The sequence below is a fragment of the Camelus dromedarius genome, chromosome 10 (genome assembly GCF_036321535.1).
Source record: "Camelus dromedarius isolate mCamDro1 chromosome 10, mCamDro1.pat, whole genome shotgun sequence".
Taxonomy (NCBI): Eukaryota; Metazoa; Chordata; class Mammalia; order Artiodactyla; family Camelidae; genus Camelus; species Camelus dromedarius.
In genome coordinates this window covers 71,856,494-71,977,303 of record NC_087445.1, presented here as the reverse complement: position 1 = coordinate 71,977,303, position 120,810 = coordinate 71,856,494, and the positions used below count along the sequence as shown (strand labels likewise).

At 51.9% G+C, this 120,810-nt stretch overlaps 5 protein-coding genes and 1 long non-coding RNA gene across 24 annotated transcripts; 5 read left to right on the top strand and 1 right to left on the bottom strand.

The window, feature by feature from the left end:
• Positions 1-13,515: 13,515 nt before the first annotated feature.
• LOC116152745 (uncharacterized) lies at positions 13,516-38,252 on the bottom strand. Its single transcript, XR_010382813.1, has 7 exons — positions 37,324-38,252; positions 36,562-36,658; positions 35,266-35,310; positions 22,490-22,776; positions 15,102-15,289; positions 14,435-14,562; positions 13,516-14,009 (listed from the first exon to the last, which is right to left on the bottom strand). It is a non-coding gene; the product is annotated as an uncharacterized LOC116152745 (long non-coding RNA).
• A 162-nt stretch (positions 38,253-38,414) lies between these two features.
• On the top strand, positions 38,415-73,223 carry EEIG1 (estrogen-induced osteoclastogenesis regulator 1). Its single transcript, XM_010984295.3, has 11 exons — positions 38,415-39,428; positions 61,269-61,389; positions 61,582-61,611; positions 63,724-63,840; positions 65,547-65,593; positions 65,752-65,909; positions 68,026-68,130; positions 68,213-68,405; positions 68,858-68,979; positions 69,072-69,141; positions 70,513-73,223. Exons 1-11 carry the CDS (start codon positions 39,013-39,015, stop codon positions 70,556-70,558), a joined length of 1,425 nt encoding a protein of 474 aa, XP_010982597.2. The 5' UTR covers positions 38,415-39,012; the 3' UTR covers positions 70,559-73,223.
• A 326-nt stretch (positions 73,224-73,549) lies between these two features.
• On the top strand, positions 73,550-78,056 carry DPM2 (dolichyl-phosphate mannosyltransferase subunit 2, regulatory). Its single transcript, XM_010984297.3, has 4 exons — positions 73,550-75,339; positions 75,631-75,720; positions 76,481-76,583; positions 77,380-78,056. The coding sequence occupies exons 1-4, from the start codon at positions 75,142-75,144 to the stop codon at positions 77,436-77,438; spliced, it is 450 nt and encodes a 149-aa protein (XP_010982599.2). The 5' UTR covers positions 73,550-75,141; the 3' UTR covers positions 77,439-78,056.
• Positions 78,057-80,839: 2,783 nt separating this feature from the next.
• On the top strand, positions 80,840-88,397 carry PIP5KL1 (phosphatidylinositol-4-phosphate 5-kinase like 1). Its single transcript, XM_031449532.2, has 10 exons — positions 80,840-80,921; positions 81,763-81,966; positions 83,116-83,166; positions 83,363-83,517; positions 83,737-83,861; positions 84,316-84,350; positions 84,441-84,496; positions 85,248-85,360; positions 85,646-85,799; positions 87,776-88,397. Exons 1-10 carry the CDS (start codon positions 80,892-80,894, stop codon positions 88,041-88,043), a joined length of 1,191 nt encoding a protein of 396 aa, XP_031305392.2. The 5' UTR covers positions 80,840-80,891; the 3' UTR covers positions 88,044-88,397.
• A 4,533-nt stretch (positions 88,398-92,930) lies between these two features.
• Positions 92,931-101,610, top strand: ST6GALNAC4 (ST6 N-acetylgalactosaminide alpha-2,6-sialyltransferase 4). 2 transcript variants are annotated; one of them, XM_031450552.2, is made up of 6 exons: positions 92,931-93,077; positions 93,501-93,586; positions 95,122-95,307; positions 97,898-98,310; positions 100,142-100,249; positions 100,920-101,610. In XM_031450552.2, exons 2-6 carry the CDS (start codon positions 93,575-93,577, stop codon positions 101,104-101,106), a joined length of 906 nt encoding a protein of 301 aa, XP_031306412.1. In that variant the 5' UTR covers positions 92,931-93,077; positions 93,501-93,574; the 3' UTR covers positions 101,107-101,610. The 2 variants fall into 2 exon arrangements, with proteins under 2 accessions (XP_031306412.1, XP_031306413.1); XM_031450553.2 differs by lacking the exon at positions 93,501-93,586 and having other exon boundaries at positions 92,933-93,077.
• On the top strand, positions 101,476-118,997 carry ST6GALNAC6 (ST6 N-acetylgalactosaminide alpha-2,6-sialyltransferase 6). Of its 18 annotated transcripts, none has more exons than XM_031450538.2 (9): positions 101,476-101,591; positions 103,219-103,354; positions 103,446-103,536; positions 103,662-103,713; positions 109,613-109,703; positions 111,591-111,770; positions 113,766-114,172; positions 116,779-116,886; positions 117,508-118,997. In XM_031450538.2, the coding sequence occupies exons 1-9, from the start codon at positions 101,563-101,565 to the stop codon at positions 117,695-117,697; spliced, it is 1,284 nt and encodes a 427-aa protein (XP_031306398.2). In that variant the 5' UTR covers positions 101,476-101,562; the 3' UTR covers positions 117,698-118,997. The 18 variants fall into 18 exon arrangements, with proteins under 18 accessions (XP_031306398.2, XP_031306409.1, XP_031306406.1 ...); XM_064490546.1 differs by lacking the exons at positions 101,476-101,591; positions 103,219-103,354; positions 103,446-103,536; positions 103,662-103,713 and adding exons at positions 106,782-107,093; positions 107,588-107,648; positions 107,896-107,950; positions 108,265-108,336; XM_031450540.2 differs by lacking the exons at positions 101,476-101,591; positions 103,219-103,354; positions 103,446-103,536; positions 103,662-103,713 and adding exons at positions 106,646-106,763; positions 107,896-107,950; positions 108,265-108,336.
• The last annotated feature ends 1,813 nt before the right edge of the window (positions 118,998-120,810 follow it).

Sequence of the window (120,810 nt, the reverse complement as noted above, 5' to 3'; positions counted from 1 at the left end):
TGACTCCTTTTAGTCTGGAAATTTTTGCACCTTAGAAAGGGACCTGGGGCCTACGTAGGTCACATCTGTGCAGACACACTTGGAAGTCTCCCTGAAGAGACTTCCTGATTCCAGGAGAAATTGGCTGGGGCCAGAGAGGGAGGCAAGGTGGTTGTTGAGAAGAATGGGTGGGACAAACCCACTCTTTTGGTTACAGATGACGACAAGGTAAACTTGGTATGGATATTTGCAAAGGGCGATGTGGTTCTCAAAATGGCCTGACCAGAAAGGCTGTGCTGGAATGTGCTGGCTCTCAGCAGACTCAGGGCAGTCACCTCCTCTGCCCCGCCTCCTCCCCATCCAACTCCTGGGCAGCCCTTGGGGCTCAGCCTGGATGTCACTTTCTCAAGAACACATTGTCTCCTTACCTCTCTCCCAACGTGGGCTTGTTTGTTTTCCAACTGATCCCCTCACTGGAGCCTCTGAGCTTCAGCGACCTCATCCACTCTGTTCCCGGCTAGAGCCAGTTCTGCGAATGGCACCTCCCTTCCCCCAACTACCCAGGCTGGAAGCCCTGGTGACATCCTGGATTCCTCCCCCTGCCTCACCCTCATAGCCACTCTCTGCTAAGAGTCCTTCTGACTTTCCTTAAATCTATCCATGCTCTCTTTCCCCTAATCCAACCCCAGTTTCTCTCAAACCTGGGTTACCCACTGGAGACCCTCATGGCCTCCCTACCTCCAGGCTCTTCTGAGGAGGGTCTTTTGAAGCAAATTTAAACAGGCTGCCCCCTGATGCATCCCTTCAAAGACTTTCCTTAACTTTCAAGGTGAAGTATAAGCTCTTGAATGTAACCCCCAGAAATGGTCTGATGCTGCTTCCCGCCTTGGACTCCCTTCCAGCCACACTGAAAGTTTATTCCTTGCCATTTATATCTCAATAAAATTGGGTGGTGGAGGAAAACAAAAGAAAACTTACTTCCTTAAAAATGCCAGGCTTGGAAACTATATTCAATATCTTGTAGTAACCTATAATGGAAAAGAATATGAGAACGAATATATGTATGTATATGTATATGACTGAAACATTATGCTGTACACCAGAAATTGATGCAACATTGTAAACTGACTATAATTTAAAAAACTTAAATGAGGAGAAAAAAAATGCCAGGCTCTTTCCACCTTCCTCATCATTTTCCTAATTCCTATTCATCTTTTACATCCAGCTTGGGTGTCACTTCCTCCAGGGAGCCTTCTCAGGTCACACTATGTTTCCTCCCTCGCACTATGCTGTACTCACACTTTTTTTTTTCTCTCTTTCTTGTAACTGCGCTTTAAAATGTTTGGGTCCTACTGTAGGAGGGCTTCTCAGCACAGTGATCATTTGGGGCTGGATCATTCCTTGTTGTGAGGGTCTGTCCTATGCATGAGAAGGTGTTTAGCCACACCCTGGCCTCTATACACTGGATACCAACTAGCATTTTCCCTGCCAGTTGTAACAATCAGAAATGGATCCAGGGGAGGGAGGGTAGAGCTCAGTGGTAGAGGGTGTGCTTAGCATGCATGAGGTCCTGGGTTCAATCCCCAGTGCCTCCTTTAAATAAATCAATACCTAATTACCTCCCCAACAAACAAACAAACAAACAAACAAATTTAAAAAAAGAAAAGAAATGTGTCCAGACATGGCCAGTTGTCCCCTGGGTGGGCCAAATCCCCTCCAGTTAAGAACAATTGTCCCATAGCAATATCTGTCTTAGTTTCATAGTTTCTTGTCAAGTGCATAACACAGTCCCTGGATATCTATTTAATATGCTTTTTTATTGCAGTATTGATCGAGTTGAACGCCAACAGCACTCCTGTAAGCTGCTTGGCATTCCCCCATTTGATAGCTGAGGAGAGCAAAGCCGGGACTCACCCGGTGGTATGTCATTTACAAGTGGTGGAGCTGAGAGTCCAGCCCAGGTGTGTCCGGACTCCTTGTGAGTCAACCTCTCCTGAGAACCTGAGCGTGAATCAGCCTTCCGGAGCTGTGGCCTGGACCCTGGACCTGTGACAGGTGTATCAGGAATCCCACCCCAAGTGGCCCTGCCCCGCCTGACTGCTGTGACCTTGGGCAGGTCATGTCCCCGCTGGGTGGTGGGGTTTCCCCTCCTGCGCAGCCCCTCCTGCTGGGAGCTGTGGGAGGATTAAAGAGATAAATGGAGTGGGTGAGTGTTGTGAGGGCCCGGCCTGCAGAAGGTAATGGATGTGAAGAGACGAAGAGGCAGGAAGGGGCCCATCTGAGGACCCCTCACCCCACATTCTCCAAGGATTCTGCTGATCCTGTGGCCTACGGCCTACAGCCACTCAGATAAGAATCTCTGGGCTCAGATAACAAGTTCTTGCCTGCATCTGCAGGTGGTTAGCAAGATAGAGGTGAACTCTAGACAGAGACTTCGGAGACTTCAGGCAATCCTGCCAGGCAGGAATGTGGGCCCATCCTGCCAGACAGTCCCTTTTCATAAGAGCAGCCAGAATCTGGGCTTTTATGTGAAACCTCCCAGTATAAATTTTTTGAATATGCTGAATACTTGTAAACCCTGTGCAAGACCAACAATGCACACCTGTGGGCTAAAGTCAAGCCGTGGGAGTCAGTTTGCAAGCTCCCCTTTGGGGACCAGCCTGTACCCCTCGGGAGGAGCCAGAAGAAGGCAGCTGGAGGCAGAGGTTGGTAGACAGGAGGCCTGGGCGCCAGATACCTCTATCTCTTGTGCCTCAGTCTCCTCATCCCTAAAATGGGGCTTGACCATTCTAGCCGGAATGGTTCCTAGTAAGGAGGCCCCTCCTGGACACCCCTCCTTTGCCCAGGCTGGGCTGACTCACTGGGAGGATCTGGGGTGGGCTCTTTGCTCGGCTCTAAGCTGAGTCAGTCTTGGCACATGTGGCAATGATACTCACATGTCACCTGCCTGTCAGGAACCAAGCACAACTGAGAATTGGCCACTGCAGGGGACGCCTACTGAGGCTGGGGCTGGCAGAAGCACTGTTTGCAGAGAGGCCTCCAACAAGGTCCTGCCCTGGTGGGAGGTTAAACCAAAAGGCCTCCATGATCTCAGGCTGTTTTTAGTGCCTGCTCAGCACCCAGGGCCCCTCCTGACTGTTGCCCTCTGGTTTTTCCTTGAGAAATCCCATCCCTCCTCCACTCTCAGTCCATGCAGTGTGAGGGAGGGATCCTGATTCAGGCTTCAGTGGTAAGGATGTGGCCAAGGACCGGTCCATGAGAGTAACACATTCCTCTGTCCACAGTGATTGATTAAGGGTGAGCACATGACCCAGCTGGACCAATGGGAGTCTGCCCTGGGACTTTTATTCTTTCCATTGATGTTTCCAAACTTGTGGGACGAAAATCTGAAGCTCTGGGAAGGTCACCTCATGGATGGAGTGACCTAATAAGGAAGCAAACCCAGGAAAGGCTACACAGAGGATGGAGAAAGATTTCAGCTGGGGTTTGAGTACTGGAACCCAGCAGTATTCTGAAGCTAGATCTACCCTCTTGGATGCACCAGTAATAGCACCTCCAAATCTCCAGTTTTGCGTATGTCATTTTCAGCAGGTGTTCGTCATTAGCAGCTGAGAGTCCTAATGCTTTTTCCCATCCTAAGGGTCTATGATTCAGATTCCAGCTCCAAATATCTTCAGAGTATGGACTTAGACTAGCTATTTCTCAAGCTATAACCAGAGAAGATTTAGCTTTAGGATCATCTGGGCTGTTAAGGCCCATTTCTGAGCCCCACTTCAGACCAACTGAAACAGATACTGGTGGTGTCATGGTGGGGGTGGGGTGCGGATTCTCAACAAGCTACCACGTGATTCTGACGAAACCTCAAAGTTGAGAACGCTGGTGGCCTCTGCCCCTCCTCCTTTCCACTCTCCTCCCTCCATGTTTCAACCACATGGTTCCGCCCATCTGCCACAGCTGATTGGACGAGGAGAGGATACCCGGTCCAAACTGGGCCAACTGGTTTTCTTTCCTCCAAATTTGGAACTGGGATCCAGAGACCCCCCTCAGTCTTTGTGGCTATTTGAACCTTCTTCCACTTCACAAACCAAGAAGAGGGAGAGGAAGGGGGGAAACACAGGAAGAGAGGTAGGGCTGAGTGTGTCCAACAGAAGTGACCACAGTCACAAAAGTTCCCCAACCCTGACCCCCTTGCCCACTGCCTGCGGAACCACATATTTTTACAGCTCCTTCCACTTTTTGCAGTAACTAACAAGTGACTTCTGCTACTTGTAACCAAGAGACTTACCTAAGATGTAGTTTCTTTCTCAAGGCCTCAGTCTTCTTATCTGTAAAGTGACCAGTGCTGTGATTCACGACACCCTCCCCTTCTACACAGCGGTCCTCACAGAGGAGCCCCTGCTTAAACCACTCCTTCCATCAGGGGAGGTCTTGGTGACATGGGGTATGGGTGGCAGAAGGATTTCGCTACAACAGTGCTTCTCAGACTTCGGTGTGCTTTGAAATTGCCTGAAATCTGTTTAAAATGCAGATTCCTGGACCCTACACTTGGAAGCTGTGATCACTGGGTGGGTCTGGTGTATTTTTTTTTTTTACAATTTTATTTAGGTATAATCAACATATAAGCCCCATATATCAAACAATTTGATCAGTATGTATTTATATCTGTGAAGCCATCATTACAATTAAACAGTAAGGATGTCGTGAAAATCTCCCTCAGCACCTTGATGCCCCTTTATAATCATCCCTCGTCCCCTGCACACCCTCTTCCACGAGCAATCGCGGGATCTGCTTTCTGTCACTAGAGATGAGTCTGCATTTTCCAGAATTTTACCTCAATGAAGCCATGCAGCATGTACTGTCTGGCTTTGTCTGGCTTTTTTCACTAAGCCTAATTATTTTGAGATGCATCCATGTTCATTTGTTTATCAGTAGTTCACTCTTTTCTTGCTAAGTAGGATACCTCATAATTTGCTTATCTATTCAATCACAGAGTGGTGGATATTTAAGTTGTTCCAATATTTAGCTATCACGGATCAAGCTGCTGTGAACCCTTGTGTACCAGTCCTTATCGGTCCAATACTTACAGTCCCTTGAATAAATACCCAGGAGTGAAATGGCTGGATCCTATGGTTGGTGTATGTTTAATATTTGAAGAAACTGCCAAATCACTTTTCGAAAGTGGTTGTATCGTTTTACATTCCCACCACCAGCGTAGGAGAGTCCTGGTGACTCCGCGTTCTTGCCAACACTTGGTGGGGTTTTAATTTTGACCATTGTGATAGATGTGAAGTCATGTCTCGTTGTGGTTTTAATTTGCATTTCCCTAAGACTAAAGGTGTGGTTACTTGCCATCTGTAGATCTTCTTTGATGAGGTGTCTATTCTATTTAAATTGTCCTCTTATTAATAAGTGTTTAGAGTTCTTTTTCTTTTTTCCTACTGGGGATTGAACCCAGGACCTTGTACATGCTTAGCATGTGCTCTACCACTGAGCTATACCCACCTGTGTAGAGTTCTTTATAGATCTAAATACAGGTCCTTTGCTGGCTGTGGTTTTGCAAATATTTTCTCCAGTCTGTGCCTGCCTTTTCATTTTTGTGACGAATGCCTTAGACTACTTTCATACACGTTGAGTCTGAGAACCTCTCTTCAATGACAAACAGTGCAAATTCAAATAGCAGTAAGAGGAGCTGGCCCATCTGACTGGCAAAAATAAAAGAGAGGGTCCTCAAGCAGGAAACACCCTGACGCTCTGTTACAAGGAGTGAAAATTGGTGCAAAATCCTAGGAGGGCTATTTGCTGATAGTTCATCAAAATCTTTAAACGCGGGTTCCTTTGACTCAGCAAGTTCTGTTCTAGGAATTTTTCCTGAAAAAATAAACAAGCAATAGCAGTAAGTTGTCTGTCCCGGGATCTTTGGTCCTGGGGTTGTGCTGACAGGAGGGGCTGCAGACATGCCTGGCTGGCCGACCCGGGATCTTGGTACCATGTTCTGTGTGCTTGGAGCCCTTTTGCCGTGAAGCCTGGGTGGAAGGCTCAGAAGGACTGGGAGGTCGGGGGTGGAGGTGGGGGTGGGGGCTGAAATTTGACCAGTTCCCGGCAGGGCGGCTGGAGGAAAGTGCCTTGCAGGTCTCACCCGACTGCTTCAAGGGCCTGGGTCCACCCTGAGCCTGGCCTGGCCTGAGAAGACTCCAGGATTCAGGTTGTAACCAGCCACCACCAGTGCAAACTAGGAACAGGAAACACTTGGTGGACATAGCTACCTGGGACCTAAGAAAGAACAGCCCTTTGGTCTCCAAACACCAGCAGTTTCGCTGGGACACAGGGAGGGGGACCTTGCCCAAGGTCAGGCCAGGACTGCTGGAGCTGGGTGTAAGAGGGGGGCTGGGAGCCTGGAGACCTGGACTCTAGATTATCCCCTGTCCTGCTATGTGACTTCACCCCAGCCTGTTCCCCTTCCTGGGCCCCAGTCTCCTTAGCTGGACAGTGAAGAGGTGAATCAGGTAGTCAGTTCTCTCTGTCCCTTCCAGCGAGGATTGAAATCATGGGTGTTGGAACCAGCCAGACCCTAGTTCCAGTGCTGTCTCCATCACTTTCTATGCCTTGGCATGTTATTTAGCCTCTTTGTACTCCTGTTTCTATCTCAAATTAAAAGCCTGCAATGTCTCCTCAATTTGCTTTGGATATGCCCCTTCCCTCCTCTCCAGCTCCAGTTCCTGCCACTCTTCCCCTCATCCATCACACTCCAGCCACACTGGAGCCCCTCAACTCTTCCCCTGACCCCAGGGCCTTTGCATATGCTCTTCTGTCTGCCTTGCATGTCTTCAGCCCCTCTCCCTAGCTCAGTCCTATTCATTTATCAGCACTCAGATGCCACTGGGTCAGACACAGTGATGCCTGCTGCTGACCCTTCTCATTGCACAATCACGGTCATTAAACAATGCTGTCTGTGTGATTATTTGTTTGATGTCTGTCTTTCTGTCACCTGGTGAGCTCCCTGAGAGCGGGGATGAGACAGTCCTGTTTGGGGCTGTGTCTCCTGCTCCTTGCACAGGCCTGGCATAGAGTAGGCACTCCAGGAACTTTGTTGAACAAGTGGTGCTAACACCATACTTCATCCATTCGAAGATGTGTTTGCATCCTACATTTTTACATCTCTGGAATCAGGATGTATTTTACAACTGCAGTAACCAGGTAGCAACTGTGACATGTTTTCCAATACCTGCACATGTGCATAAAAACTTGCAGCTTGGAAGGACATCCCTGAGATTAGAGTGGCATATTCTGAAGTAAATTTGCATCACTCATGCTCTTGATGATACAGGACAATATTGTCTGGGACAACATACACCTCAATGACTCCCAATGAAAAAGTGATGCAGAAAAGTCAGATTCCTCATGTGCAAAAGTTTCAGAAATATTTTTACTAAATTATTTTGATCATAGTTTCCTTTTTATGTATGCACAATAGTGATATATGATAAAAGTGTCTAAGTTTAAAAGAGTGCATTCAATAAATATAAAAATAAAATTTCCAAGTATTAAGGAAGTGTGTCATAGTTCAGTTGATGGCACTGGAAACCTACGTAAGGTGCAGAGCTCTGGGTGGCCACAGGGGGGCACTCTGTACTCGGGGCCTTCCCAGCCCAGAGTTTCAGGAATTCTCCTGGGGGGAAGCTGTGTGGCATGTTATTTTCTACATGTCCTGTAGGTGGCGCTAGACAACAACCGCTTTGGGCACAGCCCAGGGAGTCCCAGGCTGGAGGGTGGGGACGGGTTGAGGCTGGAGGGAGGCCTCAGGAGTGTCTTGTCCTGGAGGGGAGCAGGCTCTTCCACCACCCCAGAGAGAAGCCATGGCCAGTTCTACAAGACCGTCTAGCCCAGAGGCGTCTCTGGGTGTGGAGAGAGCTTAGGAACAGAAGTCAGCGGCCCTGCCCCACCTGGACAAGTTGTGTGATTCTGGTTCCCCTTTGCTTTTTGGCCTAAATCTCCCTCCACGGCAGTGAGAGTGTGAGAGCCTGCCAAACTTGACCCCTGATAGTAAAGGTCTGAGGTGGCTGAAAGTCCACCACCAGCTGCCCAGAAGGCCACTGGCTTACCTGCAGAGCCCCAAGCCTGTGACAGCCTTCTCTGTGTCTGACCTGGCCACCTGCTCCTGAGGTCATGATGTTTCCCTTACTCCCTGGATTGAGAAACTAAGGCCCAAAGACATTAAATGACTTCCTCAAGGGTACAGAACTGTGAGCGGTTGGAGCCAGGTGTGAAAGGAGGGTCCTCCTGCTCATTCTACCATGTCCATCTGATCTCTTGTGATGGAAGAAGGTGCAGAGCAGGGTGGGAGGGAATTTTCCATCAAAGAAAATGAGCTAAGAGTTCTTTAGTAAGATGATGGATTAATCCCACATGCCTAATTTGTCTTCCTCCTAAAACTACCAGAAAGAGATTTTTTTTAATGATTTCTTTTAGAAAGGACACAAAGAGCACAAATTATAAAAGAAAAATTTGATAAATTCAACTCCATGTTTTACACTTTTGCCCTTCAAAAGTCATCATTAAGAGAATAAAGAGGCAAACCATAGACTGGGAGGAAAATGTTTGCAATACATACCTCTGACAAAGGACTTGTGTCCACAAGATACAAACAATGTCTACAACTCAATAATAAGACAATCAGCTCAACTTAAAAATGAGCAAAGTATATGAACAGTTACTTTTCAAAAGAAAGATTTATGAATAGCCAATAATCACATAAAAAGATACTCAACAGCATTAGTCATAAGGGAAGTACAAATTAAAACCACAGTGAGACAGTACTAACTGCCGACTGGAATGGCTAAACTTAAACAGACCAGTAATTCCAAGTGTTGGTGAGGGAGCACCTGGAACTCTCATGTCCTGCTGGTAGGAATATAAAATGGAATAACCACCTCAGGAAGCATTTTTGCAGTTCTAACAAGTTCATGCTGTATAGTACAGGGAACTACAGTCTATATCTTGTAGTAACTTATGGTGAAAAAGAATATGAAAACATATGTATGTTCATGTATGACTGAAGCATTGTGCTGTACACCAGAAATGGACACAACTTTGTAAACTGGTGATACTTCAGTTAAAAAATACATATATACAAAAAACAAGAAAACATTTTTGCAGCTCTTATAAGGTTAAACTGGCACTTACTACACATCCAGCAAATCCACTCTGAGGTATTTACCCAAAAGGAATGAAAGCATATGTCTGTCTAAAGACTTGTTCAGGAATGTTCATAGCAGCATTATTCCTAACAGACCAAAACCCAGCTCAAATGGCTATGAACAGGTGAGCGGTTGAACAAGACCATGGTGCGTTCATACTACAATACTTGGCAGTAAAAAGGAATGAATAATTGACCTTCATAGCAACAATGTGGATGGATCTCAAAATAATGATGCCGAGAGAGAGAAGCTAGACGAAAAGGAGTTCATACTTTGTGATTCCATTTATACAAAACGCCAGGGATCTAATCACTGCCTGGATTGTGGTGATGGTTTCATGGGTGGTCACACATTAGAACTTATCAAACCATACACTTTAAATTTATGCAGTTTACTGTTCATCAATTCTATCTCAATAAAACTGTAATATAAAGTAATTCTTAACTTCAGGAAAAACAGTAAGAAAGTAAAGAAACGCAGTGCTTTGCTATGAGTAAGGTTTACAAAAGAAAAATCATGTAAGCGCTGGAGAGTGATTTTTTAATTTTAATTTTAATTTTTTTGTTACAAAAAGCGTGATATAAACAAGATTTTTATTAGCGAAGTAAAAAAAATAGTGGACGACAGTGCACTCCCGAGAATTGGGAGCGAGGCCGATCCAAGAGAGTAAAAATGGCCAAGGGTGATTTTTTAAAATCGAGATGTTAAATATATTCAGTTGAGTTGCGTAAAAAGTGTACAAATCTGAGGTGTGACTAGTGATTTAACCCCGAACTGCAACGTTACTTCCACAATGGATGATGGAGGACAGGAAATGGGAGAGGGTGGTGGTGCAGAATGGCTAATCCTCCTTATCATAAACAGGTAGCGGCCAGGCAGTGTAGACAGGTAGACAGGGTAGACAGTAGATAATGGCTAAAACGAATGTATCAAAAGACAACAGTATGTGCTTATTGCCTAGAAATATGAGGTGTGAAAGTGCTAGGAAAAAACAGCTCAAAGACTCAAAAGTGTTTGCTTCTGGAGGGGGGTGGTGTGGGGAGATGAGGGAGGGGCAGACAGGAAACCACTGCGTGTTGTTATCTTCCTTTTAACCCGAGTTGGTTTTGCTCTCCACGCCCATACCGTATTTCATCAATTCTAAGATGCCCATTATTCACATTTAAACATCTTTAAAATCAAATACATCTTTTTACAATCCGTGGTGCACCTGACAGTTATAACTGGCAGGTCTTTTTCTTGATGGTGCATAAGTAATGGCGCATGTTCCGTTGGTGATGTCAGGTTCGTCAAAGTATGGCATTATTTTGATAAATAACAATTATTTTAAATTAAAAAAAGAGTTAATTGGAATAGCTGCTGTTTATCATACTCCTACCATAGGTCAAGCACTGGGCTTCCTGCACCAGGTTCTTATTTAGTCGTTTAAACAATTTCATATTATTCAAATTTTTAAGATGAAGAAATTGGGGCTCAGAGAGGTTAAGTGCCTTCCTTAATGTCACTCAGCCAGTGGTGATAGACCAAGCCGAAAACTAGGGGCTATCTGAATCCTAAGTATATTACCTCTGTTTTGATTAGTTTGAAAGAGCTCCATCTATGGTCCCTTCAGTTGTAAGGCCCAGAGAGAGACAGGGTTTGCTCAAAATCACACAGCAAGACTTAAGGCAAACTTGGGCCTAGACTTGGGCCTGTAATCCCCCGTCCAGTGTCCCTCTCTGAAGCCTGGTCTCTCTCTTACTGTTACCCTGATACTCAGGACACCCCTGGGAGCTTGGATAGCAGTCCCTAAATGCAGGCGGCATTTATGGGACCCAGGCTGAGCTCTGGTTGGTGGGCTCTGGGAGGGCAGGGCAGAGCCTGGTCCCCTGGAGGCACTGGGAGGTACTTGGAGGGGATGGGCAAACTTGTCATGTCAACATAGTGGTGAGTACCTGTATCAGCGGCCGGGCCTGGTTGGCATCGGGACAGAGCAACCCCACAGGAGGAGTCTGGAGGTACCAGCGTGGAGGGAAATTGTGGGCGGAGACCAGGGGTTGGTCTGGAAGCTGCACTTGCACAGCAAGTTCACTCTTTTCAAGTAATGGTATGATTGTTTGTGGTCGCTGGAGCACAGGGCTGCTGGTGGTTATCATGATGAGGAGGGGGGTAAAACCGGACAAACAGTCCTTTGGTTTGGCCTCCTGTTTTGGCAGACAAAATTGCTCCCACCTGCCAACATTGAAAAGAGCCCTTGTCATCATTTACTTAGTGTCTCACTGCCGCCTAACAGTGGCCCAGAGGAGGTCAAGCCAGGCACCACAGTCACACAGCCAGAAGCCTATCTGACTCCTGAGCCTGTGCCCTACCCTTTAGCAGCACTGCCTCTCCCACGGTGCTTACACGTATCGGATGGTACATGTCTATTTGGGGGGCCAGAACCTTAAAGGGAAACCTACATCCTGTTTCCGGTTCTGCCTCAAAGATATGAATTTTCAATAATAGTGCTCAGGAGCTAATCTCTCACATGAAGCCCTGCCTCCTCTTTCCTTCCTCTCTCCTCTGGCCCTTTGCAGAGCCCCTGGCAGCCCCTGACCTGCACATGACCATGGCCTGCCTGTGGCTTTGGCAGCATTTTCATACTGTGTGTCTTAGAGCCTCATTTTCCTCTTCTGTCAAATGGGAGGAAGAATAAAGCTGACTCATAGGGTTCCTTGGAGACCAGAGGAGTGGTGTGTGTTCTGTGTGTGGCACTGCACCTGGTGGGAATTCTGGGAGGAGGGTCTAGGGGTCAGGGGATGTCGGTGTGACCTTTGGGTCTGGTCATTGACTGGCTGTGAATCTGGAGGCAAGTCTCTGCCTCCCTGAGCCTCAGTTTCCTCATCTGTATGATGGGGATGGTCGCCTTGGCTCCACCTTTCATTTACTTACAGGAGGTCCGGGGTGAGTCTGATGTTACTATGGTTCATGGTCAACTTCACTGCTCAGCTCCATTGACCCTCTTCTCCTATCAAAAAAAGCCATCTAGGAAAACTCATACCAAGCCTCCTCTGTTCCTGAGGGTGCTAAGCTGAGGGATCCCTGTGATCATCGACTCCTTCATCTGCAACATGGGTACCGTGGACTGTACCTGCCTCACTGCCACGTGGGAAGAACTCAGTGAGTTGATGCATGTAAATTGCCCAGGGGAGCTTATCTGATGGAAAACAGCTCTCTCACAGGTGTACAAAGGGACACGAGCAAGGATTTCACTGCTGGGGGATTTGGAATGGAGACAAGGGGAAATCTCCACATTCCATCAGCAGGTGCCTGAGGTGGCAGCCATCCATAACATAGCCCCAAAGTGCCTCGAGTCCTGGCGGTCAGCCTTGGGAGGCCCCTCCCACGTATACCAGAGTTGCCCTGGGTGACCAGTGGCAGGGTGGCCTGTCATTGTAGTATGTCACTTCTGAGATTAGCTTATCAAAGACTGGCTTCCAGCTTGGGCTCTCTCATTACTCACCCAGGGGCAAGCATCACAGGGACACGTAGATAGCCTTATGGGGGAGGCCCCTGGAACTGGAGCCTCCAGCCACAGCCAGCGAGGAGCTGATGCCTGCAATGATCACAGGAATGAGGCTGGAAGCCGAGTCTCCAGCCCCTGCAGAAGACAGTAGCCCTAGCAACGGGGTGACTGCAACCCCATGAGGGTTCCAGGACCAGAACCATCCAGCTGAGCCACTCCCAGATTCCTGACCCCTGGGACCTCAAAGATAATAAATATTTGTTGTTCTAACCTGCTGGCTCTGGGGGTAATTTGCTTTACAGCAGTAAATGACTGATCTAGGGCCCCATTAAATCCATTTTAGTGTATGTGTGTTATGAGAATACCCAGACCAATGTTAAAAAGAATGAGGTAGATAGAGCCCTGTGTCCAAACATGGAAAGATAGCCAAGGTATGCTGCTAAGTGAAAGGAAATCTTGCAGAGCAAATGTATCATGTGATGCCTTTTTATATACAAATATGCTGTCATCGCACAGCCAAACAAATCTGGAGGAATTTAGCCAAACTATTAATAGTGGTTTTCTCTCTCATTGCAGAAGCAGGGAGGGCACCCAGGAGTCCTTCACTCCTTATTTCTGTCATGTTTAAACTTTTTACGCTGTATTGTGTCTTAGTTTGGTAAGCTGGTGGAAAAAATATTAAAAAGGCATTTTAAAAAGATTTTGCCTAAAATGGGCATGGTAGAAAAACATAGTAAATTGGCTTCAATAACTGACAACACTTGAGATCTCAGTGTTTAACAATTAAATTTCTTTTTTTAAGTTTATTTATTTTTTGAGGGTAATTACATTTATTTATTTTAGAGGAGGTACGGGGGATTGAACCGGGACCTCATGCATGTTAAGCATGCACCCTACCGCTGACTTACATCCTCCCCCAGCAGCAGTTAATTTCTTAGTATTCTAAAGTTCACTCAGCAGCAGGGAGGGATGGGGTGGGAAGGGCTTTGCTTCATGGAGTCGTCAAGGGATCCAGCTGGTTGATGGAGGCTCTGCTGTTTTCACACGTGGCTTCCCAGGTGGCCCTGGGCACAGATATCCAGCTGGCAGATGGGGAAAGCGAGGGTAGAGGATGAAGTGGGAGATTTTTTCATAGGTCAGATCTGAAAATGATGCTCAGTCACTTCTCGCCCCACACTCCTTTTAGCCAGGATGCAGGCACCCTCTGTCTGTGGCTCCAACTGCATGACCTCAGGACCATCAGCTCCCCAAGTTCACTGTTCCACTTTCATTGCGCTCTCCTGTCTGAGAATCTCAGCCACAGGAATATCAGGGCAAGGCCCTCCTGCTGCCCCCAGAAGCTACTGGCCACCCTGAGGAAGGAATGCAGGCACATTCTAGAAGTTTAACTCAGCTGAGGGAGGCCCAGCCTGTCTGGTGCAGTCCGGTCTGTCAGTCAGGAACACAGCCTTCTGACCTGGTCCCCCTTCCTGTCCTCCCCCTCCCAAGGGCAGGGCCCATCACCTAGGGTGGGGCTGTCTGAGGATGAACCGGGGTCATGGGGCCCCAGGAACTGTTTGCAAACTGCCATGTGCATCCGCGCGTATCTGCAAGCCGCCAGCCACCAGAGTCGCCAAGGTTCGAGTAGCGTGTGACTGCTGTTCCCTGTGCCCCCCACACACACACCAGGCCCTGTGCTGGAGGCCTGCTGTGCCAGGAGTGTGCAGGACCCTCCCAGCAACTCTCTGAGGAGGCCCCGGATGGGGAAACTGAGGCTCAGAGAGGAGACATCACTCACCCAAGGTTACAAAGCTCCTAAGGGAAGAGAGTGCAAGCAGGTGTGCTGACTCCAAACCCAGTTTTCCTCATCCTTACTCCACTTATTCATCCATCAATTCATTCATTCCCTCTCCTGTGTGCCAGGCTCTGTATTGAGGGATAGAGTAGTGAGCAAAATCCCAAAATGCCTAAGTCCTTTTCCTCATAGAGCTTATGTTCAGGGGTGGTGGGAGACAGAGAATAATAATAACAACAACAATAACAACAGCAAACACAGAGGTTATCTGAAAGTGGAGTGTTCCTATGAAATCTTTTGTAAGCTGAAACGGCATAATAGGACACATCTTGCTAAGGGATGCACGAAATACATCGAGAGAAAGCACAGATGCTCACACAGGCCAAAGCTTTGGCGGCTTGATGCTGAGGTGCTGAGAGCGGTTCTGGGGAAAGAGCTTGGCGGCGCCACTCTGGCTGCATCGGGTGGGCGCTGCCTCTATGGTGGCTCCAGCAGAAACAAACGCTGAACGCTATTTTCACTTTTTACCTTTTTTCGTGAAAGTGAACATCCTCTTTGGATTTCTTCTAGTTATAGGGAAAGCAGGTCCTAGTGTAAGTATTTTGTAAAACCAAAGTGGTATAAAGTGAACTTGGAAAAAACAAGGGACACCCATATGCTGGGCACTTACCACGTGCCAGGCGTAGGCCAGTCCTTTAGAGATTCTTTAAATTCTCCCCCAACAATCCTATGACACAGTGTTTTTATCATTCTTCATCATAGATGAGGAGGCTGAGACCCAGAGAGTCCAGATAACTTGTTCAAGGGCAGAGGTGGGATGTGGCAGGGCTCCAGAGTCCACGGCTCTTAACCAGCACACTCACCAAAACAAAACAAAAAAGCACCCACATAAACAAACAAGGCAATTTTAGATAATGATCAATGCTATGAAGCCAGTAGGGAGATGTGGTTGAGAGTGACAGGGGATGTGGCGGGAGGGAGATGGACGATCAGGGTCGGTCTCTCCACAGGAAAATGTGGGGGAAAGACATACCAGGCAGAGACGGCAAGTGTGCAAATGCCCTGGGGCAGGCACGGGCAGGGACAGGATGTCCGGTGGTCAGGGGCCTAGGAGACTAGAGGGAAACGTAGAAATTGAGCTCTGAGAGTAAGTAGGGGGAACACTCTGAAGGCCTTGCAGGCTACAGTAAGGATTTTGGTTTCTTCTCCAGAACAGTGAGACACTATTGGAGAAATGAAGCAGGGGAGTGATTGTCTTCAAACTGGGGGCCCTGAGGATTTTCAAGTTATTAATATTTATTTCAATAATCTAGTAAAATTGCCAGCCTCCAAACTGGACTATGGGAGCCTGGAGCCTGGCCTGTGGTGGCATTTCTGCTCGTGTCTGAGTCAAGCAGGGCTATGTCAAGGCCAAGGAGAAAATAACAGTGCAGAGGGGGAAACTGACCACTTTTTTTCCTCAGTAAACTTTAAAATTTTCGGCACCTGGCTAGCTCAGTTGGTAGAGCATGAGGCTCTTAAAATTTTGGAATAATGTTAGATTTACAGGAAAATGGCCATGATAACACAGAGAGTTTCTATAAATCCTTCACTCAGTCATCTTAGTTCACTCATGGAGTGTTTCACAAGAGAAACCAACTGTTGGTACTTTGTTATTAACGAAATTCCAGCCTTTATTCAGATTTCACTCCTTTTATACACTAACATCCTGCATCTGTCTTCAGGATCCAACCCAGGGTACCACAGTTGCAATTTTGTCACGTCTGCTTCATTTCTTCTGGTCTGGGACAATTCTCAGTCTTTCCTTGCTTCTCATGACCTTGAGTTTTGAGGACATCCTGCCAAGTATTTTGTCGAACATCCTCTTTTTTTTTTTAGACGAGGTTATAGTCAGTTTACAATGTTGCATCAATTTCCAGTGTAGAGCACAATTTTTCAGTTATACATGAACATACATATATTCATTGTCACATTTTTTTTGCTGTGAGCTACCACAAGATCTTGTATATATTTCCCTGTGCTATACAGTAATATTCTGTTTATCTAATCTACATACGCCTGTCAGTATCTACAAATTTCAAACTCCCAGTCTGTCTTTTCCCAACCCTCCTCCCCTTGGCAACCAGAAGTTTGTATTTTTTGTCTATGAGTCTGTTTCTGTTTAGTATTTATGTTTTTTTGGTTTTTTTAGATTCCACATATGAGCTCTCTCATATGGTATTTTTCTTCTCTCTTTCTGGCTTACTTCACTTAGAATGACATTCTCCAGGACATCCATTGTAGAACGTCTCTTGATTTGAGTTTGTCTTTGTTGTTCTCACGATTATGTTGGGATTATGGATTTGGGAGTGGGCTACCACAGAAGTAGATGCCGCACCCTCTACACTATCTTATATTAGGGGGCACCTGGTATCCAGGTGACGTCGCCTCGGAGATTAACCTTTATCTCTTGGTTCTCTTGATGGAGGTGGTGTCTGATAGATTTCTCCACGGTGAGGTTACCCTTCTTTCCTCCATCTCTGCCCTTTGGAAATGAATCACTAAGTCCAGCACATACTCAATGAGGAGATGGTAAATTAGTTTGGAATTCCTTCAGAAAGGATGATTTGTCCCTTCGCTCCCATTTACTTTTTAATTAATCATTTACTTATATCATTATGGACTCATATACTTATTTTAGCTTCGAGTTGTAATCCAATACTGTGTTATTTATTTGTTGATGTAAAGTGGTCGCTGCTTTGGCCACTGGGTGCTCTTTTAGTTTGGTTCCTGTGTCCCTTTGACGTGGTCTAAGTCCCATTGTGTTTTTGGAGCATTTCCTTGCTTTCCTGCCAATACAAGATGCTCCAGCTCATCTTATATTTTCCCTGTCTTAGCCTTAGAATCTGTCATCTCTCGGAGTCCTGATCACTTTCATTGGAGAATGGTATTTAGAAATACCAGCCTGTTGCTAGCTAGGGTGTCACTGCTTCTTGGCCCTCTCAGCCATCCCATGACATTCACTATATCTGTTCATTATCAAGCCAGCCTCTAGAGCCAACCTATTCTCAGAAGGCAGGAATCACCCGGAAGCATGAATACCAGGAGGTGGGTATCACTGGGAGTCTTCTTAAAGACTGTCTACCACGTGACTTAAACCAAAATAGGGCAATTGTGATGGTCAGGACCAACCCTCCTGTGCACTGTCAGGGGACAGGCAGGAGCATGACACAACTGTGAACAGGAATGAGGAAGCCCTTTCCCCACCGATACGCAAGGCTCTCTAAGACCCTCTGTTAAGTGGAAATAGCAGGGGGCAGAGCCACCACGTGGTGTGAGACTTTTCAATGAAAGAAAAAATAGAATATATATTTATATTTGCAGAAACTATCTCTGGAAAGACATACAAGAAGCTGATAGCTGCCTTCTTGGGGAGAGGAGGTGGAACTGTATCTATAAACATATGTATCTATGTATCTATCATATCTATGTGTGCATATAATTTTAAAAAAATTTAGAACCATGTGAAAGTATTATCTATTCCAAAAACTAAATTGAAAATTTAAAAAAAAAGCTGTTCTGCCAAGTGAAGGACAAAACTGATGATTTCCCTGTGGCTTGGAAAGAGAAATGGACCGTGGGCAGGCCAGGGCCCCCGGGGAGCACAGGGGCTAAACGCAACACGGTGGAGGAGCAACCTCATTTCCGCAGACATCATCGTCTGTCACATTCAGTTTGTGCAACAGTTTGGATGCTGTTGTTCTTGTGTGGTTTGTGCTTAATTTGTAGCTGTGTGGTGTAGTGGCCAGAATCCAGGACTCAGGACCCTGCCTGTGTGGGTCCAAATCCTGGCTCTGCGCCACTTCCTAGCTGGGTGACTGTAGGCAAACGACATCTGTCTCTGAGCCTCAGTTTCCTCTTCTGTATAGTGGGGACAATACTCGTCCTTGCCTTGAAGGTGGTGGTAAGATCTCGGTGAGTTAATACATGTCAGGGGCACAGAGCAGGGGCTCAAAAAAAATATAAGCGAGTATGGTTATTGAGTTCATTCATATTTAAGGAACAGAATAATTGAAATAATCCATGTCACCTCTGGGACTCTGAGAGGTTTCCCCCTTTTAAATGGATATTTGTATTATTCGAGCTGGAGGAATGTTGGGTTCCCATGTGTGTATGGCCCATGCCCAGCCCAGCACTGTTCATGCATGAACTGGTGTTGTCTGTCCCTTCCCCAACCCAGACTGAGACTGAACTCAGCAGGGCACGGAGGGTCTGCTCACCCCACGTCCCTGGCCATCCAGCCTGGTGCCCGGCACAAACTAGCATCCAGGAAACACTGTGTTGAGTGAACAAATGAATGTAAGCAGGCATGAATGAATAGAAAATCCAGCAATGTACATGTGACCTCGTTACTGAACTTTCCCCTCAGGTGATCAGGGAAGGCTTCCAGGAGGAAGTTGGTGGGGATGGGGGGTGGTTGTGTCAAAGAGGTGTTCTAGGCAGAAGGGTCAGCCTGTACAAAGGTTTGGAGACCAGGCAGCATTCTATTCCTTGGGGGAACTGGAAGCAGGATGGAGGTCAGAGGGTGAGGGCTGGAGGTCAGGAGGGAGGAGGGGCAGGCAGGTGAGCAGGGCCAGTTCACTCACTGTCAAGGTGGTTTAGACTTTGCCCTGAGCAGGAGGGAAGACAGGGCCTGGGACCAGGCATCCGAGGCTAGACAGAGAGCAAAGGAACCCCCGGCTGAGCTAGTGCCCCTGCCCCCCAGCTGCATATTGCTGTGTCGGCTTTGGGCAAGTTGCTTCCTCTTTCTTAGTCTTAATTCTTTCATCTGTGTAATGGGCACTGGGTTCTTATGAGGGTGGACACCAGACTGGACCACAGTGTACACTCCCCTCACCTGCTGATGGGCTGGGAGGATCTGTCTGTAGGTTGGCAGGACAATCTGGCATAATGTATCACATCCTTACAATGTTTCTAACCTTCAACTCAGCAGTTCCTTTTCTTAGAACTTATCCTGAGAGAATAATTTAGGACCCATGAAAAGATTTGGCTCCGAGAATGTTCGTCAGAATGTTGCCTGCAACGGCAGAACAATTAGAAACAGCCTAAACGTCCAGCATTAGAGGAATGAAGGCGACGCTATCAAAAGTTGTGCTGAAGATTTTTATCTGATGACATGCAAAGGCTTTCATTCTGCATTACAAAAATTTTTTACTGCAAAAATAATATATCTCACTTTTAAAATATTCAAATCCTAAAAAAGTTGTAAAGTAAAAACTGAAACATTCTACCTCCTCTAGGTCAGTTTCTACTCCTGAAAGTTAATCATTGTTAACAAATTATTAAATTATCTTTCAGACTTACATCAGCAGGTATACAAACATACGCACACACATATGCTGTATTAAACAACATAAATGTTAAGATGGTATTTTATTAAAAACATGTACCGTTTCTTTAAAAAATTATCTAGTGCATATATCATGCTAGATTGTTACTGTAATGGCCCCCAATGCATCTGGCTCTCAGGATTCATCCCCTGGGATAGGCTCCCCTCACACTGAGTTTGGACCTGATCATGTGACTTGCCTTGACAGAGGGGACATTAGCAAGCACGATGCAAGTAAGGGTCCATAAGGGCTTGCAGTTTGAGGCTTGTCCTCTTGAAATACTTACTCTTGGGATCCAGCTGCTAGGCTGCAAGGAAGCTCAGGCTAGAATGCAGGATTTCTGGCAGCTACGTGGAGAGAGGCTGGAGACGATGAGGCCATCATGCAGCTTCCAGCCCAGCTAAACTCTCACGTGACGTCAACCATATGAGTGAGTCCTGCTGATGCCTCATGGGGCCAAAAACTGGCCTCCTTCACAGTGGTTTCCTACTCAGCAATCAATGATAGAAACATGGATTGTTCTGCAACTTCTAAAAAATCTTGAGGAGGGAGAGTACTCCTCAGTGGTAGAGTGGGTGCTTAGCATGCACGAGGTCTTGGGTTCAATCCTCAGCACCTCCATTAAATAAATAAATAAACCTAATTCCCTCCCCCTGCCAAAAAAATAATTTTTAAAAATCTTAACAATATATGCATATATTATGAACATCCTCCTAGGTCAGTTCATCTAGATCAGCTCATTCTTTTTAACGACTGCATGGTTTTTCATGGGATCAATGCAGCATAAGTTACTTATCTGTCTCCTACTGATGGACATGAGGTGGCTTCTGATTCTTTGCCATGACAAACAGTGCACCCTCCTCGTGTGGATATCATTGCCACTGGCATTAGAGTATCTTTAGAATAAACTCCCAGAAGCAAAACTGCTGGCTCAAAGGGTATGCACTTTAAAAGTTTTCACAGATATAGTTAAATCACTCTCTAGACTGGTTGTACCAATTGTGTGTTCCTACCCATAGTTTGGTAAGTGGGCCAGGCCCCCAGCTCTAATCCAAACTTGAAAAGCAACATTAGGCAGCATGAGTGTGTGATTGTGTTGTAGAAGTGGTGGGGGGTCAGGGTGAGGGCCCGGACTCTGGGGAAGATTTTGCTGCAGCTGCAGGGAGCAGGGTCTGGGGCCCCAACTCTCCCTCCCTCGGTTCCTTCCTCTTCTGCCCAGGCAGCTGTGCTCAGCACATCCTCTTGCAGCACTGCCCTTGAAGGCACTTCCCAGCAGACCTGCTTCACAGATAGGCTCAAGTTCCTCCAGTCTTGACCCCCGCTCACAGTGACCCTCTGGCTTAGATAGGTCCCAGCCCCCACCTCCTGCAGAGAGGAGACTTCCAGGTTCATCTTGTGACTTTGGACAAATCTCTGATCTTGGAACCTACTAACTGCGTTTGAAAACAATGTGAATCGATAACAATAGTAACCTTTGGGCGCTGTTGTTTATTCCCTTCAGCAAACATTTATCTATCTATCTATCTATCTATCTATCTATCTATCTAACTATTATCTTTTCCTTCAGCAAGCATCCTAAAGATGGCATCCTGGCCTCTTGGGCCCCATGGTCTAGTGGGAGGTTGAGATGGATCAGGCAACCACATAGGTATGTATCTTTATGTACTTACATATGGAGGCTATGTCATCTGAAATCGAGTGCAAGCACACAAGAACCTGATGTAGCTAGATGGCTACTGAGTTGAGACCAGAAGATGAAGATGCTAAAGAAGAGGGTGGAGAGCAGGGTAACTGCATTCCTGGTGGGTATAATGGCTTGGTGCAAAGGCCCTGAGGTGGGCAAGGGTATGTCACATTCATTTTTGAGACTGAAAGAACCTGAGTGCACAGAGTGAGGGGGAGAGAGGACTGAGATGAGGCCCGAGCGGATTAACAGGATCACACCAGGCAGGGCCTTGTGGGTGCCACAATGTTGACCTTTAAACTGAGAACACGGGGAGTCATTGAGAAGATTAATGAGCTAATATCTTGTAAAGTTCTTAATCCATGGTTAGTGCTCAATAAATGTTATTATTATTATTATTTTTTAACTTTCTGCACCTTCTGGGTGTCAGGCCAGAGAATTCCTTTGATCTTAAAAAGGCTCTCACTAGTCTGGGCCAGGCTGTGCTCCTTGACTGGGAAGGATCCCACAAGTAGCCCCAGTGTTTTCAGGAAATGGAGTCCAAATGCTGAGAGCATCAGTAACTTGCCCCCAACGTACCCAGGGAGGCAATGCTGGAAACCCAGTTCTCTGACTCCAAGCTCCAGTGCTGTTGTCCAAGCAAGTTCTCATTATCTCCCTGCCCAGCTTGAAACCCACAAGGGCTCCCCACTGCCTCCAGAATGCCCACAGCCGGGCGTTCAAGGCCCCCTGCTTATCTCTCTCTGTCTCCCTGACACGAACCCACACCAAAGTGGAGAGCAATGTTCAGTGTTGCCCAGAGGACACCAGAGAGCCTGCTGCCTGCCACTTATTTACTGGTACCATCTCCCCAACAGGAATTCGGGGGCTGGAGGCGCTCCAGTCTCTTCTCCCCAGTCTTTCCAGCGGCCCACAGGCCCACCTGTCCTCCTATATTAGTTTCCTGATGGGCTGCTGTAATAAATTAGTAGCTTAGCTTAAAATAACACAAATTCATTACCTTACCTTTATAAAGGTTCAAAGTACAAAATGGGTCTTATGGGGCCCAAATCAAGGTGTCAGCGAGGCTGCATTCTTTCTGGAGGCTGTAGGAGAGAATTCCAGCTTCTAGAAGCTTCCTGCATTCCTTGGTTCATGGCCCCCTTCCTCCATCTGCAAAGTCAGCCGTTGTAGAGCTGAGTCCTTCCCACGCTGCCGTCTCTCTGTTTTCTCTTCGGTCTCTCTCTTTCGCATTGGAAGGACTCTCGTAACTATATTGGATGTCTTCACACTCATAATCTGGGATAATCTCCCTATTTTAAGGTCAGCTGATTAGCAACTTTAATTCCATCTGCAACCCTTAATTCACTTTGCCAGGTAACCTAATGTAGTCCACTGAATCACAGGATTAGGATGTAGATGCCTTTGTGGGGGTGGGGGGACACTATTCTGCTGACTACACCTCCCCTCCCTCCTCACCAGGTCCTGCCCTTCCTCAACAGTCCTCACCAGGCAGCTGCCCTTAGGTAGGGATGCAGGCGGGAGTGGGTGCTGCCCACATTGTTCTAGAAGGACACAACAGTCCTAACAGCACACCTTTGTGGAATGTTTTGAATTTTGTAAAGGGCTTTCACATACTTGGGGGTTAGTAGTCTCTGTTCTGCTCCCACACCTGAGAACACTGTGATGAGAGAGGTCGGTGGTCGGCCCAAGGTCACTGGTCAGACATGAATATTGCTGGGCTCACCCCCAGACCTGACCCTAGCTCCTCCCTCCTTCCCCAACCCTCCCTGAACGGTCTCCCCATCCCCAGACCATATTAATGATTTTCCAAGGCCACTCCAAGGGAGTCCTGGGGCCAATTTGCCCTTATTTTTGGCTGCTGGCCAAAAGTCACGGGGTCATACTTGAAAGACTTCCTCAAACCCTGCAAGTCATTGCTCTGGAGGTTTCTGCCTGATTTGGAAGCAGGACTCCGCTGCCAAAGGAGCTATAACAGCTGCAGGGCTCCAGGGCAGCTGTTTGTCAGTGTGTTTCACAAACGCCTTAAAAATGTACATCCCTTTTTACCCATTGATGCCACATGAAGGAAACAGACCAAAAACGCAGAAGGGCGCATACCAGCTTGTGCATCACAGCATTACACAGAATCAAAGCCAAAGTAGATGACTATCAGTAGGGTCTGGTGAAATAAAAGGATGGATCCAATGCTGTAGTCTTATACAGTGATTAAATATAACAATATATATATATAAACAACAAGGTCCTACTGTGCAGCACAGGGAACTCTATTCAACAGCTTGCAATAACCTATAATGAAAAAGAATATGAGGGAGGGAAAGGTATAGCTCAGTGGTAGAGTGAGTGCTTAGCATGCATGAGGTCCTGGGTTCAATCCCCAGTACCTCCATTAAAAAGAAATAAATAAATAAACCTAATTGCCTCCCCCCACGACACAAAACAAAAGACACGAAAAAAGAATATGAGAAAACACATGTATAGGTTATAACTGAACCACTATGCAATATGCCAGAAACTAAGAGAATGCTATAACTCCACTACAATAAAAACAACAACAACAACAACAATAATAATAAAAGACAATGTAGATCTCCGTTTAGTGATGTGCTAAGATGGCCTTGAATAAGCACAGGTAAAGATGCTCCACTCCATGGTCGAGAAGGAAACAGAAATTAAAGCCAACGATGACCACACCTATTAGAAGAGCTAAAATTTAAAAGATTGATCATATCAAATATTGGCAAAGATGTACAGTCATTGGGAATCACATATAGTGCTGGATGGGGGTGTAAAATGGTATAGAAAACAGTTTAGAAAACAGTTTTGGTAGTTTCTTAAAAAGTGAAACATACACTTATCATATGGGAGTCAACCATTCCACTCTGAGGACTTTACCCAAGAGAGATAAGAAGTCCATGCAAAAACTCGTATGTAAATGTTTAAAGCAGCTTTATTTGTAATAGGCTGAATCTGGAAACAACACAAATGTTTACCAACAGGTGAATGCAGAAACAAACTATGGTATACTCACACAGTGGAATACTACTCAGCAATGAAAAGAAATGAACTATCAGTCCACACAACATGAATGTATTTGAAAATAACTTGCTAATTATTTAGAAGCCAGATAAAAAAGAGTACATACTGTATGATTCCATTTACATAAAATACTGGGAAATGCAAACTAATCTATGGTGACAAAATGCAGGATCAGTGTGTGTGTTGGCGGGGAGGGGCAGGAGGAATTACCAGGTAGCAGAAGGAAACTTCTGGGGGGTAGTGGATGTGTTCATCACCTTGAATGTGGTGATGCACTCATGTGTACTTACACTGAAATTTATATTATACACTTTAATATGTGTAGTTATTGCCTGTCAATTACTCAGTAAAGCTGTTTTTTAGAAAAGATGCCTGCCTTCCAGTTATAAGATAAATAAGTAGTAGGGATGTAATAATATACAACATAATAAATATAATTAACACTGCTGTATGTTATATATGAAAGCAAATCCTAAGAGTTCTCATCACAAGGAAAAAAATTTTGTATTTCTTTAATTTTGTATCCATATCAGATGCTGAATGTTCACTAAACTTTCTGTGATAATCATTTCATGATATATGTAAGTCAAATCATTATGCTGTACACCTTAAACTTATATGGTGCTGTGTGTCAATTATTTCTCAATAAAACTGTAAGGGAAAAAAAGGTGCCCTCTTGATAACATTGCTAAGTTAAAAAAAAAAGGAAGAAGAAGTCAGGTTCCAACAATATATACAGTCTGATTTCCTTTCTGGGGTAAAAAAGTCATTTATGAGTGTAAATTTCCTGGGATCAGAGGTGAAGTAGACTTTTTTCTTTGCACTTTTCTGTACTTGCATAATGGTTTTTAATAACCACACGTTTGCATTTTGCCAGAGGAAAACCAAACAAGCACCTAAGCAGGGCCTAGCAACATCTTCCCCACCCCCGCCGCCCCCATCACTCGGAGGCTCCTCCCCCTGCCCGGTCCTATCCAGCTGGAGGCGGGGAATTGACCTAGACTCAAGGGCTTCCGGAGAGCTGGTCCCTGTGCGCAGCGGTCCCCGGGGCAGTGACGAGAGCAGCCCTGCAGATGCTTCCCGGAAGGCCCGGGGGTCAGCCTAGACTACACCAGTAAATCACCCCAGGAAAAGGCCTGAGCATTTCCTCTGCAGAGGCAGGGACAGCGAAGTGAGGAAATGCGCACAGGGTTTGGATGAGTCAGGGGACCCCACTCACACTTGAGTGGGGGGATTAAGCCAGTGGGAAATTTAAAAAGAGGAGGCAATGCAGTCCAGCTCCCAAGGACCCAAAACTGGGACCTGGAAAACCAGCAGGACCTTCCTTAGTTCTCAGTAACAGGGACTCCCTGCTTTACTCTTTACTTCCCTGGGCATGTATCTACCCCTGATGGGGAGTTCACCTGCCAACGAAGACTAGTTCTGAGCTCGTTTCTCAAGATAAAATCTGACTGGCCCGTCTTGGGTCAGGTGGCACTCAGTCAACCCAGCCAGTGGAGAGGGGTCAAGTATACTAAGATACCTTCTAAGGGTTTGTCAGGGAAAGGGCAGGCATGGACTGGACCACACAGAGCAAGCAGCTGGAGTCAGGATAAAGAGGATGTCCTTTGACCATCACCAGAGCTGCAGTCTCACCATTGCAACATTGACCCAACAACCATCACAATAAGCCACAGTAAAACCACACTTTCCACAGGCTGAGCAATTTCAACGCAGGAAGATGCTGGGTAGGAAGACACCAGTGCCTGTTACACATAGACCCTCGGAGACTCTTATCTAACCACTAGCATTTAATGTTAACAATAACACTGATCTAGCACCTTCTACAGACCAGACACCCATTCTAAGCACCTCACATATGTCCTCTCAAGTGACCCTTCTAACAACTCCAAGAGGTGGGTACTATTATCCCCATTTTACAGATGGGAAGACTAAGGCACAAAGAGATTCAGGAACTTGCCTTAGTTCACAGGGGCAGGATTCACACCTGGGCAGCCTGGCTCCGATGTCATGCACTTGCATGTGCCTGACACTGTTCCAGGCACTGGGATACAGACCAGAACACACATCCTACTCATGGGCCTGGGAGAGATAGACAATGACACACATCATGAGCTGTCGCTGTTGTCCTAAGTGCTGCAAGCTTGGTACTCGATGAGAATCTAGAAAGTCACCATCCTTACCTGAAGGGATCACAGAGGGTTTCCCTGCAGAACAGACATGGACGCGCTAAGTCCTACAGAGTGACAAGGAGTCAGGGAGGCAAAGTGGTGAGGGCACAGTGTATGGTGGGAAGAGGTCCAGGTGAGAGGGAACCGCATGTACGTCACGCCCTGCATTAGGTAAGTGCTTTGCTGGAAGTCACCCAAGGCAAAGGTGAGAAGGCATGATAAGGACCTCGCCCTAGCCTCCAGATGCCTGGCCCTGCTCCCTGTGACCCTGCCCGACCCCCACTGGCAGTCACAGTCCAATGCCCGCAGCTATCAGAGGTGGTAGCAGGACAAACCCATGGACTTATTTGATCGCGGTTTACTACCAAGTGGCCCGGAAGGACGCTAATCACTTCAGTGCCCAGTTTGTGGGAGTCATGATGATTCAGGGAAAAAGCCTCTCGCTGAATTCTGGAAGGGAATTCAGCCGACCCAGCTATCCATGCGTAGAGATGGTAGTCAGAGGCCAGCTTCACCTCAGGAGTGGGCCCCCCCTACCTCCCGCGGTCTATGCCATGCAGCCAGGCCTCTTTGCAAGGTCTTATTGTGGACATTGCTGGTTTCCCTAAATGAGTTCAAGAGCAAACGCTGGAGTTTTTGAGAAGTGATTCAGCCTCAGCATCTGATGATATTCTTGACGAGAATGACCAGTTTCTGGACTGTGACAGAGGCTGGGTCACACTTGAGGATCAGGCACTGCTCAGCAGGGCAAGACAGTGGTTTGGGCTCAAACTGACCAGCTGGAACTGACCCTCTCCTGCTCTCCAGGCAAAGCTGGTTTCACCTTCCTGGAGGGAATGTTAAAAATGCTCTTGACCTTTGGCCCAGAGGATCTACTTCAGAAAATTAACCCCCCTGAGATCCTCCACCAGCACACAGTGGGTATTTATAAGGATGCTCACTGCAGTGGCTTGAAATAGTTAAAAACTGCAGGCATTCCAAACCTATCCTGATGGGACTGGCTACATCCATTGTGGACACCCTCACTATGGACAACTGCAGTCCCCGAAGAGAATGTTCTAGCAAGGAGCAGCCTCTAAGAGTCACTTTTGGGGGAGGGTAGAGCTCAGTGGTAGAGTGCATGCTTACCACGCACAAGTTCCTGGGTTCAATCCCCAGTACTGCCATTAAAAAAAAAAGAGTCACTTTTAGATAAAACAACATAAAAGTGACAAAACAATGAGTACTGGATTATTCCTTTTTTTTTTTTTTTAAGATACCATTACTATAAGCTTTGAAAAAACTACCTGAAGCATTTATACTACACTTACCAGAGGGAAAGGGAATCTCAGGGAAGTGTCACTTTTTCAGCTTTCACTTTCTATAGCACAAAATTGTGCAATGCTTGACTTTTTCAATGATAAGCATGTGTTACTTTTGCTTTGAGATCTTTCTTTTTTAACGTAAGCATTTACTCTTAGTACTGCTTTCGCTGCATCCCAGAAATGTTGGTATGTTGTGTTTTTATTTTCATTCATTCTTAAGATATTTTCTTATTTCCCTGGTGATTTCTTCTTTGACCCATTGGTTGCTTAAGAATGTTGTTTAATTTCCACATACTTGTGAATTTCCAGTTTTCCTTTTGCCATTGATTTCTAGTTTCATTCTCCTGCAGACCATGTGGTACATTTGAAATCAGCAATGACTTAAAAAGAAAGAGAAAGTCTGGATAGCACGGTGGTGAGAAGCTCAGGCCCAGGATTCAGACTGCCTGGATTTGAAGTCAGCTCCATTATTGTGACTCTGGGCATGATGTCATCTGTCTGTGTCTCAGTTTCCTCATCTGTGAAATGGGACATACCTCATGGGACTATTGTGAGGACTGAAAGAATTCCTACGATGAAAACCTTAGGTCAGTGCCTGGGGCACATACTAAGCGTTCAGGGAGTATCAGCTGTGATGATGGGGAGGAGATGGGGGAGGAGGATGGGACAGCGGCACAGTTTGGGGGGTGCTTCTACTGAGCTTGGTGTGGTGGCCACAAGCATGTACCTTGGAGCTCTCTGCCTTCCAGGAGCAAAAGGGGCCCTAACTCCTGGTGTGCTGCTTACGCCGTGGAAGGGTTCGTGTCAGTAGTGTTCTGTGTTCATTTGTTTCTTTCTCTTTCCTTCAATACTCATTCACTGGCCTCTAGCGACGTGCCAGGTCCTGGGAGGGGATCAAACATAAACTCTTCTGTGAAATAGGGATAATGATTGTCTTAGTCCGCTCTGGCTGCTATAACAAAATACTACAGATTGGGTGGTTTATAAACAACAGAAATGTATTTCTCGTGGTTCTGGAGGCTGGGAAGTCCAAGATCAAGGTAGATTTGGTGTCTGGTGAGGGCCTGTCTTCTTGCTGTGTCCTCACATGGTGGAAGGGGCAAGGGAGCTCTCTGGGGTCTCTTTTATAAGGGCACTAATCCTATTCGTGAGGACCCCACCCTCGTGACCTAATCACCTCCAAAAGTCCCCACCACCAACACCATTACCCTGAGGGGTTAGGGTTTCAACATACGAATTTTGGAGGCAGGGATAAAAACATTTGGTTTATAGCAATGCTAGAACCCCCTGCAGGCTGTTGGCTTTGAAGGAGATCTTCGGAGCACAGTGCTTAGCCTGGGGCAGGAGCCTCCAGGGTGAGGTCAGTACACAGAAGCTGTTGTTTAGACAAAGAGAAGTGACAGCATCAGAGCATCAGGGCCTCTTTGAAAGCCACCCCCCACCTGCAGGAGAATGGTCAACACTGCTCTTCCCTGGGGCTATATCACTGGGGAGGTACCTACTGCATCACTGTGTGGATTTCCAATAAACCCTGCCAATAAAACCTGCCCCATTCACACTTACCCCTAGTGCTTACATCAGTGCATGGCACAAAATGGTCATTTAGTTTTTAATTTAGTCGAACAGGCACTATTCTACTCATTCATTACTCATAACATCCCTGGGAAATAGGTAATGTATTTCCACTTTAGAGATCAGGAAACAGAGGCATAGAGGTTATATAACTTGTCCAAAGTTACACAGCCAAGAAGTGGCAGAGCTGGAATTTGAACCCTGGGAGGTATTTGTTGAAGGACGGAAGGAAGAAAGGAAAAGGTGAGGTGCAGGGTCTGGGGTCTACAGTTCTGAAACACAGGATCAGAGAGCAGGGCCCTTAGCAAGCATCCATCTCCACCCCACTCCCCTGTTGTTCTACAAGTGGGAAGTGAGGACTAAGGGCTGGGAGGATGGAGCCCCAAGGCCAAACAGGAGATTAAAATTTAGGATTCCCAGTTCCCAGCCCAGCAATCCCAGGCAGTCAGGAGTTTGGGATGCATCAGAAAATCCCAAGTGTTAAGTTCCTTCCTGTCACTGGAAAGAATTTTGTAATGAGTCAAGTAGAACGGACAGTCACAAAACACAGTGCGATGTTAACAGCTAACATCTGATGAGGGCTTTCCTTGTGCCAAGTAATTTACAAAGTCCTTTATGTACATTACTACCTTATTGAATCCTCAAAGGAATTTCAGGAGGTGGGTAAGGCCACTAAACCCATTCCGCAGCTGTAAAAACTGCAAGGCTCAGAAAAAACCAAAAAACAAAAAAACTGAGGCTCAGAGTCTCCAAGCGACTGGCTTCAGGTCAGAGAGCTAACAGGTAGAGGAGTCTGGGACTCATACCCTGGTCCCTGCCACAGCCCCTGGCCCCCACTCTTCCCCCAGTGCCTCACCACTAAATGGCATCACTAGTGATTTTCACATTTTAAAATATTAGCTGTTGCTGACAGTAACCCTAGGGACTGTGACTAAGAAATCAAAAAATAAGCAGAGCTCAGCAAGGGCCAAAGGGCTGTGCATGTGCCTACAAGGTACCTAAGAGGACAGGGAGGTGACCTGGGAACACTTCTCAGTAAACATGGCCCTGATTACTGGGTGAAAAGTGTTGGACTCCTGACTGGTTATGTAAGCTCTGTCTCCACGTGCTGACTCCTGGCCTGCTGAGTGGGGGTCTGAAAAGGTTCAGAAGACCAAGTCTAGCTCCTGAGGTCCCCTTTGAAGTCACCTAGCACATGGTCAGGCTGCCTGAGAAAGGCCTCAGCCAAGCCTTCCCTTCACTTCCCAGAAATGGACTTCCACTTGCCCTTCAGGAAACACCCACAGGCCCCTCCACAGCTTTCACGTGACTTTGCACAGAAGAAATTCATCTGGAGCCTGTTTCCTAAGTGGCTCTGGGCCATACACTTTCCCCTCATAATTTGTATCACGTGCAAAGGTGTCATTATCTCCATTTTATGGGTGAGGACACTAAAGGTGAAAGAGGTTAATAACTTGCTTCAAGTGATAGGGCCAGGGAGTAGAAGGGCTGGGATTTGAACCCAGGTCTTTTAAAGCAGAAGGCAGGCCCCGGGAACTGTGTGCTCATGACATATCTTTAGATGTAGATGGCAAGCAGAGAAGGGAAAGTTAAAGGGGCTAAATTCCTGAATCTTCCAGGCTATGTAGGGAACCGGCCTGGAATAATCACATCATCCTCTCTCTCTCAAACCTTCCGTGGCTCCCCATTACCTTTAGAATAAAGCACAACATTAACACGGCCTGCAAAGCTCTCCTGTAGGATGGGGCCTGCCTACCTTTCTAGCCCTGCCCTTGCCTCTCACAGATCCTGGGCTCCTACATTGTCTCAGCTTAGACTTTCCTCTCCACCAACTCCCCTCTCTCCTGGCTGACTTTTACCCATTGGTCAGGCTTGGGTTTACATACCACTTCCTCTCAGCAAAGCCTGCCCTGACCCCACACACCAGGTCAGGCCTCCCTGTGTTCCCACCACTTCCTCAACTCCTCTTGACCCTCAGGTTTATCACATTTCTCAACCCTTGGGCCACATCTATGTGCCCACCACCACAGCCTCAGTCCCAGAGCAGATTGTGTGATAAACACCCATGAGTGAAAAATGAATGAATGAAGTAAAGTGCTTGGCTTGGCAGATCCTGGAAGGCTGGGGAGGAGACAGACACAGGGTGAAGGTGGTAAGGTTGCTGGGCTGACCTGCAGGTTGTATTAATGACAGTACTCTAAGGGGAGGGTCAGTGTTCAGAGCTGGGAACACAGGCTGAAGTTTGAACTTTATCTTGTCTGTGATCTGGAGTCCTGGGCTGAAAACATGCTGAAGGCAAGGCCCCAGTTAAAGAAAGTAAGGCTGGCCTCAAAGCTGCAGGGGAAGACAGGTAGCTCTGGGGAAAGCCACCCACAGGTCTCTGGACACAATGGAAATGGGGTAAACACACTCTCATGCCTTGGAATCTGGCCTGATTTTGCACAGTGTTGGTCAGGCATTGGGCCTTGGCCATCACACACTCACTAATCAAATCTGCTGAACAACTCCAGGAGGCAGGAACTGCTATGGGCCCCACTGGACAGATGGGGAAACTGAGGCTCAGAGAGGTAGAGTGACCTGCTCCAAGTCACACAGGGACTCTCCATTGCTGCCTTAATTAAACTCTGTATTGCAGCTCACTCGGGGTGGGGGAATCTAGACTACCTTGACTTTCACTGTTTAATAAGGTAGTCATTAACCACGGGCGGCTATTTAAAAATTTTATTTAAATTAAATGCAGTTTAAAATTCAGTGTCTTTCTTTTTTTGTATTTTTTTAAATTAAAGTATAGTCAGTTTACAATGTTGTATCGATTTCTGGTGTACAGCACAGTGCTTCAGTCATACATGAATATATTCATTTTCATATTCTTTTTCACTGTAAGCTACTACGAGATATCAAATATACTTCCCTGTGCTATACAGTGTAAACTTGTTTATTTTATATATATCAGTCAGTATCTGCAAATCTCGAACTCCCAATTTATCTCTTCCCACCCCTGAAAATTCAGTTTCTCAGTCACACTGGCCACATTTTAAAGTGCTCAATAGCCACATGTGGCTGGTGGTTACCATATGGAAAAGTGCAGAGATGGAAAATTTCCATCATTGCAGAAAGTTATATTAATAGTGCTTGCCTAGACCATGGAGGTGGACAGGTCCACAGAGACCATTTAATTCAACGCTCTTATTTAGCAGATAGAGAAAGAGAGGTCAGGGACTGGTTCAAAGTCACACAGTGAATCGGTGACAGAGGTGGAATTCAAAACCTGGGCTCCTGGCTTCCAATCCAGTGCTCTCTCCACTGAAATAGGTTGACTCCTATCTCTTACCTGGGACTTAGTAAGAGCTTCTGTGAGGCAAAAAGACATCATAAACAAAGTCCAAAGACAAGTGACTAAGTGGAAGGCATAATTTAACATATACAGCAGAGGTTGATATTTACAATATGTAATAAGCTACTACAAATAAATAACAAAAAGATGACTACTCCAACTTAAAGACAGGACAAAGGATACAGCCAGGTAATTTACAGAAATTCAAATTGCCAAAAAATATGAAAAGATGCTAGTGAAAGAAGTACAAGCATGGCAGTAGAGGGTTTCTTTGTTTTGTTGTGTCTTGTTTTTTTCAAACAGATTGGTAAAGGTAGAGAAAGGATGGGGATGGGTAGTGTCTTACACTGCTGGTGGGACTATAAATGGGTCCAACTTTTTTGGAAGGCAGTTTGGCAGCATCTCTCAACAGTAAATATGTAAATACCCTTTGACTCAGTAATCCTTGGGCTGGAACCCAGGGCCGCCTGACTCCAGATCTTGTGTTCTGAACCATGACTACTCCCTGTGAGTGATGGTCAGGCTTCGGTTGGAAAGGGCAGAGTTTGCTGATCAACGGGGAGACTTGTGGACTTGGCCGTGGGAGGTTTAAGCAGGACAGATCACTGTGGGTGAGTTCTTTGGAGCCTTTATCTTCTTGTGTGACTGGCTCAGATATTAGCAAGGACCCCGGCACAAATCGATATACCCTTGGTCAGCTGCTGAGGTGGCTTGGCTGCCACTCCAGTTCTGCAAATAATTGGAGCCCAGTCACCGGTGAATCAGCACCAACCACCCTTGGCAAGCAGCGCTGGGAAGGCGGCTTGGCGTGGCACACTGTGCTGGGTGTCAGGTGACTGAGAGAGCAGACCAGCTGGGTAGCTACTCTCAGGGTGATGTGGGCAAGTGACATGTTCCACCGCTACCTCAGTTTCCCCTTTCTTTCTTCCTTTCCTTTTCTCCTCCTATCTTTCCTTTTTTCCTCTTGCCCTCCTGCCCTCCCTTCCCATGAGTGGCAAGTATGCACCAGTTATTGTGACAGAAGGCAGAGCCCTCACTTTCTCTGCACACAGATGCCTGGTAACTTGGGGGCACAGAGCAGGGAGTAAGCACTGTGCCTGATGCGGAGGCGGGGAGGTTGGGATGGGAAAGGATGACTGAGCTGAAGCTTGACACTTAGTATGTGCCACCAGGTGGGCAGAAGGACAAGGCCAGAACCTTTGGCCAGGGCTGTAGGGGCCCGAGGGAGGCAGGCAGGGAGAGGCTAAGCAGTTGCTTCCAGAGGGGCCTGAATGCCTGGCTAAGAACTTTTGATTTGATTTCCTCTAGAGAGTGATCGAGAAGCACGGAAGGCCTTTTGTTTATACTAGCCTTATAATTATAATTATTAAATTATAAAATAAATCTATTATATTACAAAAACCAAACAATATCACAGAATGTTCATTAAAATAAAGTGAAAACTTCCCTCCAAACCCTCTCCTCAGTCGGAAGCCTTTGGTAACAATTTAGCATCTCCTTCAAGATCCTTTTCTATGCAAACATAACTAGATCCGTTTTTCTTGACAATAATAAAGCTCACCCTTTATATCCTGTTCTGTGACTTGCCGTGCCACGTAGGATAGACATCTCCTATCTTGGTACACAGAACTCCAGCATCCTTCTCATCAGCAACACCTCAACTCATTGATAAACGCTTCCCTTCATTCCACAAATATGTATTTATTGAACCCTATTGTGTACCAGGCATTGCCCCAGCTGCCGAGGATGGAGCGAAGGGGAAAACACAGTCCTTTCCCTCAAGGCCTCCATCTTCCTACTGCCAGACATCAGGCTACTTCCAATATTTTCCTATAATATGCAATGGTGCAGGCAGGGCTATCTTATGCATGTAACTTTGTACCCATATGAGTATTACTATCGGGTAACTTATTTTAAATGGACCTGTGTGCACTGATTTTTGACAGTTATTGGCAACGCTGAGGTGTTTTAAAGCAGGAGGTGACACGGTTAAATCTACAGTCATCCACCAATCCACCCATGCATTTATCCATCCATGCATACACGTGCGCGCGCACACACACACACACATCATGCACACATGAATCCATCTATGCATCCATCCTCTATCATTGGCAGGCCGTGAACTGGATGTGGGGACACCGTGGATGAGGTGTCAGACCCTGAGAAGCTCACGCAGCAATGAGAGAGAAGAAAACAGCATCACAAGAGTTAGTCCAGGGCCAGATAAAGGTAAGGATTGCCTAAGGCCATCCCATTTTCTCCAGCCAGGATTCTGTTCTACGTGCTGCAGTCCCACTCAGTTCCTCCATTCCCCTCTACTCCTTCCTCCCTCCTATTCCAGTGCTTATGCTCACTTACCTCCCGCCTTGGAGAACCTAGTGGTATTCAGTCAAATTCAAAATCCTAAGAATATTAAAAAAGTTCTAAGTGAGAAAGTATTATCACTGCTCAACAGGTGTTCCCTCTCTCTTCCCACTGTTTTGGCTCCACCCTGGTCTGAGCCACCAGTTTCCCGCTGGAATGGCTGTAATTGCCTCCTCATTTGTCTGCTGACAGTCAATTCATTCTTCATACATCAACCAGAAGGAACTTTCAATAAGGTACTTTGGACCTTGTCACGAACCTGCTCACATCCTTCAATGGTGTCATTTTGGGCTTAGAATAAAATCTAAACTCCTAGGCCCACAAGGCCTAGTGAGGGGGCTCCTGCCTGACCCCATGCCTCTCTCTTCTCGCTCTACTCACTCCCCTCCAAGCACACAGAGTCCCGGAAACATGCCAGCTCCTGCCTCTGCCCCTAGAGCTTCCTGTGTTTGTGGCCCCCTTGTTATGTAGGTCTGAGCTGAGATAAAGCCTCACAGAGGTCTTCCTTGATCACCCCATCTAAATCGGGAACCCCAATCTGATTATCTTCTCTCACATTCCCCTGGGTTTCCTTCTCCAGACCAATGCCTGAATTATCTTGTTAGATACTGGTTTCCTTATATGTCTAGTCAGGGCTTCAGGGAAGTCTGTGATTGGGAATATGGGGCCTGGAGAAGTGAGGGAGTGCTGGCCTGGAGCCCCCTGCTGACCACTCACTCAGATCCCCAAGTCCCTCCAGGCCAGAGCCTTTTGCAGGCACAGCCTCTCAAAGTCCTCACAACATTCTGGAAAGGGTGATATTCTTATTCCCATTTTACAGGTGAAGAAACTGTGGCTCAGAGATGGGCAAGTTTAGGGCGTATCCTTCAAGATTCCTTCCTATGCATGCAAAACTACACCCAAAGTTCATGTGACACTGGTGGTTAGTGTTGTGTCAGCCAGATTTCAGACCCAGTTCTGTTGCCTCCAGGGCAAGAGGTCCTGGCCAGACCATACTGAACCCCATGTCTATTTGGAGCTCCTGAGCCTCAGTATCCTGGACCAAGGCCATCCTGGCAATACACAGCCGAGCCAGGTTTCTAACTAAGGCTTGTCTCATCCCAAATGTGGCATCCTATCCTGGCACCTAGCTCTTTCCCTTCCCCAGGACTCATCTAGGAAATGAGGGAAGGGAAACTTCCTGGGTTCTCAGCCCAGAGGCTGTAGAGAGAGAAATACCCAACCTGAGCTAAGTCTGGCAGCCAGGCCCACCCACCCTGCTTCCTGTAGGAGAGGCCTGGGGTTACTCACGGTCACAGCTGAGAAGCCACCTAGGCCTTGGGACATCCTTGGCCGGCTCCCTCCTTTGAAATCCCCTCCTGGAGTTGGGGAGCCACAGGATCTTTCCCTGTGGAGCAAGCCCAGCCAGGATTAGTGAGGAGAACCATGGCCCCCCCCTCCCCAACAGGGTGAGCAGCCCAGCTTAGCACTCAAGAGCCTGTACTCAGGGTCAAGACCCTAGTAAGTAATTTGAACTCCCTAGACCTCAACGTCCCTGGCTGGAAACGGGGATACATAATAGTGCTAGGAACTGCTATTAGCAGTTTTCTCCTATCTGGGTAACTATGTCTTTGAAATGATGGGACAAACTGGAGAGAAGCTCAGGTTGCCACCCATTTTATGGCTGGGAAGCAGGAAGAAATCAGAAATCTGAGTCCTCAGATAAGTGTCCCAACCTAACTCATCCCCAAGTCCATTTGACTATTTCTCAAATGCTATTCAGACCCGTTTTCCCCCAGTGCTGCGGTTCATCTCTTGTCTGGATTACCACAATAAGCTGCTCACCCCTATTTCCCATCTTCTCTCTTCCACACTACCTATAGTTAGAGCAAGCTTCTTATAAGAAAAAGCAAATCTGTCTGGGTCACTCCTGCTCAAAATGTGTGGGTGGCTCCCCTCCTTACTCTGGTCTACAAGTTTCTACAAGATCCAGCCTCTACAGGCCTTCCAGCCCCACCTCTTGCCCCCTGCCTCTCTCCAACAGCCACAATGCAGCAGCATGGAGGTACTTACAGCTTTCTGTGGGCATTGCATTCTCTGGCTGCCCAGGCCTCTTGAAGCTCCCTCTGCCTGGACCCTGCCTAACTCAGGGTATGCATCCTGCCAGTAGCTTGGATAACTTTGTGAGAGAAGCCTTCTCTGAGTCCACCTCTACCCTGACCCCCTGCCTCCACCGAGCTCCTCCAGTTCCCTGTTATGTTCCCTATTACTAGTTCTCATCCACTGTATTTGTCTCTGTCTGTGCCCCTGTCTGCTTCTCCACCTGGTCTTGAGCTTGGAGAGGTTGGTCTCAGAGGGCAGGCCCACCGGGCTCACTCCTAACTCCGAGCCTGGCTCAGAGCAGATTGCCCCCAAACATTTGAATGAACTAAAATATGTCAATGGTCTGGGAACTAAAAGGCTCCAGAAGTGGTCGCTGCGCAGGACAGTTAATGCAAACAGGGAGACCAACCAAATTAGGTAAGAGGCTAACTGACAACAAAAGACTTAGCAGTTTGGGACAGGAGAAGCTGATTTTATCACAGGTTGCATGATGAACTGCTTCTATTCACCCCCTTGGCTAAGCCTTTGCAGACACTTTCCTCCTCAGTGCTGAGAACTAGAGATTCGGAGCCAAAGACCTGCTCAGTCTAGTTCCGGCCACCTCTTTGGGTGTGTTTTCTGAAAAATAAGACTCGCTACCTTCCCGGGTAGTCAAAGAATTCAAGTCTAGGAGGACACTGGAGGGCCACTTCAGCCATAGTGCTCATATTGGTTCTTTCTCTTCATTGTTCCTCCTTTTTCTTCTGCTCGCACCCTCCTCCTTGCTTGCCTGCCTGCCGCGGATTCCCGCCCCGCGACCTCCCACTGCCTTCTCGGGGCCCCTCTTCTTTTCCCTCTGCTCCGCCCCGACTGAGAAGGCGGGCCTAGCAGCCGGTGCACCAATCAGAGAGCCCCGAACAGTCTCGGCCTCCTGAGAGTCCCGCCCCACGCCGCCGCCCACCAATCCTGCCCCGCGCCCGCCACACCAGGCAGCCCAATCGTGGGCGGGCTGGGCCGCCGGCGCCCCGCCCCTCCTGCGCTCAGCGGCGGCTCGGCGGGCGACGGTGCTGGGCCTCAGCATTCTCGGAGGGGCGCCGTGCAGCGTGGGGCTCGGGCGGCGGCGTCGGCAGCGCGGGCGGCGGCGCTGCTCCTTGTGGGGTGCTGGGCAGAGGCGGCGGGTGAGGCGGGCGCCACCGGCCGGCCGGAAGGCGCCTCAGCTCCGCCGGGGCCCGCGGCACGGGACCCAGGACCGAGGAGGAGGCGGCGCCCCTGCTGCCTGGAGCCCAGCCTGGGGCCGCCAGGAGGGGTCCGCGGCCGGACGTTCACATCCCGGAGCGTCCCTGACGCGCCTCCCAGAGAGGCCCCCAGAGCTCCCAGCCGCCTTCTGGGGGTGCCTTCAGCCTCCCTGGACTCACCTACGCGGACTGCCTGGCACCCAGGTGCGGGAGCGTGGGCGCGGCGTGGGCACCTCCCCCGGCCGCCAGCGGGGCGGGGGCGGGGCCGCCCTCGGTCTCACGGGTCTGCCAGTCGCCTTCAGTCTCACCGGTGCCCCCGCCGCTCACGGTCGCGGGGCGTGAGCTTCCCGGAGACCGCGGCTCGGGATGCTGTCAGCCAGCGCGGCTGCTCGCGCGCCGCCCACCACCCCTGCCCTTGATTCCTGGGCCATGCCCCAGTGTTTACATGCCGGTGAAGCCCCCGGCCACTCCGAACCCCTACAAGCCCCAGCTCTCCGAGGGTGAAGCCAGCCGGCTTGCGAACTGGACTGGTCATTCAGACTTGGACCCTCCGGACTCAGATTCCCGACCGCTCTGCTGCCTCAGCCACCATCTGGGCGGGATCCGGCTCTGGTGTTTTGAGGAGGGGGTGTGGTGTAGGGAAAGGAATCCTGGGGATTTCTGGCTCCCCCTCCTTTTTTTGGCCTTCGGGGCTTCAGACTCAGGGAACTCGCTCATGGCTTTCTTGATGAAGAAGAAGAAATTCAAATTCCAAACCACTTTTACCCTGGAGGAGCTGACTGCGGTCCCCTTCGTGAACGGGGTCCTCTTCTGCAAGGTCCGGCTGCTGGATGGCGGAGATTTTGTCAGCTTGTCGTCAAGGTAGGAGCTGGGGCAGTCGTGCCTGCAGGGGAGGGGGATGATGAGTGAGATCTAGCCACTTGGTGAGTGTGGAATTGCCCCTGGGGCCCAGAGAGTCCTGGAGATTATGTCTGGGGCAGGTTTGCACAAGGCTGGACAGAGTGATCTGGGAGGTTTGGGCCTGAGGAAGTTAGCAGTGTGCAGGGCCCCTGTCTGCAGGTGACCAGCTGGATAACTGGTGGTCTGTCCTTTAAGCTCCGTCTTGGGGCCTTGCACACAGCCCATGGTAGGCCCAGTTTGCAGACTCGGCACAAAGAGCCCAGTGGGATTTGTGCCCTGAAGGGCTGAGAAGAGGAGGAGTGTTCCAGGCCACCTTGCAACTAGCTGGCCACTTGGGCTATCATATGATTTAGAGCCTGGGCCAGCCACAGGTTCCCTGGCACTCCCTGGCACCTGAGAAGGTCCTGCCCCAGGCACTCCTGGTCTGACTGGAGGGTGGTGGCTGGATTTTGGCCTGCCCAGCCCCGTCTGAGTGACTGTCCTCTTCTGGCCAAGGCTGGGCTGCTTTGCATTGCAAATGCCCTTGTCAAGGAGGCTGCTGCCCTCTAAAAGAAAAGGGTTTGGTCAAGTTGGGTTTTGTGTTCTTCCTTGTCCTGCAGGTCCAGCTGCCCATCTCACTGTTGAGGGTGACTGAGTTCCCAAGCTGTGTCCACTGACTGGGCCCACCAGGGGTCACACAGTACTGTCCTGCCCAGGAGACTACCTTGGAGTCTGGCAGATGGGAGTTTGAGTCCTAGCTTGCCACTTTCTGGGCCCAAGACAGATCTCTGTTAGAATTGTGAAGAAGTTTCAGCATATAGAATGCGGTGGAGGGCCTGGCCCAGTGCCTGGGACCAGCTGGTTCTATTTCCTGGTCTGTCCCTTTGCTCCTCAGGCCTCCTTGCAGGCCCAGTTAGCAGAGGCTGCCTCATGATTCTGAAATGGAGGTGCCTGTTATAGATGGAGAAACTGAGGCCCAGAGAGAGGGAAGTGGCTTGCAGGAGGCAGTTGTCAACTGAACTTGGCCTTTTTGGAAACCTGTTAGATAAATCTGGTGGTCGAATGTTCTGCTGGGAGGAGGGAGAGGAGCCATACAGCCTAACCCAGATTTAGGAATCCCCCGTGTGGGACAGGGCGGGGTGCCTTTTCTGTGCACTTGGGCCTCTTAGGCTGGGAGCTGCTTATCTGAGGAATTCAGAGAAGGGCTGCCCTTTGCTTTGGGGGTGGGGGCTGTCCTCATTGCCTGGGAAGCCTGTGATCCTGCAGCCACCCACAGAGCAGCCCAAGGTTTCTGGGAAATGGCTGTACTCAGAGCTAGGACCTGGGGTCGGCTGCTTACTGGCTGGGTGACCTAGGGCAAGTTACCTAACCTCTCTGATTCCAAGAACCAGCTATTGGTACTGTACACTCTGTTTTACTAGCAGCTCTCACTTAACCCCTTGACCATGCCGTGGAGTGGAGTGGAGGTTGGGGGAGGCCTGTAAAATTATTATCCCCATTTTATAGAGGTGGATACTGAGGCTCAGAGGGAGTGATTTGCCTGAGTTAATACGGCGGAGCAGGGATTTAAATTCAGGATGTGCTTTTAACCACTACCCTGTTCTGCTTTGAGCCTTAGCTTCTTCTGTGAAGTGGGAGAAATCACACCCACCCTAGAGTTGTGAAGGGGAGTGGATAATGTATATACCATGCCTGGCCCAGGCAAATTGTTGCAGCAGCTGTGGTTACTATAGCAGAGGAGCCCAGGCCCCAGCCCCTCCTAGGTCTTGGTGGGGCCAGCTGGAGTCAGCAGGGGGCCTACATGTGCGCTCAGGGTTGGGGGGTGGGATCTTGGATCCTACTGAGGAATTGGTATTCAACCGTAACTTGGTGTCCCAGGCCCTGGGGCCACTGTCACCCCGCCTGTTAGGCTTTCCATTGCCCTAAACCTGCTCCCTCATCTGGGAAAGTCTGGAAAGTTCCAGGTCTTAGCCCACAGCATCTGGATTTCACCTCTCTCTCCCCTTCTTCCCTCTTGGCAAGGGGTAATGGATTCCCTGAACCCTGCTGAGCCTAAACAGCCTTTCTCAACCCTTATCATGGATAAAACCTGAGTGAGATGAGGAGGGAAGATCTGAGGAGATGGGGGTTTCTGGGTTTCCACCCCCTCCATTCCTATCCCCCACACCCTGATCTGCAGCCTGGGAGCCCCTCTTCACAGCCCACCCCTCCAGAGAGCCAAGGCCCTATTGTTTTGGAGTTGGGGTGGGGTCAGGGGTGATAAGACCTGCTTAGATGCTGGGCCCAGATCCAGTAGCATACTGCCCCTACCTCCGGAGACCCCTAACATGACCCAGAGAGTGGTGGCGGTGGCAGCATGGGTGGTGTCTGAGCAAAGCAGGCTGAGGCTTGGCTTCTGCAGCACCCACCCTCCTTGCTGGATTGTTTCCCTGTGTTGGGTGCCATGGCAACAGCTGGGTACACAGCTCCAGCCTGACCCAATTTGAGCAGGTAGAACAGGTGGTACGTTGCACTGCTCCCCAGCCTCATCTTTCTGAGGCCTCCTTATGGAACCATAATCCTCACAGCCACCGTGTCTGAGGGCTTGTGCTATGTGCAGGTGTCATGCTGAGTGTTTTGCAAATGTACGTCTGCAAATGTGTGACGGGGAGTAGATAATGTATATACTGTGGCCCAGGCAGATTGCTCTCTGCTATCCAGAGAGGCACCAGGTCTGGGGAGGTCACCTGACTGGGAGTGGAATTGGGAAAATAACTGTTTTATCATCAGAGTTTAAACTGCCTTTAATTGTGCACTGCTGGATGCCAGGGATCTGCCGAATGCCTTAAATGTGTGATCAGTTGAGTCTTTGAACCACCCTGTGAGCTGATGAGGAAACTGGGGTCAAGAGAACTAAAGTGATGGACCCATGTCACTCAGCTGGGGAATGCAGAGTTGTGATTTAAATTTAGGCAGGTCTTGCTCCTTGGTTGTCAGGGGGCTGGAATCAGCAGCTACAGCCCCAGATAATGTCCCTGGACCTTTGAGGGAGTTTCCTTTTAGTGGGTTCGGTGGTACAACAAAGTCCAGATTTGGATCATTTCAGGGCACTGGTCTAGATCCTGTGAGATCTGAGGAAAAGGGGCTTCAGGGCCATAGGAGGGGATGGGGCTGAAGTCATTGCTGTGGACTTGGGGCCAGGCACAGGCTGGCACTGGGGCACAATGGGCTTTTGCCAAGTCCCTGCCCACAGACCTTCCAAGCAGATGGCATCTGCGATGCTTTCCTAGGGGTCCCGGGAGTGATGCAGAGGTCCCAGCCAAGTCTGGTGAGTTGGGAAGCAGTGGGGCTGGGCTGTGGTCTCCCCAGGGCAGGCTGGGCGCAGACTTCCAGCCTTGAGCCAATCTGTCTTTCAGGCAGGAGGAATCCCAAACATCCTGAGAGGTCTCTGTGCCCAGCTGGCACTGGTCCTGTGGCCTGCCTCATGCACGTGGCTAGTGGTGGGAGGGAGTGGGCGGGAGGCATTGATTTACCTTACAGCAAGTCCTCTCTGGAGGAGACAGGCAGAGCATGCCTCCTTGACCAGTAGATGGGGAAACTGAAGCTGCAGGCACTTGTTTAGGGTCACTTCATAGGAGGAGCTAATGGCATAGCTGGGTGGACTTTGGTTGGCCCTGACCTCTGTCCACTGTCCTTCAGTACCCCTCTTTGCATGAAGGGGCAGACTGGGCCAGAAAGAGAAGGGGACCCCTCCAGGGGCTCTTCCTGCTCTGGACTTGGGTGCCAGGCTATCCAAGAAGCAGACTGTATGACGTGGGGAGGCTCCAACCCCATCCTTTCTTCTTTGGCATCTTTGACTCCTCAGTTGTTTCTTTAGTGAGATTTTTATTTAGGCAACCTGTTGAAAGAAGGCACATCTGCTAACAGTGTGGGTACTGCCTTACCTCTGTGGGCCTGGCCTTGAGCCTGCTGGGATGGGAGGCCTCCGAGGGACGTTTGGGATTTGGGGGGCATGAAGAAGGCCTTGGACAGATCAGCTCTGCAGCTGGAGGCCCTGTGCCCAGGCCCGGGAAGGCCAGGTCTTTGCACACTCACCACAGGCTTGGCTAGTCCTCTGCTTCCCCGAGGCCCTAGCCCTCCCTCCTTGGAAAAAATCTGCAGACGCCACTTGAATCTGCTACCCTTCGGGGCCTGCTCTCACGCACATCTTAATGTGGGGGGAGAGCTGGTGTGGAGATGGACTCATGGTTCTGTCTCTTGGGCCCAAGGAGGCCAGGGATGTGGAGGTGCAGTGGGACCTGAGGCAGCAGGGCACCCACTTCCCTTCATAGAGCAGGAGCCCTGGAGACCGAGAGCCAAAGAGGGAGGAGGAGGCTAGCAGGCACATGGCCCTGTTCCACATTTACCGAGCACCCTGCTTGTGCTGGGCTTTCAGAGGTGACTGGGACCAGACAGCCTTTCTCCCATGGAGCTCCCCATGCCGGGGACAGTGTTCCTGAGGGCATCACGGAGACATCAGAGCCAGGCAGATCTGGGACAGGTCCTCCCCAGGGCCGACTGAGGAGGCATTTCCATCCAGTCGTCTGTCCATTTGTTTGACAGATTTCAGTTGGGCACCTGCCCCAGGCTGGACGGTCCTTGCCCTCATGGAGCGCATGCTCTTATGACGGGGCACATCTCTGTGATGCGGAGGGCTTCACCAAGGAGGTGACCCTTCACAGGAGACTTGAGGGGTGAAGGGGATTGGACTGGAGAGAGGTCGGGAGCCTTTTTGGTATAGCCCCCTGACTGGAAGGCACTTGGTCGGTGGTCTAGGCAAGGGGCTGGTGTGGTTGGGGTGTGGAGAGGAGGAGCAAGGGGCTGGAGTACATGAATATGGAGATGGCTGGGCTGGACCCTTCCTGGCTTTGGGGGTTCAGCCAAGGGGTGGGGGAGCAGTGCACCTGGTTTGCCAATTAGGATGATGGCTTTTGGCTGCTGGGTGGAGAAGACTCAAGGGGGCCTGGCCTGACTAGTAGTCCAGCCTGGCACCACACCTTGCACTCAGTAGGTGCTGGAAGATGGAAGTTCAGAGAGCGCACAGTGGCCAGATATGGCTGGAGTTTTGTTGCCCTATACAGTGCTCTAAGAGTTTTTGACAGCATAAAAATCCAGACTTTGGGTTTCTTTTAAATCAGAAGATCTGGATCTGGCAAGAGTGCCACTTGGCAGCATTTGGCCTGAGAGGTTTTGCAGCTGCCTCCTCCATGGGCTGCCTGCTCTGGGCTTCTCCTGACTCCACTGCGTGCCCGTGGATCCCTGACTGCAGCCTGCTTCCCTTGTTTACTTGAGCCAGCTTGGTCCCTGGAGCTCCTTCTGTGCGCAGGCTGGGGCCTGAGGAGGTGGGCGCTTGTGGAGAAGTGTCTTGCTGGCAGACTGGCTGTGGCACCAGGCCAGCTGCGGGCTCCCTCGGGGTCACACTCTGCTGTTGGTGCCCTTGGTGAGGCCTGAAGCTGCCCAGCTTGTGCCTGGTCTTGGTATCTGCTCCTTTGACTTGGCCTTTGCTGCCAGCTGGCCACACGATTGGCAGGTGCCACCCTGGCAACTCCTGCCTCCTGCCTGCCAGCCCGGCAGTGGCAGAGCCCTGACCCGAGGTGATCTGGCACTGTGGAGCCAGGGCTGTTCCCCGAGGCCTGTGCCTCACTCTGAGCTCTTTCCTGGGAGCCACTCTGGCCAAGGGTTCTTTGCAGTAACCACACTGTGTGTCTGAGGGACCTGAGTGCCTTTGAACTCTGCTTGTTCAATACCTGGAAGTTCTGACTGGGGTTCAGAAGCTCTGCCTGGACCTTGTGACAGTTGCCAGCGTGTCTGCTCACAGGCCTCAGGAGCCTGGGGACTCGGTGTGTGGATTCTGGTGACCGCCAACACAGTCACTCGCCTGCTGCGGAGATGAGCAGTGTACTCGTGGCAACCAGTATAGATTTATCCTCATCAGACAGCCACAGAAATGTTTGAGCAGGGGAGAGACATCAGATTTGCTTAGAAGGAGACCTGGAACTAGTGTGGGGTGAGAGCGAGGAGTGTCTCTCTTCATTCTTTACCTTGCCTGCTACATTTTGGGTTCTGGGGATACCAGGCCTGCTCTCAGAGCCCCAGATATGCTCCATGACCTGAGGTCTGTCACCCCTGGACCTTCTGGCTCTCCATGAGGTCACACTGTGCCATTCATTGGTGACCTTGGTGAGGCCTGAAGCTGCTTAGCCTGTGCCCGGCCTTGATGTCTGCTTAGGGCTGTTGTTGCAAACCCTTGGTCTCTGAGCCTCTTTTTGGTGCCCTGGGCTTAGAACAGCTCTCAGATGCGGGCCTGGAACCACCCGCCCCCACGCTGCCCAGATGTCGACTGGGAAGGGCCAGCCCGCAGTTGGGAGGAAGAAGCTCCAGTGGAGGACTTGCTGCCTGTTTGGTCAGGCTGGTGCCTTGCCCCTCACAGGAGGACATTTTTGTCCTTCTCTGCCTCTTGTTGCCCGTATAACCTTGGGCAAGGTACTTAGACCCTAAGCCTCAGCAGCCCCCCCACCAAGCGGGGCTGCTGGTGCCTGCCTCGCAGTGTTTTGGAGGACACAGTGAGGTAATGCCTGTCAGACATCCAGCTAGGCTCCGGGCACGTGGTACAGGCCTTGTACACGCTGTCGTCCATCCTCCCGTCCCCGGCTGAGTCAGGGCAGTGGGCTGGATGGCGCACCTCGGTTGCCCCTCCGTGGCAGCTGGAACTTCCCTGTGGGCCAGAACTGACTGGGGTGCCATCTCTGTCTCATGATCCTAGGGGTGCTGTGGGAAGAGGGTACTGCTGGAGGGGTGGGAGCAGGTGAGGAGCACACCTAGTGGCTGAGGAGCTGGACCTCACACTGGAGCTCAGGGTCCCCAGTGGGGTCTGTTTACTTCCTTGCCCCTATTGTCTTAAACCTGCCTGGTCTTGGGTGCTTGGCTCTGAGCCAGTGAGAGCTGGAGTGCTCCCCTGGGTGTGGGGGGCTTCTGCCTGTGGGAAAGGGCCTCTGCACAGCCTGCTCTGGGACCCACACTGGGAGGCAGAAGACAGCTCCCCACATGAGGTGGAGGGCAGACTGTTGGGGGATGAGAGCGAAGGGGAGAAAGCCAGAGGCCCTTGGTGGATGTGAGGCCCGGCTCCTGCCCCAGATTGTGGGCAGGAGCGGCCTCTGTTGCATTTAAGTCCTCGGGCTTCCTGCCATGGGTTGGCACTGGCGCAGGGCTGGGACTTTTCCCCCTTGGCCTTGAACCAGTGTGGGCGCTGATAGTGCTGGACCGTGTGCTGGCCGCCACCAGCCGCTTGGGCCCTGCCCCTCCCCACCATGGTGCTGGAGGTATCAGCGTGTGTCAGGAGCAGCCCTTGCCTGCATACTGGGCAGCTGGGCACTGCCATGGGCTCAGAGGCTGTGATTAAGAGGCAACTGAGGGCATTGATGGGGTGTATTGGGTGGACCCTCTGTAAGGAGTAGGGTTGCTCCTTGGGGGATGGGGAGGAGGCAGAGGCTGGTCCCTGCCCTGGGCTCTGCAGTGGGACCTTGGCAGCTACTCACTGTCTCTGTGACTATGGCCAATAGCCTTGTCCTTGTAGCTTCCTCCCCTATCAAATGGGGTGAGGGTGCTCATGTGGGGGTGGGAGGGCTACCGAGATCAGGGCTACCCGCTCAGCACAGGACCATGCACCTGGAAGCTGAAACCACACTAAACCTACTGAGTGGAGGAGGCACACAGTCCAGTGCTGAGGTGGGTGCTGGGGAAGGCAGAAGTCTGGGTCCTTTTCACATGCAAGGCGCCCTCACTTCCCACCACTTCCTCTCTGAGAGCAGACAGACTGCAGACATGTGGGGGCAGCACACCTGCGACTTCCCCATCCCCCAGATCCTCAGGGACAATTTTCTGAGCACCTTGTGTGTGTGTGGCCCCATGCTGCTTCCTGGGGATACAGCCCTGCCCCCCGTAGTGCCCCTCTCCAGGAAGCCATGCTGGATTTGGCCCTAGGGGTGAGTAGGTTAGCAGGTGGTGGGAGAAGAGCAACCAGGGCAAGAGTGCTGGGCAGGGAAGAGCCAGTGGCCTCGGGCTTGGAGTTGGGGGAGGCCATGGGGAGGGGCTTGGACTTACCTGGGCAGGGATCCACAGGAGGATGTGAATCAGAATCAGAACCACCAAGGGCAGCCATGGAATTGACCACTTGGGACTCCAGGTTGCAGAAGGGGAGGTGGTTGTCAGCTGAGAGGAGTGGTTTCCCACCTCTGTCATCATGGAAAGATTAAAAACAAAACTTGAGCCTACTACGCAGCAGTCGTTGCTATTCACAACAAGGACAGTGTCAAAAACAATGTTGAGGGAAGGAAGCCAGACACAAGAGCATGCTGTGTGATGCCATCTACATAAAGTTCAAAAGCATTTTGATTAAAAAAAAACCCATCCTGATGCAAATCAGGATGATGTTATCTTTGTTGGGGTGGCGGTCATGTCTGGAGGGGACTTCCGGGACCTGTTAAGTCCTGCTTTGAGGGGGCTGGTTTCACAGGATGTTCTGAGAGTCTGCCAGCTGTGCGCTGATGTGTACATGTGTCTCTGAGAAGCGGCCTTGAGATGCCCCACACTTTTGGTGGTGCTGGGCACTGGAAGCCTGGAGGAGGTGCTCAGGTCTTTACAGGGTCTTTTTGGCAGGGCAGCCCGAACCATCCCGACCTGATAAGCATCGCTGTTCATGAGCCATAGCTCATCTTGGCAACTGCCAACAGTCTTCTGGCTGGGGATTTTCCTTCTGCTTCTTTCAAACCCAGCAGGGGTGCTGGGTGTGGGGCTTCGCAGTTTAGAGGGAGGGCAGGCAGGCTCCCGAAGCTGCCAGACCACGGGATCTCTCTGAGCCTTGCTTTCCTCTTCTGTGAAATGGGTTGATGAGCTCCTTTTTGGTGCTTGGATTAAGTGGGTTAGCCCCCTGCACAGAATAAGCACTCAGGAAAGGCTGGCAGTAGTTGGTGTTAATCCAGGGCAATTATTGGAGGGGATCCACGGGTGGAGCAGGAAGGAAAGGTCCACATTCCTCCCTCTCTTCCCTTGTTTTTCCTCTCTCTTCCTGTGGTTCACCCATTTAGCAAACATTTGTGATTAGAGCCAGGCTGCTGCCCTGGCCCTGTGCAAGGACCAAGACAGCCATGTTCCCTGACCTGGGGTCCATGAACTGGAAGGAGACCATTAGATACATCAGCTCACTGAGAAGTGCTGAGCACAGCAGGAGAGGAGGCACTGGGCTCTCCTGCCTGCTCTGGCCCTGACCACTCCCTTTGGGGATGGTCCTTTGAGTACTCACCTTGAATGCAAGAGAAGGCCTGACCCAGTCCTCCAGCACCTCCTGAAAGTTTCCTGTCGGCTAAAGAGGGATCACATGGACCTGGATGAGAACGGCCATTCCCATTTTGGATGCAGGCTGATCGAGGCCCAGGCTTGTTACAGATGTATCTCCAGTGTCCCACTCAGGCCTGGCTTGTAGTAAGTGCTCAGTTAATGTGTGTGGAGTAAGTAGATGACAGGGGCAGCAATTGGCCTAGAGTCAGTCCATGAGTGTTCAGGAGAATCAGGTGTCTGGGGAGGAGGTAGAGATTGGTGAGTCAGGGCTTCCTGGTCCCACCTGACCCTGAGCCCTTTGTCCTATGTTTGGAATCTCAGAGAGCTCCTGAAGATGGCTGGAAAAACAGGTCTGAGTGTGTGCTGGTTTTGTGAGAGGATGTGACTATGGCTGAGTGGCCCCTGATTATTCACTGGTCACCTCAGAAGTCCAGGTAGCCATGGGGAATGCTGTGTGGAGCAGTGGGAACACCTGGGGGCAGATCCAGAGATGGTGATGACCTCTGACCCCTGGATGATGGCAGGGAGCCAGAAGACATGACCTGACCACAGCTGGGAGACCTCTTTACTGGAGGTGGAAATATCAGCACAAGAAGGTCAGTGGTAGCTCTTGTTGGGAGCAGGGCTATGAAGGTCACTCATTCAGTCATCAGAGACTTACTGAGCACCTCCCATGTGCCAGGTGCCAGCCATCCTTAGGACTCGGCAAGCAACAGTGAAGGAAATAAAGGTCCTACCTCTAGGTCCTCTGTGCTTTGCAACATAGAAGCCTCCTTCTGTTTCCACTATACCTAAGACCCAGGCCCAGAAGAGGGAGTAACTTGCCTGCAGTAGTTGTGGGGAGGGTGCTTTCAGGAAAGGCTATGGGATTGGGTAGGGGCTCAGAGGACAGGGACATCCCTATGACTCACTTGAGTCCAGCCATTCGAGGAACCGGGCTCTGGGGATGGGGATCCCTCCCTTCTGTTTCTTCCCTTCCTTGAGTGATTCAAACACCACCCAGGCGTGAGTCAGCCAGGAGCAGCCTGAGCATGCCTGGGCCACCTGCCAGTCTACCTCCCAGGACGTCCCTGCCAGGTTCAAGTTCTGGGGAAATGTTCCGACCCATGGTCCTGGGTGTGGAAGCAGGGCCTCCATCAGGGGCTTTGCTTGCGTGGCTTTCTGCTGTACCATCTGTCTCAGAATTAATTCTAATAGTAGTAGCCGTGTCCCCCGTTTACCGTGAGTGCCTTCTGGGTATGTGCCAGGCCCTGTTCTCTCATTAAACCTCTTAGCAACCCTGTGAGCCAGGGCAGGGCAGTGACTAAGGCTCAGAGAGGTCAAATGTCCAGTGGGTGGCAGATCCTGGCCTTGAACCCCAGCCTGTCTGCCTCTAGCACCCTTGACTTGTGAGTGGTCCTGCTGGGCATGTCAGAGGCTCAGGAGAGGAAACTTCCTGAGCAGAGCCAACCCTGAAGCTCTATGGGTCCTGAGGGTAGTGAAAGTTGCTATTATAGGCCAACTGTATCTTCCTGCTTTGAATTTCTAGGGCCTCCAGCCTGGCCTAGCTCTGGTATGGGGGGCCTAGTTTGAGGTTCTGAGGTCAGACAGCTGTGGGTTTGGATCACGGCCCTCTCCTGGCCAGACCTGGGGTAGGTGGCTTCTGTGCTCTGAATCTCAGTTTCCCTGCCTGTGACTTGAAGATGATGGTACCTACCTCCCAGGCTTGGGGTGTGGATTCTGGGAGGTCAGGCAGGGGGAGCTCTCAGTTTGGCGCCCAATAAGTAGGAAATGCTCAGGAGGCAGGAAGCTGATATATGAACTTTTATAGGAACATTTTCTCGCTTCTGCCTTTGACCTTGGATAGACCAGTTTTGGTCCCCAATACTAGCAGATCTTGAAGGGTTTGGCCCAGTGCCATGCCCCACTGACCGTGTACTCTTTTCTGATGACCACCCCTTCTTTAGGGTAAGACTGATCTCAAGGCTGCCTCTTCCCTGGTGTTGACACTTGTGGTGAAGGATCAGCCTATAAAGTGCAGGGACATTGACTGATGCTGCCATCCCCTGAGAACAGCTTTTCTATCTTGGTGAATTTTCCCAGCGATCCTGCAGGACAGGGGGTGGGAGTGGGCTCCTGAGATAGGGCTTGAGCTTACAGGTTACCCTTTATCTCTTGAGAGACCTGTGGACTCCCTGAGTGTCAGTTTGCTCATCTGTGAAGTGGGTAGTGGTCGTGCCTGCAGACGGTTCCTGCTCGAGCAGCACCTGGCACACAGGAGGGTGCCTGGGAAACAGGAGCCAGACTGGACCACACTGGTTGGTGGGGACACCTTCACCCCGGTGCACGGGGTTGGACCAGCACTTGGTCAAAGCAAGCAGTTTACTTTGGAGCCCTTCAACAGCCTGCTCTCCTTTTGGGCTATAAAAGCAAGAGGGCCTGTTGCATCAATTGGGAATAGCATCCCTGCGCATTCACCTGGGTGGTGGAGGCAGGATTTGAACCCAGATGCACCTGACTCCAGAATCCTTACCCCTGACCCTGATGACTCTCTTCCCCACCAAGCCTGAGTGGCTTGACTTCTAGGAACTTCTTGCTGCCTCATCGGGTCACAGGAGGAAGGGCTGGCTGTGTCAGAACTGCAACAAGCTGCTTCCCCTGTGAGCGGCCCTGAATTCCTGGCAGAAGCCAGATGCTGCTGGGCTGCCACATTGGCCACGTCGCCGGAATGGAGGCTCTGCAGCCCCTGGACGGCCGCCTTGCCTGGGCCCCGGGAGGCGCCTCCCCAGGCGGCTGTACTGTCTTCTCTTCAGGGAAGCACAGGCAGATGTTGTCGATTTAAATTGTTTCCTTATTAGACTCTCGCCTCTCCCAGCCTGGGCTGGGTTTCATAAGCCGAGAACCTTGATTGCATCACTGTGGCTGCTCACTCCTCCAGGAACCCGGCCAAGGACAAGGAGATCATGGAGTTGGCTTGGCTGAGGAGGTGCAGGCTGGACCTGGTGGCAGCCCCTGGGGGGGGTCAGTGGGGAGGGATTCATGCGCTGGAGCCTTGCACTGGTTATCTTATCATGGGGGCTAACGGGGAGGAATCTGGGGACCAGCCCTCTCAGGGCCCAGGAGCACAGTGGGGCTGGGATGTCCTTGGGGTCCTACACAGTTCTCATGGGTATGCCCTCTCTTACCTGGGTGCCCAGCTCTTGCCTCAGAATCACCTGGGAGCTTGTTTAAACAGTCCAGTCCAAGGCCTGCAGCACTGGTTCTCAACTGGGTGTGACTTTGCCCCCTGGGGGGACAGTTGGCAATGTCTAGAGACATTTTTGGTTGTCACAGCTAGAGCTGTACTATTGTCGGGATACTGCTAATCATCCTGTAAAGCACAGGACACCTCCCACCCCCGAAAACAAAACGAAACAGATATTGGCTTAAAATGTCAGTAGTGCCGAGGTTGAGAAACCCTGGCATAACAGAGTCTGAGGTTCTGGAAGGGCCTGGGAATCTTCGCTTGTGACAAGCCAAGGATTTTTCAACGTTGGCTTGAGTCCGAGAAGCTCTAGCCTCCCGGGCTTCGCCACCCCCACCCCTAGATGACCACAGTTGAGCTGCGCCCTGCCAGGCCATGCTCTGTGCCAGGCACACAGTGGTGACGAGACAGATGTGTAGACGAGTGCTTGCAGTCAGGCGGCTGGGGGAAGGTGAAGTACTGAGGGTGGGTGTGGGGTCAGGCTGGAGCCCTTCCATGGGCTGCCCCACTGATGCCCTGGGCTCCCTTCTCTCGACTTCCTTCCCTGAGACCACTGCTGGCTGTGCTGTGCCTTTACTCTGACTCCAGGGCCCTGTTTGGTCCCTGTTTGGTCTCTGGGGACAGTGTGGGTGTGGCAGCCTGGGGGCTGTGAGCAACCTGTGGCTGGGAGCCATGGCACTGACTCATTGTCACCTGCATGATGGATACCTGGGGGTGCAAGGCTCTAGAATCTTGTATTTCCTAGGCAGTGATGCTGGTCTGGTCCAGATGCTGGGGACATGGCAGAGAGCCAACCTCAGGGAACCATGGTACACAGACTCTGGGGTAGGCTCTTGCTGGGAATCTCAGATTTCTCCATCTGAGGCTGAGGATGGTGGCTCACGTCAACCTGGTCTGCCACCCTTCACAGCGTTTGAGGAGTCTTTAATTGCTGGGGGCCTAGGAAGAAGCCTTTCCCTCCTCCCAGATGTCTACTTGCTCTCCTGCTTTTGAGAGAAACTGAGATGGGGAAGAGGTGGTGTGGCCTTGGGTCAGCATCCCACCCTGTTGTTCTGTCCAACTCTGCTTGGGCTTGTACTGCCCCTCTCTGGACCTCGTCTCTTCCTCTGTAAAATGGGAATGATAATGGTACATAGTCAAATTGTGATAGAATTCAGTTGGTTATGTATATAAAATGTGTGTTCTGTAGAATGAGCTCAATGAACAGGACCTGGTTTTACTGTTGATTAATTAAAGATGAACCTGTGTAGCTCTGTCTTGGGCTCTAGACAGACAGTGGTGGCAGACAGATACGATGCGCTTCCCATCTATGTGGGGCCTGGATGGTGGCTGGCTGTCTTCCTTGGTCCCTGACACATGGTGGGGCAGATGCTAGGAAGACATGGCCACCCACACACCGTGCTGGCAGGATTCTTTGCATTGCCCCTCTGGGTGAGCAGTGGAGAAAGGAGCTGGACATAGCACTACAGGGTCACCTTGACAACACCATGCAGTGGGCAGTATCACCCTTTTACAGATGAAGTCCAGGCTCCCTGTAATGGGCCTCTGCGTCACATGTGCAGCCTTACCCTCACCTGCCTGATCCCGCCCCCACCCCCAGCCTTCTCTCGCCTCCTCCTAAGAGCCACCTCCTTCCTTCTGGGTCTTCTTGGGCTGTTCCCACTGCCTGAGCCATCTCCCAGGTCTTCACCCAGCTGACCACAGCCCTGAGGTCGCAGCTCTGGCATCACTGTCCCAGGCCAAGTCAGGCCCCCCATCTGTTCAGCACTCTCATAGCCCCTTCCCTTTCCTTGTCAGTCACTTGTGTTATGTCTGTCTCCCTACTCAGCGGGGGACTCCTGGAGGAGGTCTGCTCCCTTGTGTCCCCACATCCACGTGGGCCTGGCATCGAGCCGGCGCCTACAGTAAGCCTTTGTGGGTGTATAATAGAGGCTGTGGTCGGGATTTGGGGCCAGGGGAGCTCCGAGGGAGCTCTGCTGCCCTGAGGACACCAGCCTGATAGGGTGCTCTGCTCTATTTCAGGACAACCCAGAAATAGCTGAATTCTGCCACTGTGATGGCCACCAAGTGGGCTGCGGTGGGTGGAGAGGGCTCACCCTGCCTCTCAGGGATTTGGATGTCTAATTGTATATTTTAAAGCTAAAAACGAAACTCCTCTGAAAACTCCTTCTCTGTAATTACCTGTCCCTGGCAGCATGGAGCTGGGGACTCATGCCCTGAAACCCTGGGCTAGGGAGGCTCGGGGCCATTTCATCTCTTACCAAAGGGGCGCCCGATCCTGCTGGAGGGCGAGGGTGAGCTCAGGCCTTGAATCAGGTAGGTGGATGTTCAGGTCCCTTTTGCTTTTGACCAGCCCTTCTAACCTCACACCCTTTTCTCACTTTTCAATTTAAATTTCAATTACAGAAACAGTTCTTGGATAGACACGAAGACAGTGGCCCTGCGGTCCCTCACCCTACCTTAGCCAGGCCTGCTCTGAGCTCCCTCCTTCCTGTGGCCACTGTCTCCTCCTGCCACTGAGCAGGTGGAACAAGCCGCTCGGTTTGGGAGCCCAGAGTCCAGGTTCTGGATGGTGTCTTTTCTGGGCTTGTTTCTGTCATCTTTACATTTTGGTTCTCAGCTTGTCCTGAGCCACATCAGGAGAGCAGGGGGTGGGGAATGCACAGTCCTGTGTTTTTTTTTTTTAAATGAGTATCATGTTTTTGATTTTTCGTCATAGTTTTTCATTTGTTGTAGTTTTCACACTCTCCCTCTGTCTGAGACAGGTGGCTCACTGCACCTCGCATCACTGGGGAATGAATGTATGCAGAGACCCATGGCGCCCAGGCAGGTTCTGTCCCTCCTCCCAGGGCCACAGTCCCTCACAGTGGGTGTCAGGTGATGCTCAGCTTTTAGGATCCTAGTCACCCTTCAGGGCTCTTGGCAGCACTGCACTGGGCCTCTGCTCTTCCTGGGAGTCGTTCCCCAAATGGCCTTCTGGCCTCTGTCCTCCTTGTGCTTTCTTAAACATGTCAGGGACATTCCCACCTCAGGGCCTTTGCAATGACTGTTCCTCATGTCTGGAATGCTGTTCCCCCAGGTATCTGCGTGGGTCACTCACCTCGTTCAGCTCTTTGCTCAAATGTCGCCTTCTCATCAACACCTTGCCTGGCTGTCTTTCCCTCTGGCTTCCCTGACCTAGGCACTGCCTGCCTCCTTCCTTGGTTCCTCTTCCCTCCAGAGCACTTAACCACCATCTCTGTGTTTTTGTCTCATTTTGTCTGTCTCCTACTGCCAGACTATAAGCCCCTTGAAGGCAGGAATTTCTATCTGTTTTGTTTACTATATTTGTTTACTGCCTTCAGCAGTCGCTGGCACCTAGCTTAATAAGAGGTTTTTGAGTGAATCTAGTCCCTGAGACTTCCTCAAGCCTGGCCTGGCCAGCTTCCACGCAGGGGCTCATGGCCACCTGCTTGGCATCTTAATTTTTGCCTTTTTAAAAAATGAACAGCCCCCATCCCTGCCCCCGAGCCTGTGTTCATCTCCCTGCCGTTATCCCTGCCCGGTGCCTGGGGCCCCGTACCACCTGACCGAGGGTACCCAGTTCCCTCTCTCCAGAGCAGCCCTGGAGGCAGCTGCAGGGTTTAGTCCTGACTGGGCCGATTCTGGCTATGTGGTGTGGAATCTGGTCCCAGATAGACCTGGAGTCAAGACCATGCTCTGCTCCTCATCGCTTTGTGACTGTGGGTAAGTTTCTGTTCTTTGTGAGCCTCATTTTCCTCATATGTCAAGTGGACCATGATAACACCCCACTTTCGATGTTGAAGAGTTCCAGGTGGCACACAGTGGGGCCTCAGGAAATGGCCACTGCTGAGGTGTTTGTTTTATCCCTGCTGTGACCTCCTGGGGTGGGCCAGGGCGCGGCTGTGAGCTTCTTCCTGTGGGAGTGGTGGCATTTAATAGTGTGTGTTTAGAGCCTTGTGGAAACATGAGGGAGGCCCAGCACTGATCCCGTGAGCCCTGCCCTGGCCCACCTTCCCGCAGGGGAGAGGAAGCTGCCTGTTACCTGAGCCTGGGAGGGCTCCACGTGGCTTTCTCTGGCCAGGCCCGCAGGAGCCATGAGCTGGCGACCTCAGGCTTCCTGACTAGCGTTCCCATGGCACACTCACAAAGGGGAAGGGAGAGGGCCCATAACTCGATATCAGCTTTTGTTCCCAGACACTAATCCTAATTCCTCTGGGTGTTTCTACACGCCCAGCACGGTGAACTTCCTTCTCAGCCTCCAGCAGCTGCTTCCAACTCTGGGACTGGCTCGAGCCAGTGGAGGGGTGTGTGGAGATCAGAGGGTCTGGGAACCCTAGATGCCCCCTAGCTTTCCCTGCTTTTAAGCTTGGTCCTCTGGCTGGTTGGGAAGTGTTTCTTCTCTTTTCACCCTTCCACCCACCTCCTCTGGGGCTGCTCTGAGCCTCTGTCTAAAGCCGGAATCCATAGTGGCAAGAATGAGCTGCTGTCAGAGGAAGATTCAAAGTTCTCACCATGGCCCTTGAGGTCTAGCCTGACCTAGTCCCTGCTCTCTTGCCAACCACATCACCCCTGCTCTCCTCCACAATCCCATTCAGTACTGGCTTTCATGCTGCTTCTCCATTTGCCAAGTGTTTCTACCTCAGGGCTTTTGCACTTGCTGTTCACGTATCAGGACAGCTCCTCCCCAAGTCTTTGCTCACCTCGTATCCTTACTTCATTGCAGCCCTTGCTCAGATGTCACTGCCAAAGGGCTTTCTCTAACCACCTGCCCAAAGTGGCAGCCCTTACCTTCTCATCTCCATCCAGTACTCCCTACCCACCTTCCTTGTTTTCTCTATTTTTCTCTCTTTATTTGAACCACCATTTTTATTTTGTTTTGGTAACAGTTTTATTGAGATGTAGTTCACACACTATGCAGTTCACCCATTTGAAGTGTACAGTTTGGTGGTTTTTAGTTTATTCATAGAATTGTGTGACCATCACCATAATCAATTTTAGAACGTTTTTATCACCCCAGAAAGAAGCTCCATACCCATTTGCAATCATTCCCATTTTTTCCCAACTCCCCCACCCCCTGGCACTCATAAGTCTTTCTCTTTCTTATGGACTTACCTGTTCTGGACATTACATAGAAATGGAATCATGCAATTTATAGTTCTTTATGACTGGCTTCTTTCACTTATGTATAGTGTTTTCTAGGTACTTAGTTTCTTTTGATTGCCCGAATACTATTCTATTATATGGATATACCACATTTTATGTATCCATTCACCAATTGATGCACATCTGGGTTGCTTTCACTTTTTGGCTATTATAAATAATGCTACTATATACATTTGTGTACAAGTTTTTGTGTGGATATGTTTCATTTCTCTTGGGTATATACCTACTAGTAGAATTGCTGAGTCATATCATAACTCTCTGTTTAACCTTTTGAGGAACTGCCAGACTGTTTTCCAAAGCAGCCGCTCCACTTTACATTGCTACCAGCAGTGCACAAGGGTTCCAATTTCTCCATATACTCATTAACACTTGTTATTATCTGTCTTGATTATAGCCATTCTAGTGGGTGGGAAGTGGTAACTCATTATAGTTTTGATCTGTGTTTCCCAGATATTTAATGTTGTTGAACATCTTCTTATGTATTATTAGCCATTTGTGTATCTTCTTTGAAGAAGTCTCTATTCAGATCATTTACCCATTTTAAAATTGGGTTATTTGTCTTTATTATTGAGTTGTAAATGCTCTTTGTATATTCTAGCTACAAGTCCCTTGCCATATATATGATTTGCAAATATTCTCCTTTGTTCTCTGGGTTGTCTTTCCACTTTTGATCATGTTCTTTGAATCACAATTTTTTTTTATTTTTATGAAGTTCAGTATATCTGTATTTTCTCTTGTTGCTTGTACTTTTGGTGTCATATCTAAGAAACTATTGTTGCCTAATCCCAGATCATGAAGAATGAAAAGTTACCCTTATGTTTTCTTCTAAGAATTTTATAGTTTTAGCTCTTAAACTTAAGGTCTTCAGTCCATTTTGAGTTAATTATATATGATGTAAGAAATGGGTATACTTCACTCTTTTGCATGTGAGTATCCATCTGTCCCAGGAACTTTTGTTAAAAAGGCCATTTTTTCCCCCGCTGGCACTCTTGTTGAAAATTAATTGACCATAATGTGGAGGCTTATTTCTGGACTCTCAACTTCATTCCATTGATCTATGTGTCTATCCTTGTGCTGGAACCACACTTTCTTGATTATTGTAGCTTTGTAGAAGTTTTGCAATCAAGATATGTGAATCCTTTCATTATGTTCTACTTTTTCTAGATTGTTTTAATTATTCTGGTCCCTTGAATTTCCAAGGTTTAGGATCAATGCATCAGTTTTCTGCAGAGAAGCCAACTGAGATTGTGTTGAATTTTTAGATCAATTTGGGAGTAGTATCAAGATTAAGTCTTTCAATCCACAACTATGGGATGTCTTTCCATTTATTTAGATTTTCTTGAATTTCTTTCACAATGTCTTATGGTTTCCTGGAATATATGTTTTATACTTTTTTTTGTTAAATTTATTTGTATATATTTTATTTTTTTTGATACTATTGTAAATGAAATTGTTTCCTTCATTGGGGATATTCGCTAGTATGTAGAAATAATTGATTTTTATATATTGATCTTGTATCCTGCAACCTGATGAACTTATGTATTCTAGTAGTTTTTTAGGTGCATTTTTAGGATTTTCTACATACAAGATCAAGTCATCTGCCAGTAATGATAGTTTTAGTTCTTCCTTTTCACTCCCAGCAAAATGTAAGCTAGTCACTGCTGTGGCCCTAGTGCATAGAATAGAGACTGGCGCACAATTATTTGAATGAATGAGGAGAGCTGGCATGGCTTGGTCAGATGATGCCCGAGCCCAGGGGTCCCACTCCTCTTGTGGCACCTGCTTCCTGAGGGTCCCTGCCCACGTCTACCGGCAGTTGGGAACGCTCCCTTCCTTCCCCTCATCTCTAGCCCTGACCTTTTGTGTTTGTCCCCTGCCTGCAGGGGTTGCTGGAGCTCCCCCTCTTAACAAGGTCAGAGCATTCTGGTGATTGGGTCCCTCTAGAGGCCCAGTGTCTTCATCCCATGAGATGTGTCTCACGGACCTCCCTAGGCCTGGCCCTTTGTGGGGCTCACCTTACTGAGTGCTCTCAGGTGCCCACCAGTCCTTGCGTGGTGTGCCCATTGTACCAATGAGGATGCAGAGGTTGGGCCCCAGCCCAAGCTGCACAGTGAGTGTGAGGCTCTGAGCCCAGGTCTGCCTGACCGAGGCCTGCTGTTCCTTGTCACAGCCCTGGCAGGATATGGGGAAACCTTGGTCACGTCCTCAAAGCCTTGTTGGGCCAGGAGGGAGCTCCTCATATACACGTGGCTTGGGGGCTTTCATCGGCTGAGAAACCAAGAGTATGTTCGTTTCTCACTCATGCTGTTCCCTCTGCTGGGGACTTCTCTCCCACTGGTACTCCCCACCCTTTATCGGATCTGAGCTTGAATGACACCTCCCTGTGGCCAGTCACCTCCCCTGACTCAGCCCTCCCCCTGCCCGCTCCTGGTGACACTGAGTCATCACTGGGTGACTGTCAAGTGTCAGCCTGTGAATCAAGTCCACTGCAGAGTCCAGCACCTGGCACATACTTGGCACCCAGAGACATGGTGGATGGTTTGGGTGCAGAGCAGGGCACTGCTGGCCCCCCAGCCTCAGTGGGTTCCGTCTGCCAGGCTTTCCTGGGCCCCTGACCCATGAACCGAGGTGATGGCGGAGTGCTCTGACTCTGCAGTCGAACAGTCCTGAGTTCAGATGCTGCTGTGTCCATCACTGGGGGCTGTGACCTTGGGCAGTCTCTGGGAGCCTCAGTGCCCTTGGCTGCAGAAGGGGCGGCATAACGTCTACCTTCCCAGGTTGCCGTGAGAAGCAAGAAAGCCCTTCAGGAGATGCTCAACCTGAGCTGATCCTCTGCCCTCGGGCCCCAATCTGGCCGTTAGCCCGAGCCCCTCAGGTCTCCAGGATGTGGAGCGGTCACTTCCTCAGCTGTCTGTTCAGCCGTTCCTGTCAGGTGGGATGAGGCTGGCGATGATATCTCTCGTGCTGGCCCTTCCCTTCCTGAGCACGGTCCTTCCCGGCGGGCTGTGAGGGAGCTCATCTCTGCCATGTGCCACTGCCACCCCCGGGGCCTGCTGGGGCCCCCGCAGCAGCTGGAGCGGCTGGGTGAGCTGCTTCCACTGGCTCCCACTCGCTCCCAGGGCACGAGGTGCCTCCCATTGAGGGTGCTGAGTATGGGGGCTTGGTCCTGCTCCACAGACCCAGGAGGAGGTCAAGGGGCTGGAAGTCTAGCCCCCTGTTAGTGTCAGGGAATGTGAGGGCCCCAAGTGGTGTCCCCCTGGAGAGGGGAGGGCTGAGCATGTGGCACCGGAGCCAAGCTGCTTGGGTTCAAGTTCCTGTTCTGCTCTGTGGTGGTGGCCTTGGGCTGGGGTCTTGGCCCCAGAACTTGCAGTTTCTTGGAATGTGGAATTGGACTAATGAGAGTGGCTGCTCCAGACAGTTGCTGGAAGGGTTAGCGTGACTGTGGGTTGCCAGCACTTGGAGCAGGCTCCAGTGGCAGCTGGTTCTGTAAAATGCTTTGAGTGGGGCCTGGCAAGTGGGAAGCACTGTCTGAGCATTAGCTGTTATTATTATTATTGTCGTCGTTGTTACTCACAGTGAAGAAGGGGGCTCTGGAGCCAGGTAGCACTGGGCATAGGGCCAGCTGTTTCCTGGCTGTGTGATACCGGGCAGTTTCCTAGCCTCAGTCTTGTCATCTGTAAAAAGGGCCAGTAGTCCATCCTGGGAACCCTGCTGTGAGGGTCACTTGCGATGGCCAGTGGGAGTCAGCTGATAGGAGGTAATGGCAGCCGAAGGAGCTGCCTAAGGCCCCAGAGCAAGGTTGGGGGTGGGGGGCGGGAGGTTCTGGGAGCAGACGGAGCAGCTGCCCCTAGCCTGATCTCACCCCTGCCTTGTGTTTTTTCATTTTTTATTTATTTATTTTTTTTGGTGGTGGTGGTGGTTTTATAATACTTCCACAAGCAGATTCTTGTTATGAAAATAGTCACTCTGTGATACAAACTGAAAAGTGAGAGTTCCTCTCCCCACCCCCACAGGTAATAGGGTCCTCACCTCCCTAAAGGCAGACCCTGTACCCTTGTGCTCACTGTCCCTCTGGCCCGCAGGGAGGAGGTGCAGGAGAACTGTGTACGGTGGCGGAAGAGGTTCACCTTCGTGTGTAAGATGAGCGCCAACCCGGCCACTGGCCTGCTGGACCCCTGCATCTTCCGTGTGTCAGTGCGCAAGGTGAGGCTGGCGGGGACTGGGGGTGCACATGGGGCCACTGGTCCAGTAGCTTTAGACCCACCTCCTGAGTGAGTAAGTCTGCCCCTTTCTTTGTCCTCCTCCCCTGGCAGTCAGATTGGAGGGTGGGCGGACTGGGGAGACCCATGAGGTCCCCGGGATTCCCTAGTCAACCTGTGTCTGTTTCCCGTGCAGGAGCTGAAAGGCGGGAAGACTTATTCCAAGGTAAGCAGGGCTGTGTGAAGGGGTAGTGGGGTGGGACGGGTGGGAAGAGACAGGCCTGAGAGAAGCTCCTAGCAGAACCTCCAGCTGCCTCTCTGTCCCAAACAGGAGACACACCCTCCAGGAGATGTATGAGTTTTTTGAAGTCTTTATTGATAGTCTCTGTGTTTCATGTAAAGGCAGTGGATGCTCCTTCCAGCACAGATAGTGCAGAGGTTCCCACAGTGAAAGGGTGGCTTCCACCCCATTCCTCTCTCTGCCCCCTCCTCAGACCCCACTATTTTAATTTGTTAGGATCTTCCAGACCTTTTAAGAAAAAAATATGTACGAATATATCGTATGTACAGCACAGTGAAGAAAACGTGTGCACATAGTTTAGAGAGTCATATAAGGGGCACCCTGTGTGTGTACTTGTACACGTACATGCAGATGTGATTTTTAAACACACAAGAGGGACTTGTTCTAAACAGATTCTCCAGCTTGGGTTTTTACTTACCAACACATCATGGGCACTTTTTTGTGTCATCACCAATTTCCTCTTGCTTTCTAACAGTGGCAGGTCCCACCGTGTGGCTGGGTGAAGAGGCCTCAGCCAGTCCCCACTGTTGCACACCTGTGCTGTCGGCAGGCGTTCCCTGCGCCCCCAGACAGTTCAGGCCTACACATTAAAACCTTTTCTATTCGAGGAAATGCAGGAAGACAGCTCTGAAAGGGTTACCTCCGGCTTTGAATCAGCCTGCTCTGCCCTATAACCCTTCTCTGTTGGGACTCTCAGCCCACCACCCTCTGTGGCCCGGGGCAGGGGGGACGGGGCACCCAACAGCAGGGGCTGAGCTCAGTCGGAGGGGAAGTGCCTTTGCCTCACCTCACCCTGCATGGAAGGGAGGTGCTGTGCAGGGTGTGTCCTTCCCACTGACCAGAGTTGAGGGAGCTCAGCGGACTGGGCCAGGAGCTCTGCCCTGGCCGGGGCGCTCGTGCCTTCTCCAGAAGCAGAGGGCAAGGTGGCTAGAAGCAGGCTGTGGAAGGTGCTGTCAGGGTGGAGATTCCTCTTGTTGATGCACGTGGCTCCGGATGGCTGCCCAGCCAGGAAAGAACATGCCAGCAAACAGCTGGAGCATCCCACCTCCCCCGACAAACGTTGATCAGGCATCTAGCATGTGTCAGACCTGCCATTCCAGGTCCTTCCCTTCCGTTCCCTAATCACGCTTCCCCACAGGCTCAGCTCCCCTTATACAGAGGAGGAAACTGAGGCCCAGAAAGGTGGTGAGACTAGATGCTGATCAGGCCTAGTGTCAGGCCTAGTGTCAGGCCTGGCTCTGCTAGTTACGGTGCATGAGGCCCTAAGCAAGTCACTTCCCTGCTCTGAACCTTAGTTTCCTTGTCTGTAGAATGGGGGTCACTCTGAGATGATGGCAGGGCTAGAATCTGAACCTGAGTCCCTGATTCTGGAGCATGTGCCCCGAACTGTGCAGTAGAGCCTTGCATGCAGCAGGTGCTCAGGAAATGTCCCTGATTGGCTTGGTTCGTCCTCTGAGTCCCCAGGCTTAGCACCCTCTCACCTCAGCCTTCAGGTCTGGCAGACGGGGCTTCCACCTAAGAGACCTTCTTAGCTCATTCATCCTGTTCTCACACTTGCTCACGTCCCTCCCCATGCCTTACTCCCGTCTGCACCCCAGGAGCAGCTGGGAGTTCCCTCAGCCCCTCACTCCAGCTCCCACCAGGGACTCCTGCCCACCCATCCCAACACCAAGTTCTCACGGGCCTTTCCTCCCCTCCTGTCCACTGGCCTGGAGGCTCCCACAGCACGGCCTTGTTTCCCAGGGAACAATGCGTCTGTGTCACAGACAACAGTGTCCTTTCATCTCCGGCGCTGCCCCGATGCACACTGGGACGCGCACAAAGGGCGCTTTGTGCCGCTGCTCAGGGATGTGAGCTCCTGGCTTTGCCACGTTGGAGCCACCAACCAGGGCCTCTGTCCTTGGGTGCTGGTTATGCAACAGTCAGTCTGGGCTGTGGGGCGGGCCCAGGGGTTCTGCCTCCCCTCCACCTCCCCACCTCGCCAAATTAACCCTTGGGCTGCTAGCCCTGCACCCACACTCTCCCCTGTCCCCCCAGCTGGGCTTTGCTGACTTGAACCTGGCCGAGTTTGCAGGCTCGGGCTCCACGGTGCGCTGCTGCCTGCTGGAGGGATATGACACGAAGAACACCCGACAGGACAACTCCATCCTCAAGGTATGGGGTTCTGCTGCCTCATCTGCCCCCTCCCACCAAGGGGCAGGGGAAGACTTGCTCCTTGTCCTCTGGAGGGTTGTTAAAAATGGAGGTTCTCACCCAAGACAGGCAGTGAGGGATGTTGGGAAGACGTGGGCCCTGGGGTCAGGAAACCACCATCAGAGAGAGGCCTGACTTGGCCATGACCTCAGTTTCTCCATCCATAATTTGCAGTCAGGAGGTGAACCCAACAGTCTCTTTAAGGCTTTGGTGAGCACTTTTGGTGAGATCAGCATCCCTGAGTGCTTACCACCCCTTATCTTGTGATGCCTGACAACAGCCCCGTGGGGTGTGGTGTCTGTTATTGATCTCAGTTTTGCAGAGGAGGGGGCTGAAGCACAGAGGTTAGATCACTTGCCCGGGGTCACAGGCAGAGCTGGCACTTGACCCTGTGGTCCAGCTCCTAACTACTGCCCCATATGTCATGAGGCAGCCTGAGCTCCCAGAGTATCGGAGCAGATGGACCTGCCATCCCTGGACCCGGGCAGACCCTGGCAGCTGCTCAGAGGGCCCAGCCACGTGCAGGTTTCCAGTGGCCAGAGAAACACCCTCCCCCCAGGCACCTGCCTCTTTGGCCTCTTGGAATAGAGATATCTGGGCGTCTGCTGCCAGCACACCTCTCTTCCTCGCCTCCACACCCTCCCACCTGGCTGAGAAAACAGTCTTGTCCTAACCACACCTCTACAAGCTGACCCAGCAGGAGCATGTTGTGCCTGGCGGAGCCGGGTAGAGGTGGTGAGCAGAGACTCTGGGGCTTCCTGGACCTTTTGCAGAGGAAACCAGAGCCACCTGAAAAGGTCCAGGCTAGTTGTTGTGAGAACCAAGGCCTTTTAGCCTCATTCCAGTGGCCCTGTGCACCCTCATGTCAGATCATGGGGGCCCTGGGGGCTGGTGGCTTCGAGTTCAAGGCCAGCTCAGTCACTTCCTCTGAGTCTGAGTCTCAGTTCCCTTGTCTGCAGCCTGGGACCATCCCCTACTTTGTAGGATGCTACCATGGTCAAATGAAATAATCCATTTAAAAAAAGGTTACCATTTTTATCAGAGGTGTTTCTGGAATTTGAGCACCCCTTTCCCACTGTGTCACCTTCTGCCTGTTACTCTGTCCCAGCCCAGATTTGGGGACCCAGACCTTGCCTTGTTTGGGCCATTGCCAAAATCTTTGCCCAAGTGGATGTTACATTTCTAATGGCTTCTTGCTTTACTTTATTTTCAACAAACTTTCACAAGCCCCTGCCCTCTGCGTTGGACTGTGTGAGCCTCCGACGCCAAGTCAGGCTTGAGGAAACCTCCCCCTGCCTGCCTCGCCTGCTCTGAGGGCCGTGAGGGCCGCTGAGGATGGAGAGCGGCTGCAGCCCCACCCTTGAGGGCTCAGTCTAGTCGTAGTTCTGAAATGACAGAAGCGAACTTTCGCTCCTTGATCACTCTGTGCCAGGCACCCAGCGTCTTCTTCACTATCCCACGACGCAGCTGTTAGGATCAGTTTTGTCCTCTCCAGGAGGAAACTGGGGCTTAGTGAGGTTTGGTGGCTTCAGCAGGGCCAGTGAGGGACGGAGACAGGATTAGAGTCCAAGGCCATCTGAAGCCAGAGCAGGGGGGCTGCAGGGAGGCCAGGCCCCTGGGCTGAGTGGGTGGACGAGGCGTGGCTGATTTCTCCCGCTTTTGCACAGGTCACCATTGGAATGTTCCTGCTCTCTGGAGACCCCTGCTTCAAGACGTGAGTGCTGGTGCAGGCCTCCTGAGGGCTGGGGGCTCTGTCCTGGACACTGGAGGAGGGAGGACAGGGACTTTTCTCTCCTCCAGGCTCTTGGGTTCCCCTGTCTTTTTCTGACCCCAAAGTGGGGCACGCCAGTCATACCCATCTGTCTTCCCAAGGCCGCCATCCACTGCCAAGTCCATCTCCATCCCAGGCCAGGATTCCTCCCTGCAGCTGACGTGTAAGGGTGGTGGGACCAGCAGCAGTGGCAGCAGCAGCACCAACTCCCTGACGGGGTCCCGACCCCCCAAGGCCCGGCCCACCATCCTAAGCTCAGGTACTGTTCCCCACCTGCCCTCTCTACCCCACCCCATGGCTGAAGGCTTTTATCTCCCTGTGGCCCTAGGTCCCAAGGGGGATACTTGCCGAGCAGAGAACGCTAGTGGGATGGCATTCACTCACCCGTGCTTCCATTAGACAGTCGTCCGAGCCCCTCCCCTGAGCTGGGTGCTGTGTGTGGCCCCAGGATCACAGCAGCGCCCTGGATGGAGACTGCTGTGGGTCCCTGACCTGGTGGCTCTCCTGGTATAGTAGGAGAGACGGTGTCAGTGACACTACAAATAAGTCAAATGCATGTCCACCTACAGATGTGGGAGAGACACAGAAGGCATCCGCCTGGAAACGACCAGGGAAGGCTCCCTGAAGGGGTGGTGTTTGAGCTGAATCTGGGGTGTAGGGCACAGTGTTTCTGGCAGAGGGATGTGCTCTGAGCTCTTGCTCTGCTACCTGCTGCATGACCTTGACCGGCCGTTTGGCCTCTCCAGGTCTCAGCATCCTCTGAGAAATGGAATCAGCAGTAGTGACCACGTCCTGGGTTGCTCTGGGGATGAACTGAGCAAACATGCGTGCCTTGCCTGGCACATAGTACGTGCTTTGTATTTCCCAGCACATGTTTCCATTAAACTCTCATTATTACTAATGTTATGAAAAATGCAAATAAGCCTGAATCCCCAGAGGAGTCAGTGTGGCAATTAAGAAGGGGAGGTGCTACCAGAATAGAAGGCTCTGGCCTGTACCACCTCCCCATCTCCAGTGCTGTGCAGGGTGAAGCAGGCTCCCTGAGCTTAAGCCTTGGCTCCTGCACCCCGTCCCTGGGGGTGAGCTCAGAGGTGGGAGGTGACTGCCCCCAGGCTGATCAGTAAGCAAGGTGGCATGTAGTAGCCCTAATTTGTGCCACAAGAGTAATTAGGGCGTAGGGCCTCAGGCCCTGTTTCCTGGGAGATTATGCCCCTAGGGGCTGGGAGCAGTGAGGGATCCTCTGACCTCCAGGGCCAGCTTTCCTCTACCCCATTTTTCCTGCAGACCCAGCCAGGTGAGACCCAGAGCAGAAAGCTGGGCTTCTTACCTGTCTCAGCCTGGGTGCTACATGCAGGATCTGGGGGCTTCCCAGCTCCATTACTCTCTCCAGCTTCAGGGCAGGGGTCCCCAGAGGAGAGATCTGGGGACTGGGCCACCCCAGGACATATGGTGTCTTTTGTGCAATAGAAGGGGTGCCTCTCCCACAAGGGGTAGAGTTTGAGACCCCAAAAGCCTCTCTACCCCTGCAACCCCCACCCCAGATGCAGAGAGCCTGTTGGGGACTTGAAAAGCCATGTGGCTTTGGGTGAGGTCACAGCAGGCCTGGGGTCCAGCCTGTGGCCTGAGTGTGCTCATCTCTGAAGGGGAGATGAATGAGTCTTTGCTTCCTCTGTTGACCAGGAGGACTGGCTGGTGGGTACTCATGGAGCCCTGGGCAGACCCCGCCTGGTTCCCTGCACCTCCTGCTGCCAGTGCCTGAGAGCGTGTTTCAGAGTTGGGCTTGTGGGTGATTTGGGACAGCACTGTGGGCCACTTCCTCCCACCCTTATTTGCGCCACTCCAGCTCCACCGATCCAAGCTCATTCAAGCCTCAGGGCCTTTGCTTATGCTGTTCCTTTTGTCTGGAAGGCCCTTTCCCTCATGTCTTATCTGGCTTGCTCTCTGCCACACATCCTGAAGGTCTCAACATTAAGGCCATCTCAGAGAAGCCTTCCCCGAGCCCAGATGGGGTCAGACCCCCATAGGCACTTCTCCCTGCTCTGTACCATTTGCCAGTTGTGGTTAATTATGGACCATTTTTGTTCCACATTCTTCTTTCCCACCAATGTGTACCTGTGACACCCTGTCTCCTGTTCCCAGCACCCATTAGAGTGCCCTGCATGGAGGATGTCCCTAACAGCTATCTGTGGAATGAACCAAGGAACCTGGGTTCAAGTGGTGAACTGTGGCTGGGGGCAGGTTGCTGTTCCCCTAAACCTCAGCTTTTCAGTCTATTAAATGGGAACACATAGTGTGCTGCCCGCCCCCCTACTCTCAGTGAGAGAACATGTGAAGAGTGGGCACACTAGTAACCCCTGCCCCTCTCCCACTTCCAGGGGTGCCAGAGGAGCCGGACCAGAACCTCTCCAGCCCCGAGGAGGTATTCCACTCCGGCCATTCCCGGAACTCCAGCTACGCCAGCCAACAGTCCAAAATCTCCGGTGAGTGCCCGCCCTGCCCGTGCCCTTGGCCTTCCACTTTCTCTGGCTCCCGAGTAATGAACGCCCCCGGGCTGCCCGCCAGGCTACAGCACGGAGCACTCGCGCTCCTCCAGCCTCTCGGACCTGACTCACCGCCGCAACACGTCCACCAGCAGCAGCGCCTCGGGCGGCCTCAGCATGACTGTGGAAGGCCCCGAGGGCAGCGAGCGTGAGCACCGACCCCCCGAGAAGCCACCGCGGCCACCTCGGCCCCATCTGTCGGACCGGTCATTTCGGTAAGTCTCACCAGAAGTGCTCCTGGAGAACAGACCCCTGTGGCGGCTCCCTGAACCTCTGCTTCTTTGCCTGTCACTCAGGGACACCAGGGCCTCCGCCTCAGTGGGTTGAGTGATGGTTATTCAACCAGCTGATACTCATGAGGCTGTCGCCACAGCCTAGCGTGCATGCTCAGTTAGCAGTTGCTGTGTGTGGTTTAGTGTCCCTTAGGTCCCTGCCTGCTTCTGTGCTCTGCAGCCTCTCACAGGCTGGTACTTAACCTCTCAGGGCCTCCGTTCCCTAAAACAGGTCATAGCAACCCCCACACGTAGGGTTGATGTGACGGTTAAATGAATACAATCTAGACCAGCTGTCATGTGCACTCAGCCTCCTGAGTGGGGCAGGTGCTCGCTCCTGTTCTCATCTTGCCTGTTACTGCCCTGACTGTTGTGACTGCCCTACCCCGCTCCAGGAGGAAGAAGGACTCGGTGGAGAGCCACCCTACCTGGGTGGATGATACGCGGATCGACGCTGACGACATCGTGGAGAAGATTATGCAGAGCCAGGACTTCACAGACGGCAGCAATAGTGAGGGTAAGCTGCCCACACAAGTGGGCCGGGGGCAATGCCCAGGGCCCTCTGGCTGTGCCGCCTGCTCAGCTTCCATCCTCCCCTTGTCCCCACAGACAGCAACCTCCGGCTATTCGTGAGCCGCGATGGCTCCACCACCCTGAGTGGCATCCAGCTGGCCAACAGGTAGGTGTGAAGGTTGGAGGTGGGTCATGATGGTGGCTCTGGGGCACGGTGGTGAGAGCATTAGGTCTCTGCAGCCCACTGAGCTATATTTGAATGCCAGTTCTTGTCATTGTGACCTTGAGCCAGTCACTTCTCTCTGAGCCTCAGTTTGGCCATCTGTCAAATGATGTGGACCACACCACCTCACCTGGAAACCTGGAACAACACTCCAGGATTGATCTGAGGGTCCCAAGGGTAACCTTGGAAAGTGCACAAAGCTGGGCACACAGCAGGGGTTTAATGTATCTTTATTTTGGACTCCACTTTACTTTCCCTTCCTCCTGGGTCTGGGAACCCCTAAAAAATGATGGTGATGACTTGTTTATTTATTGAATAAATACTTATTGCATAGCAGTTACACATACCAGGTACTGAGCTAGATGCTGGGGATATGGCAGTGAGCAACAAAGATTTCTGCCTGCAAGATATTCAGAGATGAGGGGGCGGTAGGATCAAACTCTACAGTTTATAGAATGCCCTCTCACCATCATTTACAGCATGTCTGCCATGTACCTGGCTCACTGAATGAATAAATGAATGAATGAATGAATGGAGGAGCTTCCCACCTGCAGGGTTGTGCTGAAGGCTTTCCCCTGGTTTCCTGTGGGCTGGGTGGGAAAGTGCGCATTTAACATCTAGGCCCAGAGCAGGAGGAGATGACTGGGCCACCCAGGGTCCCCAGACCTGTCCTCTGGTGCTCCTCTGCTGACCCCTGCTGGCCAAGGCTGGAAATTGCAACTGCTGTCTTTCCACCACCTTCTGAGCTACCCTGGGTGGGGTGCCCAAGAAAGAAACAGAGGGTACCTCATTGGGGGTTTGTGATACCCCTCTCCAGCCCCTTCTGAGGATGTGGGAACTGAGATTCAAGGAGGGAAGAACCAATCTATTTGGCAGCAAGGTCATTGCAGAGCTGTATGCTGAGCCCTGTAATGTCCTAGATCCCAGGGGTGGGCCTGGCCTCACTGGGGAGAAGAGCTGATCAGGCTCCCCATCTTCTGCTGCACTCTTAGCAAGCCTCATAATCCCTCTGAGCCTCAATTTCTTCATCTGTCAAGTGGGGCTGGGTGCAGACTTACTGTGAGGATGGGTGCAGCTCATGGCTGAGCTGGTGCTCAGGAGGGCTTGGGTACGGTCTGTGCCAGTTCTGTGAGCCCACAGACTCCAATACTTAACATCTGTGTAGCCCTGGGCAAGTGACTCAACTTCTCTGAGCCTTCTCCAAGCCTGCAGTTTCCCTCTCTGCAAAATGGGGCCAGTTAACAGTGCCTGCTTGTGAAGTACTTCCAAGGACCTGGCCCAGAGGAGGACAAGCTGACTTCTCTCTCCCTGCAGGGTCTCCTCTGGGGTCTACGAGCCAGTTGTGATTGAAAGCCATTGAGGATCCAGTCCAGGCTGGAGAAGGGCCCTGCCTTCATGGGCGTCCAGACCCGAATCATTCCACAAGGGACCTTCCCCTTCGGATCACCATCCGTGCCACATCTCATCTGTGCCTCCTCCATGCACTCCAGCCCCAAAGCATCATTCCATTGTCCTCCCATCCATGCTGGGACCCTCTTGGCCCGCTGGGGCCCCGGGCACCACTGTGAATATTCTCCTCTGAACCACTAGAGGGCAGGACACATGGGCCCATAAAGCAAGTGGGCCGGACAAAGCTGCGGGGAATGCCCTGCTAGAGAGACACCTGGCCCCTCGGTGATGGCATGCAGCAGCTCCTGCCCAAACGAGGATGCATGTGGCCAAGGGGCCTCTTGTCCTGTGTCCCCACTCACTCCAGGAGCACTGGCTTGGCCATACCCTGGCAGGGCCTTGCTCCATTGCTCCCTTGCCCTTGGCGGCCAGTCCACCCCTAGAATCCTGCCACCATGGCCCTCTGACTGCTTAGTGCTTCAGCTATCCATTCCTTGAGTCCTGGGGGACCTGCTGGCGGCCTCCTCCTGGGAACCAAGACCTCAGACCCCACCCACACTCCAGACTGAGACACTTACCCCCTCCCACACCGCCTGCAACGAATGTTCTCCTGCTGCCCTGGCAGCCTGCACTTTGCACATGCTTGTCTCCGGCACAGCCCCCTGGCCCTCACCTGCCCCTCTGAGGATTCCTGGGCGCTGTCTGCTGTGCAGTCAGTGGCCCAGCTTTGGCTGCCCGGCTGGAACGCGGCACTGCCTCCCCTCCCTCCAGTTAGCTCCAGCTCAGGCCCGAGCCCCATGCTGAGAAAGGTCTGAGCGCGGATGTTGGTCCCCCTCTGCCCGGGGCTGGGTCCCGAGCAGCTGGCTTCCTGTAGGAAGCCAGGGAAGGTGCCTCCTGAGCCCTTGGAGGTCAGCGGCCTAGCTGGGCTGGACTTGGCAAGCAAAGCACCCTTTCTCTCCCCTCAGGGTCAGCTGGCCCAGGCGGGGGCCGATGCTGGAGAGGCAGGTGGGCTGTGACTAGACTGGCCCGGAGCTGGCTTCCTGACCAGAAAAGCCTCAGCCATCCTCTGAAAGCATCCTCCTCCTGGGAAGGGGGGGGGGTTCCAGTAGGGAGCAGTTTGGTCCTGCTCCCACCCCTGCCCCTAGCTAAATCCTCTGCTCTCAGCACTTTCCCCTGGTCCTCACCCTCGTTACTTCCTTGAAGGTGGGTTCTGGCTGCCAGCCAGTCCCTGGACAGACTCCCCTGCCACTCTTAAGTTTCATTCATTTTGTATAAACCCAGCAGGCTGGTGTTTACTTAGCCCTGTACCTTCTTCCTTCCCCCCCCCTTTTTTCTTCCTTTCTTTTTCTTTTAGAGTTCACAGTTTGGTATTTTCTGCTCCCCCCAGGCGAGGGGAGGTGGTTCTGTTCTCTCCCTACCTGCTGACTGGGTCCCAGCAGGGCTGGGGATCTGGGTGGGGTGGGGGTGTCCTCCCCAGGCTGGGAGGGGTCCTTGCCTTCTGCCCCACTGGCAAGAGAATTGGAGTCTTGGTCTTGGAACCTCCTGGCATTGGGACCAGAGCATTTTTAGGATTCCTGTTGTTTTTAATTCCCTGACCCTTTTAGAAATTGAATGTTAGACGGTGCCTGCTGAGGCAGGATGGAGCGTTTGCTCTGGCTGGAGAAGGCTCTGGTCAGCTCTGCAGGTCCCTTCCTGCCCCACAGACACCCCCCCTGGCACTTTAAAAGGGAGCTGACTGCACTGTCTCCAGGTGAAGTGGCCCCCGAAAGATGGGGGAACACGGTCCTTCCCTTCTGTGTCTGCATGACCTCAGCCCAGTGGGGAGATGCATTCAGGGTGTATTTGGGGTCTGATTCAAAGTTCTGGGGCTTTAGGCATAAAATAGCTGGCTTTGGTGCTGTTGGGGAGAATTCCCCAAGCCAGGAACCCCAGCCCCACCCTAGATGAGGTCTGAACGTGACAGTCACCCCAGAAGGAGACAGAGCCTGTCACATCCTCCCACGCCAGGCCCTGGGCCAGGGTATTGGACTGAGAAGTAGGCCACAACCAAATTAATGCTGGCTGGAGCCGGAGGCCTGGAGCCCTGGCCTCATCCCCATGTGGGAGCCTTCTTTGTCCCTCTGATTCCCTCAAGCTCAGTGAATTCCCACTAGGTGCCCACAGCTCCAGACTTAAAATCCTATATATAGAGAGAGATAGAAAGACTATATTAGAGATATTTTTGGAAAGGAATTGGTCTATGCAATGCCAGTTTGGAATCTTCTTGAAAGATGGTTTAACGTTTTTACTAGATTTAAAGAAAAGAAATAAAGGTCTACAATATTTTTAGTTTTTTTTTTTTCGGTCACCCCACAAACTGACCACATGGCATGATCTGCCAGGAGAATGTCCCTGGTTCCCTCCCTCAGGGAGGGGAGCAGGAAGATGGGGGGAGGGGAGGTCTTTTTTTTTTTCTTTAACTCCCCTCATTTCTAACCGAATATTGCCACCACCACCACCACCCCCTGATTCAGTGGGCTGTGTTTGTATCTCTGTCCCAGCTTCTATTGTAGAAAATAACATTGTAAGGGGAAATCAGCCTAGTGTCAGTGTCTTGGTTTGGGGAAAAAATAAAATGTTGCAGTTTTTGTTTGTTACAGCATGTTGGTTTTTTGTTTTACTGAGTTGACTTTGGGTTCAAAGATGGCATCAGAAAGAAGCCAGATGTATAAGGTGATGTTCTGGGGGTGAGGAAGATGGCCAGGGTTCTCCAAGTCCTGACTGCAGCCACAACTAACCATTGTTATTACTCCAGATTTCTGGAGAGGAAACCGAGGCCCAGAAGGGCAGTTTCTTGCCAGCCTCACACCTAAGTGGCAGCTCTGACCTCAGAGCCCAAGTTCTAACCGCCAAGAGTCAGGTGGCCTCTAACAAGCATACCTGAGGGCAAATAACTGCCTCAGTTTTCTCAGCTGCAAATGGGGTTGTAGATCAAATGAGAAAGTGGGCATACAGCCCCTTCCACCGCCCCGGGAACCGCCCCGGGAGCTTGACCTGCGGAAGGTGCCGAGCATTTTCCTGGCCTCTAAAGCTGCAAGTCAGCACTGTCTCCATGCCTGGACCCTTCACTCCCTGCCCCTGAATCAAGTTACAGAGAAGCTGACTTAGCCAAGCTCTGGGAAAGGCAAGTCACCCTGGGCCTTCAATGGGCTCAGAAGTGGTAGGAAGCCTCAGGACTTTGGATGAGCCAAGGCCAGGTCCTTGCCACAGCGCTGCATTATCCCCAACCCATCTCAGTGCTGATCCCCACTCGGCCCCTGTAAACCCTGGATGCTGATTCTCTGTCCCTTCTGTTCTAGGCTAAGCCCAAAGTTTGTCCTAAGACAGAGGGAAAAAATAGGGCTGTACACAAAAAATGGTTGCTCCTTTGGAACATGGTGATGCTATGTAAAAAAAACAGTATACAAAATGGTAGGGGGTAAAAAGGTGGGTCCTCTCAGCTTTGAGAGGGCAGTCCCCAGAGTCAGAGATGGGTCCAGATGACCAAGGAGAATGATGCTGCCAGCAGGAGCAAGCCATGCCGGGTTCAGACTGCATCTCTGCGTGTCCCTGGTCTCTTTAAGTGAAGACAGCACATAGAGAGTTTCCACATAACCCCTCAGGAGGCCTGGAGTCTCTGGGTGCTCTACTCTAGCGTTCCAGAATTAGCAAATCTTAAAGCTGGTTGATTGATTTAAAGGTCTTATATGCTGGGCACTGGGGATACAACAGTGACCACAGACCCTATCCTCAGGGAGCTCTCAGGTGGGCCAGATCAACAAGTAAATCAGCTAATTAAAACGCAGTGACAAATGTCATCATGGAGTGACACTTCGGGCTGTGGAACACAGAGGATGGAACCCCTGCCTAGCTGTGAAGTTCGCTTCCCTGGGACATGTGGCATTCCAGTGAGACCTGATGAATGAGAAGCAGCCGGCCCCACGAGCTGTGGGAACACAGTATTCCAGACCTTGGAGCTGGAGGGGACAGCAAAGATGATCAGGCCTCCAAGCCTGGGGAGGGGCCTGCACACCGGGCCAGTCCTAAGATATGTCTGGGCTGCCACAAGACCCAGAGCCCAAGAGGGAGACAGTGAGGGTTGGGAGGGTCAACCTGGCCTCATTCCTGCAGTGAAGAGAGGACACCCTAAGGGTCAGCCAATCAAAATCTCCAACCGTGAAAGCTCCGGCCAGCCCCTCCTTCTCCCACCCCAGGCCCTGTGGTGAACGTTTTCTGCACCCTCAACAGACAAGTTAGGGCCTCGGGACCAGGAAATAGGGCCCTCGGGTTCTGGAGTAGGCTTCATCACTGACTTGGATTGTGATCTGCACGTCCTCGCCCTTCTCTGAGACTCATTTTTTTTCCCCATCTGAAAAATGGGACTTCCTTCACTCCACCCACATTCTGCTCTGACTTTGGGGCTCTGGGATATTGAGAGATGGGCTTGTTTCCTGGGGTGAGTTCGACAGGACTGAGGCCACGAGTGCCGGTCGGTCTAGGTTCGCCACTCCATCCCATTCCCGGAGACTCGGGAACATGTCCCACAATGCCCTTGAGAAACTACATTTCCCGACATGCAAACGGGGAGGCGGTGCCCACCTGTCTTGGGCAATCTGCTCCTGGACCGGCCTAAGGACTACGACTCCCGGCGTGCTCCGCGGCCCAAGGCCAGAAGGGCCCGGATCCGGAACCAGATGTGGTGTAGTGCTCCCGTGCCGAAGCGCCGGGGAGATGGTGAGCTTGGAGCGGATTGCTGGGCGTGGGGGCGTCTAGGGGTGAGGTCCTGGGTCTGCTCAGGAGCTAGGGCTTGAGCACTCGGAGCTGGGATCGCTTTCCCGCCGGCCCATCGTACGGGTGATAACGCCTTGGCCCGGCACTCTCTCTCCCGGCCTAAAAATTGATGCCTAGTCAGCCACGTCAGATACGTCTGTTGACTGAATGGCGTAATCAGACTGCTACGCCCCTCTCCATTAGTGCACCTAAATGAAGGGTCACTTCCTCAGTTGAGCTCTCCCTTTTCTCCAGGCCACGGGGACTGACCAGGTGGTGGGACTCGGCCTCGTCGCCGTTAGCCTGATCATCTTCACCTACTACACCGCCTGGGTAATTCTCTTGGTATGTGTGCTTCCCCCGCCCTCTCTCACCACCCACCCCTGGATCTTGAAGCCAACTCCTAACATCATTTAAGCAGCTACAGTGTGACAGGCACTGTGCTTGGTGCTTTACCTGCATATCTCATGAAAGCTCCAGAACAGCACTATGAAGAGGGTACTAGTGGTGTCCCCATTTTATAGATGAGGAAGCTAAGGCTCAGGGAGAAGTGTCAAAACAAAGTTCTGTTCTGGATTTGCTTTGCCTCTAGTCCTGGTTATCTGTGGGCTTCTGGACATGACAAGTGCCAGTGGATTTTGTGAGAGTTTTTAGGATTTTCTTTAACCCCTGTGGGAAAATTTGTTGGTTACTGCTTTAAAAAGGGCAGTGTGTTTGGAAGGCAAAATCTTGCAGAATTTGGTATCCTTTGGAGAAAAATGTTAGTAAAGAAGAGCTTGGAGCCCAAGGCTGGGAACCATTTGAGGAGTCTTCATTTTCCCATGCTAGACTGTGGGGGCCTTAGGGCAAGTCCTTTGTCTTCTGCTCCTTGCCAGGTCCCCAGCACCAACTTAGGGCAGGCACCAGGCAAGTGCCCAGTGCACAACTACTAAACAAATGAAGGAAGGAAACAAATCAAGTCACCCAAAATGCCATCATCTTAAAAACAAATGCAGTCTTGGTGCTTTGATGGGATCGGCCCCTGAGATGGAGGAGGTGGGATGTTTGAGCTTGGGGAGGTGGGCAGGGCGAGGAATGCTCACCAGAGCTCTGCCCTCGATGCCAGCCATTCATCGACAGTCAGCATGTCATCCACAAGTATTTCCTGCCCCGAGCCTATGCTGTTGCCATCCCACTGGCCGCTGGTCTCCTGCTGCTCCTGTTTGTGGGTAAGTTCCCCCAACCCTGGGTAGGGTGTCTGAGGGGCCCCCAGACCCTCTTCCACCCCTGAACATGCTGCTGCACTTTGGTACTTGCTGTACATCTGCTTAAGCCTCTTTGTCCCCAGCTCACACCTGGGGTTTCCCTGTTCTTCCTTCTGGGCTGCAAGTCAGTCTTCTCGATGCCTCAGGCTCATTGGACTCTAAAAGGATGTCTCCTTTTTCCTGCTCTCTCCACCACCACTGTGGAGAGAGCACCTCCGTCACCTCTCACCCGATTGTCACCCTGGCTCATGAGTCTTGCACCCTCTGTCTTCCAGGGTCTAGTCTGTGGGCTTCCTAGGGGCAGAGACTGTGTCTTCATCATTACTGTGTCCTCAGCCCCTGGCTCAGGCTATGGCACTGAGTTGGTGCTCAAGAAAATGGTTTGGATGAGTCACCAGTCAGATATCTGGATGATGGGGGTGGGAGGTGGGTGGATGATGGATGCTGAGTGGGCGGGTAGGGAGGTGGACAGGTGGTTGACTGAGTGAGCAGATGGATAGTTGGATGGATCTTATTCCCTGTAGAATTGGAAACACTAGACTCAGCAAGTTGCCTGTCGTAGCCACTTAGCTGATGTTTGTTGAATGAATGTGGGCAAATGCGTGGCTTGATGAATGACTAGGGAGATGCCCAGGTGGTCTGGAGGATGCTTGGGTAGATGCTTCGCCCCATGTGAGGGTCATTCTGCCATACTGTGTCCTGCTCTGGCCTCCCAGCAACCCCCAGCTGGGATCTTACCTTTCTGGTCTGTATATTCCAGGACTGTTCATCACCTACGTGATGCTGAAGAACCAGAAGGTGACCAAAAAGGCTCAGTGAAGGCCCAGCAGGGATGAGGCTGCCAGCCCCTTCTCTGCTTCTTCTCCAGGGCAGACCAAGGGTGGGAGCCCACAGGACCCATGCAGGCACCCCTGTGGGATGGAGCTGCTCAGGACTCATCCTTACTGGCCAGAGCCCCTGCTCCTCCCCTGCTCACTCGTCCAGAAACCAGGAGGAAGGTGTACCTGAAAGTTCCCCCTCACCCCTTCTGGCTCAGGATCTGAAAGATGCTGGCCCTCCCCACCTCACCTTCAGACTCTTGGTTACTTTTTCCTCTGGGTTCTGCACTCTTGCCTCAGTTTCCCTCCTGTCACATGCTGTTGTTGGATTTGGCAGGTTCTGGGGCATCATGTGACCTCTCCCCACATGTCCTGCTCCTCCTCCAAGGCAGCTTTCCTGGGTCTGACATAGCCCCAGACCCCACAGGATTTCTGGACCTGGAAAGCCTAGGGCTGACAGGCCCCAGGACCACCTCCAGGCCTCAGGACACATTAGGGTGGCCACACCAGGCCCCCAGATCGACCGCTTCTTGTGGAGGCCCAGCCCCCCAGGCCCAGTCCCCCAACCCCAGTACTGGCTTGTTGGGGAGAGCTGAACAATAAATGTTGATGGTGTGTTTGTCTGAGTTTCATCCCTGACCAGGGGATCGGGACTGCTCTGGGGCTGGAGAGGGCTAGGAGCTGGCCTCTGCATTGGTCTCAGGTTAAGAGACCCTGGTTTGTGCAATGAGGTTGCCTCAGGGGTCTCCTGGATCATGCCTGTGGTGAAGACAGGATAAAACGGGAGCCAGGACAAATGTGGGTCTGGCCTGGTGCAGTTCATGGCTGGGGAGTTCATGGAGGCGTGGCAGTGCCAGGCGCGCCAGGCACCACATCAGCCGCTACCATGCTTCCCCCATGCCAGCCCAGCCAGCATGGGATTTTAAAGATCCTTAGGCTGGTCCCCTAAAAGCCCATCTGTTATACCGGGCGGCCCAACATAGCATGGCTCTGAGGCAGTGAGGGCTGCTGGGGGCCAGAGCCGGGCTGGTTCCACTGTGTTCAGGTGGACTGGCACAGGCCCCAGCCCTAGTCCCCAGCAATCCCACCATGTCCCTCTGGGCAGCCAGCTCTCTCATTCACCATGCCTAGCGTAAGGCTCCCTCCCCTCTCACCTGGGACATTCATTCTCCCTCCAGTTAGTGGAGATGTCCCCCTCATCAGGAAAAAGAGACCAACGGCAGGCTCACCTGCCATGTCCTTACCTGTCCTGCCTTCTCCCCATCCTCCAGTCCAGGCAGAGCTGCCCACCTGGGCTCTGGGTCCTGTCCTCTCCCACAGCTATAGCACGAGCCTCCTGTCTGATGATCCCTCTCAAGGGAACAAGCTCTTCTCAACAGGGTCCTCCCAGAGTTTCATGAACATCTTACAGGCTCCATTTAAGAGCCCCTCTATCAACCTGATAATTCCATCCAGGTCCCTCCCCCCTCTCTCCTCTTTACAGCCAGACTTCCCAAAAGAGTGTCTGTACCAGCTGTTTGTATTTCCTCACCTCACAGTATTCCAGGAGGGCTGCACTCAGACCACCAGTGACATCTAGTCTTTAAATCCAAAGCATGTTTCCTTGACCCCTCCTGTGACATCCCCCCTGGGTGCACCCTCAGACACTGGCTGACTCATTCTCCTACTTTATGTCTCACTTATGCTCCTCTGTTCTCCTGTGAGAAGGCGGGTTCCTCAGGACAAGGTCACAGGCCTTTTCACCCCAGCCTTATAGGTAACCTCATCCTTACCCAGGTTCACCTCCAGCCCAGCTTTCTCCTGAGCCCCAATGTACTTAACTGCACATGTACCAGCCACCCACCGGACATCCGCATCGGATGTGATAGCAGCATCTCAAATTCACCCTGTCGTGATCTGAATTTTCAGACTCCCCCTACCCCCCGCACAAATCTGGCTCTCCTCTCAAGCCAGGCCCTTTCTCATGACTGGCATCGTCATCATCCTGTGTCCCTGACCCCCCCAGCCAGAAGCCTGGCAGACATAAGTGATTTTGGCTTTCCTCTTCCACCCCCACATCCACACGACTCCAAATCCCTTTTCTTCTCTCTCCCCCCATCACTTTCCTGATGCACACATCCTCTGCCCTAAATCACAGAAGGCTTCTTCACTGCTCTCCCCAGCCCACAGTGGCCTCCTCCAGTCTGACTGCATGATAGCCAGTGGCCTTTTGAAAACATCTGAGCATCTTTCTCATACTCGTACTTAAATGCTTCTCTGGGTTCCCATTCCACTACCTCACATGGCCGACAAGAAACTGCCTGCTCGCTCTCTCCTCACGCCAGCCATGCCGACCTTTTATTTTCTGGGACTCACTGAGGGTCTTTGCACATGTTACATTGGTTCAGCATATCTTCTCAAACGCTGGTTTGTGCCAGGTACTGAGCCAGAAAAAAACAAGTCTGGCATGGTTCCTGCCCTCCTGGCTCTCCTACTCTGGGGTGAGGGGTAGGGTGGGGTAGGAGAGAAGATGTAATAAATAAATGAACAAGACAGTCTGACGGTGTTAAGTGTGATGAAAATAAAACAAGGTGATGTGATCATGACTGAGGGGAGGGGACACTTAGAATTGGGCAAGGGATAAGGAATAAAGCAAATAGAATCTAGAGGGAAAGGATTTCAGGCAGAGGGAACAGTACCTGCAGGAGCCTGGAGGTGTGAAAGAGTTTGGTGGCCAAGGCCCAGCAGGGAGCCCCTGTGGCTGTGTGGTGGGTGTAGGGGGAGTGAGTTGAAATGGGGCTGGAGAGTGTGCAGATGAGCCTCGGGCCATGCCGAAGGGTTTGGAGTTTGTTCCGAGGCCATGGGAAGCCGCTGGAGGCTTCAAGCATGAGAGTGACATCATCTGATTGATGCTTTTAAAAGCTCACGCCGGCTATGTTCCTCTCACTCACCCCCAAATCCCTCGGAGCCTACACTGCTCCTGGCCAATAGTGAGTGTTCAAAGTACGTATTGAATGAATGCATGCCCCTGACTTCCCGTGTGACCTGGAGGTAGTGACTTTTCTCTCTGGACCTTAAGTTTCCTCACCCGGAATACGGTCTGTGGGAATTTCACGCCAGAGTGGGTGGGCGGGACTAGATTCAGGTTACCCGCCTCCTCGAGCGGTCCCGAGACCTGAGTGTCCCACCCCAGAAAGGGAATGAGGGGGTCTTCCCGCCTTCCTCCCCACACCCCGGGGGGCCTTGACCAACTCTCAGCGGCCCCGCCCTGCCCTGGACCGCGGTCTGAAGGATGCTGCAGCCCCGGGGGCGGGATCCGCGGGCGACCGCCGGCGTCCCCGCACGGATTGGGTGCAGCCGTGACCGGCACCGAGCGATTGGTCGACCCAGAAGCAGGGGCGGGGCCTGGCTCCTGCAGCGGGGCAGCCCGGCGGCAGGGGACGCGGCCAGAGCCCGGGAAGCTGCTGCGGGGGCGATGGCCGCGCCGAGCCCACGGCCCCGAGAGGTAGGTGCAGACCCGAGAGAGGGCAGGAAAGGAAAGGGTTGGAGGGCAGGGTTCGGGCCTTCCCTCCCCTTGGGGAACTGACACACCCTCATCCAAATCCAGGAGGGGTCCTGCACTGAACCGGGACCAGGACACGCCCCACATGGGGCTGCAGGTCTGAATGGGGGGAGTCTGGCGGGTATCCCCTAAGAACTTCCTCAGTTTCCTCATCGGGAAAATGGATACGATAATAAAAGCTTCTGCTTCATAGGGATGTTCTGAGGTCAAGCTCTCAGCCAGTGATGGGCATATGGTGGGTGCCCACTGCTAATGGGTCAACAGCTATAATTTCAGCTTTGTGCTGACCCTCCGCGCTGGCCTGAAGGAACTCAGCATAGCCCAGCGGAATAGAGGACTGAATCACTGACATCATAGCTCCTACTATTAGGAGTTCTTGTGCACAGAGCTCAAACTCAGCAGTAACAACAGTTAATCTTCCACGAAGGAGTTTTCATAGTTCTCATTTTACAAATGAGAAAAGGTGCAGAAAGGTTAGGTGATTTACCTAAGGTCACACAGCAGGTAAGAGACAGTCAGTCTTGGGCCAGGTTTGGCTGCAAAATGAATGCTCTACCTATCGACAAAATAACCATCATTATTTTGGGTGCTGACTGCATGCCAGGTGCTGTCTCCTCACAACACCCAGTGAGGTGGTTCCTAGCATTATCTGAATTTTACAACTGAGGAAACTGAGGCAGAGAGTAATGAGAGGAGGGCTGACAAGCCGTGAAGGTGGGACTCACACCGGGGTCTTTCCCTTGTGGGTTGCTGCCACAATTGCTTCTGGTACCTTCCACCTCAGGTCCTGGCCCCCTCCCCAGAGGCTGGACGCAGAGCAACCACCTCAAGCTCCAGCCGCCGTGGCCTCATCTGGCGGCTACGGGACAAGCAGTCTCGCTTGGGCCTGTTTGAGATTGGCCCAGGGCATGAGCTGCACCAGCTGACGTGTATGATGCAGGCAGGGCTGTGGGCTGCCACTCAAGTGTCCATGGACCACCCACCCACGGTGAGTGGCCAGTCTGTCCAAAGTACTGACAGCAAGACCAGGCTGATGCCCTGTCCTGCTAAAACCACAGGATTGGGGATCAGAGCAGTCTAGAAGGAGAGGAAAGCAGGGGCTTGGTGCAGGGTGGGACATTCTGGGGTGGGGGCTGAGGCCAGGAAGCCAGAAAGCCCAGGGTGTGTTGGGGGCGTGAGGAATTGTGTGATTCTAGGTGGGTCTCTGCCTCTCTTTGGGCCTCAGTGTCCCCAGCTGTATAATGGGTGGAAGAGATTGTACTCCTTGGTCTCTGAGGCCCTCCTAGTTCTGCCAGGGTGTATGTTTGAGAAGGGACCCTGCCCCCACCCCACCAGCCTGGCCCATCCTCCCTGGAGCTCAGGCTGGGGCCAGGCTGGCTCAGCAGAAAGGATCACCCACTGCAAGCTCAGCAGCTGGAAGGCCCAAGTGAGATGTGTGTTGTTTGTGTGTGTGCACACATGTGCACAGTGTGACCACAACCTACAAGCCAGGTCCTGGTAGAGACCTGGAGTTCCAGGGACAGTGTAGGAGTCCTCTAAGTCTCATCACCTGCTCAGAATCTTCTGTGACTCCTCAATACTCAGCATGGCCTCAGGATCCTGCTGGTTCAAGCCCAAGGGCGTCCAGCCTCTTTCTCAGTCCATCCCTCCCTTACTCGCTTCAGCCACCTGGGCCCTCCTTCCCTTCTCGGTGGCCACCATGGCTGTTCCCACTGCTATGAGCACAGATTTCAGCACCTTCCCCAGGAAGCTTTCCCTGATCCTGCTCCTCCTAGGCTGCATCAGGCAGGTGCCTTGCCTTCAAGGCCATCATCCCTTTTACCAGGACAGCACCCTGCATCACTTGCCCAATGTGTGTTGGGCGCATGTGCCAGGCTCTAACTCAGAGCCTAGTGTTGGGGACCCAGTAGTGGATGAGACACACCTAGGACCTGCCTTGGTAGCTCTCATCCTTCCTCCAGCTCTGGGAGGGCTGGCAGTCCGTCTACCCAACTCAGGCACTCGGGGAGTCGTCCCCACTGGCTGAAGGAATCAATTGGGAGAAGGCGGGTGAGGCTGAGTACAGGAGGCTTGGAGACCCTGGGACTGGTAATGTGGGGCTAAGGCTTGCCCAGATCCTCTCTGCTCCTTGCTGCAGGGACCGCCTACTGAGGAGGACTTCTCCGAGGTCCTGATCCAGGTTCATGAGGTAGGAAGCCCAAGACTGCTGAATGGGAGGGAGTATTTTCTGGTCTCCTCCTCAGTTTCTCCATCTGCACAGTGGGAGTGATGGCTTATCCCAGGGCCTTGCAGGAAGAGTGTGCTTCCCCTGACCCTCCTGCACTGGGGCCAGCTGCACACACTTGGGCCGGGCCGACACTTGGGGATGCTCTTCCTCTCCGCAGGGCTTTGAGCTGGGCACCTTGGCTGGTCCGGCCTTCGCCCGGCTGCGGCGATCCCTAGGCCTGGCGGAGGAGGACTATCAGGCCGCACTGGGCCCCGGCGGCCCCTACCTGCAGTTCCTCAGCACTTCCAAGAGCAAGGCCAGCTTCTTCCTGTCGTGAGCTGGTGGCAGGAGTCAGGAAGGGGTGGGAGTGGTATCCCGGGTGGAGGGCGGTGCTTGGGGAGAGAAACAGAATTGCCAGATCAGGGAGGATCAGGGCCAGATAGATGTCAGATGTTGGAGGAGAGGCTGAGGGCCACGGCAGGAGGCGAGAGGGGCGGTGGGGAGTCCGCTCCAGCTCCCGCTGGTCAGTGACCTCTTCCTCTCGCCCCTCAGCCAAGACCAACGCTTCTTCCTGAAGACCCAGCAGCGCCAGGAGGTGCAGGCGCTGCTCACCCACCTGCCCCGCTACGTGCAGCACCTGCAGAGGCACCCGCACTCACTGCTTGCGCGGTTGCTGGGTACGACCCGCCAGGGACCCGGGACTGCGGGACGAGGGGAGGGGGGAAGAGAGGGCGAGAAGGGGAGGGGCCAGGGAGTAGCGGGGTTCCAGGATGCGGGGCGTGGGTGACCTGAGCTCGGGCAGGGTGGAAAGGACTGCACGGGTGACCGGGCCAGCTAGAGGCAAAGTTCATTGTAGGGGGTGGGAGGTGTGTCCTAGACAGTGTAAGGGAAGACTGGAGAGTGTGTGTCAGTGGAGCGGGCGGGGTCAAGACCCGGGACGTGGCCCAAAGGGGGCGGTGTTGGGATTGGACGGTCCCAGGAGGAGGATACATCTACAGGCGCGGTCTGGAGGGGTGGGCTTGGGATGCAGCAGATCTCAAGAAGGAGGCGTGGTCCGGAATTGGGACTGGGCCGGGAAGGACCCAGGGTTGTCGAGTTTGCGGCTCTCACCTGGCGCCCTCTCCCTTCCAGGAGTGTACAGTCTGCGGGTGGCCCGGGGAAAGAAGGTGGGTGAGGCCCAGGCGAGGGGGCCGGGCCAGAGGGGGCGGCTGGAGGATGAGATCCTGTCCTCCCTCACTCCCTACCCCCGTCCCCAGAAATACTTCATCATCATGCAGAGTGTCTTCTATCCCGCCAGCCGCATCTCAGAGAGGTGAGTTGGCTCCCTGGGCCCTGGCCCCACCTGGAATGTACTCCCTGAAGCACCCACGCTCACTGAGGCCCAGGGAGGAGAAGGGATGTTCCTAAGATCTCCTGATGGGTCAGAGAATGATACCCACGACCGGTGTCTCTGGAGTACTCAGTATGCCTTGGGGCGCTGTGTTGAGCCATTTGCATTCATTATCTCCCTTATTCCCAGAACAGCTCTGAGCGGTAGGCGTCCTTAACATCCCTAAGAAACTGAGGAGGGGAAATCCGTTCAGCTACTGCGTAAGGAGCAGGGATTCAGACCCAGCCTCTGATCGCACATGGCCCTCTGATCCTCCTGGCCCTGACTCTGCCAGCAAGCTCCCCACTGGTGCTCCCGCAGGGCCGTGGGCTTCCCTTATGTCCTCTCTTATGCCATCTAGGGTTTGGATCCCTGTGTCGGGGACATGCCAAGGATGACAGGGTGCTAGGAGGCAGGCACAGGCAGGGGTAAAGCGTCCAAGGCTCCTGAGTGGGAATCCATGCTCTGCTCTTTACTCACTGTGTGGTCTTGGGCAAATCAAACAACAGCACAAAAAACAGCTCTCTGAACCTTTTTCTTCATCTCTAACACGGGGACAATAATGGAATGGCGTTGCTGAGGATGTGAACGGTCACCCAGTGGGCGCCCTTTCACCGTGTGAGGTTCCCTGTGTGTCTCAAATCCGTGTAAAGTTGAATTCTCTCCCCCCACCCCACTGCTTTACCCCACCCAGGTATGACATCAAGGGCTGTGAGGTGAGCCGCTGGGTGGAGCCTGCCCCTGAGGGTAGCCCCCTCGTCCTGGTACTGAAAGACCTCAACTTTCAGGGCAAGACCATCAACCTGGGTGAGCCATAGGGGTGGTTATTGCCTGCTCTTCTTCCATTTAGAATGAAGTTGGAAGGGTGTCCCTGGCCTGAGTCATTAAGAGCCCAGATTTTGGAATCAGATAGTGAATCCTAGTGCCACGACTTTATAGCTAGGTGACCCAGGCAAATTACAGAGGAGTTTCCTCATCTGTGAAATGGAACAGTAATGACACCTGCCCTCCCGGGGCAGATGCATGTGGAGCCCTCAGCACCTTGTCTGGCACAGAATGAGCACTCAGGTGGGGGCACTGATGCTCTGGCAGGGCCCCAGCGGAGCTGGTTCCTCCGCCAGATGGAACTGGACACCGCCTTCCTCCGGGAGCTCAACGTGCTAGATTACAGCCTCCTCATGGCCTTCCAGCGTCTCCATGATGATGAGAGGGGCCTGGGCAGGAGCCTCATATTCCGCACAGCCAGGTGGGCCCCCAGAGGCAACAGCAAGAATGAGGTGATGAGAGCATGGGAAAGACAGATGGTGTGATGAGGAAACAGCACAGACAAAGACCTGAAGACTGAAAAGTACAGTGTTTATGTATACCTGTGTGTATGTGTGTGTGTAAGCATGCAGGGTGGAGGGCTGGAGAAACCTGGCTGGCAGGGGTAGTGGGAACCACAGCAGGGAAAAGAACAGGTGAGGTCCAGTTGGACAAGAGCTTCAGTGCTGATTTGAAGAATCTGCCCATTTTCCAGAAGGGGATGTGGAGTCACTGAAGGTTCCAGATCTATTTAAGTTTTGCTTTAGAAAGAGTCCTTGCCCCTTAACCCAGTGATTCTACTTCGAGGACCCTGAGGTCATCACCACCGGCAGCATCATCCTGGTGTCTTCCTCTTGTATGCCCCCATTCTTACATGCTGACTGTGGGCCTCATTGAGAGGTAGGGATCATTCCCATTTTAGAGAAGTGAAAACTGAACCTCAGAGAGAGGACATGAAGTCGTAGAATGACTTCTAATGATTCATATTAGTACTTGGTTAGTTACTTGGATTTCAATCCTCCAAGGCCCACCTTTGTGGTTGAACAGAATTACACAGTGCCTTTAAGATAGGCACTTAAAGGAAATAAGTCCATTGATCTGGTGGTTGGACAAGAAGAGTGAAAAATTATGTCCACTCACCCAGCCCCCAGCCCCACCCTTTGGAGGCTTGAGCACAACCCAGGGTAATGGCTCCCCACGAAACCTGTGGCTTGGTGGGCAAGTCCTGACCAGATGGTGGAATGCCTGCCATGGGGTACAGAACCCCCCAAATTTGTCCATTCAAGATGGGTTGGCTTCTCCCTTGCCCTCTGCCTCAGCTGCTGCATAGATTACAGCTGTCATTCAGCCAGTAAACCCAAGTTTGCATACAATGGTTGTTGTTCTATTGAAATATTTCGGTGCTACCTGGTAAATGGCCACTGCCGCAGTCCCACCATCACCTAGTTCCCATCCTCTCATTCGGAACCACACTCTCCTCCTCCAAGGTTAACCATAGCACTGCAGAGGGTACCAGTGCTCTATCTGGCTCCCGGACCATTGGGTTCTGATTGGTCAGTGCCTAGGCAGAGCTTGTCTTTGATTGGCTTATTTCCCCCCAAACCTGAGTAGGTCAGGAATAAAGTCCTCAGAGACCCACCCCCACCCTCTCACTACCACCACCACAGGAGGACAAAGTTAGGGAATTGAACCTGCTTCTTTCTGGCTGGGATTGGGGGCCCAGCTAAAGGCATCTTCTGATTTGGAAGACAATCTGAGACAAAAAGACACGCCATATGCAAACTGAGGCTGGACTTTGTTTGCAAAGTTTCACTTCTGCCACCCTGAAACTTCCAGGGTTGGATGACCCCAAAGAGAAAGTTAGGAAATACCCAAATATGGGATTTACCCAAAGTAATGTGGCACGAAAGTGCAGAACCAGATTCTGGGTGACCTGTATGCTCTAGACCAGCACTGCGCAGTGCTAAATAGAAATTTAATTCGAGCCACACAGGCAGTTTAAAATTTTCTAGTAGCATCTTTTTAAAAACTAAAAAGAAATAGGTAAAAATAATTTAAATAATATCTTTCATTTACTTCATACACTCCAATTTTTGATCATTTTATTACCTAATCAATATATAACATTTATGATATTTTACATTCTTTTTCTCATACTGTCTTGGAAATTCAGCATGTATTTTACACTTATTGCACATCTCAATTAGGGCTGGCCACATTTAAGTGCTTAGTGGCCAGTGACTGGCTGGTGGTTGCGTAATGGGCAGCTAAGCTATAGACCATCAACTGCACTTTACTCAGCTATCCAGTTTATCTGACGTCGCTGGCTTGGGCACGCAGTACGTGTGGGAATGATCCAGTTCATTGGCTGGGGCTCCCTGGAGGAGGCGGCAACCTCACCTACCTGTCTGGCCGCAGGTCTTTGCGAGGGGTACAGAGCCCAGAGGAGCCGGGAGCCCAGAACCGCCGGCTGCTGCCCGATGCCCCCAACGCCCTACACATCTTGGACGGGCCGGAGCAACGCTATTTCCTGGGCGTCGTGGACCTCGCCACGGTCTACGGGCTCCGCAAGCGGCTGGAGCACCTATGGAAGACACTGCGCTACCCGGGCCGGACCTTCTCCACCGTCAGTCCGGCTCGCTACGCCCGTCGCCTCTGCCAGTGGGTGGAGGCGCACACCGAGTGACCGGCACCGGGCCGTGCTCTCCCCATCTGGACAATGAGCGCACTCCGCGGGTTGCGGGTTCCAGCCTGGCCCCGGCAGCGGGTCGGGCTTCCCTCGCCTGATGTTACTCCCGTTGGCCTCCAGAGGGCAGCATCCCCTAGCTAATACTATGAACTCATTTGATGGCGCTGCTGGGCCGGGCATTGTGCCAGGGATTCCCCTACCTTAGCCAACGTAATCAAAAAACAAAAAACAAAAAAATGCTATTCTTCTTCTTCTTCTTCTTTTTTTTTTTTTTTAACAGACCATGAGATGGAGGCTCAGGGGGTGAAGGGACTGAGCAAGATCATTCAGCAATAAATGCTGGAACCAGGACTCAACTATGCCTTTTGGACTCAGGAGCCTGTATTCTTACCCACCAACTCCTGCAGCCCTGTCCTCATCGGGGATGGGGGTAGGCTGGAGGCTCCAGCCCAGCCCCCTTGTCTTCCAGATGGGAAAACTGAGATCCAGAGACATTAAGGGGCTTATCCACTGGTAAGTGGCAATGCCAGCCTGGGAACCCAGGCCTCTCAACCACCCCGCCCCTGGCTCAAGCAGGGTCCACTGGCCTCCTTCTGGGGAACGCCCCCTCACTCATGCTCCTCTAAGGATGCCGGTGGGAGAATGTGGGGTATTGGGGGGCCTGCAGCTCTGGGAAGCATTTTGTTGGGGTCCACTATTGATCTTGAGCAAACTCTACCCTCCCCTGGGAGTCACTTTTCTCATCTGTGAAATGGGGTCAGGGGTTGGTGGTCAGATCAAGGGACCTGGGTGCACAAACGTTACTGGAAGCAGAGAAGCAAACTGCCTGCTTAGTCCCTGATCTTTCCTTCTCCCTCTTCCAGGAAACTCCAGCTCAGCCTCTGAGCCCAGTCCAATCTGACCATGTCCAAGTGGGCCTTTCCTCTAGAGCCGCTCTGGGGGTGGCTGTGTGACCAGGGCAAGGTGCTAAACCTCTCTGTGTTTCAGTGGTCTAATCTTTAAAATGGAAATATTTAACTCATTAAATATTTATTGAGCACCTGCTATGTGACAGACCCTCTGCTGGGAAATCCGGACTTGAAGTGGAATAAGATGCAGATTCCACCTCCACAGAATTCACAGTCGGAGTGACCGTGACAAATGCTACCCAGTGTGACAAAGCCTCATGAAGGAACATGGGGCTGTGGAGCTTAGAGAAGGAGCCCCCACCTAATTATTTGATGAGAGAGGGACTCTAATCTCTAAATTGAGACCAGAATAATCAGATGCAGCCTTGGGAGGGTCTCAGGCAAAGGGCACAGCAAAGATCTGGGGTAAGAGAGAGAGAGCCTGGCATTTGAGAGAAAGAAACATTACTCTGTGGTCAGAGTTCAGAGTCGGGGGGACAGTGTGGAGGTGGGGGATTTGTCGGCCAAGAGCTGGTCCCCAGGACTGGATGACTCCAGACCTTGGGAAAGCCATTCAGTTACATCCAACACTGCCATTCCATTGGCCTTCAGAGAAGATGAGGAAAAATGGCTCATGAGGAAGGAAGAGAAAAGGAAAGCTTATGCCGCAGGACTAGATTGTGGGTTCCTGGACTATATATGTAATTGACATCACCCTAAGCTGTGTGGGTGACCTTGGGTGATTACTCAACCTTTCTGAGCTGGCCCAAGTCACGGAGAATTTCTCCTTCAGGCTCAGCAGGAAGTTGAGACATAGAATGTGTTAAGGCCGTCACTAGGGAGGTGGGTGGGTCGTGGAAACTCTGGTGGAAGGGCGGTATGGTAGGAAACTGGGGTTTGGCCCTGCATTTCTCTGGGGTCTAGATCCAACAGGGGCTGAGTCAGAGCCCGAGTCCTACGCTCAGAAAGGGATGGCTCAGCCCTTACACCCTTTGGGTCTCTGGCAATGGGCTGAAGCAGGGACTGAGGCTGGAAATGGAGGTGGCTCATCCAAGATCTCACAGGGCTCAGGACTTCAAGCTCTCCTAACTTGCTTATTCAACAGACATTATCTGGCCCCTAGTGTGTGCCAGGCACTGTGCAGGTGTTGGAAATGCCCCAGTGACATGACTAGCTTGACTGCCCACATGGAGGTTAGAGCCTAAGGGGCAAGTGTACCATAAACAAGAAAACCAGTTAATACACAGGGTGATTTCAAAGTGTGACAAGTAATATGAAAAGAATAAATCAAGGTGGGACAAGAGGGATGGGGGTGTGGTGTTGGATAGAGTAGTTGGCAAGAGCCTTTCTGAGGAGATAATATTTGAGCTGAATGATAAGAGCTGGCCATGTGACTAGAGAAATCCAAGTAGAGGATAGAGCAAGTGTAAAGGTACTGAGGTAGGAATGAGCTCAGTGTGACTGGGGATCAGAAGGGTGGCCAGGGTGGATGGACAGTGATTAGGAAGGAGGCAGGAGATCAGACTGTGCAGAGCCTCGTAGGTCACGGGAAGGAGAGGGGACTTTTGCTAAAACCAGATTGAAGAGCTTCATCTGAGGCTGCGGGACTTCCCAGTGTCTGTTCCACTGTGGCTGTATGATCCTCATCCTCTCTGGGAGCCTGGGACATTTGGGCATCTCCTGGTCTTCCTTCAGTCCTAGCAAGGAGGGATCTGTCTCTCTGGGGAAGGAATCGTCACTTCACCAGCCATTATGGGTGATCAGTTCATGCATAGGGAACATCTCACCATTTTCCCCTTGGGGTTGAAGGATGAGGACTTGGAAGGCCAGAAGGGCTTCGGCTTTGGGGACCCACTGTGTACCTTGCTTTGTGTGAATGAAGGGCCACAGAGAGAGACTGAACTTAGGTGTGCCCAGGCTGGGGTGGGGGAGACAAGGAAGGCTTGTGCTCAAAGAAGGCCCTGGGGGCAAGGCTGCTTCAGCAACAGCCCCCCTCAACAGGAAGGGGAGAGGCATGGAGGCCTAGATCATTGGATTGGGGGCCTTGGCTTTGCATCTGGAGAAGAAGGTTGCTGAGCTGGGTGCAGATACCCAACACGAATCCCTTGCTACTGTGCCCGCACCAGAGCCTCTGAGAAAAAGGAAAATGGAGTTTGAAATGGTTCCCATTCCACGGCCCTGCAGAAGGAAGTGCGTGTGGCAGGGGTGGTAAGACCTCTTTCTGGCCCATGAAGCATTTTGTAAGAAAAAAAAACAGTTTATTTACTTATTTTTTAATTGATTTTTTGTTTGTTTGGGGGTGTTGGTAATTAGGTTCATTTATTTTTTAATGGAGGTACTGCGGATCGAACCCAGGGCTTCGTGCATGCTAGGCATGCACTCTACTACTGAGCTATACCCTCCCCACCAAAAAAACATTTAGATGGGAAGTATGCTTTCCACTTCCCCACAGGCCCACCTCTCCCTGTTGCCCCCTATCTATCCCTTCAAACTTTTCTGGGCCCAGAAGGCACTTGAGTTTGAAATCCTTGAGGAACCCCATGTGAGCCTTCAAATGGGACACATTTCAGCACCTGCAGGGGCCCTAAACTGAGCTGGCTTGGATTTGACGACACTTTGAGAAGAGGGCTGTTGTACTGTGATTCCCTTTGTATTGTGATTCCTACTCATCTTGTGTGAAACTCACAGGATTTAAGCTAAGTAAAATTCAAGATGGAGTCACAGTGGCCAATGTGAACTTCCACATTACTTGCTGTGAACTGCCCAGTATAGGACTGAGAGTGTCTTAGTGTGATAAATTGAGTGCTGCTTTAGTTAAAGAATTTGGTTCCTTGGAAAGACTTTACCGGAACAGAGGGAATAACTGATAAAAATAAGACCCCTTGGGGCATAAGTGGTACACCCTACTGGCAGATCCCTTTAAATGAGACCACAGTGCTGAGCGACTTGAAGACTCTTTGCCTGGGGACTCCACGCTGCAGAGAACTGTTCCAGACGGATGCACTGTTGGAGCAGAAGATAACTTCCCACTCACATCTGTCATGAGACCCATTTGGCTGGACCAGAGCCTGCTTCTTGCGCTGAGATGGCTCCTTCCCAGACTTCTTTTTGGAGTGGTTTGTTACCCCCTTTTCTATTTTCCCTACTTTGACTAATCTGTGTTGCATGCTAATTGTGTGCAATAAACCAAGTGACTCTTGAATTGAATACTGCCTATGTTTTGTTTATCTCCAGTCCCGTGATTCTTACCTGGTTTTACCGCTGGGCCTTGCAACAAAACAGCGGCGATTGGGAAGTTAAAGTAGGTAGTCAGAGCCCTGGCTCCAGAGTGAGACCACCCAGGGTTTGGATCTCGGCTCTGCCACAGATGCCCCTATCTCACCTGGAGGTAGGTGCTATTATCACCCCACCCCCAGTCCACAGAGGAGAAAAACTGAGGTTCAGGTGAAAGTCACATCACCAGAAGCCCAGGGAAGGCTGCCAGAAAAAATACAACACGACATTGGAATTTCAGGTTTTTAACATAATTATTGGCTGTTTCTGAAATTCCAAAATAAGTTGGCGTTCTGTATTTTAGTTGCTAAATCTGGCAACCCTACCAGCCTGAAACCGGAGGCTGCCTGACCCTAAAATACAGCTTAATCCCGCGCCCCAACAATTTCAGAAATGGAGAAACTCCAGTCCAGACGACCAGGGAGCCATGGTGCAGTGGTTCCAACACCCTCTAAGCCTTTCCTCTGCGGGGCCGCCCACCCCCGCCTCCCGCAGGAGCTTGGGAAAAGTTTGGGAGGACGAAAGAGTGGAGATGCTGAAGCTCAGACTCCGCCCCCGGTTGCTGAGGCCGGATTCCCTACCCCGGAGGCCTCGCCGCCAGCCACGCACGCCCCCGCCGCGCTGGTCGCGCTCGTAGGTCCCGCCCCTGCCGCTCAGCCCCGCCCCCAGCGCGCCTGTCTCCTCCCCGTCCTCACAAACACCGCCCCCGCCCCCGGCAGCGCAGGTTCAGTTTACAGCCTTTAGAAGCTGCGGCGGCAGCGCCGCTTCCGCCCCAGGGCTCAGGCTTCCAGTCCGGCTAGCCCGGTCCGCGGGCCATGGAGTTCCGAGCAGCGGATTCGGAGCAGCCGGCGCGTTCTAACCTGCCCGCCCGGTTAGCACCCCGCCGGGGGAGGGGGCGGTGGGGTCTGGGGAGAGGGGTGGAAATCCCTCGTCTATCCCGCCCCGGGCCTTTCCGTTAGTGAGGTAGGAGGGATGGGGTGGGAGTCGGGCTCCTGGCTCCTGGTTCTGTCTGACCCAGACTCGATGGATGACCTTGAGCCAAGGGCTCCCCCTGACTGTCTCTCCTTCCCCGCCTATACAATGGGGATTGAGTTGGCGGGAGGTTTCCCAAAGATCACTGATGCCAGCTCCTTTAGGATGGGAACAGTGCTTCCCCTTGTTTGGGGACTTTAAGGCTTTTGATTCCCAGAAGCCATCTGCCTTGACCCCAGCCTGTACCCTTCCCTGCCTCAGTTTCCCTGAGCAGTTTCTTCAGAGACCTGGGACCCAGCTCTGAGTTTCTGGGTCTTGGCAGGTCCCAGGCTCCCATCCCTTCCCAGCCCGTTCCCTGGAGACAGCAGCCACCCGGCTGCTGAGCGGAGCAACAGCATGAAGGCTCGGGTAAGTGGCGGAAGGAGGAAGGCTCACAGGGGACTTGGAGGTGGCTTCTGGCACAGCAGCCTCGGTAGCCTCTCCCACCCCAGGACTGACTATCACTTCTGACTCCACTGCTCCTGAGCTGAGGAGAAGGGCAGACTGTCCTCAAAGTCCAGCCCTGATCTGCCAGGTTGTGTGGCCCCATGCAAGTGGCATTCCTTCTTTAGTTTCAGTGCCTTGCCCATCTCCCCTGTAAAATGGAGATCATAGTACTACCTCCTGTGAGCATCCCCAAGGTCACCCAGGTGAGGCATCTGGTCACCTGGGAGGGGGACACGTTGTGAAAGTTCAGTTTAGCTGCTCTTGACTTTATTCAGGAGCCCCTGGTTGTGCCAGAGAGCCCTGGATGTCTTGGGGAGTCAACCATGGCTGCCTGAATCAAGGTCTCTGGGTCCCTCGTAGGCAGGGGACCAGGTACCAGGCAGATCCTGAGGCCTCAGGGTCTGAGCCCCACCCCACCCCCACACACAGCTGGCCACACAAAGATATATTTTTAGTAGCTGATGTGGTTTGTGGACAGAAGAAGGTGGGCCCCTGCAGGATATGCCTGGGGGGTTGGTGGGGGCTGCTTTTTAACCTCGGACTTTCAAAGAGCACCAGCCAGCTGCTAGGTGATTTCAAAGGGTCAGCAGAGGGACCTGTGCCTCTGGGGCAGGCTGGGAGAAAATTAGAGCCCAGCGAAACACAGGTGGTGACCAGATGGGCTGAGCACACAATAGCAGCCCCAGGTGGCCTCTTCTTGAAGACTTGGTGAGGGTATTCACTGAGTCAGCCAGCAGGGCCAGGGGGCCAGGAGAGCTTCCTGGTTCAAATGGCCTTTGGCACGTGGTTTTGGGAGGCGGGAACCTCTGGGCTGCAGCTTTCAGTTACTGAAACCATTTCTTGGCTAATCCTCTTCTCCCACCCTCTTTACTCACCCAGTCTGCTGACCCAGATGATCGTCAGCTAGGGGGACGGCCACTGAGTCAGCTAGGGGAGCGGATGGGCTGTGGGCATACAGGCAGTCTTATCCCAGCGTCTGAAGGGGGCTTGTTGCCCTTCTGATGGGCCACCCTCCTGTCCTCATGTGCACTTTACAGTAGCACTTTTGTCATTGCCCTCATAGTAAGTTCACTCTACAGGCATTCTGTATTCTGTAGAGGAAACAGGGCCAGAGAGGTGGAAAGTCGTACCCAAGGCTGCACGCTGCACCTCGGCTTCTACAGCCTGGTTATGAGGCCTCACCTTGCTGGTGGTCTTGAGCTATGCATATCACCCCAAACTGGTTTCCTTATCTAGAATATGGAAATAATGATAGGGCTTATTTCCAGGGGCTCATATGCCCTGAGCCTGACAACAGAGAAGAAGGCCTAATTAACTGAGACTGTGGACTCTGCTGATATTCTGTGAGCTACTGAGTTGTGATTTGGGCCATTGAGGCTGGGGTGCAGCACCCCTGCAGAAGCTTCTAGGAGCCCCAGGGCCCTCCACTCCCACCCCATGACCACTGTCTCCCCCAGGGTCGGCTCCTGCTCATCATCCTGTGTTCCTTGGGCTTCTCCGCCATCTACATCCTGCTGTGCTGCTGGGCCTGCCTGCCCTTCTGCCTGGCCTCCTGCCTGGACCCCCACTTCTCTGTCAACTTCCGGCCCACTGTGCCAGGGCCCCTGCACTTCAGTGGGTACAGCAGCGTGCCAGATGGGAAGGTGAGTCAGCTGAGCAGGCCCGGCTAAGGGTGCCCCCCTCACTGCCCACTCTAGGGGTAGTGAGAACAGGGCTGAAGTCAGGCCGGCCTGGACCCTGGGCTTGGCTCCTTTGCTCACCAGCTGTATGATGCTGACGAGTCACTCTGAGCCCCAAGTTCTAAAAGGACATTTTTTTTTTAATTCAACAAATATTGCCTGGCTGCTCTCAGCTGGGTGCAGGGGATAAAAAAGGTAAGTCAGACAGGATGGCCACCTGGGACGCCCAGTCTAGTGGGGGAGACAGACGTCATCACATCATGGTGATACATGCATCCTGTACGTATTCCTTCCTTCCTTCCTTCCTTGGGGGAGTAATTAGGTTTATTTATTTACTTATTTTGATGGAAGTACTGGAGATTGAACCCAGGACCTTATGTATGCTAAGCACACACCCTTCCACTGAGCTATAACCTCCCTGCTGTCCATCTTTAGATTTAACTGTCTGCACGCCATCCATTTATTTAGCAAGTGTGTGTTTGGTGCCTTGGATGTATCCTGCCTTGTGCTGATCGTTGCTGAAGATACAGATGACACAGATAAAAGTCATATCAGCCCCAGAGCTCCTCCTCTTGGGGAGCCAGGGATGATGGAGCCCAGAGGTGGCAAGCCAGCTGAGGCCCCTGCCCCACGGCATCCACTCCCCATGCTTTCTCTGCTGGGCGAGGTTAGGAGCACTATACACCCCTCACTCTGATTTCAGCGGCCCCATCTGGTAGGTTTCATGAAGGCATCCCCAAGCAACACCCAGTGCATGAAGCTCCCAGTTCTGAGTCTAATGACTCTCTGAATGTTGGTCAGAGGGAGATGTGCTCAGGGACCCTGTCTTGGAGGAGACCTATTTCAGGTCTTCATCCCTCTGTACATGGTGTGGGGCCAGGGGGCAGTCGAAGTTGCTTTATCTGTAAAAGGTGATCGTTGCAGTTCTACCTCTGGAGGGTTGCTGTGAAGTCTTGGCTGAATGATTCACGGACAGTGTTAGGAACAGGTGCTGTGTAAATCTTTGATCGAGATGCAGAAACAGCTAGGGTGGCGGGGGGCAGGGTGGGTCGAGGGAGACAAACTCAGGCCCTCCACAGGTTTGGTCAAGTGGGCCAAACGGCGAGGTGGGCTAGGTGGGTGCTGGCCCGTCTTCTGTGGTCACGGTCAGTGTCCATTTCAGACACTCAGAGCCCATGGAGACGTGGGCCCAGGGTGGCCAGATCCTCTGAGTTTGTTAACAGAAGCTGAAAATCTAAATTTTGAATGTCCAAAGGGCTGATTTTTATAAATTAAGGATTAAAAGACCTTGTGCAGGACAAGCAAACACCTCCTGGGGCTCGTGGTGACCTCGGATCTAACAGACCTTAGTTGTCAGGACAGGCTCAAACTGAGAGCAGAATAAGGATGTCTTGTTCTTTTTTGCTGGGGCATGGAAAATGGGGCTATGAATCCTTAAATCAACATTATGTTAGACATAAAACGTCCTTGAGTGGGCTGCGACAATGTGTCTTTTAGTGACTAGAATTAATGTTCCCACATCTTTACAGGCACCTGTAAACCTGTGTTCCCCCAGGAGAGCATGGAGACCTAGGGTGGGGAACAAGTCCTTTTCCGGGAACTCTGACCCCTGACCCCCAGTGAATGTTTACAGGCTTATTGGCGTGGCTTCTGCCTCTCAGGGGATAATGAGATGGAGTGTGGGCCCTTACTGTGCCCTAGGTCTGTGTTGATCACTCTCCAGGCATTTTTCTTTTTCCTCTCCAGGCATTTTTTTTTTACATTTTTTTATTGAGTTATAGTCATTTTACAGTGTTGTATCAAATTCCAGTGTAGAGCACAATTTTTCAGTTATACATGAACATACATATATTCATTGTCACATTTTTTTTTTCGCTATGAGCCTCTCCAGGCATTTTTAATTGAATCCTTACAACCCGGTCATGTAGATGTGATTTTCATCCCCATTTTATAGATGAGGGAACGGAGGCTCAGAGAGGCAAAGTGACTTGCCCAAGCCCACACAGCTAGGAGGGGACAGAGCCAGGACTCAGGCTCAGGACCAGAGGTTCCCAATGTTGTCGTGGGCACTAAAGAGTGCTTTTACTTATAAACTGGGCTGATGAGAAATGACTCAGGTAGAGGAGGGAGTGACCTCAGAGTGATTCTGAAGAGCCTACGTTCGTATTTACCTAACACATACATGACACCTAATCTGTACCAGGCACTGCTCTGAGTGCTTTGTAAATATTTGGTTATGTAACCATAATGAGGAACCACAACACACTATTAGAGCCTCAGCATTAGAGACAAAGGCAAGGAACATTGCTGATGAGGAAGCATGGGACCTCGATGGTACAATCTTAGCTCTGCCATGTTGCTATCAGTGTGACCCTGGGAAAGTCGCTCCACTTGCCCAGCCTCAGTTTCCTCGTCTGCAAAATGGGTTGGTAAATTACTTGAAGCTGATATAGGTGTCAGATGCAGTCAAAGGGTGTTACTGGGTGGAGGAGCCAGTGGGAGGGAGTGGAAGCTGTGTGCCCATGCCTTTCTTTTTCTCTACCTCCTCTCGCAGCCGCTGGTCCGAGAGCTGTGCCACAGCTGTGCTGTGGTGTCCAGCTCCGGCCAGATGCTGGGCTCGGGCCTGGGCGCCAAGATTGATGGTGCCGAGTGCGTGCTGCGCATGAACCAGGCACCCACTGTGGGCTTCGAGGTGGACGTGGGCCAGCGCAGCACCCTGCGCGTCATCTCCCACACGAGCGTGCCGCTGCTGCTGCGGAACTACTCGCACTACTTCAAGCAGGCCCGAGACACGCTGTACGTGGTGTGGGGCCAGGGAAAGCACATGGACCGTGCGCTTGGCGGCCGCACTTACCGCTCGCTGCTGCAGCTCACCAGGATGTACCCAGGCCTGCAGGTGTATACCTTCACCGAGCACATGATGGCCTACTGCGACCAGGTCTTCCAGGACGAGACGGGCAAGAACCGGTGAGCTGGGGGCCTGCCTTCCTGAGGAGCCTCTTATCTACCGAGGGTCTGCTCTGTCAGGTGCTGGGGCTCAGCAGTGGTAGAGGCAGACATGGTCCTGCCCTCTGATGGGGGATGGGAATCAGAGAGACTGTCATTCATCGAGTTATCATATAGCTCGTGAATTCCAAATGGTGGTAAGGGGCATTTGGCCTTGCCAGCATGGGTTGGGGAGCACTGACTAGTGTTAGGGTTGTGTCAGGGAGCTCTTCCCTCTGGAGGGGATGTTCTGAGACCTGAATTGATCTCTGAAGTCCCTTCGAGATAATGAAAGTAACAGCTGCAGTTCTAACAGCCCTTTTCATGCACCAGGCACTGGGTTAAGTACTCTGCGTTCAAGTCCCCTTTTATCTCTCTCCTGTGGCCTCCTCCCCCGAGCCCTGGCTCCTCCCCCCGCCTTCCCAGCTCAGGAAATACAGCCGCCAGCCTCTAGTTTTTCAGCCGAAAACTTGAGCTTTGCTCATGACTCCCTTTGTTTCATCCCCTACTGCATGCGGTAGGCTCTTGAATCTCCTTCTGTGCCCACGGGTGCCACCTTGACCTAAGCCACCATCCTCCCCAGCTTTTGCAGCACACTCATGGCTGGTCTCCCTGCTGCCACTCTTGCCCTCCGTGGTCTGAACTCCAAGGGCCCCAGGGAATTCATCCCGTCAGTCACCAGCCCTCACTCTATAGCAGCTTCCTGTCACATGGAGAATAAAACCCAAACTCCCGCCTCCTCCCCTCCCCTGGCCCATAAGCCCTGCATGATCTGGCCCCTGCCTGCTTCTGTGACCTCCTCTTCCTCCGTTTACCCTGCTGCTCCAGCTGCACTGGCTGTCCTCAGACATTCGTGTTGTTCTCACCTGTAACCCTTTGCACATGCCGTTCCTCCCCTCAGACCCTCCCATGAATGACTCGTTGCATTCCGCTGTGGATGGACTGTTGCCTGGACCACCCCATCTGAAGGAGCACCTCCCATCTGATAGCCTTCATCCCATTCTTTTGTTTCACTGTTTTCCCAGCAGTTCTCTCCCAGTTGCCCCTTCCTTTGAGGATGTTAGCACCTGTGGGGTAGGTTCTGGCCAGCAAGGGGCTTGGGAGGTGTTCAGTCTGAATGAATGAACCAGCCCATAACCCCTTGGTTGAGGTGGAGGTGAGTGGCCCCCAGCTGGGAGAGTAACCAGTGCTGGTGCTTTGGGAGAGTTGAGGCCTGGGGTAGCCACATGGTCCCTTGCTCTGAGTATGGTGTTGGAGCATGGAGGGGGAGCTGGGCTGACAGCGTTTCAACTCCTTAACTGCCTCTAATTATTCCCATTTCACAGATGGGTCACTGAGGCTCAGAGAGGTTCATGAGCAAACTTGATGCCCCAGAGTAGATTCAGGGTTCAAACTGAAGACCATTTGATTCCAGAGACTCCTTCTTCCCCTCTTTCAACTACTGTACCCTGCTGCCCGCTGCTGTCTCCCCAAGCTTGGTCCCTTAGATATGGAGAGGATGTGATCTGGGCTTCCGCAATATCGCTGGGGTGGCGGGTGGTAGTTTGCTCAAGCCCTGCGAGGGTGGTGAGGAGAACAGACCTGGGTTTGCACCAAGCTCCACCTCTTGCCTGCTATTGGCCTTGGGTTGTCTCTGCCCGCCTCCCCTCTGTAGGGGTCAAGGTGAAAGGCCCTTGGCTGAGAGGGTAGCTGTGCCTTGAGAGAGCTGAGTCCGGAGCTGCCACACAACACCTTGTTCCTAGTGGAGCGGGGCAAGTCGAGGGGCTGGGGGTGGGACATGGCCGGGCTGACTGTGTTTCCCTCTCCCTGCCAGGAGGCAGTCAGGCTCCTTTCTCAGCACCGGCTGGTTCACCATGATTCTCGCCCTGGAGCTGTGCGAGGAGATCGTGGTCTATGGAATGGTCAGCGACAGCTACTGCAGGTCAGGCCAGCCGGGCACCGGGCGGGAGGACACCATGGGCCCGTCCACGCTGGAGAGGGGGTGGGCTTCCCAGTGGGTGACTGAGGCACAGACACTCCTTGGCCTGGCACTAGTTCGCACGGTGCCAATGAGTAGGTAGGTGTGCGGGGCTGGCATCTGCGTGCTCCCGGGAAAGAGGGCTCTCTCACCATGAGCCCAGCATGAGGCGCTTTGCATTTTTTTAAGTTTTTTTTTTCTTTTCCTTAATCTTTTTATGGAGGTACTGGGGATTGAACCCAGGACCTCATGCCTGCTAAGCAAGCACTCTGCCACTGAGCTATACCCTTTCCCCACGAGACGCTTTGCCATTTTTTGACCTGTGGTCTCAGCCTGGAAGGTAGGTACTACCATCCCCATTTTACAGATGGGTTATTGAGGCTCACACAGGGTATGTCTTTAGCCTGGAGTCAACCAGCTTGCAAGAAGCAGAGCCAGAGCCAGGGCTTGAACCCTGGCCTTTGGGATCCTTGGGCAGCCCTATTCCTTCTTTATCTATCGTGGTCCTTGGGACCAGGCATGGGGCTCTGTGGCTCGTAGTACCTGGTGTGGGGTGGTTGCGGTAGGTGGTAGGGTCTGGCGGGAGGTGGGAGAGTCCTGGTGCCTCACGCTTGTCCCTGTTCCCCACCTGCAGGGAAGAGAGCCACCCCTCGGTACCTTACCACTACTTTGAGAAGGGCCGGCTGGACGAATGTCAGATGTATCTGGCACATGAGCGGGCACCCCGCAGCGCCCACCGCTTTATCACTGAGAAGGCCGTGTTCTCCCGCTGGGCCAAGAAGAGGCCCATCGTGTTCGCCCATCCGTCCTGGAGAACCTAGTAGTCCTATCTCCCCACCGGCCACGACACTGTCACCAGGCCTCTGTTCCAGCTACACTCCACCAGAACATTTAATTTATGAATTCTGCCTCTTGCCACATGCTTAGCGGACCCAAGTTCGCTTCCTGCCCTACCCATCTCAGGCCCCCAGACCTAGGGAGAGAAGAGGGGAGCCGTGGCAACCTTTGCACCCTCATTCCCACCCTTGCTCCCTGGATAATCCGAATTTTCATTTCGGGGTTCATCCTAGCTCCAGGTCTGTCCAGTGGCCTTTGCCCCCGGGGCTGGCGGCCCCCAACTCACCAGCATCATGACTTTTGACTGTGCACCAGCCCTGGTCCTCGCTCCCCACACTCCCTCTCCACCTGCCTTTGGTGCCACACTTCCCAGGCTGGGTGCCCTGGTCAGGGCAGCCCAGAGCTTGGGGTTTACTGGGCAAAAGGGCCTTTGAACTGTGATGGCCAGGGCCCCCTCTGGAGTGTACGGGTAAACGTGTTTTCAAGAAGCCTGTCTCGGGTGTTGTCATGTATCCAGGGGTGGGGATCGGGGCTCCTCTCCCTCCCACAATCCAGTAATAATCTGTTGTCTTGAGGGCAGACCTACAGCCAGTGGGGCTTCTGGCCATTTGACTTGCCTGTGTGTTTCTTCCCCAAGAGCCTACTGCTTCCCCGAACCGGTCAGGGAGCCTCCTCCCACCAGGGTCAGGGAGCCTGGCCCCGAGGCGGCATAGGAAACTCTCCAGCTCTGAGACTTCCATATGACCTCCCTTGCACCCAGTGGGAGGAGAGCCTGGGGCCTTGGAGGAAATGACTCTGGGTGGGAGGAAATTCCTCCACCTCATGTTGCCTCCCTGATCCATGGTCAAAAGGACCTTGCCAGTTAAATTCCCTATTACCTCTGGCGTTTGTTACACTGCTTAAAAGGAAGGCGGAGGGCAGGCCCAGGGCTTTCCTCTGAGTTTGTTTCCTCACCTGGAAAGTGGAAAAGCAGATCCGCCGGTGAACAGATAGCAAGGATGTGCAACCATCCAGGTGTGTGGGGTGGGTAGTGTTACAGATGAAGTGAAGCCATGAGGCTGAGTCATGCAATCCCGGGTCTGAGAGCTGAGCCTGACTGTCTGTGCCCTGCACCAGGGGGCTGGAAAGAGCCCAGGGGGTCTTCACCACCACTCCTTTCTTCTTTCTTCCCTCCTCCTTCCCTCCCTCTTCTGGAAGCCAGGAAACTAATGGAGGACCAGGACCTCAGGCTCTCAGCTGGGGTGGAGCCTGGGGTTCTAGCTTCTAGCTCCAGGGCTCGGCCACGTCATTGGTGTGTGACCTGTGCAGTTGCCTGGGTGCCAGACTTAGCTTAATGTTCTGCTGTCGTCACTTGAAATTCTTCATATGTATACATACGTATATGTTTGTGTGTGTGTGTGTGTGTATTTTTTTTTTAGCAAGGAGCTTTGCCTTTTCATTTTGCCCTGGACCTCACAGATCACATAACCATTTGTGCCCGGGAGTCTGGGTGACCTGAGACACTCCCTGTGCCGCTCTCAGCCTTCTCAGGAGGGTCTGGAGACCTGGCACCTGACCCACAGGCCTGCCTTTTGTGCCCTGCCTCTCCCTACCCAGGGCCAGGTGGGCCCAGAAGCCTCTGCAGGCATGGGAGGAGGGAGGACAGCCCTGAGCTGGGGAAGCAGGGAGGAGGCTGGCAGCTGAGCCTCAGCTACTGGCCTGGCAGTGATGAGTGTTTCTGAGCAGATGATGGGCAAACTTTAAGGGTGGGCTGTAACCTGGCAGGCAGGGGGTTGGTGTGGGAACTTCCTGGCTCAGAGGGAGGGCGCTGGAGTCAGACCTGGCCTCACTCTCGCTCTACTTCCTACTGTGGGACCCTGGCAGATTAGTGCCTCCCTCCAGGCCTCAGTTTCCTCATTTGCAAAAGGTATTAAAGTGCCTACCTCATGGGACTGTATGAATTCAGAGAGGTAAGACCCATAAAGTGCTTGTCCCCAAGACTGGCACTTGGGTCACCCTTGCTCACCTAGCCCTGCCTTCCTTGTTGGTGACAGATGGACAGGAAGACTTTCTACCCCCATCAGCTATCTGATCACAGTGTCATCCTCGGTCTCCAGGGTCTACTGGTTTTGCTGGGATTCCAACTCCACCCCCTCCCGGGATGTCCCTCCTCCTGTTCCATTTCCTGGGAGATGCTGGCCCAGACCTTGGACCCAGTGCACAGAGGCACCTCTGTCATGGCCCTGCCCCTGGGTGGGTAGGATGTTTACTGCTGGGTTGGTCCAAATACTGTCTTTCTGGAGTGGTGACCTGGCAAGACTGACCTACCAGCTACTTCCTGCAGGCCGACGAAGATGACTGGAAACTGGATCTGGGCCTGTTGACGTCTCTCTGGACCTTCTTCTTTGCCTCTATAGTTCTGCAGCTTCTGGGAGGTGAGTTGGGGGACAGGAGCCTCCTCCCAGTCCTGGGGAGTGTGGTGGGGGACACTTACCTCCGTGTGCAGCACCTCTTTGGGCCTCTGTTTTCCTGTCTCACTCTGGCTCCTTTGCCTTCTCAGCAAGCCTGCTGGGGACCCATCTACTTTCTCCTGAGGACAGTGGGGAAGCCAGGTGAGCCTCATAGCCTGGTGGTGTCTGTCTTAAGGGGCCTCTCCTCAGAAGGAAGTTGGGGCTAGGCCCAAACATCATCTAGCCGGGTGAGGAGAGGAAGCTCTGTTCTTCCAGGTACTGCTGGGCACCCCTGTGCCGTGTTGCCTGGGCCAGCCTGAACACTCTGGCCTCTGTGAAGGACCAGGTTCTTCCTGGTTCCAGACCCACTGCCCAGAGGCCTCTGAGGACTCTTTCCAGTATCCCATGGAAGGGGAAAAGCCTAACAGTGCAAAAATTGCTAAGGGGTGAGGAGGGGAGGGTCACACCCAGGACCCACACCCTGGGGCAGGAAGCGCTGAAGCAGAGGGTCAGGGAGTAGCGCCAGGAACGGCCCCAGCCTTCCACCCATGAAGGGACCCCCTAATCTTGTGGGGCCGGCCTGGGGCTTTCAGAGGCAGAAAGACTTGTGATTATTCAGCAGACAGGCCTGGGGGAATCCTAGCCCAGGCACCTGTGCACTCTCTGTACCTCAGTTTCTCCCTCTGAAAAGTGGGAGGAACAGCAATATCCATCTTACAGGTTATTTTAATGATTCAGTGAGGTATGTTTGCCAAGTGCTTACTAGCCAAGGAGAAAGCACCTGACATACAGGAGCTGTGGTTTTTTTTAATCCTTGTTACTGTTCTTGAAGTGGTTACTGTTCTTGGGGCCCAGGAAAGGGAAGCCAGCCAGTCCTAGAGCAGGGCCTCCTGGAGTGAGCCTGGGCCCAGGGGCATGGCAAGCCTGAGGAGGGAATTCCAGATCTGGATCCGGATCTGGATTTGGTCCAAGAGCTGGACTGCCGTACCCTTTTATTTCCAGAGTCCCAGTCATTGGCCTGGGGCTGGGAGGAGGGCTGGGGACAGGATGCCACCACCACTAGCCTGTAACCTGCTGGTGACCTTAAGCAAGGGGCTCCCCATCTCTGAGGCCCCAGCAGTCAGATTCATCAGGCATCCTGCCCACTGCCCTGCTCCCTGTTCCGTGTTTCTGTGGTTTTCTGTCCTGCAGCCAGCAGGGTGAGTCAGGTGGCTGAGGAGGGCTGGGGTGAGGATGGGGCTGGGGTTCAGGAAGTGGATAAAGGTGGACATCAGAGCGACAGGAAGCCTCCCTTGTCTGTTCACACTTCCCCCCTCCCTCCCACCCCCTGCCTGGTGGGCAGTGTCTCCACAGCCTGGAGGCTGGACCTTGGGCCCGCTGACTTTTGTTTTAATTAAAAACAAAGTGGTATTAACTTACCAAATGAGTCCAGTGCAAACCACCAGGAAGTTTATAAAGCAAAAAGTGAAGATAGACCCCACTCCACCCTCCCCGCATCCACTGTCCAGGGGAAATTGCTGCCAACAATCCTGAGTGGATTCTTCCAGTCACCTTTTGTGTGCGTTTACAAACATTCATGCATAGACAGTTGTATAAAAAAAGGAATCAAGCTATATATGCAGGTCATTTTTTATAAATTAAAAATAAGTTTTCAAATATAAAAACATTGTGTGACCATTACCTTCAAAATTTTGGAAAGTGCAGTTAAACCAATAGTAGACAGCAGCCTATAATCTTATCATTCTGGAAATAACCACTATTAACACATATCATTGTGATAGGCAAAAAAGTATCTCTTCATTTTCATTTGATTTATCTTTCCTCCTGAATGACAGCATGCATTATACTTGTAAATTATAAAACACAATATAGTGAATCTCTTGAACTCATGTCCCACTTAAAGACCAGACCTTTATTCTAACTCGCACACCCCTACCTTTCTTCCCCTCTCCAGCATCCCTGCCTCCCCACAGAGACAGCTGTGTTCTTGACTTTTGCTTTTAAAACTTTAATCGCTCTGATAGTTAAAACTATCTCCTGTCCCTGGCTATGAGAGGTGGCCTACTGCCTGCTGTATGTTTAAACAATATATTGTGTAGTTCCATTTGCCTTCCAGGACTTGTCTATTTTCACTCCTCCCGTCTGTAAGATTCACCTTGTCATTTCCCCTGCTATATAGTATTCCACCATGTGAATGTATCATAATGTTAAGAAAAATTTCATTCTGCTTGATAGATAAATGAGCTGTTTCCAGGTTTGTATTATTTCAAACAATGCTGCGGTGAACTTTGTTGCATACGTTTGCAAGATTTTCTCGAGGGTATATATACCAAGGAGCAGAATGCAAAATATTACAACTGTTTCTTAAAATGATTGTAGAGGTGCATTTTTTAAACTTGCTTTCTTCACTTAAATGTCCTGTAAATATCCTGGACATCTCTTCCTGCCTGAGCCTACAGATCTGCATCATTCATTTTAGCAGGGCTGTGCCTTTGTTCATTTAACCAGGCATCCAGCATGGCTACTTGTTTTTTTCACTGTCACACAGAATGATGTAATGAATACCCCAATAATTATAAAAAGTAATGTAACATTTTTAATCCTTACAACAACCTGTGAGGTTGTTCTTCCTTTTTCCCGGAGGCTCGGGAAGCATAAGTAACGTGCTCAGGCGACACAGCTAGTAGATGGCAGAGCTGAATTCAACGGTGGGCCCCTGGGTTCACCCAGGGTGACTACTGGGTGCAGGGCTCTGGAGGCCCAGGGTAGGGGCGCCCAGGGAGAAACTCAGCCGACTCCAAGAGCAGTGTGCTCAGGGACTTAGTTTCCCCATTCCGGTCGTAGAGACAATAAAGCGAGGTAGAAGTGGGCCTGACCCAAACTACAGGTTTTCTGAAAGGCTGTTGTTATTGTGGTTGTCACCACAGGCTGACTAGAGATGTAAGCGAGGCGCTTCCGGGGGTCCCTCCCCTCTCACCCATCCCCTCCTGCACCGCCTGGGGAGGGGGGAGGCGGAGCCACCCGTTGCCCCTCGAGGCTCCGCCCGCCTCCCAGGCCTGAGCCCCGCGCGGCGAGCGGCGGCTTTAGGACCCAGCGGGCCGGTGCTGCGGCGGGGCCTGGGCGGTCGGAGCAGCGCAGACCCCGGCTCTCCGCTCCCGGCGCCATGTGAGGGGGCTCGGGGGCTGCGGGGAGCCGGGCGCTCCCCGTGGAAGGTGAACGGGAGCCGCGCGGAGGCGGGCAGCGGGAGGGGGGCGCTGCCTGCGCCCCTGGTAGAAGGGGGTCGGGAGCCGCTGGGGATGGAAATTGATGCGGGGGCTCCCGGGGCTCTCCTAGACCCACTCACTCTTGACAGCCGCGCCTGGAGATCCCGGTCCTCGCGCCCAAGGGCTTTCGCGGGGTTCTCGGGGCCTCCTGCCGCTGACATCAGAGCTTGGGGACCCTGCCGCTGTCCTGCTTCCCTTCTCTTTCCAGCTGGGGCTAGAGCTACGGACCCCCTGGCGTGCTGGAGGGTGCGGGGACTCAGGGCAAGCGGGGCGCGGAGGGTGAGTCTCCCCTCTTTCAGGTGGACCCACGGTTTCGGCGCCCCCCATTTGGATTTAGAAACCTCCCTCCCCCTTCTCCCGGGAGCGCTCCTCCTACGCCGTTCCTAGGGACGTCCGGTTACTGCAGGACTCCCTGAGCTGGGAGAAGCAAAGCCCCCAAACAGAGGGCAGGATGTGGCCCCCACCCTTAACCCAAGATTCAGCCCTCCCGCGCGGCCCACCTTGGGTGTGAGTCTATGCTCCTGGCTCAGAGCTCTGGGCTGCTGCCTCCCTAGCCTGAGCAAATCGCTCCCCAACAGGCCTGCTCCCCTTTGCTGGACCAGGTGCTGGTCACACACTCGGGTGGCCTCTAGTCAAATCCAGCCCTGGGGGACCCTTGAAAGAGATCCGATCCGGCTCATTCCTGGGCTACTCCCTGGAAACAAACCTGGAAACAAGGTTCCCCAGCAGGCTTTGGACAGCGATGCAAGGCACTTTTCTTCTCTTAACCTCAGTCTCCTCATCTGTGAAATGGGGATAAGAGCCTCTACTGTGCAGCGTTGCCAGGAAGATTCAGTGAGTGGGTGATACTTAGCAAGGGGTTGCATTCTAGAGGGAAGTTGCTGGGCTAGGCATCGGTGGGCAGGGGAGTGTTTTCCTGGCAAGCTCCTGAAGAGGTAGGCCTTGAACAATGAATAACCACAAAACTAACAGCTGCTGGCACTGAGCAAGCACTTTCAAACCCTGTGCTTCCCTTACCACATCTACTTGAATCCTTCTAACAACCATATGAGTTACCTACTTTTATGATTCCAATTCACAGATGAGGAAACTGAGGCTCAGAGAGGTCACATGGCTTGCCCAAGGCCCTTCAGCCTGTAAGTGGTGGAACCGGGATTCACACTTGAACCTGAGATGCTGTACTGACCATGGCTTACTCAGGGCAGGATTGTGATGGGGCTGACCAGGGGGACAGTGGTCCTGGCTGAGGGCACTGCTCAGGCCAAGGTGGGAAAGTTGGGGGTGGGCCTGGGAAGTGGAGTGCTCTAGTGTGTCTGGAGCATGGAGCATCTGAGGGAAAGGGTAGTAAGGGGAGGCTCTGCTCAGAAAGGCAGCTGGGATGCCAGAGGTGTCAGGGCCGATGGGGGCTACCCAGCGATTCTGGATAATTTTTGTTTTAATGGGCTTTGAGTCCAAGGACAAGCTGCTTTTCCCTTCTGATGAGCCTCAGTTTCCTGATCTGTACCGCTGGGACAGGACCATGGTGAGAGTCCCGATGAGAGTCCCCGGCAGGCTGCGGAAAAACCCGAAGCCAGGCTTGGAAGGAGGGGGCTCCCGCGGAGACGCGGCGGGGTTGTGTAGTGGGCGGGGTTAGGGCCTAACCAATCAGGAGCAGCGCGGGGGCACCTCCTTTGGCCCGGAATTCTCTTACTGTTTCTGATAGCGGTTTCAGAGTAAACAGCTGCTAGGTCAGGGCACGGAGAGAGTGTCGGTAGCTGGGAGGCCCCTGGAGGGAAGGACAGAGCTGGGGAGTTCTTGGGCCCCAGTTTCTCCCTCTGCACAGACTCCTTCCTTAGTGCCTTCTGGCCTTGAATCTGCTGGAGGTAGCTGGACACAAGTACCTACTCCCTTTTGACAGGTGGGGAAATTGAGAAGTTGCATCCTGCGAGGAGGGTGGGGGCCCTTTGGGGAGTGAGGAGTAGAGCTGGGCTTGTCCCCTCACAGCTGAGGCCACTGGGGCTGGAGCTGGGACAGGAAGGAAGGGCAGAGACAGGAATTAAGGCTGCATGGTCCTCAGAGGCCCCATACTCACCCTCGGAGGATGGGGCTGTGATTATAGCCATTAAACAGGTGAGTCTGAGCCCTTAACCCCCAAGATCTTACTTATTAATGAATGAAGTTGAAACAAAGGGGAAAAAAGGTAAGAAAGAGTTCATTCAGTGGCCCCCCGGCACCCATGTCCAGGGCTCTGGAGGCATGCAGAACGTGTGGGTGAGGACCTGTGTGGGCTGCGTCCTCAGAGGGCTCTTAGCCTAGCTAGGAGGAGGCACACAAGAGACATTCCGGGCTCACCCCAGGCTTGGAGGATGAGGATGAGTGGCCGTGAGCAGGATACTGGAGGGTGTTCCAGTCAGAGGGGCCAGTTTATGAGTGCAGAGGAGTTTGGGGACATACAAGAAATGTTGCTTTATTGAGGCCTCAGGAACCTAAGGCAGGGTTTAGAGTAGGGGTATGAATGGGGCTCCTGCTGTGTGGGTGGAAGTCCCCACCAGCAGGGGAGCCAGCTTTAGGCCTGCAAGTGACTTTAAGAGCTGCAGTGTGGGGAGGTCCTTGCTCAGCGGGCAGAGTAGGAGAGAGCTCTGCCACCGCCTTACTGTGTGACATCAGGCCAGTTTCTGCTGTTTCTGGGGCCTCAGTGTCTTCATATGCGAAATAGGTACAGCTCTGAGCCTTGGAAGTCATGGGTGGGGAGGGTGAAGCCTAGGACCAGCTGGACTTAGGGGGGATACCTAGGCCGTGACCCTTTCTGTGGCTTACAGGTGTGACCTCACATCCCTGCCCCCTGGGCCACCTGCAGGACACTGGCCCCTGCCCCTCAGCAGACGCCGGAAAGAGATGAGTAGCAACAAAGTAAGTGCCCCTTCATTTGTTGTCCTCATCTCAGCTTTTTATGTCCCTCGGTGAAATGGGCTCCTTCGGACCTGCTTCGGTCCCAGTTCACCACAAGTCTTTCTTCCCTGCTAAGAAGCTGCTGATGCCTGGGAGGCCCTGATGTGAGGCCTGCTCTGGCCACTGATCTGTGTGGCTTTGGGCAAGCTCCTGTCTCTCTCTGGGCCCAGGTCCCCCTCTGTCCTCCTAGGCTTGGCTGGTCCATCTCTGCTAAAGTGTTGGCTGAGAAGGGGACTGTGGAGTGCTGTGCAGGGGATGAGGGTGGGGAGGTAGAGGTGAATGGGGGGCTGGGGGAGGGGGTAGTGGTCAGAGTCAAAGATGACAGAATGTTGTGAGCATCACTCTGAAGGTGCCAGGATTCCTCATCATTCATTCATTTATGCTTTCCTGAGCACCTGCCCTGTACCTGGCCCTGTACACCCCTTTTCTAGGATCCACTGCACCACAGATTTGGCAGAACCTAAGAGTTGGGGGTGGGGTGATGTGGTTGTATGTGGGTCCAACCTGGAGAGAGAAACCACACAGTAATTTGAGCAGGGAAAGTTTAATGTAAAGAATTATTAACTATAATGGGGCATTGGAGTAGCAAGGGATTAGAACTCTACAGAATACAGGAATAGCAGGTATAAGAGCAGCCACCACCCCCAGGACTGAGATCCAGGCCTTGCTGGAGAAGGCACAGCTCTGGCACACTGGATGGCAGAGAACTCACTGTGGTGCTGTGCTGGTGGAAATTGTCAAATCCACCTGCTACGCTATGAGAAGGATGTTCACAGGTGATAACTCCCAGCAGTCAATTCAAGCACCATGCAAAACTGCTCCAGGGAGGGGAAGCTTATGTTTTTTGGGTATTGCTGGTGGTTGAGTGTGCTCCATGACCTCAACTCTGGAAAAGCTGTGATTACGGCAGGAGTCAGAGGCATTCTGCTTTAAAACTGTCTGAAGGTGGGTGCTGGAGGAAGCCGCTGGCCACTGGGCGCTGGAGGTGGAACATACGCTGGAGAAGCCATGTGCACTGTAGGAGCAAATGCACCAGAATCAGGTGCAAAGTCCCCAGAACCCAGAAGCAAATGCCTATTCTCCTGCAGTTTCTCTCCAGTGCCCTTTACTGACAAAACTTATTATGCAGTTTGCTGGCAAGGTAAAACATGTAAAGGGCTCAGATCCATTTTCACAGAGCAGGCAAAAAGAGTAAACCTGGAGCTGAGAAGCAATACATCGATAACCAGCAGAGGTTCCAGCACAAGGAACCAGGACTCCCACGTCCACCTAGCCTTGCAGACCCTGGGCAAATAAATGCCAGTGGACAGTGGATACCACTTTCCACCCTGTCAGCCACATGTTGGTGTACTGACTACCCATGCCTCCTGATTCCTTCCCAGACCCTTTCCCTTCAGGTTTAAATGAATGATAAACATTTATGGACAGTTACTGCTTGAGGAAGACCTGGGCCCTCTCGTTTGAATGCCCCACCTGTCTCCAAGCATCCTTCCTGCTGCAGCTGGAGGGATCCTTCTGACAGCCACGTCCAATCCAATCCAACAAACCCTGAAAACCTTCTGTGCTCTGCACCTGGCCGTGGGAACTGATACAGTGGGGGTCAAGCCTGACTCAGTGCCAGCCCTCAAAACTCATGGTCTAATGGAGGGATGTGGTGATGTAAATGCAGTGTGATTGGTGCTGACTTAGGTGGTGCTCAGGGGGCTGGAGGAGGCCTTCATGGAGGAGGTAGTGCCTGAATTGGTCTGGAATGAAGAGCAGGAGTTAGTCAAGCATGGTAGGTAGCAAAGAGTAGGGGTGCTGAGCCTGCCGGGCGGCTGGGCCCTCACTGGCCTCTCCCCTCTCCAGGAGCAGCGGTCAGCAGTGTTCGTGACCCTCTTTGCCCTCATCACCATCCTCATCCTCTACAGCTCCAACAGTGCCAATGAGGTCTTTCATTACGGCTCCCTGCGGGGCCGCCTCCGCCGGCCCGTCAACCTTAAGAAGTGGAGCATCACTGATGGATACACCCCCATCCTTGGCAACAAGGTAGGGCAGCCCCTTTGGGAAGCTCTCTGAGAGCTGCCTTGTGACTCATCCTACCCACTGCCTACTGTTGATAATCCCCATTCCTCCTCCTCCTCCACTTCTTCTCTCTACTTCCTCTACCCCTCTTAAAGGAAAGGGTGGACCCCAGGAGTCCCGTGCCTTCAGCCCCTTGTTTGCTCTGTGACCCTGGACTAGTATGCTGTCCCTCTCTGGGCCTGGGTTTTCTCCGAAGTCCCACCCTTAGTGCTACTATCTGTCTCCTGAGTCAGAATCTCTTTGGAAAGGTCTCTCTGGTTTTCAGTTATCTCTGTCTCTGCAGGGGAATCTGCACAGGGTTTGGGAGCAGAACACTAGGATCCGTGACAACACAACAACAGTAACTATAACAACTGCCCATTATCAGTTGCCTGCTGTGTGCTGGGCACTGTGATCAGCAGGAATCCTCATACCAACCCTGTGAGGTTAGCATTATCTCCTTTGAAGAGACAAAAACAAGGCTCAGAGGGGTGACATCACTTGCCCAAGGCCACACAGCAAGGAACCAGGGCATTACCCCTGATGAGCTACAGATGTTTAAAGAGGCCAAAAGTCATTCCTGGGGCTTCTGTTTGCCTTGGGTAGCTGTGAAATTCAGGTTGTTTTTCTGGGGTTCACCCTGTAGTCCTCTGAGCCCTACTGTTTTCCCTGGGGTCAGGGAGAGAACTGGCTTCAAGCATGGACTCCACCTTCCAGGAGGAGGTCTCCCCAGGCCCTGCCTACCTCTCTCTCCGCTCACTAAACATCCTAAATCTTTCAGGTCTTTGTCTACACAGTGTATAGAGCCTGGGGCTCTGAACACACCCTCACTGGAAAAGGGCGACTTAGCAGATGTTTAGAGACAGATTAACACCTAACTGAGACTTTCTTTACCCTAAGAACTCTTGAAAGAGAAATGAAAAAGGTGGAACCCAGGAGAAAGTGGAACAGCCTGAGTGTGGGTGATGTGGAAGGGAGTGAGACAGAGCTTGGCTTGCAGCTGTTTCCAGCCTGATAGGGGAGGTCAGAAAAGTGGAGCCCAGGAAATCTGGCAAAGCTGTGAGTTGAGATACACGGGGCATGTTGCTGGATCTTGGAGTAAGGGCTCAGGGAAGTCTGCCTGGAGGAGGTGGCACCTGAGCTTAGACTCGAAGGGTGCATGGGAATTCCATGGGCAGAAAATAGCCTTCAGATAGCATGTGGTTCCAAGCCATTCATTTCATCCATAGGGGAGCAGAGTCCCAGAGCAGTTTCCACACCCTTTCCTATTGACAACGTGGTGTCCTGTTCACGGGTGATGTGGAAATGTCATGGGTGCATTGGGGAGGATGTCATCTTTGGGGAGCTGGGCTAAGGCTGGGGCTCAGTGGCTGTATAGACCTGGGTTCAAATCCTGACCCTGCACTCCTCTGCTGTGTGAACTTGGGGACATCCCTGCATGGCTGTCCTGTTCTGTTCCTTAACCCTGCCCCAGCCAAGCAGCCTTCTTTTGCTTCTGAACACACCATGATCATTCCCACTGCAGAGCCTATAGTCATGCTATTTCTCCTACCTGAACACTTTGCCCTAAGTGCTCCTCTTCTTCCTGCAGGTATCAGCTCAGAGAGACCTCCCAGATGACTTTTCTAGGGTAGCCTTCACTCCTTCCACTTTTGATCCCCTGCCCCTATTTTATTTCCTTCCTAGCACGTTTAACTTACCACCTGGTGTTATTTTATCATTTACTTATTCACTGTCTGTCTCCCCAGACTGTGAGCTTCTTGAAGGCAGAAGCGGGGTCTCTTTTGCTCATTGCTCTGGCCCTTGTACTTGGCCATTAGCCAGCTTGCTATAAATGTTTGTTGAATGCTGGCTTCAGTTTCTCTGTCTTTAAAATGGACATCGTAATTCCTGCCTCGTGGAGGCCTGGATATACGAAGCACAGCATCTGGCACTGAGTGGTCTTAACAATGTTGACTTTGCTTGTCCCTCCCCCACCAGACGCTGCCCTCCCGGTGCCACCAGTGTGTGATTGTCACCAGCTCCAGCCACCTGCTGGGCACCAAGCTGGGCCCCGAGATTGAGCGGGCCGAGTGCACAATCCGCATGAACGACGCACCCACCACAGGCTACTCCGCCGATGTGGGCAACAAGACCACCTTCCGCGTGGTGGCCCATTCCAGTGTATTCCGTGTGCTGCAGAGGCCCCAGGAGTTTGTCAACCGGACCCCCGAAACTGTGTTCATCTTCTGGGGTCCCCCAAGCAAGATGCAGAAGCCCCAGGGCAGCCTGGTACGCATCATCCAGCGGGCAGGCCTGGTGTTCCCCAACATGGAGGCCTACGCCGTCTCTCTCGGCCGCATGCGCCAGTTTGACGACCTCTTCCGGAGTGAGACAGGCAAGGACAGGTACCAGTCTCCTGCCTCCTATCTCTGGCCAGCCCAGTGCTTCCTCTCAGCATGCTCCGCCCAGAGGGCGTGGTCACTTCTTGCCACCTCTGGCCTGGTTTCCTAGGGGAGTTCCTTTCATGTCCAGCAATTAGTATGCGTCATTTCCCGCATGCCCTGCAGGGAGGGCCTCCTCCCAGCGTGCACTGCTCTGAGAGAATGAGGCTCCCAGCATCCTCTGCTCTGAGGTTGGACAGTCACTCCTAGCATCTTTCTAGGAGAACTCCTCCCAGTAGCATGCCTCATGGAAGAGCTGATCATTCCCAGCATGTCTTGCTTTAAGCACATGGTTGCTCTCAGCATGCTCTAGTCTAAGGATACATCATTCTCAATATGCCCTGCTCTGACTAATCTCCCTAGAAAAGCTAGACCAGTGCTGTCCAATAGAAACAGAATGTGAGCCACATGTGTAATTTAAATTTTTATAGGAGCCACATTTAAAAAGTAAAAAGAAACAGGTGAAGTTAACTTAATGCATTTTTTACTTAACCCAGTATATCCACATGTAGACTACATATTTTGTTTGACTTATACTAATTAAAAAAAAATTTTGGTTTCTAATTATTCATTGCTAGTATATTGATTTTTATGTATTGATCTTTTATCCTGTAATCCTGCTAAACTTACTTATTGGTTCTAGGAGATTTTTGTAGCTTCTTTGGGATTTTCTGTGCAGATGATCATGATGTGAGGATATGAAAATAAGAACAGTTTTATTTTTTCCTTACTAATCTATATGCCTCTTATTTCTTTTTCTTGCCTTATTGCACTGGCTAGGACTTTCAATACAGCACTGAATTGTATTGGAAGTGGTGAGAGTAAACATCCTTGCCTTGGTCTCAGTCTTAGGAGGAAAGCATTCAGTCTTTCATCATCAAATATGATGTTTGCTGTAGGTTTTTGTAGCTTCCTTTTATCAGGTTGAGGAAGTTCCCTTCTCACTGGTTTGCTGAGAGATTTTATCATTGTTGGATATTGAATTTATTGAATGTTTTTCCACATCAGTTGGTATCATGTGGTTTTTCTTAAGACTATTAATGTCGTAGATTACATAGATTTTTCTTCTTTTTTTTATTGAAGTATGGTCAGTTTACAACGTTGTGTCAGTTTCTGGTGCACACTTTGATTTTTGAATGTTGAATCAGCCTTGCATTTCTGAAATAAACTTCACTTGGTTGTGGTGTATTGTTCTTTTTATATATTGCTGGATATGATTTGCAATATTTTGTTGAGATGTTTGTATCTGTGTTCATGAGAGATACTGGTCTGGCATTTATTTTGTACTATCTTTGCCTGGTTTTGGTATCAGGGTAATGCTGGCCTCAGAAAATAAATTGGGAAGTATTTCCTCTTCTATTTTCTGAAAGAAATTATATAGAATTGGTGTTATTTCTTCTTTAAATGTTTAGTAGAATTTGCCAGTGAAACTCTCTGGGCCTGGAGAGTTCTTTTTCAGAAGATTTTTAAATGGTGAATTCAATTTCTGTAAGAGTTATAGAATATTCCTATTATCTATGTCATTTTGGGTGAGTTTTGATGGTTTGTAGTTTTCAAGGAGTTGGCCCATTTCATCTAAGTTGTCGAATTCATGTATGTAGTTTTTTGAGGTTTTCTTATTATTCTTTTAATGTCTACAGAGTCTGTGATGATATCCTCTCTTTTATTCTTGATGTCGGTAATTTGTGTCTTTTTTCTTTGTCAGTCTTGCGAGAGGTTTATTTTCTGTTAAACTTTTCAGAGAGCCACCTTCAATCAAATATATCCAAAATATTTTCAGTTCAACTTGTAAAAAATTATCAGTGACATATTCTACATTCTGTTTTTCATACTGTCTAAGGAATCCAGTGTGTATTTTACACTGACAGCTCATTTCAACCACAGCCATGTTATTATGACCATATAAAAAGCCCAAGAGATGACAGCTATGTTTCACTGAGTGCTGACCATGTACCAGGCATTACTACATTTATTATCTCATTTACTCCTCACAGTAATCCTAAGGGATACCTATGTTGTTCTACCCATTTCATGGATGAGAAAAACTGAGGATGTTTTGTGAATGGCCTCAGTTAGTCAGGTGCTCACGTGTGCCCATGTGCAGCTAGTGGCTGCTAAAGTGGGTAGTCCAGCCTGAGGTTCTAGGTAACTTGTTCTGTGCCTTGCTCTGGACTTGTGATCACTCCCAGCTTGACTTTCTTTCACTAGTCTTTCATTAGGAGTTTGTTCCTAGCATGTACACAGCTGCTTCCACTGTGCTCTGTGGTCATGGTCACTCCTAGCCTGCCCAAGTGCGACCAGTCTCCTCGGAGTTAATTCCCAGCATGCCTTCTTCCTATTCTTTCCTTCAGAGGAGCCCTCTCCACACCCCTCATCTCTGTCCAGACAAGCCCTCTGCCACAGCATGCCCGTGCTCCCACAGCAGCCTAGACAGGGCGAAGCCGAGGTTGGGGGAGGGTCCCATGAGTGTGTGGGAGGAATTCTGAGAAACTCTGCGGGTTGACCACTCCTCCCTACCTGTTCCACCCCTGCCTGCTTGCCCCCTCATTATGACTCCTCTCTGTCCCCAGGGAAAAGTCTCATTCATGGTTGAGCACCGGCTGGTTCACCATGGTGATTGCGGTGGGGTTGTGTGACCACGTGCACGTCTATGGCATGGTGCCCCCTGACTACTGCAGGTGAGTCCCCCTCCCAGGACAATGGCACTCACTGGCCCCAGGGTGGAGCTGGGGATCTGGAAACTTTGGCTGGGGTGTCTTCGAGGACCTCTGTTTTATGGTATTCAAACTGCTCTGCAGAGATCTAAGCTCCATGGAGCTACTGCAGGGACCTCCATCCCAAGCTTAGAGTTTGTATATTAATAATAACTACTATTATTATTATTATGACTATATAAAAAGCCCAAGAAGTGACAGCTATTTTTTACTGAGTACTGACCAGGCATTCTGTACCAAGCATGACTACATTTATTATCTCTTTACACTTCACAGTGACCCTAAGGGATAGGTACGTTACTCCATTCAGGGGTTGGGAGCCTGGCTCCAGACCCCACAGTTCTTACCATTACCCCACATTGTCACCGTCTTGGGGAAAGGAAAAATTTCCACTGCATTAAAAAAAAAAGTTTGAGGGTCATGAAGTTAGTCTACCCTACACCCATTTCACAGATGGGGAAACTGAGGCTCAGGGAAGGGCAGAGATTTCCCCTACTGAGATCATACAGCAGGTCAGGGGCTGGAAAAGGCAGGATCCTGCTGGTGCCCACCTTGCCCTTATGGTCCCCCTCTGCTCTGCCCCAGCCAGCGACCCCGCCTGCAACACATGCCCTACCACTACTATGAGCCCAAGGGGCCGGACGAGTGTGTCACCTACATCCAGAATGAGCACAGCCGCAAGGGCAACCACCACCGCTTCATCACGGAGAAGAGGGTCTTCTCATCCTGGGCCCAGCTGTATGGAATCACCTTCTCCCACCCCTCCTGGACTTAGACCGGCCTGCCTGTGGGGCACTCAGAAGGGACACAGGAAGTGGGTCTCCGCCCAGCCACCTCTTGGCCAATCAAGGCTGGTCGGAGTGTCTTCTGACCAATCAGGCCCTTGAAGAGGGTGTAGCCTCCAGCCATTCAGGGCTTGGGGGCATCTCTTGGCCAGTCAGGGATTTGGGTTCCTATGTCATTTATCCGGTGTTGAGGGTATTTCTCGTCCAGTCAGGGTCTGAGCATAGTCAGTCAGGGTATTTCTGAGTAAACTGAGGTGAAGGACATGTCCTTCCCCAATGAGGCCTTGGTTCAGAGCCCCAGGATAGACCCCAAATTGTTTCCTTTTTGCTGGGGCAGCAGTGTCCTATCCCAAGGATCTAGGAACTTTGTGTTGCCCTCTCACTTCCCAGAGCCAGAAAGAGTTTGCGTGGGAGTGGGAGCTTTCTGGAGGCCAGGCTGGGGTGTTTGTTGGGTTGTCTGGGGGATGGTGTTGGGGGTGGGAGGCCGGTATTGGGGGTTTTGGCTCTGCCCTGAGTAGCCTTGGACAAACCCCCTGCCCCTCTCTGGGCATCCTTCTGCCTGCATCAGCTTCTAATGTGGAGTCTGAGAACCTTTGCACCTCCCCCACCAACGTCCATGGGTCTGTCCTCTGTTAAGACTGGATTCCTCCAGCCATCACCCCTTGCTGGGGGGCTCAGCTCCCTGAAGGTCTGAGGTTCCCTTCCCCACCTCCTCCTGGAAACTTGAGGATATTTTTGTGCAAATTCCCCTGAGTTTAGGGGACTCAGATAGGAAGGGACAAACCTTCAGCTGTTTTCTTATTCCCTCTGCCCAGCTGCCATTAGCTTGGCTCTTAAAGAGCCAGGCCCCCTTTTCTATCATCCAGCAGTGAGGTTTTCCACCTGTTGGAGGAGACTTTGGAACTAAGAAAGGAGAGGATCCCAGCCAAATCAGGGTTTCTTTCAGCCTCTTTGTCTGTAGCTGCTGGAACTGTCCAAAGGTATCCCTCCAGCTGGGCCTGGGAAGGCTTTAGGGGACTGGAAGCTGTGTCACCTGGGTTCTGTCTCGTCACTTTATTGGCACTTTATTGCTGGGCCTCGGTGGGGTGGGTTTACCCCCCTGCTCTTCTGGAACCTCAAAGGGAAGACCAGAGGACTTCCTGGAAGAGGCTGTGGAGTGGAGGGGTCAGGTGAAGGAGGAAGAGGCCAGCAGTGAGCCACTGCACATTGGAGTGGAGGGGTGGGGGCCAGCAACTACCCCAGACTTGGTTTTGTAATGATTTGTACAGGAATAAACACACCTGAGTTCCAGCTCTGTTTCCGGTGTCTCCAAGATTGAGATCTGCTCTCTCTGGCCCAGAGCTTCGTTCCTCTTCATGGGAACAGTGCCCACACCTTCCAGAATGGGAGCTCACACACAAGCAGAATGGTCAGCTTTTTCAGCCGGCCAGTGAGTCATAATTTTACAGCTTAGGTGGAGACCTGGCGGCCCTGGGGGCTGGGGATGAGTGAGCCAAACCCACCTGGCTCTACTACTACAGGAGAGAGGATAGCCTTGTCCCAGGTCCCACTGAGTCCCTGGGCCCCGCCCTGCCAATTAAGGGTCTTTGGCTTCTCACAGGAAAGAATTCAAGAGCGAGCCATAGTTGAGTAAAAGTGGGTCTTTTCAGAGAGATAGGTGCACACTCCATAGGGAGAGTGGGCTGTCTCAGAAGGCAAGAGTGACTATGAGGTGCGGGGTTGTTAGTTTTCATGGGCTTGGTAACTTCATATGCTAACGAGTGGGAGGGTTATTCCAACTACTTTGGGGATGGGGCGGGGATTCCCAGGAATTGGGCGCCGCCCACTTTCTGACCATTTATGGTCAGCCTCGGAACTCCTGTCATGGTGCCTGTAGGGAGTGCCCCTTATCATGCTCCTATGTTACAGTGAGCGTATAATGAAGCTCAAGGTCTACTGAAAGTCAAATCTCCCACCATCTTGGGCCTCAAGGTCTACTGGGAGTCCAGTCTTTAATTGCTGTGTCATTCCTTAAGTGGCTCTGCCCTCGCTTCTTCCCTCCTGCCTCAGTTCTAGTCCCACCTCCTCCTACCTGTGTGACCTAGAGCAAGTCACTTCCCCTCTCAGAGCCCCAGCTCCCTCCGGGCTGAAACCAGACACTGCTCTCAAGTTGCTCAGGATCTAGGGAGGGGAGGGGACCCACCACAGGGTCAGCCTAGTACGGGCCCCAAAGACAGCAACACAGGCGCTGCCAGAGTGGCTTTGGAGGAGGTGACGTTCTTCCCAAGGAAGAATCCTGCAGAGGTTTGTGGGAAGAGCTTCCTGCTGGAAGAGGGGACGGGAAAGAATGGCATTTCTATCACAGAAAGAAGTGGGGGGGGGGGGTCATGCAGGATGGGTGGTTTGAGGTGCTGAGGGCAGGGAGCCCAAGTATCCTGCAGGGCCTGGCAGGAGGGAGTCGGGCAAAGCTGCAGCCCAGGCCCGGTGTGGTGTGTCGTGGATCCTTCATTGCTGCCTCCAGCCTCTCAGCAAAAAGGCTTGTTTACTCCAGGCTGGCAGGAGGAAGGGGGTTGGTGACTCTGGGAGATTACAACCTGTTTAGGCAGATAAAATGCCCTTGGGAGTGGAGGCCTAACAAAAGGTGACTGTGAGACAAGGGTGGACGGCCTGCTGGGGACAGGAAAGAGCTCTCCTGGGAACTGGACCAGCGGGATGGGGGCCACGGAGCTGGCTGGCGAGAACGGCTCCTGCGTTTGTCTGAGTTTGTGTATACATTCACTCACCAGGTAGCCACGTGCCATGCCCTGTGTTAGATGCAGTTGATGAGGGATGGGATGTCAGGTGGGAAGAAGGGCCTGAATGGAAGCCTGGTTGGGGACCCACAGCCTCGCTCGATAGGCAGCGAGGCCGAAGAAGGAGGGAGCCATGGGAGATGGGGCCAGATGGCAGAAGGCCATGAGTGCCAGCCTAAGGTGGGGTGAAGCCTCCATTCTTCCTCCTTGGAGGGGCCATCCTTGCTCGGACAGCAGCAGGACGGGCAGGAGGCTGGGGGGTTGCAGGGCCAGGCCCAGGATGACCACACACAGTAATGGTGGCAGTGCTGGGCGTGTTTGAGGGACGGGGA

Coding starts and splice junctions, on each gene's coding strand:
- EEIG1 (XM_010984295.3), top strand. CDS start 39,013: ATGCCGGTGAAGCCCCCGGCCACTCCGAACCCCTACAAGCCCCAGCTC. Junction 63,841..65,546: donor AGGACAACTCCATCCTCAAG/GTATGGGGTTCT, acceptor GCTTTTGCACAG/GTCACCATTGGAATGTTCCT. Junction 65,910..68,025: donor GCCCACCATCCTAAGCTCAG/GTACTGTTCCCC, acceptor TCCCACTTCCAG/GGGTGCCAGAGGAGCCGGAC.
- DPM2 (XM_010984297.3), top strand. CDS start 75,142: ATGTCCCACAATGCCCTTGAGAAACTACATTTCCCGACATGCAAACGG. Junction 75,340..75,630: donor GCCGAAGCGCCGGGGAGATG/GTGAGCTTGGAG, acceptor CCTTTTCTCCAG/GCCACGGGGACTGACCAGGT. Junction 75,721..76,480: donor CCGCCTGGGTAATTCTCTTG/GTATGTGTGCTT, acceptor CCTCGATGCCAG/CCATTCATCGACAGTCAGCA.
- PIP5KL1 (XM_031449532.2), top strand. CDS start 80,892: ATGGCCGCGCCGAGCCCACGGCCCCGAGAG. Junction 81,967..83,115: donor CCATGGACCACCCACCCACG/GTGAGTGGCCAG, acceptor TCCTTGCTGCAG/GGACCGCCTACTGAGGAGGA. Junction 85,361..85,645: donor GGGCAAGACCATCAACCTGG/GTGAGCCATAGG, acceptor ATGCTCTGGCAG/GGCCCCAGCGGAGCTGGTTC.
- ST6GALNAC4 (XM_031450552.2), top strand. Junction 98,311..100,141: donor GACGAGACGGGCAAGAACCG/GTGAGCTGGGGG, acceptor TCTCCCTGCCAG/GAGGCAGTCAGGCTCCTTTC. Junction 100,250..100,919: donor GTCAGCGACAGCTACTGCAG/GTCAGGCCAGCC, acceptor CCCCACCTGCAG/GGAAGAGAGCCACCCCTCGG.
- ST6GALNAC6 (XM_031450538.2), top strand. CDS start 101,563: ATGGCCAGGGCCCCCTCTGGAGTGTACGG. Junction 103,355..103,445: donor TGTCATGGCCCTGCCCCTGG/GTGGGTAGGATG, acceptor TACTTCCTGCAG/GCCGACGAAGATGACTGGAA. Junction 114,173..116,778: donor AGTGAGACAGGCAAGGACAG/GTACCAGTCTCC, acceptor CTCTGTCCCCAG/GGAAAAGTCTCATTCATGGT.